Source organism: Zootoca vivipara, chromosome 3 (genome assembly GCF_963506605.1).
Source record: "Zootoca vivipara chromosome 3, rZooViv1.1, whole genome shotgun sequence".
NCBI classification, from domain to species: Eukaryota; Metazoa; Chordata; class Lepidosauria; order Squamata; family Lacertidae; genus Zootoca; species Zootoca vivipara.
The window spans coordinates 30,466,579-30,585,891 of NC_083278.1; the positions used below are offsets into that span (position 1 = coordinate 30,466,579).

General features: G+C 42.1%; 2 protein-coding genes across 5 annotated transcripts; both read left to right on the top strand.

Moving 5' to 3' along the window:
• Nucleotides 1-6,081: 6,081 nt before the first annotated feature.
• Nucleotides 6,082-54,378, top strand: MLIP (muscular LMNA interacting protein). Of its 4 annotated transcripts, XM_035109782.2 has the most exons (16): nt 6,083-6,398; nt 22,571-22,708; nt 24,679-25,029; nt 28,949-30,532; nt 35,847-35,918; nt 37,281-37,346; nt 38,702-38,785; nt 38,889-38,948; nt 40,117-40,161; nt 42,473-42,517; nt 44,495-44,623; nt 45,257-45,445; nt 50,113-50,166; nt 51,285-51,444; nt 53,059-53,099; nt 54,056-54,378. In XM_035109782.2, the coding sequence occupies exons 1-14, from the start codon at nt 6,333-6,335 to the stop codon at nt 51,441-51,443; spliced, it is 3,042 nt and encodes a 1,013-aa protein (XP_034965673.1). In that variant the 5' UTR covers nt 6,083-6,332; the 3' UTR covers nt 51,444; nt 53,059-53,099; nt 54,056-54,378. The 4 variants fall into 4 exon arrangements, with proteins under 4 accessions (XP_034965676.1, XP_060128473.1, XP_034965673.1 ...); XM_035109785.2 differs by lacking the exon at nt 45,257-45,445 and having other exon boundaries at nt 6,082-6,398; XM_035109786.2 differs by lacking the exon at nt 28,949-30,532 and having other exon boundaries at nt 6,088-6,398.
• A 5,243-nt stretch (nt 54,379-59,621) lies between these two features.
• Nucleotides 59,622-93,515, top strand: TINAG (tubulointerstitial nephritis antigen). Its single transcript, XM_060272274.1, has 12 exons — nt 59,622-59,702; nt 59,842-59,885; nt 64,607-64,696; nt 75,139-75,253; nt 76,751-76,874; nt 78,271-78,421; nt 83,694-83,871; nt 84,655-84,700; nt 85,303-85,426; nt 88,125-88,170; nt 89,607-90,579; nt 91,546-93,515. Exons 1-11 carry the CDS (start codon nt 59,622-59,624, stop codon nt 89,721-89,723), a joined length of 1,116 nt encoding a protein of 371 aa, XP_060128257.1. The 3' UTR covers nt 89,724-90,579; nt 91,546-93,515.
• The last annotated feature ends 25,798 nt before the right edge of the window (nt 93,516-119,313 follow it).

The window sequence follows — 119,313 nt, forward strand, 5'->3', positions numbered from 1 at the left end:
CTGAGAACACCCTGGGTGTGCAAAGCCAATTATTTTTGAATTCCTTTGAATTATTTTTATTTTTTATTATTATTATTATCCTTTATTTTTGAATTCCTTTGAATTATTTTGAATTTGTTTGGCCCTCATATTTCTACAAGCATAGCCAGACTTCTTCCTTTGCATACTCTTCTCCCTTCTAGCCCCAAGGTGGTTACACGGAGGCATGCATATTCCACACTTGAAGCCTGCTGTCGATAAAATAAGGCTTGGCATAAGGCCGTGGTCAAGTGGGCCCTCTCTGAAAAACATATTATGGATGTTTAGCACTCCAGGTTCCTACGTTTCTGCTCCTTAGAGACAGATGTAGTATTAGTTAGTATAAGGCATGTGACACTATTCCCCCCCCCACCCATTTCCCATGGCTGGTTATCTCGCCCTCCTCCGTAATATTTACAAAGCAAGCAGTATTGTCTGCAGAGTGATGGCAGCAGGTGCTGCTGTCGGAATGTGGCCTGTGATCCCTCACAAGATTAGCTTCCCCCTGGTCCTCCGATTGCACGCCAGCTGAAAGGTAAGAACTGTGACGATAACAGCAGGCTCTCCAAGTGCATTTCATTTCCATTGGGATACCTCTCTACGCAGACCTTAATTTCAGCCAAGAGCCATGCCTCTGCTCAGAAACATGTTTTTACGTCTGAACCATGTGATGTAACGATAAACAAACGGGTCTTTGAGCATGTTCAGAGTGCATTCCCCAAACCATCACTGGTGATTTCAGGATTATGGAAGAGTGCTTCTTAGACACGTGATGGTTCTAGTCATTCTGAGTTTTGGCACTGTCCACTTTAGAAAGTTACCACTAGCTATATTTGCAATGCAATTCTGGGCTGCTTCAATAGGAGTATAGCATCTAGATCAAGGGAAGTAATAGTACCACTGTATTCTGCTCTGGTCAGACCTCACCTGGAGTACTGTGTCCAGTTCTGGGCACCACAGTTCAAGAAGGATACTGACAAGCTGGAATGTGTCCAGAAGAGGGCAACCAAAATGGTCAAAGGCCCGGAAACGATGCCTTATGAGGAACGGCTTAGGGAGCTGGGTTTGTTTAGCCTGGAGAAGAGAAGGTTAAGGGGTGATATGATAGCCATGTTCAAATATATAAAAAAAGGATGTCATATAGAGGAGGGAGAAAGGTTGTTTTCTGCTGCTCCAGAGAAGCCGACATGGAGCAATGGATTCAAACTACAAGAAAGAAGATTCCACCTAAACATTAGGAAGAACTTTCTGACAGTAAGAGCTGTTGGGCAGTGGAATTTGCTACCAAGGAGTGTGGTGGAGTCTCCTTCTTTGGAGGTCTTTAAGCAGAGGCTTGACAGGCATATGTCAAGAATGCTTTGATGGTGTTTCCTGCTTGGCAGGGGGTTGGACTGGATGGCCCTTGTGGTCTCTTCCAACTCTACGATTCTATGATTCTATGAAAAGGTTCACAAGCAAAACACGAATCGTCAACTTGGCTATTGGGTATCTGTGATGTTTGTAAGGATGAGAACATCCACCCAGAGTTAAGGGTGGGGGGAAAAACAAACCAATATTTGCAGAGAAATGCAGCTGCCCATCAGAAATCCGCAAGCTCCAAATTTCACAGTGCTGTTCTTGCCCCCTCCAGCAAAAAAATAATAAAAAATTATACAAACTTGTGTATATTCCAAAAAGATGCACACAAAAATGGATATACCAGTATTTAATGTACCAAGAACAATATCTGTGAGTGTACCCATCTCAGTGCTCAGTAGACACAGACACACACTCCCCAACTCGGCTTCCCATTCTTCAGTTAAAGCTTTGGAGAAGAGGTACTGTAACTTCATGAGATAACTTCTCCCACGGGGAGTTTTCAGAGCAGGAAGTGGAGGCAGCCAGGGAGGTTGCACAGTATTGGAGAATGTTGAATGGAAAGAAGGACATGGTCACTGCTCACAGGCACCTCACAAGAATAGGGTAAGCTCAACCGCGAGCCCACCAAAATTCTTAAGTGCCCCAAGAGAGAGGATAAATAAAAATAAAATGGAAGACTCTTTGGCAGGGGAAGAAAAGTTTTGAGCAATTGGAGGACAGGACGCAGCACAGCATTAAGGGATTGTTTGTTTGTTTGTTTGTTTATTGCTTTTTGTGACAGTACTCACCTGTACAGAGTATGCACAAACTTTATTTTGGCAGCCCATTTTGTGCCGGCACCGCAGTCCAGTGGTCAATATATGAGTACTGGCACCTCATTTCCCACTGAAAAATCTGCTCCTCTTCTTCTCCAGATGTATTAGGCACTTGCCACCTAAAAGGTCTCCAAGCAGCTGACTTTTAAAAAGATAACCACATTATACCTTTGCAAATTCATATAAAACATGAACATGCTCACAGAGACACCCACAATCCAAATATATGTCCAAAAACAAAACACTGCCAGGTTTGGGTTTTGCAAGAAATAGCAGGGGAGTGAGCTACCAAAAAAAGAAAAGAAAAATGAATTATTTCAATGAAAGCATGTAGTTTACTGCACATTAATAATTTGAGGCATCATATTATCTGGAGTGAAGCTATGAGGGATTAAAAAACAAACCATAAACCACAATTTTATTTTTTGAATTGGCATCTAGTAGGCTAGAAAGCACGTTTGGTTTAAATATGACACTGTTCACTTTTCACTGCCCTGTTAATAGCACCCATAAGTGTACAAAAATAGTGCATGAGAGACTCGCAGGCGCTTTTAGTGCGATGTGTGAAAACACCCTCAGACAAGTTGTTCCTGCTACTGGGCATGCTCTCCTACTGCTGGCTGGTAGCTGTTGCCCAAATGACTCTGAAACGCTTCCAAGGCAGCCCTGCTTTCGTTGGTGTAGCAACCAAAGGGTGTGTTGTTGTTGTGAACCTAGGAATCCCGATCTGTGCGCCAGGGAATGGTCCCCCTCCCAACCGAGTTGCTAATATTGGACTGCTGACTTTTATCAGCCATGAAGGGCTGCCAGATTATTCTTCTACAACTAACTAGACATCAGAGCCTGCATCCCATGCTATTCAATAAAATACTACTAAACCAAATCTCAACTGTTTTATTATAGGTTGTCCAAATACAAAGGGAGATGTTTTGTAATGATGAAGTGACCTTTGAAAGATTTGGGAATGGCTATCTCAGATTTAAACTCCTGTTCTGAAGTGTAAAACACATTTTTAAAAATGTAATTAAATCTTGTTTTTATTTATATAGCACCATTGATGGGCCACGGTGTTTTAAAGAATGACAAGTCTTTGCCTTGAGCTGCTTACAGTCTATCGTTCATTACTAAGGAGGCCAAGAGTGGGAGGGAAGCGCTTTGGATATTAGGATAACGGAAGGAAGCATATTCTTTTCAATTCAGTTAAATGGACTTCTGCTTGGGTTGCCTGCATCTTACAGCTTGCTAACAATCCTGAGGCATTGCTTTTCTCAGGCATCTAAAAGCAGAGTTAAAAAGGTGGTACTTAAAATACAGACAAGGGACACGGGTGGCGCTGTGGTCTAAACCACTGAGCCCCTTGGGCTTGCCGATCGGAAGGTCGGTGGTTTGAGTCCGCATAACGGTGGTGAGCTCCCGTTCCTCTGTCCCAGCTCCTGCAAACCTAGCGGTTTGAAAGCATGCCAGTGCAAGTAGATAAATAGATACCGCTGCAGCGGGAAGGTAAACGGCATTTCCGTGCACTCTGGTTTCTGTCCCATTGCACCAGAAGTGGTTTAGTCCTGCTGGCCACATGACCCGGAAAGCTGTCTGTGGACAAATGCCGGCTCCCTCGGCCTGAAAAGCAAGATGAGTGCTGCATCCCATAGTTGCTTTTGACTGGACTTAACAATCCAGGGGTCCTTTACCTTTACCTTACTTAAAATACTACTGTATATTCTTATTAAATATCCAGCAGTGCCCAACCCCACAAACAAGAGCCTGATATATGTTTGCTCAGAAGTAACTCATATTCAAAGGCCTGCTTCTCTCTGCAATTGGCCTTTTAATTAGTACAGTATTGTCCTCCGTTCACCTTACTTTGAAATTGCTTCTGTTTCTCATCTGCTAACTGGCAGGTTTCTATTTTCATGGTGTTCCTGAAATTTATTAATCTATTTCTATTCCCTGCAAGTGTGTGCATGCACACACGAGCCTTTAATTAATAATTTCCTCTTGACAAGAGAGTGATTGCTCATTATTTTATTTTTCAGACTGCCATTTTGTAACGAGTACTCTCCTCTTTCAGTACAGTTAAAAGACACCTGAAACGAAAATTCTGAAAATGGTGGCTACTTTAAGAAATTGTACATGCTTCTCCTTTCAGGTATTGCACTGGTATCATGCAGCTGCAATGAATACTGGGACATTTCAATTAGCTAATTCATTCGCGAGTGAATGAATAGCATATCTGCCTATCTAGCAAAAATTTCAAATATAAGACACTTTGGGACTAGAACTTGCTCCCACGTCTGGGAAGTTTTAATTATTTTGGTTCAGTTCTCCATCACTTTTATATCCACTTCAAATGACTCTTTTGATAGCTGCCTCACTTGAAGTTGTAATCAACACATTTGCATAGATTTAACACAACTGCCGAGAGAGAGAGAGAGAGAGAGAGAGAGAGAGAGAGAGAGAGAGAGAGAGAGAGAGAGAGAGAGAGAGAGAAGTTTTGTATATTGCTTGATTGTAATTAGGGTTGCCAGACTCAATAGTGGACAGGACTTCTGTGCCTTTAATTGCCCTGCTCCCTTTTGAATCTGGAAACCTTAAAGAGAAACCAGCAGACCCTTTGCTTGGATATTAAACAAAGGGTCTGCTGGTTTCTCTTTAAGGTTTCAAGACTCAAAAGAGAGCAGGGCAATTAAAGGCACAGAAGTCCTGTCCACTATTGAGTCTGGCAACCCTAATTGTAATAATGCCTGGATAATAATCTCCTTCCTGGATTACTGCCTTGTCGTGGCGAAGGGGCTTGAATAACTCAGAGAAGCTATGAGCTATGCCTTGCAGGGCCACCCAAGACGGACAGGTCATAGTAGAGAGTTTTGACTAAACGTGATCCACCTGGAGCAGGAACTGGCAAGCCACTCCAGTATCCCTGCCAAGAAAACTCCATGGACAAGGACAACAGGTGAAGACAGGAGTGCCTGGCGTACTCTGGTCCATGGGGTCACGAAGAGTCGGACACGACTAAACAACTAAACAACAGCAACAATAATGCCTGAGTGCATTTGCTTGCATCGTACTGTGAGATGTGGAGCGAACTTTACCATCTACCTCACTGAGCAATGTGGTCATAATGACTCCCGATACAGCTTTGGAAATTATCAAAAAATATTCCCCCATGTTCTGTGGTGTCAAGTATTATGGGGAATCTGCTGTTAGGAAAAGAGTCAGAAGCAGGCAGCTCTTTGGATCCTGCCCTGTGGATGCTGATGGTGTCTGAATAGGGGTGCCAAATGAATAAAATATTGGGGGAAGGGATAAACAGGTAAGCCCCACCCTGCATAATCGATCACATGATGTGGTGCACACACACCACTTGAATGACAATGCCTATCAACTTTGGGGGGAGGCCTAGTCGCCTCAAATATTTTACTGGGGGCCCCAGACGGGCCTCTGCTCCTGTGTGTTTGAATATACATACATGATCCCTGTGTGCATCTGAATTTGTTTGCTTTTTAGAAGCTGCCCTTGAGGACAGCACCAAACTCTAAACTCACATTCAAAGCATAGTTTGGAGGTTTGAACAATTTAAATGAAAAACTGCTGCTGTGTGCTATTTTCCCTTAACAAAGCTCTTGAGCCAGACCCCCCCAAACTAGATTTCGAGCTTTAAATAACAATTCAGGACGTTCTTCTAGGAAAAGAATGTCTTAGGTGTTTGATGTCCCTCTGGGTTGCAGCCAGAGATTACCCAGGGAGGATGCTATGAGGTGGCATTTTGTTGTCTGGACTTCTATCGCAGACTTGTATCTCTGAGGTCCTTCCTCTTTCATCAGGGAATCCTTAAGCAGAGTTCATTTCACGATCCCCAGGTAATCAAAATTCTGTGGTGCTGATAGTGCCGAATGCTAATAAGCTTCTTTGGTGCCAGCCTGGCATTTATTGTTATCTGAAGCTAGTTGCTTGCCTTCCCTCCAGGGTTCTATTTGTGAATTTTCTACGTCTATAAATGGAAACCCTAGCTAACAAGAAATTATCGCCTGGGCAGCCTGATACAGTTCTGTCTCACAACTTGAGTATGTGATGTGGTAGGATGTCTAACATGTAGCCGGCTAAGGCGCCGCTTTGTGGGATCTGAATCCCTTCTCTTCCTTGGAAATGGAGTTAGGAAAGCCTAAACTAGAAGCTTCAACAAGAAACACTTTGTGGAATGAGAAGCTAAAGGTAACAAGTGGTTTACCTTAAAATAATGGGGTGACTTGGAGTTGCTGAGGGTATGGAAGAAATGCAAAGGAGCTCTTGCATAGCTGAGACGTTCCAGTTACTATTTTGATACTTCCTCAAGTCAGTGACCTTGAAGATTAACAGGTTCAATAACAGTGTGTAGAAATTAATTCTGCTGTTATCTCTCAGCAGGAATGATGGGGGTGGTGTTACAGACATTTCTGTACTTTGGAGTTGCCTGTTAAAATGATAAAGCTTTAGATCTGCTCCTGCATTTTGTGAAGTCTTCTGTATATGTTTTAGCAAGTCTTTCAACACTGTGCATGCCACCCGCTATGTGTCCAATACTGCAAAAGGTAGAGAGGAATCCAAAATGCCCCAGATTTGCTTTTGTTTACGCTATATGTTGACTTAGACTCTGGGGTGATAAATGGAATTTGCTTGTGCAAAAATTGTTTTCCCGGTGGCATGAAAGGGCTGCGTTATTCTTGACCCTGGGAACGGGTAAGCTGTGTTGCCTGTCACTTCCACCAAAGGATGAATTAGAAATTGCATCACGTTCTTGAGAAGGAAGGCAATACAATTGAGGGATCAGTTTTGTCCCCTTCTCCTAATTCACTGTGAGAATTGCTAGTTTTTACTTTGCTGGCTTTTGCTTGTAACACTCCCCCCCCCCCAACTCCAGTGAAGTAAATAAAATCATTTGTGGACAACGATGCAAACTTTTTATTCTACTCAAGGAGTCTTTGTCTGAGACCCTGTTAGTCTCAACCCTTCACCTAGAGATTATTTTCTCCCTTATCGGTTTTTTGTGTGTGCTACATTATTTAAGTTCTGACACAGAGATGTGTTCACCTAGTAACCTACCCTGTTTCCCCCTTTTAATACGTAGTCGTAAAGTAAGCCATGGCAGAGTTTTTAAGCATTTGAGAAGTATAAGACATACCCCGAAAATAAGGCATACTTCCGCGCTGCGGAAACCAACCCCCACAGGCACCTCCACTCACAGAGTCACTCCATGCGGCCGGCATTGCAGGAGTGCGATCAGCTGTGAAGTGGCGCTCCAAGAGCTCTGCTTAACAGCTGATCGCGCTCTCACCTTTCTGGCTGCATTCCTGCGCTCCACCTTCTCGTCCACAGTCATCCCTGCCGCTTCCATGCTTGCCGCCACCACTGGGCTCACTGCTTCTTCCTTGCCTGGCCCGGCCAAGGAGCTTGGAGCGCCCTGCAGTGGCAGGCGGAGCGCCTGAGCCAGCGGCCTCCGCCTGGCCCGCCCAAGGACTCCTGCAGCCCCGCCACTCGGAACCGGTGGCTGCTGCAGCGCCGAGCACTCAAGAGAGCCCAGCAGCGCCCTGAGCCGTAAAAACCGTACCAGTAATAAAAAAATAAGACATCCCACCGAAAGTAAGCCCCCTGTGTTTTTTTGAGGAAAAAAAGTTATAAGACGGTGTCTTAAAAAGGGGGAAACACGGTAGGGACAAGGCTACTGCCACCCTCAGGCCGAACCTAGAATCCTTCTTTAGAATTAGTGTTTACTTGATGTAGGTGTAGTTGTCAAGAACTGGAACTATTGCTATGCTGCAGTAAATTGTATGCATAGAGTTCCATAATATATACAAATTTATCTGTTAATTTCTCTGTCTCTTATGCAAAAATACTATACATCATTATGAACATACATACAATACTGTTACCTATATTTTACTATGTTGTGTTTTATAATTCTCTTTCCAACATATTAAAAAATGCAGCTCTATAAGTAAGTCCACCTATTTTTCCAACCTTGCAATAATATCTTTCTTTAATACTTTCATTCTAAATTTTAAAGCAAAAATAGGGCTTTAAGCCGTTCAATGAAGTCCAACATTTATTTTTCAATTTTTCTGCGGTATTTTTATTTTCAATTTAAGGGCTAGCAACATATTTGCTGCTGAAAGCAAAAATGAAACACTATATCAACTGCCTATTTACTTCCAACTTTTTAAAATAATAATAATAATAATAATAATAATAATAATAATAATAATAATAACCTAATTCCATTACTGTAGGAATGAAGCTGCTTTAAGATGTCATTTCCCCTTATGCCAAAATAGCAGCCCGTTCTCCCAGAACCAATATTTGTAATTTGACAGCAGTAACTATCACCAACAGACATCCTTTAAATTAGTAGTTATATAGTGGTGATTTGTTGACAAAGGATATTTTTGCTGCTGGGTCTATAAATAACCACTGTAGTAAATTACCAAATGTCTGGCAGACTTAGGGCTGACAGACCTCCAGGTTTGACCTGATGTTTTCATGTTTGCCTGGCCTCCACCAGGTGACAGGTATAGGGCTTGAATCTCTAGGTGAGCTAGGGTACCTTTAATAACAACAACAACAAAACAAAAAAAATATTCAGACTGTGCATATAGTTTATTTTATTGCAGATTTCCAAAGACCACCTCCAGTGCAACATATGGTTAAAAATATATTTTATATTTTAACATCTGGTTAAAAATATTTTTAAATATAGGGAAGGTTTCTATCACTATTAGAAAATCCAAAATCTTTTCAGATACATGTCCCACCCAAAGTGACCACACCCATTGGAAACAGCTTTTTTAAAAAATCTACTATTGATTTATTTAAAAATTCAGCAGGATAGCAGATAGTTTCTTGCAAAATGGTTCCTTGCCCCAGTAGAGGCAAATACTCAGCAATTAGCACCTATCTGCCACTGTAAATGGTTAAAGTTGTGCTTATTTAACATATATCTAAACTCTAATGTGGGTGGCGCTGTGGTCTAAACCACTGAGCCTAGGGCTTGCCGATCGGAAGGTTGACGGTTCGAATCCCTGCGGCGGGGTGAGCTCCCATTGCTCAGTCCCAGCTCCTGCCAACCTAGCAGTTTGAAAGCATGTCAAAGTGCAAGTAGATAAATAGGTACCACTCTGGCAGGAAGGTAAATGGCGTTTCTGTGCACTGCTCTGGTTTCGCCAGAAGCGGCTTAGTCATGCTGGCCACATGACCTGGAAAAACTGTCTGCGGACAAAAGTCGGCTCCCTTGGCCAGTAAAGCGAGATGAGCGCCGCAGCCCCAGAGTCGTTCGCGACTGGACTTAACTGTCAGGGGTCCTTTGCCTTTTAAAGTTCTAATTACAGTAATACCTCTACTTACGAATAACTCTACTTATGAATGTTTCTACTTACGAATAGAGCTCCGTCCGCCATCTTGGATGCGGTTCATAGCTGCCAAGTTTTCACTTTTCTCGCGAGGAAGCCTATTCAGCATAAGGGAAAATCCCTGTAAAAAAGGGATAACTTGGCAGCTATGATGCGGTTTAGATAGGATTTTTTCTACAAATTTTTAGATAGAGTTGCTTCTACTTACGAATTTTTTCTCCCAATGCATTCCTATGGGATTCGACTTACAATTTTTTTTTGACTTACAAATGTGCGTTCGGAACGCATTAAATTCATAAGTAGAGCTACCACTGTATCAGGGACTGTTGTTTTTGCACCTCATTGACATTCAGCTTCACCTTAAAACATTCTTCTTCATATACCTGCTAATTCATGCATACCCCTCAACTGTCCCAATTTAGGTGGGACATCCCATATTTTTTTGGGGGGGGGCATGCTCTCATGCAAGTCACTTGGCTTCTGTGAGATCTGGCCCTGAAAGACACACGTTCCAGTTTTACTCTGGGGCATGTTGAAGGGTATTCTTCATGCATCTAAAAAAGTGGCCTTGAGTCCACAAAAACTATACCATCATAAATTGGTCGTCTTTAAGGTACCTGGGATATGAACCTCACCAGACACAATGAGACGTACTTCTGTGTAAGCCTGCAAAAGATCGCACTGTGGAAGGCCTAGGAAGTGAATGTTCATTTGAGGCCTCCATCCCATTTCTCCTCAGTTGTACTGTTCTCTAGGACCTCTTCCAGGCCAGTTGCGATTGCCACCCCCCTTCTCCCTCTTTAAAAAGGGTGCTCTTACTTGATGTGGTGAATGAAGACTTGAAGTAGCAATGGGATTAGCAACTTGCCCCTTTGTCATAGCTGCCAAGTTTTCCCTTTTCTCGCGAGGAAGCCTATTCAGCATAAGGGAATTTCCCTTAAAAAAAGGGAAAACTTGACAGCTATGCCCTTTGTATGCTGAATAGGCAAAAAATTGTTCTCGGGGGAAACCAGGCACAGAAGGAAGAAGGAAGAAGGAAAATGTAATGGGGAGCCTCAGTGCTTTAGCTGGGTTTCTTCAGGTCTGTGGCTGTTGCCTCCCTGTTGCTGCAAGTTTCTTGTTCTTTCTCTTCTCAGGAAGGAGAGGCAGGCAGGCCGAGTGCCCAGTATGCTAAGGGGCATTAGCCATAGCACTGCTTGTATTTTCCTCCCCAAAGACATCCTCACCTTTTAATGTGCCCTTTCGTTTAAAAGTACGGTACTCTGTGTTACTGCTACAGCTGCTGCGTCAGTGCTTCAGCTTTGCCCTACCTGAATATTTTGTCATTTCCCTGGCCCAGCGAGAGGTGGGAGATGATTGATACGAAGGGGTAGGCTCAAAGGCAGAGGGACTTGCAAGCCCCGCATCTTTAGTGTGACATTTGTTACATACAGTACATGCAGTAAACATATTTTCCATCTTCGCTTTGCACTGAATTTCATGTACCTAAATATGTCAGGCTCCCTTTGCCAATATAATATCCACAGGGAGAAATTGAAATAGATTCTTGTGAGAGATAAGATTACCGTCTGGCACCTCAGTCCAAAACATTTTCACGATGGCATGAGATGTTAGGTGTCCCCACGGCATGTGGCTAGCTTCATGTTTTGAGATGTTGCACTGGTGTGAGAGATGAATTTCCTTCCCTTCTCTTTATTCACTTTTACTTAAAAGAACATTTATAAGCTGCCGATTCATTAAGAATCATGACTATGTACATGAAGATGTTGTAAGAGTAGAAAATGCAGAACCAAATGACCACTGGATCCTATTAGTTCTCTTTAAAAATGGTCGGCGACATGTTTGTGACAGGTGTCAAGATGACAGAATTGTAGGTGCCTGACTTCAATATTACTTGATGCCCCTGTGCTAAAAGCCCTAGTTCATGTAGAAACTACAGTAATGGAGTCTCACTTACTGTAACTACAATAGAAGAGCTTCTCCAGATGATTTCAACGATGACAACAGAAGTCTGCTATAGCGCAAGGATTCCCAAGCTGGGTCTGTGGGCCACCAGACAGTGGCTTGTGAGCTTCATTCAGGTGGTCCGCGGCATGTCGGTGGATTTGTGATTGAAGATGGGAGGTGACACATCCATTGCATTAGATACTCATATCCGTTTTTAATTGTATTTCTTGGCCATAGATTCATAGAATTGTAGAGTTGGAAGGGAGCACAAGGGTCATCCAGTCCAACCCCTTTATCACTTTATTTATTTATTTTTATTATTACAATTTGAATCTGAACACACTCAAATGCAATCTTTAAGAAATGATATATAAAACACACTTAAAACTCCCACAACACCTAGGTCAGCACATTGCAATTGCTACAGGAGGCAGAAAAATCAATCAGTGGTCCACCAATACTGTACCACCAGCAATTTCAGGTGGTCCATGGGGGGGAAACCTTTGGAAGCTGTTGTAATAAGTGTATTACAACAGCTTCCAAAGTGTATATCTAGCCACATAGCTGGTGCAGCAAATCTGCGGACTGATGTTATTTTACTGTTGAATCTTCGCAGAATAGCAGACCCACGGATTAAGTCGTAGGAACTTGTAATTTGTGGCACGTGGATGACTTCGCTCATCACAGGTGACTAAGTGTGTAGCTACGCATGAGTCTGCAGTATGTATTCTAATGTCAGACTGAATTTCAAGGTAGCTGCAGTACTTCTGGGATCAGCACTGAGCGATAGATTTGAATTCAGAGTACTTCACAATCTGGATCTTCTTCTATAATACAGCTTTATGAGATGATCCCTGACTGTTTCCGCTTGATGGAGCTTGAAGCATTAAAGAGTGATCTGAACGAGAGACTGACATTAGATAAAGGCTTTTAATGCCAGTCTCCGATTATCAGTACAGCAACAGTGATGTTGACTTTCCTTACAGAAAGAAGTTTCAGAATGCCATAGACACTCCTGGCTTGCTTTGGTTAATCATTCTCTTACTATCTGTTGGCAGCTTAGTCAACTTCTGTTGGCAGCTTAGTCAACTTCACTGATAGATGTGTCACAACTTGATTCATTAAGGGCTAGAGGCAAATGGATCTTATTTCTTTCTGGTAGTTGGGTAGGACGAAGTACACTGACCTCAAGTAGCATCACACTCCTTGCTGAAGGAGAAGTCAAAGTTCACTGCCTTTCAGTTCAAATTGAACATTCCCAGGTTGCACAGATGATAAATAGGAGTGAGTGCTGTTTATTTGGACCAGGGTGTCTATCACAAGCTGCTCTGCTAAGTGGGAAGCTCACATTGAAAGTAAACCGAGACATCTTAATAGCATTCCTTGCTAAAAACGCAGGTTGCAGCCCAAGGATGGACTGGGTTTTTGTGGTGCTTTCTCAGGAAGAGATGGGCAAGCCCAGCTTCACATCTGAACATTAGCTGACTGATGAAAAGGAAAAGGAGGAGCCAGGGGGTGAGGTTATGGAAAAGTCTGGGATATGTGGCGATAAGTGAATTCTGGAAACCAGCCCTGTTGCTGTAAAATGCTGGTAATTTCAAAAACTGTGTCATACACCTGAGACTTATACTTCCAGTGTCTTATCCAAGGAGGGAAATCACATCGGCATGGGCATCAAATTCACATGGAGCACACATCACTCTTAACTCTTTGGACTTCACCCTGGGAAAAAAACTTTACACATACCCTCCACTCTCCAAAGCTACTTGTTAATTACTTATATAACTGAGTTCCTTCAAAGCAACACATTTTTACAAAAGCAAACGAAATACTTGGTATCAAGCTAAGGATATCAGAGAATTCTCAAGAAAATAGGAGCAGAAATTGCCAAAGTTCATTTATTCATCTATGTCAGGGGTCAGCAAACTTTTTCAGCAGGGGGCCAGTCCACTTTCTCTCAGACCTTGTGGGGGGCCGGACCATTTTTTTGGGGGGGAGAATGAATTCCTATGCCCCACAAATAACCCAGAGATGCATTTTAAATAAAAGCACACATTCTACTCATGTCAAAACATGATGATTCCTGGACCATCTGTGGGCCAGATTTAGAAGGTGATTGGGCCAGATCTGGCCCCCGGGCCTTAGTTTGCCTACCCATGATTCATGTCCAGGATAGAAATCAATCCAGTGAATCTGATTGGTATTCGCAATTGTTCTCAGTCCATAAATTATGTGTAATTGATGACTCCTGCCTTCCAATCTGCACTGAATCTTCTTTTTACTGAAAAGATGCGGCCCAACGTCAGAATAACGCAGTTAATTATGTAGAATTTTACCACCATGGACAGTGAAATGAATAATGTAGGGCTTTCGCCCCGGAAGCTGAACTGCAGAGAAGCCTGTGGTGAATATGGGGCAGAATGGAAATCGATGCCGCCTTACATTCCTAACCGAGACTGAGCAACGATTTGCAAAGAATCTCTGCTTAGAACCAGTCGACTGTTCCAACAGCAACCTGACCCCACCTTGCACCTGCATAGTTACATCCAAAGGACATTTAGTTATTCAAGGGTTCTGACCTGTATTTGACTCCAAAGCTACTACAATTTTTGGTAAGAGTACATTTTGAAGGTTAGCACAGAGGTAACATTAATTGCATGATGGCAACCCATGAGCACATTTTTATGGATGCTTTCAAGAGATGCAGATCCTTAACCTCAACCCATATATTAGTTATCCTCCAAATATCAATGAATATACCAATTCAGTTTAATGTGACTGCTACTCATTCCCCACATGCATAGGGTTGCATTGTTAAGTGCCTCATTTTTCCACTGTTCATGGCTCCTCAAAGTGCTTCTTGATGGGCAGAATATCAAGTGCTGTATTTCTAGGAAACACATTTTTTAACCTCAAGCAGCTTTTGCTACACCTGAAAAAAATGTGATCCTTGACAGATAAGTTATGGCTATGGCTTCTATCTTATTGGTAATTGAGCAGAGCAAGGATTCACTTATTTTAATATTTTTTCATTTTCAGATGTATACGCAGCCCTTCAAACGACTCATTACAGCCCATTGTTAGATTATGTTTGCCACAAAATCTAAATAAATAAACTGACTAGCTCATGTTTTTTCTTGGATTGGTTCCCAACTCTGGAATATAATTTATTAATATACCACTTAAACAAAAGGCTCCTTAAAACGGTAGATAAAATACAGCTAAAACCCACAAAACTATTTTTTTTTTAAAAAAACCCAAATATACATAAAATCTTTGAAACACAGATAACACCAGTAAAACCTTTAAAACAAATGTAGGTAACTATGCTATGTTTGGGTAAGGTTGCTGAAATAAAAGGTTTTCTCCAGGTGTCTAAGACAAGGTAACAAAGACACAAAACTAGTGGATTTTAGTAAATTTCATCCTGTTGATTATCTTACTAGTTTAAATCATAATTAGTCGTTAAAGGGGGCAGAAACACAGATATTTTGTCTGTTTTCCCTTTCCCTTCCAGCAATGAAGTTGGTTTATTGGTTAAAATTAGTAAGGGAGAAGCCTAGCCCTGCCTTGATGTCATCTGTATGACTCATCAACAGGATAGCATGTTAACCCTCCACCGTAGGGTGTGGCACTCTAAGAATAGTGACAGAACTTGACTCCAGCAACAACAGCTATTACATGACTCTCTCTAGTTGACTGAACTGTCACAGAGGCAGCACTGAGGAGAGAAAGAAGAAGAGAAGACTCGCAAGAATCTGTTTAAATCCCTCCCAAAAGGAAATACAAAACAGAGCTCTTCCTGTCCTCGGTGGAGAACATTACAATGTTAACTCTATGGCAGAATCCACAAAGGAACCTGCCCTATTCCCAGGGAACCCTGGGAATTATAGTTCTGCACAGAGGGCAAGGAATCTCTAACAGAATTCTTGACATCCTTAGCATTCTGTAAAAAAACTGAAAGTTGATGAGCTTTTTTTTGGGGGGGGGTTATTGAGCTTTTTAACAGTTGTGCCTGTTTTTAAGGAAATTCGCCAAAATCTAGACTCCCGACATTAGTTGCTATACGTGTGGATTTCCCCAGACATTTCGGCAATTTCCGCCCAGACACTGCTTCTGGCTACAGTATTCCAGCTATATCTGGGAAGTTTGGGACTTCAGTATAAGGCATTTTCCTGTTTTCCTAAGTAGAGACCTGAGTGAGAACTGTCTTAGTGTATTTGAATCAGAGATCTTGTTATAAATTGTTATAAATTTAAATTGCCTTAGCAATTATGTTATCATAATGACAATTTTATAAATATATAAATATATAATGAAGAATAAGGTATTTTATTTTGGCATCCTACATTACTTTGAAAACTGCATTTTTCTCTTGTGCAGATTCCTTGAAGCCAGCTAGGCGAGACACTTTAGGGCCATAATTTTAACCATCAGCTTATTTGGGGGTCTGATACACTGTAGCATAATCTTTGTAGAAGTGTTTCGATTTGGAGCAATTTTATTTAAAAACACCAAGATTTCTTTGCTAGGCACTTTTTAAACTTTACAATCACTTGAGTTTTGTAGCAAAGCAGCTTTTGTGGCTGACTTCCATTCTGAAGGGCATTAACTTCTCAAACAGTTGGTGCCAGCAGCATACACCTACACACAAATATTTTAAAACGTTGTTATTTGTGCTATACACACAAAGTTTTATAGGACCGAACCAGCAAAGTAAGAATTCTGTGTCTTAAAAGAAGCAATGTTCACATACATTGTCTCCCTCCCTTTTCCTATTGTAGGTAAAATAAAATGCATCCTTTGTAATTCCATATGATCAGTGCTACAGACTGGTGATGTTCCAAGTAGTCACTTAGGCAAAGCTGTGTGCCTTTTCTAGGTAACATGATCACCTGTAGAGCTGTCATCATGTGTGAGCAACGAGCAGGTGGTACTTGAATCCTTCAGCGGAATAAAAGAAAATATAGTGGTACCTCGGTTTATGCACACAATTGGTTCCAGAAGTCTGTTCATAAACTGAAGCGTTCATAAACTGAAGCGAACTTTCCCATTGAAAGAAATGGAAAGTGGATTAATCTGTTCCAGACAGTTCGCGGAGTACTTAAACTGAAGCGTTCATAAACTGAAGCGAACTTTCCCATTGAAAGTAATGGAAAGTGAATTAATACCTTCCAGATGGGTTTGCGGCGTTCGAAAACCGAAATTTCGTAAACCGAGGTGTTCATAAACCGGAGGTTCCACTGTACTAGAATAGGTTTTAAGACAATGAATCCACTTGGTCCTAGAGGTCTAATGTGGCTTTGGTTATGATGTGCCCCCTGATGTTGCTGAACTACAACTCCCATCAGCCCAGACCACATCCCAACAATGGCTGGGATTGATGGATGTTGGAGTCCCAACACATAGGAAAGGCCACAGGGCCACCACCTCTGTCTTAGGAGTAAGTTTAAGAGTTAAACGTTGTGGCCTGTTTTATAGGGTTGCCATACATCTGGGAAATCCCAGGCATGTCCTTTGGGGGGGGGCAACATACCCATGGGGGGATTTCTAAATTTTAAAGGAAATGCCAGGGTTTGGGGTTTTTTATTCATTTATTTTGTAATTTTTTGGCTTGGGCTTGGCGGTTCAGGTGTGGGTGGTGTGGGCTGCTCTGCATGCCACAGCAGCTGCCAACCAGAGCCGGGGAAAGAGGTGCATGGGTTCAGTGGCCCCATGTGCCTTTTTCCCTGGCTCGGGCCGGCAGCGCCTTGAGCTGTCATCTTTTTTGCTCTTCAAGATATGGCAACCCTACTGTTTGAGCCGCAGTATAGGATTTTACCATTTGCAATAAAGTGCTCCTGATCTTTGAAAATCAATGCATCCATCATTTTCTTTTAAACTGTCACCTCTTAAATTAGATCCCATTGAATGACGATAACTTATTTTCCCCAGTTAAATGTTCAGAAATCTATCTACCTCATCTCATAGGATGCTTAAGTGCTTTTACAAAATCATCCAGAAAACTTTCTGCTTGAACAAACAAATAAATGAATTTTTGTTGAATTTCTGCATTGTAAAAGTTCTAACATCTATTCTTTTTGTCATTTTGCTGTTCTGAAGTATTTTCCATTATAGGTAAAATGCATTCTTAGTAGTTCAGTATGATAAATGTCTTTTTGATGTTTCAAATAGTCACTTAGGCAAAGTGTCTAGCTTTTGTAGGTTACACAATATTCTGTCTCATTGTAGACTTGCTACATGCAAGCAGTGAGCAGGTAGAATTTTAATACTTCAAAGAAATGAAAGAAAATAAAAGGATAGATTTTAAAACTTTCACAATACAGAACATTCAAGTGCTGTTAAAGTATGTTTCATTCAATTTATTTGTTCACCAGAAATTTTTTATGGATAACTCTGTGAAAGCCCTTAAGCGTTCTATGGGCTGAAATATGTCAATTGCTGAATATTTAAACCAAGAAAGAGAGTTACAGGTAAGTAGCTGTGTTGGTTTGCCGTCGAAACAAAATATCTGAAGAAGTGTGCATGCACACGAAAGATCATACCAATGACAAACTTACGGTAGTTGGTCTCTAAGGTGCTACTGGAAGGAATTTTTCTATTTTATTTTTATTTTGTTTCAAGAAAGAAAGGTTAGCATCATTCAACAGGATACAATTTAAGAGGTGATACTTAAAAAGAAAAGCATTTTTGCACTATCTTCCAAAGATAGTCATTGCAAATGTTAAATGAGAGGACTACAAATTACTGGGATTAAAACAGGCCACAACTTTCATTTGACTCCAAAACTTACTACTGTGGCTCTCTAGATATTGTTGGCTCCAATTCCAATCACTTCCTGCTAACATGGCCTGTGGTCTGGGATGATGGGATGATGAAGAAGAAGAGTTTGGATTTGATATCCTGCTTTATCACTACCCGAGGGGGTCTCAAAGCAGCTAACATTCTCCTTTCCCTTCCTCCCCCACAACAAACACTCTGTGAGGTGAGTGGGGCTGAGAGACTTCAGAGAAGTGTGACTAGCCCAAGGTCACCCAGCAGCTGCATGTGGAGGAGCGGGGAAGCGAACCCGGTTCACCAGATTACGAGTCCACTGCTCTTAACCACCAAACCACGCTGGAACATCAGGAGGGACACCATAACCAAAGCCACACCAAACCTCCAGGAATAAGTGGATTCATTGTATTCTATATAATGGATCCAGCATATTTAATATTGGGGAAATAAAGGTTTTAATTATCTCAACAGTTTCATATAAATATCTTGCCCAGTGAAAATATTTTGCTGACACCTCTGGCCCATGACATTAGGAAGCAGCCATTTTGCCTTCAACAATGTCACATTTTAGCCACTGGATGTAGTTGAACACAAGCTGAGCCTTTGTGTCCCAAATTCTTCCTATGCCCACACAAACTGCCTACTCCTAGAATATCCCATTAATGGAATCTCTAGCTAGAAATACATTAATTCCCTAAGACACAGGCATAAATCTACTGCGCTATTTTATTTGGTTTTTTCCTACAACATGGAGAACAGACTGAGGCAAGAAATGTGAGAGACAGCTCCTCCTTAAATTTCCTTTACAGAGAACAGGTATGAAGTCTTTTTGGATGTAATGGCCTATTGTATATTTTAAAAAAACATTCTAGGGCTTGAACACTGCTGGTAGGTATAATGCTGTTCTGCTAGGATGTTAAAATTTAAAATTATTGTATTGGTACTCCTGGTATAAATGTTTCATGTTTAAGATGGAAATCCCCATAGCATAGCTAGAGGAAGCAGGCCCCTTTTGAACTCACGGTGGCTTGCTTCCAGGTAGATAGGCTTAAGACGAGGCTTTAAATGTTGTGCTGGTTTTATGCAGTCAAAAGAGGTGGGTTCTGAATACAGATTGTTATTTTGGATAAGTCTGTTCACATGCTACACATTTGCAGATGCAGATAAGTCTGTTCACCCCTTTTGGTGCCACGGCACTGCAGGATGGCAAAGGCTTCACCAGGGACCTGAGGGGGGGAACTGGAACAGTGGTGCCCTTCCTAATAAGTGGTGGGGACTCAAACCCCCTCTGCCTATCAGGAACTGGATCCTGGCCTGCACCCAGCTTTGGCTAATGGGGATGCAGGCTGGGAACTTGGGCTGGGAACTTGTGCCAGGGGGCGGAGCCAACAGAGCAGGTAGGCTTCCCTCGGATCCGCACACGTTTTGGGGGCGGGGCGCGCCGTGCGCGATGACGTGGTGCGCGTTTTGGGGCGGGGCGGGCAGTGGCGATGGCGCCCCTGGGATCGTGTCGCTCGGGGCAATCCGCCCCTACCGCCCCTATCTTCCTACGCCCCTGTGATTCTCTATATCTGTGCCATGTGTTGCTGGCTAGAACACCCTGAGGCTTTGGGGAAACTTCTTCATGTTCCAGATAACCCCAAACGAGAGTGATCTGAATGAACTCTTAAAATGTAAAATTGTAGCATGTGGGCCTGATAGATCTGTGAAATCCTTAGCTTGGTGCCCTCCAAGTGACTGACAGCTATGTCAGCCATTGGTACTTTCACAGAGGAGTGTGTCAAATCAACGTCTTGCAGTGCCAAGCACTACTGAACTCACTCTCCTGCCTTTTCTGCCTGTATCTCTGACACTTTGAGCTTAACATCTCACGCTGATGGGTGATGTGGGTTTATGTCTGTGTACACACTACCAGCTTAAAACACAGCTAGGTGGTTTTTTCTCTCAATTCAGATAAGTAATAATAATTTTTTATTTACCGGTATATGCTGGCCATCTGACTGAGTTGCCCCGACCACACTGGGCAGCTTCCAACAAATTATAAAACCACAGTAAAGATCAAAACTAGTTATTGGTTTTGTTTTTTTGGGGGGAGGGGGGGATATACATCAAAGTGGAGTTGTCAGGGTTGTTAAGACTTCTCCTGAGTAACAACCTTCCACATACTTGTCCTTCAAAAGTCTTTATTGGTGCACATTATTTATAGTGTAGTGAGCTGTTGGTTTCATGTCTTCTCATTCCGTATCAGAATCCGGCACTGCCCCTTTTCGCGACTTTGACCAACATAAAAGCCTTGGGACAGTGAATCTCCTCCCCTTTCTCCTCCTCCTTAATTCCGGTGTTGGGGGGAAGGGTCTACGATCTGCTTTCTCCCTGTCCACCCTTCCCGCCTCTCTCTCTACCCGCCTGTGGAGCAGGGGCTCTCCCATGCTGCCAGAGCCCTGGAACTCCTTCTCCGTCTCCTGACTAGCCCCTTCAGACCCTGCGCTTTCATGACTGCTTGGAGACGGACTGCTCCTGATGAGAGGGGGGGGGGGTTTCTCTATAATCCCTTCCCCTTACAGGAGTATTCCATAAGAAACAACAGGATAGATAGATATAGATGGTGGCTAACACTCGTGTATACCACTTCGCAAACCACACTTGGATGCAGAGTAAGCAAGCGTGTGCACGGCCTATATCTCAAGAAATGTGGTGTTCTCTAATTTACCACAAGACTGCTATTGAGTTCCCCTGTATTTACAGATTTGTGATAGACTGTTGCCACACATGTCCTGCCCCATATATATTTTTTACCAGCTGCTATGGAGGCCAAGCATTTTTATTGCTTTCTGTACACATACAAGCAAACACTATCTGTTGGCCAATTCTCTCCACATAATTAGTGGTTAGAAGGACTCAGTTTTAGTATAACACATCTTGAAAGTCTGTGGGTGTTCTATAATCAGCAGTTCTTTCTCGATCATGTTGAGTCTTAAAAAAAAAAAAAATCAGTTTTGGGCCATATTCTTCTGCTAAACTGCATAGGAATGGTGAGTTGGCTCTGGCTATGTAGCCTCAACTGTAAAACTGCATTTTTTTACAAGGTAATGAAAGCATCTAACTTTATTTGCTGGGGGAGAGCTTGGCTTAACATTTTACAATATGCTGGTGGTTAAACTGATGAGATACTTTAAAATGAGTCATATCTCTTGTAAAATGGTGCTGCTAATTGCAAAAGCATGGAGTGGATCCATTCTATCTGTTTAGTGTGCTTATAAAACGGAGTATTCCCACTGGAAGCATAAATGCTGATCTGATTATGGCATCACGCCCACAATTGAAACTTTAGATTGACTAGTAAAATCCTGGTGTGTGTGCTGCAGGAAAAGTGGTTGGGGGGTGGTGGTAGAGAAAGAAAGTATTGCCATCTGCTTGAACTGTTCCATCTCCATTTACCGTACTTGCTTTTCTACCCATGCTTCTAAAAGACAGACGAACAGCAACAAAAACAATTACTTTTCCAGCTCACAGTAACATGGCAGGAGCTTGGGGAAAACATAGTTTCCCAGGCAAGGTGGTCCTATTACAAGATTGTAAGAAGGATATTGACAAGCTAGAACATGCGCAAAGGAGGGCAACTAAGATGATCGAGAGCATGAAGAATGGTTGAGGGAGCTGGGTATGTTTAACTTGGAAAAGAGGAGGCTGAGAGGAGATATGACACCTATCTTCAAATATCCAAGGGTTGTCACATGGAAGATGGAACAAACTTGTTTTCTCCACTCTTTCCAGGGAGAGGTCTAGCACTAACGCTCCATGTCCAAGCATTTGTTCTGTATTGTTTTGCTTTTGCCATGAGCTTTCCCTTAAAAAAAAACACAAAACATCCTCACCCTTTTAAGCTGAATTGGAGCAAACATCGAATCAGGTTTTCCAAGAGTTGCCATTTGCTCTGATTGAGCTTTAAAGAGTGGGTTTTCAAAAGGGAGGGCTTGAACATGGACTTCTAAATTGTGGGCCATGCTTGGAAAGAACAGAGGAAAAGTGTGGATAAGGTCTGAGTCAGCAAGGGCAAATTCAGTCTGGGTTGACTAGGGAAAGCTGATATAGATGAGAAAATATGAACAGTAAAAGAAGTCAGAAGAGATTATCCTCACTCCAGGTCATCAGAGAAAATACCCACCTGAAGTTAGGTCCAGTGAAATGACTGCAAGGTGGTTCAGACATTGTAACGCAGCATTACTATACAGTATGTTCTTTGTTAAATATCCTCTTCACATGCAAATATATATTTTGTAGGTTCCTTCTGAATTTCTGAGGTTCACTTTTGTTCCTTCGTTTGGAAGTCTTCCAACCCAGTTCTACATCGCTGATGCCACAACATTTCTTGCAGAGGGACCTGTGGATAGAAACTCTCGAGAAATTAGTGGGCACAAGGTAGGTTCCACCACCACCCCATTTATATTATCATACTGATTTATGTTTGTGTGGAGACAGTCTTTCAAGCTGTCTTGAAATAGGTTGGCTGCCATCTGCATAGGCCCTCTTTGCTTGCAATCTTTCCTGTTTACAAGCAATATCATCTGTTCTTATTTTCAGGTTGGATTCACTCACATGCCAGCAAACCTAGTTTCATAATTAAAGTTTATTTGGTGCTCTAGTGACAGGCCCACTTTCTGACCACCCATCCCCCCCCCAAAAAAACCTGGACATTTTTTGAAAAGCAAGCAGGTGGGGAAATGTGCTGGAAAATGTAGGGTAACTGTGATTGATTTAATGTCAAACAACATCTCCATAATCAAATCAGATGATGAATGCTCAATAAATCAAGGAAGTCATCTAACCCTCCCCACAAACTTTGTGCAAACAAATTATGACAAAATGCTCAACTTGTGGGTTTCCCGGAAGTGATCTTTATTTCAGCACTGCATTAATGTTTGAACCTTCTTCAAAAATGTTTTTAGTTTTGGCTGCATTATAGCTGCCCTTTGTTCTTCATCACACCTTGAGAACATCACAACCAGCCAGGAGGGATAGGGAAAGCCTGCCCATTTCAGCCCACCTTTGGGAAGCATACCCAGCTAGTAAATTCTTTGGCAACCAGTCACCTGTACTCTCTTTAGTCTTGCAAAGAGACGCTTAACAGACTTGGCCAGAGCCACTAATTTAACAGAGACAGGTTTGATCATTTGGTCATCCTCATTTTTCTACAGAACCCTGTTTTACAGATATAAAATCACAGGCTTGGAAGGGGACCTCTAAAATGACATCCATACGAATCCCAATCCTATAGCAATGTTCTGTGAGTATGCTCTGCTGGATTAAGCAGAAAGTCTTTCCAATCATGCCTTCAGTTGTGCTCTTTAAATCCCCAAAGGAGGTAACCTTAAGGAGTGCCGACTCCGTTTCCCCAAGCCAATGTGTTTACACAAGAAGTTCCTAGGAGGTATTCCTGAACGAGCACAATGTGTACTAGGGTTAAGTGTACAGTACGTAAGAGCTATTCCCTCATGGAGTCCTACCTTGTGATACAAGCTAATAATAATAATAATAATTTAATAATTTATTATTTATACCCCGCCCATCTGGCCGGGTTCCCCCAGCCACTCTGGGCGGGGGAAGATATTGTATTTGTTAAGCTAAGATATTGTAAGCTAAGATATTTGTTAGCTAAGATTTGTAAGCTAAGATATTTGTTAAGCTAAGATATTGTATTTGTTGTTTAAAATATATGGTGCCTTGTTGGGGACAGCCTCCAGTCTCTAATTCAGGAGCCACAGCAAAGCTGTTTCTGGCATTTGAGGGGTTAATGGCCACAATCTGCAGGACCTCTGAATGGGTCCCTGTAACAAAACAATGATGCTTTGTACCAAAATGTCTATCTGGGGCTTTGCCCCAGATTTTTCCATCTGAGGAGCGTGGGAGCCAGTCTTTTGCTCTTCCTGCAGCTCACAGCCAGAACCCAGTCTCCGTCCTGCCTGCTTTAAAGGGGTCTCATAGTCCATTCTGCTCGACTGCACCTGCCTCCACCCCAGTTCCTTTATTGTTCCTAATAAAATGTGAATGATTTCTTCTGGAGTCTCCCCCCTCACTGTTTTGGTGCTGCTTGAAAGCGGCAAGTGTCTTCCCTTGTATCGGGCCACATTTATAGGAAAGACAGTGTGTTGAGGGAAGAGGGAAGTCGCCAACAGTGTAAAGCTCATTATGTCAACAATACAAGCCCCACTTTCTTTGTCTGTGCCATTCCCCATCTTTTCTGGTGCCTGAGACGTTGGACATGTTTTTCAATGCACTGTAACATTAGTGTGTACTACAAATTCTTAATTCTTTTGGCTGGTAAGGAAAACGAGCTTATGAAAGTAAAACAGTTGACCCAAGTCTGGTTTGTTTTTGTTATTTTACAATAGGCCGAAGCAGTTCCTGGAGGTCAGGCTGTAGGAAGTGGAAACAAGGGAAACGGTGGCTCTGCCAGTTGCACAAACAGTCACCACAAACTTTTCCAAGCCAAAGATCACAAGGCAAGCAGAGGGGAAATGGAAGGGGATGACCTATTCAAAGCTGAATTTGTCTTCATTACGGACTCGGATGAGGACAAAAACACTCCACTAGGCAACGGATATGGACATGGAAGATCTAAGGGTCTGGATCCATCCTGTTTGTCTCCGAGCGGTGAATCCAGAGGACATCCGACAGCCCCACAGTTACCACTGAACACTGAGATCTCTTACAGTTCTGTCAGCCAACAGAAACATTCTCAGGTATCTTGTTTTCCTAATTGTGATCATGCGTGGGAAAGAAAATATTGCCATCTCTATGAAAACCTGTCTATTTGTACTATTCTTGGTTAGACTTGCTGTTTATTCGTTAACTTGCTCAGTTACGAATTAGTCCCTCACGTATTTTATTGCCTTCCATGGCTGAGAGAAGCTGCTTGTCTAGCGGAAGAGATTGGTGTGGTGGTGGGAAAAGCACACGGCACTGCAACATTTTTTTGTACTTTGAATGGCACTTTGCAGTTATGGCAAATGGAAGTAGTCCAGCCTTCCCCAAGCTGATATCCTTCAGGTGTTTTGGACTCCCATCAGCCCCTGCCAGCATGGCCAGTGGCCAGAGATGGTGGGATTTATAGTCCATAATATCTGGAAATCACCACTTTGGAGAAAGTTGGTGTAGACCAGGCATCCCCAAACTTCGCCCCTCCAGATGTTTTGGACTACAATTCCCATCATCCCCGACCACTGGTCCTGTTAGCTAGGGATCATGGGAGATGTAGGCCGAAACATCTGGAGGGCCGCAGTTTGGGGGTGCCTGGTGTAGACTGTTATTATACTGCTTCACCTAATGATGGCTGAAACAACACAACCTGAGCGAGCATTCTACTTAGGACTACTTTACACATGACAAAAATCTACACACACACACACTCTCTATATATATTTGGGTAGGAGTCATTAAGGAAATAAAGGAAGGGAAGGGCTTTTGCTCAGTAGCACAGCACAGGCTTTATATCCCAAAGATCCCAGGCTCAATGTCTGCCATTTCTAGGAAACTCTGGTAAACATTCCTATCTGAAACACTCCACAGCCACTGCCACTCAGTGTAGACCAGGCATCCCCAAACTTTGGCCCTCCAGATGTTTTGGACTACAATTCCCATCTTCCCCGACCACTGGTCCTGTTAGCTAGGGATCATGGGAGTTGTAGGTCAAAACATCTGGAGGGCCGCAGTTTGGGGATGCCTGGTCTAGACTATGCTTGATGGACCAATATAAGGCAGCTTTGTAATTTGTTTTGACGTAGGAAATTGCAACTCTCTTGCCTGTGGATCATCATGTATAAATTGCTTCCCAGTGTGTGCAAACATGACTTATTTGAATATGAGATTTGCTGGCATTCTGTGCAGGCATCCTACAGATCAATGAACATTTGTGACTGCTTTTAGTCTCACAGTATTACTCTGAAGCAGGCAGAACTATTCACTGGACCAAGCAATCGGGTAATGTAATCAACGAAACTAACTTTTGCTAATGGGCTGGATTCAGTGCTTCTTTTCCTCTAGTGGAAGAAGCTGGATCCAGTACCAAATCTGCAGGCTTTTTAATAAGTTAGGTTTTTTTAGATTGCTGTACACCTACATTTATTTTTAACTGAAATGGTAAAGGACGAATGTGGCAAGCATGTGCTGGTAAACACGGGGACTGAATTAACCATATACACTTGTTTCAGAGCTGAGATTGGCTGCAGATCTGTCTCAAATCCATTTTGGGGGGCTGCCTAACTTGTGGCACTGTAACTTGTAAAATAAAGATTCTGAGGGGGTGGGGAATGTTTCAAATGTAGTTAGTAGACTCGTACCTTATCTGATTTGAGATATATGTGTAAAGATTGCTTCCTACAGACCAGGACTCTTGCATCTTGTGCCTACTTTGTTTTTGTTTTTTTGGAAACCTGAGGTTCATCATTGAGAGCTGGGTGCAAAACTGGGGCTCAGCTGAGCAGACATATAGTAAGAATTAAAGGACAGGGTGCTTCTGAACACATGTTCAAGCCAGGATTTGTGATCAGTACCAGAACCAAGTGTACAATCTCTCTCTCTCTCTCTCTCTCTCTCTCTCTCTCTCTCTCTCTCTCTCTCTCTCTCTCTCTCTTCTCTCTCTCTCTCTCTCTCACACACACACACCATTCCTGGTTGCCCCTTAAAATTCATTTCTCAACAACATAATTTAGGAGCAGAAGAGCTTTGTGTCAAAAACACATGCTGATCTACTGAAAATCACCCAGAGATCTACCAGTAAAGCTTGACTGATTGACAATTCTGGCCATGCTTACTCCAGACAAGCTACTACTCTTAAACAAAACTATATTTTTGACACATAGTGGCTTGATGTCGACTCGACTGCACAAAGACCCCAGAAATTAATAATTAGCACTGTGATGAATACAGTGGGATACATCAAACCCCCCAACAGGCTTGAATTGCATACAGGACACTTTTCTGAATTCCCTTATGCTTTCTTGACTTCACTTCTACATCTTGTATTTTGCCCCCGGCTACTTATCCCCAATGGTTTTCATAATAGTTTAACTTATGATGAGACCAAAGCACATTGCAGTGCTCAAAAGATCAGTTTTGCTGTGTCAAAGACTGTAGGGAAGGGAGTGAAGAAGCTCCTCATCAATTAGCTCTAAAACAATTGGGATTTTGGAAACCAAGTGAATGATAACAGCAACAATAACCATTCTCTAAATTATTCAGAATGACACTATCGTTCCTGGATGTTTTTGCTTCAATATATCGCTGTTTGGTCCCAGCTCCTGCCAACCTAGCAGTTCGAAAGCACGTCAAAGTGCAAGTAGATAAATAGGTACCGCGCTGGTGGGAAGGTAAACAGCATTTCCATGCGCTGCTCTGGTTTTGCCAGAAGCGGCTTAGTCATGCTGGCCACATGACCCGGAAAAACTGTCTGTGGACAAACGTCGGTTCCCTCGGCCAGTAAAGCAAGATGAGCGCTGCAACCCCAGAGTCGTTCACGACTGGACTTAACTGTCAGGGGTCCTTTTTTACCTTTGGGAATGCTTATTTCCACCTGCCCTACTTTGCTTGCATATCTCAACTTGAGTTGACGATTGTGATTGTGATTGTGTGTGTGTGTGTGTGTGTGTGTGTGTGTAACTGGGACAGTTTTTTTTAATGGGGTAAGGTACCCATGAGGGGAAGACTGAAACAGATTTGGACCATGGAACTAAGGAAGATGTAATCAACACTAGTATGCTGTATAAAATGCTGCTTATATTATTAGTGCTCACCCGACCAAGAAGAACCTTATTCCTTTAGAGAAATTCTCTTTATGGAAGAAACTGGAAACTCGGTATATATGGAATTCCATATATATATAATAGGTACTAGTTTGCATCCCATGCCAGTGGGTTAGTCATGATTATTATTATTAATAATAATAATCATAAATACATAACAAAATGATTTATACCCTGCCCATCTGGTTTCCCCAGCCACTCTGGGTAGCTTACAACATATAAAAAACATAGTAAAACATGTTATATATGCGTGAGATATATATATTCTGATTTGTAAGCTGTTAGAGAATCCTTTAAGCAGCACTTGTTTTCACGGGAAAAGTGCAAAAACATTTGCCAGGTGGTGCTAAGGAATGTGCTTGGTGTCCTCAAGTCAGGACACAGCAATGCTTATGTCTTCACATCAACTTCTTGGGGAGATGTGCATGTATAACTGTGAGCCCATTTGCAGCCATTAGGTCACTTTGCAATTCCACATAACACCAAGGTGTCTGCTAATATCCTTTCTGGGTTTGCATTTTAAAAACCTGAAGCTTTTTATATCTTCTCTTCACAACCCACAGTTGCGAATGACATTTATTACAGTATTATTATTTGTGGAAAAGTGGGAAACAAATTAGTATTGAATCTAGAACACTGATATCTTTCTTTTATGTAAATAAAGCAAAGTGCCAACAAACTATTTAATATTTAATATTAAATAGCAATCACTTAGCAATGCAGCACACAACTGATAATTAAAGGAGGTGTTATGCTGTTAAAGCACATGGCAGATGTAGTGAATGGAAATAGGATGCATAATTTGAAGAACATCACGGTTGCTGCTCTGTATTAACATTTCTTTTTCTTTTCCCCTCTCCAGTTAACTTCTCCTCTGTCTACCTCTGATCATCCTTCTTATAAGCCACTTGTTGCTCATTTGCTTTCTCCAACTAACCTGACGGTAGAGCAGGATCCGTCTCCCGCTGTCCACCAAGCCTCTTCTCTTCAAGAATCCCACAGCCAATGGCAGTCTGCAAATGGGTCCTCCGTACGCCAGACAACTACCTATTTACAGTCTACTGCTTCTTACAGGCTCCCTTCTCCCATATTGCAAAGACCTTCTTTCCAAAGTCACAGCCTTTCAGATGGGGCTCAGTTGCCCAGTGGTCTCCAGGCTAGGAATCTTCCCCAGAAATATGAGCCCACCTCATCCCCTTTATCAAGCAAAGACTCCTGCCCTTCTTCCTCACAGGCTTACAGTTCAGCAGACACGCTTCATAGCTCATCCCCTCAGGCCGCTTCTCCTCTCCCGCCCAAGAGGTTTGCCCCCTTGTCTGTGGCTCCCATCTATATCACAACACACTTATTATCCCCTAGTCCAAAGCCTCTGTCTTCTCCTCTTCATGGTTCCTCTTCCACCATCTACAGTGTGAACAACCCTGGCAGCCAAATGTCTTCTAGTGGGAACCTTCTGAAATCCGGAACTAAGTCACCACTACCAACTAGGCTCTCTCTTCTGACTGCTATTTTGAAGTCAGGCTCCGCTCCAAAAAGACCCTTTTCTCCTGCATCTTGCCCTGCTACGTTTTCTCCCAATTCCTTAGGCTCTTCAACGCTGGCAATAGACCAAAAGTTTAAAATGACCCCTCCGACCCCTAAGAAAGCTGCCTCGGAGTATTCAATTAGGTCGGCCTCTCCAAGCCAAGAGGAATTTCGTCTTTCAGTGTTTTCTACCATGCCCAATCGCATGGCCTCGTTTTCAAAGTCCAGCCCTACTCTTAGAACTAGGTCCCCGTCTCCTAAAAGGCACCTTGACACCAGGGCACTTTCCCCTGACAAATTGCGCCCTTTGTCGCCCACCATTTCTTCCTATAGAAAAACAGTTGTGTCTCCTCTGTTACAGTCGAAACCTTCCACTTTCTCCTTGCCTCCCCACGCCCCTAGGAAAGGGGCCCACTCTCCTGCCCACAAAGCCAGAGGGCCTGAAAAGTCTAAGAAGGTGCATACCTATTCCCCCACTTTTACCGCTAAGTCCTATCCACTGTCTCCTCCTGGTGTTAGCCAAAGGGATGCCGTTTCCCCCACTGCAGACAAGTGCTCTCTCTCTCCAACCTTAATGGATTCTAGCTGCCGGTCAAACGGACGTTTACCGCAAGCCATTGTTAAGGACCCAGCTACGTATTCAATAGCTCTTTCACCTCATTGGCAAGCTTCTCATACAGATTCGACTTCACCCACTCCTCCAGGCTATCATATGAAAGCCCCTTCTCCACAGAGAGAGTCCTCTGTTCATTCAAACTTCAGAGCTTGCCCTCCATCTTCAAGACCCAGGACCCCAACAGTACCACAGAACAAATCTCCTGCCACGGTGCACTCACCTTGTTCGTTGTTGTCAGGATCCAGGGAGGTGACTTCACCGCTATCTTTCTCTCTGCCTTCTGCCTCTGAGAATAAGAAGTCCCAGGTATTCAATATTTTCTTGCCTGCCTGCCTGCCTGCCTGCTTGCTTTCCGGGATGGGAGAGCCCATCCAGTTTGGTTGTTTTGGTGTCTCATTTTCCCGGACTTAAGTTAAGTTATCCACATTATGCAACAATTAGCAATTTATTTATTTTAATCCTCATGGAAATCACCAGCATTTTAGCACTAATTTATTCTAATAATCACATGTAGTTTGCAATCAATTTATTCTAATGCTTCTTTGCATGTTATTCTACTAATACCTCCAGTTTTATGCCTACTTTCCACTAATAGATGTGTTTTTGTAAACACTGTTTGGAGAACAGCACCACAAAAATTGGAAAAGTGTGACATTTCAAAGCATACTTGTGTTTCGGTTTGCATGTGGCTTGGAAGAAATGGGAATTTGATAGATTTGGCTTTAAATGTGCACTGAGTCAAATTTCTCCTCCATCCCTACTTGCTTCCCTGCTGGTCTTCCCTTTCTTTCCCACTGCAGGAAAATAGTGCCCCCCAAAAAAAGAAAAAGAGAGAATCGAAATTCTGAGCAATATCTTTGATAATTGAGATAATCCTCACCCAGCAATGTTTTCCAAGCACCTTGAGCAAAATATAGAAAAACTTTGCATATAGAACCAGTGAGGGGGCCAAGCTAACTGCTGGTGCCAAATTTGTTCAAGGTGGTTAAAACAAAAATATATTGCGAGGAGCTCCTAAAGGTTCTCTCAAAACTGAGTGGGTGGGCAGGAAACTGGCAAATGCAATTCAGTGGCCTGGTTTGCTCATCACGGTATGGCTTCCTATGACTGTGTGAATATGCCACCTCCCAGAGAGGGAGAGTGGAACCTTGTTTGCTCCTCCCTGGGTGTGGGGTGGCAGCTAAGCCAAGGTTTAGCTCTGCTCAGATTGTGGTTAAGGTCTCTCCTCCTTCACCATGATCTATCACCCTAGAGCAAACCTTTATAGCAGGCATCCCCACACTTTGCCCCTCCAGATGTTTTGGACTACAATTACCATCATCCCTGACCACTGGTCCTGTTAGCTAGGGATCATGGTAGTTGTAGGTCAAAACATCTGGAGGGCCGCAGTTTGGGGATGCCTGCTTTATAGTGACTTTCTCCCTCCACTGTATGCCTCTGAATACCAGTTGCACCAGTTGCAGACCAGATGAGCTGTTGGCCTGATTCAACACCTCCATATCTTTGACTAAATGAAAATAATGCAGACCCTCATTATTTTGCATACATGGCTTGCACCACTGATGAAGGAACGGTATATGCATCCGAGTACCCATGAATGTCTGCATCATAGAATAACTGTATTTGTAGTTTTGACACCACATGTCATTAACAGTGTGTAACAGATTGCTCAGCAACTACTTTTAAGGCTTTCTTTCAAAATCACTTCAGTTGAGCTGGTGACCATTTGACACACACGAAATCTTTGGCACTATTAAATCCACACACTCTAGCTTGTTAAAAAGAGAACTTTCCCCCTTTCTGCTTTGTTCATGATAGAATGACAGTTCTAATCTGTGCTCATCAGTAAGTGGAAATAATCATGAGCTGCTCTGGATTAATTAATTTTTGGAATTGAATGTTTTTGGTGTGATGCACCCTGTTTTCTGAAGCAAGTAGGGCATTGTCTTCAATCCCACTTTTCAGTCCAATCAATTACAATGCAATTCAAACTTGCATCAACAATAGGCTGATTTGCACATGCTGTCGATGGATATTATAATTATTGTTGGCGGGAACTAACTTTGTGGCTCGTTCCATAGAAATAGCTTTAATTCAATTCAATTAAAAATGCAGCAGTTGTATTACTGGATACAAATATTTATAAACCATTGTCCATATAAATCTCAAGCATGATTCATTTTGTGAGGAAGTGCTTCCCCACACAAAAGCAGAGCAAGCCTTCTTAAAGGCTGCTAATAATTCATGGCCTGCTATTACTGCAGTCATCTCACTGTGAAAGGGATCGAAAAGCATGGGATTGTATGCAGTTTGCACGAAATGCTTGAATAGATATTGTAGACATTACAGGACAGAAGTCTTTCTGCCACATTCATGTGCATGCACACACAGACACACACCTGTGGCTACCTGCAAAATAAATATATTGTATGTGCAGCCCACAATTCTCTCACACATCTTATGCGCATTCCAGAAAACACTTTAGTGCATGAACATCCACAGTGGGGTAGTGGGCAGGCGAGGGCAGTTGCCCCATGCATGGTTTAACCATAATTCCCGGTTTTTTTTTTTTTTAAGAGAGCGAGTAAATTTCTGCATTTGTAGAACCTGATATACAGTGGTACCTCGGTTTATGAACACAATTGGTTCCAGAAGTCTGTTCATAAACTGAAGCGTTCATAAACTGAAGCGAACTTTCAAATTGAAAGTAATGGAAAGTGGATTAATCTGTTCCAGACGGTCCGTGGAGTACTTAAACTGAAGCGTTCATAAACTGAAGCAAACTTTCCCATTGAAAGTAATGTAAAGTGGATTAATCCATTCCAGATGGGTCTGTGGAGTACTCAACCTGAAGCGTACTTAGCCCGAAGCATGTGCGTAATTGGTTCCGGAAGTCTGTTCATAAACTGAAGCGTTCATAAACTGAAGCGAACTTTCCCATTGAAAGTAATGGAAAGTGAATTAATCCATTCCAGACGGGTCCGCGGTGTTTGTAAACCGAAAATTCATAAACCGAGGTGTTCATAAACCAAGGTTCCACTGTATGAGGCAAAATAGACGGGTATCATTCATATTTTTTGTGAGAAATTAGCATGTCTTAACACATGGACTTGGGTTTCAAGAATAAACAGCATCTCTCATAGGACTGGTATTTTGAGTGTATGAAACTGCTCTCCATTGTGCCTTCAGAACTTCTAATGAGAGTCACGGTTTCAGGGGAACAGCTTATTGGGAGGAACATAGGGGAAATCGCCATCAAATAAAACATTTATTCATACGGTAGAAAGAAAAATAATAAGGGGAAAACAAAAACAATTTGATGCCAGTTTTATTGTGATGAGTCACTAACAACTCTATACAGTGGAAATTCATGAGCTGTCTAATCCAGTTTGTCCCTTAAGAGTTTACCTAATCTGACTCTAATAACTATGCATCCCATGATACTAGGGAAAAGACAGGGGAAAGAGAATCGGGGGGGGGGGGAGGAATGGACTACGAGGGATAAAAAAATGAAACTTTAATCCTTCCTGGTGTGTCAGAATGAACTTCCAAAGCAGTGATTTGGAAGAAAAAGTAGGAAAAGTGCTTTCTTGTGCATTGTAACACCTTAGACTGTTTGGACCATGTGTGTCACATGCAAAGAAAAGCACAGGAACTTACAGCAGGGTAAAGGTAAGGGGACTCCTGACCATTAGGTCCAGTCACACATGACTCTGGTGTTGCGGCACTCATCTTGCTTTACTGGCCGAGGGAGCCGGCATCTATCTGCAGACAGCTTCTGGGTCATGTGGCCAGCATGACTAAGCTGCTTCTGGCGAACCAGAGCAGTGCATGGAAACACTGTTTACCTTCCCATCTACTTCCACTTTGACATGCTTTTGAACTGCTAGGTGGGCAGGAGCTAGGACAGAGCAATGGGAGCTCACCCTGTCATGGGGATTCGAACTGACCTTCTGATCAGCAAGCCCTGCTGTTGCTATTTTTGGGTGGGATTCAGTCACATACTGGCTGACCAATTCGGGTTGACCAAATAATGCTGATGTGGATCCCTTACACAGCAAACCTGCTTCCCTAAGAGATCAGAGTTTTTGCACTAAGGAAAATGATGGGGAGATGCACCGGAAAGTAGAAGGTAACTCTTGTTGTGACGCAAAGTCATATAGACTCCCCACAAACAAATCTGAATGGATGCTCATTAAACAGTTATCGAAGCTCCCTGCAAATCAGTTGTGATGAGTGCTCAATATACAGGTTGTCTGGAAAAGCGTTCCTAGTGTGTTTACTTTTTCCTTGGGAGTGAAATTGATTAGATCAGGGGTCAGCAAACTTTTTCAGCAGGGTATAAGAATTTTCTATAATGACATCAGATATTGATTTTAGCGTAGTGCCTAAATTTTTAATCATAATCTTAAACTTTTATTTTTGAATTGTTAATATTTGTCCTTGTGAGCTGTGAATTGTGTTATATTATTTGTGGCTTGTACGAGTCCACTATTTTATTTGATTTGTTTTGTTGTGTTGTGTTTTATGATGGGCGTAAAGCCGAATAAACATCTTTGTTGTTGTTTCAGCAGGGGGCTGGTCCACTGCCCCTCAGACCTTGTTGGTGGCCGAACTATATTTTTTTTGGGGGGGGGGGAATGAACGAATTCCTATGCCCCACAAATAACCCAGAGATGCATTTTAAATAAAAGGACACATTCTACTCATGTAAAAACGTGCTGATTCCCGGACCGCCTGCGGGCGAGATTTAGAAGGCGATTGGGCCGCATCTGGCCCCTGGGCCTTAGTCTGGGGACCCCTGGATTAGATGAAAAGGTGCTCACTATCTGGTCCAAGGGACTTCACCACCTTCATCGTCTAGCACAGCGTTTCTCAACCGCTGTTCCGCGGCACACTAGTGTGCCGCGAGACGCTGGCTGGTGTGCCGCGACGTGCGGCGATGAGAAGGGCGATTTGCATTGTCACGTGCCTGGCGGCCGCCAATGAACATCTCTAACCCACCGGAAAGCAATATTTCTCCTCCTCTTTCCCAAAGCTCAGTGCAAACGAGCCTGGCGGCCGCCAATACACAGCGCTAACCCGCTGGAAAGCAATATTTGGCAAGTGTTTCTTACAGTCATAATTATAATATAGGCCGGCACAGAGTTAATTTTTTTAACTTTTTTAATGGTGGTGTGCCTCGTGATTTTTTTCACGGAACAAGTGTGCCGTGGCCCAAAAAAGGTTGAGAAACACTGGTCTAGCAAACAGAGCTAAGGAAGGCAACTGCAAGTCAGAAGGGAGAAAGTCAAGAGTTATCGCTATTGCTCTTTGAAAGTGATCACCTGTCTCTATCTGGAGCGGTCTTCACTGCCCCTGTCAGCAAAAGGGCTGCATGGATTGTATTTACAGCAAAGCATAAAATGAATATTGTGTGCACTCTGTTAGACAAATGAATGCATGCCAATGAATAGTGAAATGAATGTGTGAGCTACTGTTCTATAAAAGTCAGAACAACATATTTATGTAGCATGTAAGCCCCCTTAATGTTGGCAATATTTATAGTTGAGATTTTAATGTATAATGTGTTTTCTCTTTCCATTCTCACTGCCCGCCCCCTTTTGTTTATGATCTGTAGTCACACAAGATCAAAACAAGCTACAAGGCTTTTGCAGCAATCCCGACAAACACACTACTTCTCGAACAGAAGGTTAGTTTGTTCAGAAACCTATTCCAGTGATAGTGGTAATTTTATAATTAGGAGTAGCCTGATAAAACCACTTATTGGGGGGTACCAAAACATGTGACCAATGCTCTGCTGTTTGTGGTGGATGATTGACAGCTGTTTAGCCCTAAGTGTAGATAGTCGCTCTAAACTACTGGCTACATTTACAGAGCATCCATCCGCGGGGATACTTGCCACCATTTGCCACCATTTGTGCTGTCTTGAAGAACTGGAGGTCTGGATTGGTTTCTGTTAGCCTTTCTAAGGAGTTTATCATTACAATAATCCAGGTTCCCCACCATAAGAATTCTGTTTGAAACCCTGGACAGAGGCAAATTTGGGAGACTGCAACTGGTTCACTTGCACTGGGTGCCACAACAATGACAAACAACAGAAATTAAGAGGAAGTGGAGCACCACATTTTGGTAGGGTTGCCAGACTCAATAGTGGACAGGACTTCTGTGCCTTTAATTGCCCTGCTCTCTTTTGAGTCTGGAAACCTTAAAGAGAAACCAGCAGACCCTTTGTTTAATTTCCAAGCAAAGGGTCTGCTGGTTTCTCTTTAAGGGTTCCAGACTCAAAAGAGAGCAGGGCAATTAAAGGCACAGAAGTCCTGTCCACTATTGAGTCTGGCAACCCTACATTTTGGCAGCACACAGGATGCTGATAAAATGTTAAAGCCCAAAGTCTTTCACTGCCCTGGGGAGCCGCTGCCATTCAGCATAGACCGTGTTGTGCTAGATGGGCAGGATGACTAGGTTCAGAGCAAAAGCAGCTTCAAGTGTTCCTATGGGAGGAAGGAAACTTCAGTGTGCATGCTCCCTCTAGAGGACAGGTGGGCACAGTGCATCAGAACTGCAGCATGACTAGGAACCAGAAGTCACATTGGCTATGCCCAAGCCCTCAGATCTCTCTCTTGATTGTGGAACCTGGCTGGGAGAAATTAGCTTAAAGTAACAAAGGAATCTTAAAAAAAAACACAAAAATAATTTAGGAGATACTCACGTTTCCCTAAATTTACTCCTTAGATTCTAGTGCTTCTACGAATGTGTGCATGGAGATTAAGATTATAATACTACAAGTGTGGTTTATTTTGTTTTTTTTTGTTCCCCTGTGGTACTTTGCAAAATGAGTTGGGGTTATGGTAACAGCTGATTTGATGGAATTCTTTTCTTTGGGACTTTGTATGCTTGTTGCTTAGGGTGTTTGGACAGATGGATGCAATATCAACAAAAGAAAGAAATGCTGTAGATTAACAAGTGAATAAAATTCGCATTGTAGTTCTGCCTTTGTTTTTTATTTTTCCAATGCTGCCTTGATCTCAGAATACTTTGAATTAATCCATAGGCACTCGATGAACCAGCCAAAGCAGAAGAAGTGGCGGAAAACAAAGCTTTGGACACACATTCAGAGGTGACTCTATTCTTCTCTCAGAATTCAAACCATCCCTATTAAAATCTCTTTATTTCTGGTCACATCTCCATTTGACTGATCCTGTCCACAGTGAATAAATGTTAGAATTTGCACTTTTAAGTCGCATCCACGCCATTCAGTTGGAGAGCATTTCGAACACATTGCTTCCTCAAAAGAATCTTGGAAATTGTCATGTACCTTTCAGAGAGCTACAATTCCCAGTTGCCTTAACAAACTATAGTTCCCAGGATCTTTTTTTGGGGGGGGGGGCAATATGTTTTAAATGTGCTTTAGATGTATGATGTGGATGTGATAGTTGTGGTTCTCAAAAGATGCAGGCTATTCCAAAACGCTGGTAGCTGTGTTTTTGCCCACTTCTTATGAAAACTTTGTAATGGTAAGAGCTGTCTGCCAGTGGAAACCGATAGCCATGGGCATAACTGTCAAGTTTTCCCTTTTCTTGCGTGGAAGCCTATTCAGCATAAGGGAATTTCCCTTTAAAAAAGGAAGAACTTGACAGCTATGGCCATGGGAGGTTGCAGACTGTCCTTCACTTGATGGCATTTAAGGAGATGCTGGGTGGTCATTTGCCAAGGATGCTATGGTCCAAGGGAAACCAGTGCTCTCCAGATTTTTTGGGCTATAACCCCCATCATTTCTAACCATTAGCCAAGCTGGTTGGGAGTTGTAGTCCACAATATCTAGAGGGCAGCACATTGGACCCCTCTGCTGTAGTTGCATTTTGCATTATAGTTCTTGTATTGAGCAGGAAGCTGGTCTAGATACCCCCCAATGCCCCCTTTAAGCTCTCTGATTCTAGAATTACAAGGGCATTTCAGATATTTGTGTGATATTTGTCAAAAGACCTAAAAGGGGTTGGGAGATACATGCATGATTTGGGTGGTGTTGTGTCATGATGCATCTTTGGGGAGCTTAAAGTGTTGTGCTTTTGTGTTCAAGACAAACAAATAACCCAAACGCTTAGTAGTGTTGAACTTGAACATTCTTGCCCGCACTCTTCCTGGAGAAAAATGGAGGTGAAGAGATGGAATAGATAATAGGATGTAGCAAGAGGAAAGATGTCGAAGGAGCAGAAAATGAATGGAGGGTGAGACTTTGCCCTTGGTAAAGTCAAGAGAAGGTGACTTATTGTTGTTGATTATAGAAGAGATGCAAGTTGTGAAACAGGACTTGGACAAGACAAGGACAAATTATGCAATATTCACGGCACAAGCTAATCCCAGTAATAAAAGCAGGAGATCATATGAAAAGGGGGTGGTGAGCTGCAAATACATCCTTGGGGTGAAGTTGAGAATAATGATGTAGGTAACTGTCTCTCTTTTAAAATCTTCTAGATGTGCTCCCCTGCTCAGCTCAGGCAACAAACTGAAGAGCTGTGTGCTGCTATTGATCAAGTATTACAGGACCCCCTGTCTATGGTAACCAAATATTTAAAGCATCTTGTTTGCCTATATGCTTTCTCCCCAACCCCTTTTGGTTTCTGCAACTGAGCACTTGCCATTTTCAATTCATTCTTCCTAGCGTCGTTGTGATTCTTCTCCAGGCTCCCTGCAGAACATATTGGATTCAGACGCAGGCAAAGTAAGTGGGCATTATTCCGCATGGATACAAGAATGCATGTTGTCTTACCCAGATGTCCACAGCAAAACATTTCTTCCCTGAAAACATGAACAAAACAAGCTAAGGATGTTCAGATTCAAGTTAATATGAAATTGTACTTTTCCATCTGACAAATGCACAATAGTCTGGGGTCGTTAATACATCCCATGCTTCATCTTTGACTCTAGTTCAGGGGTGGGGGGGGGCTTGTGACCCTCCAGAGATGGTTGGACTGCTGCTCCCATCAGCCCTTGACCAGCCTGGCCAATTGCCTGGGATAATGATGGGATCTGTAGTCCAGCAACGGGAGGGTTACAAGTTCCCGCTCTGGTGAGAAATATACCTTGAAGGTTTTTCACTCTGTGGGTGGAACTACATACACATAAGGCCAGAAGTGACTAACCACCAATTTGGGGGCCTCATCTGCCCATCCCCCCAAAATTTCAGGGCCCCTAAGGTCCTACCCTGATTTTGGAGATGATGATGATAATAATAATAGGAGGGGGGAGAGGAGGAGGGAGGCATAGTGCTGTGTTGGACTGATACGGATACAATTTTTTTCCTCTACCTTGCATTCAATGCCCTTTTAAAATGTGTTATTGGGTTGTTCTTGTTTTTATTTTGATGATGTATTTTGTGTTTCTATATTGTGGTTTTATCCTGTCTACATTTACAAAATGGGGATAATTATGTGGTCCTTCTAGTTCCTCGTGATGGGAGCAATGTGCTAACTAACTCTGATCTTCTTAATTCCTAGAAGGAAAAATAAACATATTCCAGTGTACGGTTAAATTATGTTCTGGATAGTTGACCGTGAATCACTTGCTACAGTGATTGGCCACAATGGTCTTAGTAGTCATAATATCTTAACAAGACACCCCTTTTCATGTTCAAATCCTGTGTGTATCTTAAGCAACAATCTTATATTCACCTGTGAACAAGCCTCCCTGAGTTTAGTCAGACTTAGTTCTGAATAGATGTGCATAAGATTGTGTTGTTATTTGTTTGCGTTACTGTTTGGTGATAACAACAACAGCAGAAAATTGCCTGAATGTTAAAATTTGGCACAAAACATCTCAGTACAATGCACACAGAACTGGCCAACCTATGTTGCAATTACAATATTGGGCTGATTAATCTTTACCTACAGACATTGATGTCTTCACAGAGACCAGCTGGACGGGAAACAAGATTTGTAAGTAATGTAATAAATGGACTTTGTATCTATTGGCAAGAGCATAGCACAACCTTGGAACGTATAAATGCATAATGCATTTTCTCATCACTGACTGGCTACAGCAAGTCAATACAGATTAGGAAGAACAACTTCCAGACCTGGGAAAGGTATTTCCAGAGAGATCTGAATCCTGGCATCTCTTCTCTTCTCTTCTCTTCTCTTCTCTTCTCTTCTCTTCTCTCTCACACTCACTCTCTCTCTCTCACACACACATTAAGCACTGATCATAATACCTTTACAAGAATGCCACGTTCAAAATCACATTATTCGTTGTAATCTTAATCATCTTTAGTCTATCAAACTGAATGACAGGAGCCCATCTCCAGGGAACTGAAAATAAGTGGCTTGAAGGCATTAGCATTTAATGAAGCATTTAATGGCATTATCCATCTCTTCTCCTAGCAGCAGTTCCTTACAGAACAGGCACCTGGTAGAGAAATCTTGAAGCCTACTTTGAATTTTTTCATTAGCTCCTATGAGGAGCTATAACAGGGCACCAACTGTCTTTTCTCTTATGATGATGATGATAGTAATAATAGTTGCCCCAGCCACTCTGGGTAGCTTCCAACATATATACGGCATTCCAGGATCAAATTAAAAATTGGGACATCTTCTGTAAATCCAGGACTGTCCCTGGAAAATAGGGAAACTTGGCGGGTCTGGAACATAGATATTGTGCCTAATAGCCACTGGCGGCCTTTTTCTAATCCTCTTTTAAAGCCACCACTTCCTCTTGCAGGGACAAATTTCATAGTTTAACAATTTTCCTCTGTGTAAAGTTGCTGATGTCGCTTACAATTTTAGGTTTGGAGTGTATTGCAAATCTTGCTCTTCTCTGTTTCTATTTCTGGAATGAACGAACCGCTTACGACATACCGGTAGACTCTGCTTGGATAAATATGACAATATTTGGAATGAAACATTGTAATGTTGTCAAGAATTTGTAAGAAAAATCATGAATGATTCTAACTAAGATGTTACTTTCTCACTGCAAAATGTATCCATTTCTCCTGTCATACCATGGGTATTTTGTTATAATGTGACGTGGCAAAGTGCAGAGGTTTTGATGAAAACATAGGTGGGTTTTTCCTTCTATGCACAATTAACTGAGGGGGGGGGAGGGAGGGAGAGAACATTTATTATCCAGGGAAAGGTATTTATTTCAAGACAGGTTGATGTTGCAATTTTAGTCTACATGAGAAAACATATTCATGGTTACTCCTACAATTCATTTTATTTCCATTTTCTGATATAGCCTCAGAAGGCTCAATGTAGGAGGTGAAGGAATAAAAATTCCCAGTTTATTTTTTTATTTATATTTCTAAGTCAGTGCAATAGATGGCTAGAGAGGTGGTGGGTTTTTTTTTATCATGTGCTGGCCCATAATGATTTGAAAAGGGAGTAGAAGGTGATCATTCACTCTTCTGAAATTGTCTAACATGTTAAACTATGTTTGGGGTGCTGCTCCAGTGGTAACTGCTTGGGGTCTTTCCAAAAGATCAGTTTATTTAGTGCAACAAATATGCAGTTGATATTCATTTGCCTCAAGTGATAACAGTGTTGAAACAGGACTCAAATACAACATGCCTACAATTAGGGAGAGGAGAATCTGTCAGTTTTTGTTCCTCTCAGTTTCTCATTTGTCTAGTCTTCAGTCGTCATGAAAATTCACCAGCGTTTGCTCGCGAATCCTTCCTAATATACACATTTTATACAATTTTCCAAATATACACATTTATGCAAGCAATTTCCCCCAATATAATGCATTGCTGAGTATGTAATTTTCACTAATATATGGATTGTAATGAACAATTTATCCTAGTGAATGTGTTTTTGTGTGCATTACTTGTCTGCAGAACTGAAGTGCAAAAATTCAGAGAAGTGCAAAATTTAAAATATAGCTGTGTTTTGGTTCACATATTAATTAAGTTCATTCTTAAAAGTGAACTGAAGTGAACTTTCCCCCCTCCCTCTATCCCTGGATAAGCTACTGCTATGAGCATTTTTATTTTTGTGCAATTCATTTTGTTGCTTGTAGAAACAGATTTCATTTGGGCTACCTTTCTCATTTTCTTAGTTCTTCAGTTATTATGCACTATTGTGATGCTTAGTCTCATTCAAAAGATAAAAATCTGACACATCATTTGTTTTCAGGCTGTAAAGCCTCATACGTTCATACTTTCCCCAAAGAAAAACAAGACACTCTTAACATGACGGAAAGCAATGTATGCTTCTAGTTGAACTGATATTGCATGTTTTTTTATTTCAGGCTAACCTTCGCTCATTGCAATCTGCAGCACCTGAGAAGCAAAAGGTACGTTTCATGTCTAAACTAACACTCCCCACTACAATAAAATAAAATAAAATAGGTTATGGAGCTGAAAATGATTGCATTTAAAACACATCACTGGAGTCAAGGTAGTTTTATTTATTTATATTTATAGTTTCATGGCTTTTAAATCTAAATATGTGACCAACAAATTAAATAATTAAAATGCAGCATTAGAGCAACCCATCACTCAAGATGAAATTAAGTTGCAGGGCTCTAAACCAAACCTACATGCATGGAATTATTCTACCTAGGGCCAAACTGCATGTTGCATATAGCAGAGCTGTAGCTTCAGGGGGTAGCTGGGTTTTTTGACCCGGGTGAAGCCTCCAGGGGGCAGCACTGAGGCTCCCAGCCTTTGTGAGTATATGATGCAAATACACATGTGTGTGTGTGTGCCAAACTTGGTCTTTGACCCAGGTGAAATAAAAATTAGTTCCACTCCTTCATATAGTGCACCTTAAAAAAAAAACTACTTAGAAGTAGGTAGATCAACTTATGTTGCATGTGCAAAACAAAATCTTGGAAGTGCCTCTTTCTAGAAGTAAAAATGAAGTGATAATAAATTAAATGCCTAAGCATTTGCTGCCCTATCTCCCTGCCTGTGGGAGATGCAGCTATGCCTCTGAGAGAGTTTCGCAGAACACTGCCCAGCATTCGGAACAGATCTGCGTGTTGCTTGAAGCTGGGATGTGATTTGTCAAGCAAAATAACTTTGGCCAAGTGGCTGATAAAGAGACTTGCCAAATATATTGCTTCGTTAGGAGCAATATCAATGCAGCGGATGTCACGGTGCCCTGACAGCGGATTGCTCATATCATTGTATTCAAAGCTGCTTTGCAGTTATATTCCATTGAATAAATCAAACGCTTGAGATGTTGTGTTTTCAGTCTGGTGCTGAGCCTTAGGGCTTCATCGTTTTATTAACTGCAAAGCAACATTCAGCAGGCTGCTTATTATGTCAAGAAAGGGAAGTGCTTATTTGGAATTCTAAAACAGGGATTTCTCGCTATTTTTAAAATGCCTTGCTTTGATTTACAGATCATGAGCATTCAGTAATTATTTGGAACTCTAAAACAGGGATTTCTCGCTATTTTTAAAATGCCTTGCTTTGATTTACAGATCATGAGCATTAAGTAACAACTTGAACTTCATAGTACTGTTGGACAGGTTTTGGAAAACCTAGTCCCATAGCCCTGTCTAGCCATTGACATGCAATGTAGCATGCAAGCCTAGAAACTGATAGTAGGCATAACATACAGTATCCTGAGAATCTCAGCTTTCTTTTCCTTCGACATCAAGTTTCTAGTCCTTATGGTTATGAAAATGGACTTTGACAGTATGTTGGCAAATTGTCCCCTGGGAAAGCTTTCATGGTCCTCTTTTTCAATATGAGTGATGGATTGTTGTGTCACCCACAAAGACTCCTGTGGTGTGTTGGGGATAATGGGAGTGATCAGCAATGGGACACAAGCAAATACAAATAAATATTTTCTTATTGGTTATGTATCTGGCTTTCCTAAGTATTGGCTTCCATAAGGCATCTATGAAGACCTGATGAAGACCTATAGCACAATGCAATACAGAGAAAGTATAGAGTGCTAAAAGAGAGTTCAAAATATTTAATTTATACTGTATGTATAAATCAGTCTCCGGGCAGAACGTTGGGGGTGGAGACGCTCCTTCAGGTATACTGGACTGAGGCCGTTTAGGGCTTTAAAGGTCAGCACCAACACTTTGAATTGTGCTCGGAAACGTACTGGGAGCCAATGTAGGTCTTTCAAAACCGGTGTTATGTGGTCTTGGCGGCCGCTCCCAGTCACCAGTCTAGCTGCCACATTCTGGATTAGTTGTAATTTCCGGGTCACCTTCAAAGGTAGCCCCACGTAGAGCCTATTGCAGTAATCCAAGCGGGAGATAACACACAAAAATATCTCTCTACTTCTCTTTCCTGAAAACTAGACAAAGCCTGGTGTCATTCGTCCAACAATGGTGAAAGCAAAAATAATAACGTTAAAGGAAGAGGAACCTGCCCAACCAAACCCGTTCAGAAAGTACCTAGAAGAAACTGGCGGCCTCCAAACTGAACAGGTAAAGCTTCTTTCTTTTCCTAATTCGGCGTCAGTGCTGAGATTTTCTTACTGGAACACTGTAGCTGAATTTGTCTTAAGTGGACATTTTTAACAGCAGAAATAACAACCATCGCCGAACCAAACCCTCTTCCCACTCACCCCCAATATCTAATAAGAACTGCCCCCCTCCTATGCTGATGTCATTGCCATTTTGTGCCTCCCCACTTTTGTGTCACGGGTTGGTAAGAAGGGGGAGACTTGGGCCCCAAACCCTACTTAGCCACCAGGCTCCTGCGTAACTCTGGGAGAATATTTGCTATCTCACAGATGAACCCGCCTCACAGGGTTGCTGTGAGGATAGCATAGGAAGGTATCCCTCAGATGAAGCAAATCAGATATTCACAAGCTACATTAACTATTTTTTATTTCTTATCCAAACAACCTGTGAACAATTGTGTCCAATCCAACAGAAGCATAATAAACTGCAACCCTTTACTGTATCTGCTGCAGTAACCATATTAACATCCATAAAACCATACAGAAATAACAAGTGAATTCTTAATCGTACAAAGTCAAGCGAACTGGGCATCCCCTCTGGGCCTCTTGAGTTGTCCATTAACCAATCTCTTTGTCTGCTTCTCTTTCTTTCCAGGATCCATCTCTTTCCCACCCTTATTTATATACTAAACTGAGCTCTCCTACTAAGTCCCCATTGCACCCACAGGGGCTCTCTCATGCTGACTTGCTAACTCCTGGTCCATTCAATCATTTGGGTACCATCTTTGGCGACATCCATGACAGTTCTTATAGTCCTTACCGCCGCAATGCTTTGTATAACAAGGTGAGAAATGTCTCTTCCCGGTGTTTCAGTTGAAGGGCAAAGGTTTTTGAGACAGCAATTCTAAAAACAAAGTAATTCTATATACAAATACATTGATATAGTGCACTTTGGCCAAATGGTTCCATAAGAACATAAAAGTAGCCCGACTGGACCAGACCAAAGGCCTGGGGTCAGACGCAGACGGCCTTTATTGTCTCCCAAATCCTGTCTACTTGCCTGGCCAGATTGGCCAGGATTCAGATAAACAGATGGCGGGAAAGTCCAGTACTCCCTAGCGGCTGGCCTAGGAGTTCTCCAATGACTGACCGCCTAAACCAGACACTGCTCCCAGGGGGTAGGTATTTGGAGCCGCCCATCCTGTGACCAGGTAAGCAGCCATTTACGAACCAGATACCTGTGTGAATCCCATCAGCAGGGCCAATAGCCCTCTCCTGATGCTGTTCCCCAGCAACTGGTATTCAGAGACATACCTGGATGCTTCGCAACAAACCAGGACAGTTTCAAAAACATAGCACTTTTAAGCACGTAAGGACGTGGGTGGTGCTGTGGTCTAAACCACTGGGCCTTGGGCTTGCTAATCAAAAGGTCGGCGGTTCAAATCCCCGTGATGGGGTGAGCTCCCGTTGCTTGGTCCCAGCTCCTGCCAACCTAGCAGTTTGAAAGCATGTCGAAGTGCGGGTAGATTAATAGGTACCGCTCCGGCGGGAAGGTAAACGGCGTTTCTGTGCACTGCTCTGCTGTTGGTGTTCCATTGCACCAGAAGCGGCTTAGTCATGCTGGCCACATGACCTGGAAAAACTGTCTGCGGAGTGGACAAATGCCAGCTCCCTTGGCCTGTAAAGCGAGATGAGTGCCGCAACCCCAGAGTTGTTCACGACTGGACTTAACTGCCAGGGGCCCCTTTACCCTTAAGGACACTTACTTGGAAGGTACCTGACATCAATAGGTTATATGTGGCCTCTAATAAGCATCTTCAAATATTGTGAAATAGTGCAAATGAAAAAAAACAGTAAAACAAGTCTCCCTGTGTTGTGAATTTCACTGCCCTCCTCAAGGCAGCCTCATTGGGTGACAGGGATGTGGATGCAGGGCTGGGGAAAATGCCCTATCACGTGGGGAGCATTGCTAAATATTATGGGGTGGGAGGAGAAGTTACCATGAGGATGCTATTTCCAGAAGCATCTTTGTGGAGTATATAATATGATCAGATTCAACACCAAGTCAAATTCTGGACCACATAGACCAGAATTAAAAATTATGTGAGTGTCCCAGAAAAGCTTGGTTGCTCTTATGTTTGTTGTTTTTAAATTCACGTGCTATGATTCCATTCTTCGGGTGGTATTGCATCAAGTTTTACTCAGAGTAGGCTTACTGGACCTAACTTAGTCTTTTTCATTAATTTCTGTGGGTCCACTCTGTGTAAAACATAATTGAATACCACCCCATTTATTTTAAGAACTTGTAGATATCCTAGCACTGCAGATCTAAATTTCATTAGCATCTCAACTTGATCTCTGATTAGCTTTAGGGGTGGGTTTTTTTTCAATAGAAAGTGCAGTCATTCCAGCATCATTAAAATATATCCCAGGCATTTTCTCAAACTATCTCACATAAGTTGAATTTTGAAATTAACCTTCTGCTGTGTCGACCATGATCTGAATTAACTAGGTAAGTTGTACAGTACTGGGATCATTCTACCACTAGAGAGCAAGATTCACTGAGCAAAATGACCTTCCGCATTCATGAAGCACTAACAGACCTGCTTAAGCTGAATGGACTTAGGTATTTTTCACTTGCTTTTGAAAAAGCAATTTGGTGCCGTTGTAAATTACCCTTATGAGAAAGAGTCTTTTTATGCCTTGTATGTTTCATTTTAAGTTAACAATAAAACTCTTTTGTCATAGAGCTGGTTCAAACCAGCAGTGGGATAAGTGGGCTTGGGCAAGTCACCAAGGTGAGTTATCAGGCTCTGAGTTTACAGTCTGAGGGCTGGTTCGGGTAACGTAAACTTCGGGTTGCAAAAGTGGCAAACCCAGAAGTGTTTCACCACACACGCATACGCAGAAGCAGTCTACCGTCTAATGCCATGAGCGCATGAGCACAAGCAGTCTAACGCTTCTCCTCCAGTTGCAAAAACTTCAGGATCCGGCCGGACCTCCGGAATGGATCCCGTTCGCAACCGGAGGTACCACTGTACTATAATGTAAAAAGAAGTGCTTCTCATCATCGTGATTAAGCCTGTGACCAGCTTCAAGGTCTCCCTTAGGATGGTTCTTTATTTTGAAAAGGACTTGAACCAGACAGCCTTCAAACAAAGGACTGCTTTCTGTAAGACAGGACACACAGCATGAAAGATTGGGGTGGGGGTGGGGTTTACCTTAGAAATAAATTGGATATGCCTTTAGAATTTGCGCGTAAACTTTAAGTGCTTCTTTATGTTTTTGCATTCCTTTCCCATCAGGACAAAACAGATCTGCATGCCTTAAATGCCTAGGGAGAATGAAAGTTTGAAAGAGATTTTAACCTCACTAACTAGCACAGAAAAAAATGTGGGAAACAGAAGATGTTGGAAACAGTCTTGTTGCTATGGCATTTGCCAGTTGCCAACTGGTAGAATTATATGTCAAGGGCACGCAGTTCCTATTGGGAGTGGGGGGGAAAACCTCCCACAGCTAAAAAGACAGTCATTCAAAAAGCCCCACGCTCCTACTGTGAATGGTAGCAGGTGATCTAGCATACCATTAAAAATATGGAAAGTAAACATGACTCGTTCTCTCATGCAAGAGGAATAAAGGTCTAATTAATCTATTTTGCAATCTTCTGGCGCTGCAGCTTAAGTGTCGAGTGTTTTGACATGGAATTGCTGGTCTAGAGAGAACAGCATCAGAAAGCCTTTTTAGATGCCCAAAGAGGAGAAGGAACACTTGGGTTTATTGGGGCAGGAGAGGGGGGGTTAGGGAGAGAAGAGCAAGTGATGGCATACCTACACTCATATTACTCTCGGCATGGTCCTTATCTGCATACAAATAGTATGTGTATAGGTTCTACTCTAACTCCAACAATTTGGAGTTGACAGTGGGTACTCCCTGACTGTCCCCCTCTTTTTTGGGTGGGATTCAGTGACATGTTGGCAAATTCAGGTTGAGAAATTAAAGTTGATCTGGGATTCTTGCCAGCACCTCCCCCCTTCCCTCCCCTCCAAAATCAGACCTTTGTAGGTGGGCGTTGGGGAGGGGAGGAGGGGTAGGGGAGAAACCCAGCCACTTAAAACGAACCACCTTCGACTATTTGCTCAGCATGGGTCTTTCTTGTGGCAGGAGGGGACTCATGGGGGGGGATGGAAGAAGGTGTGAAATTACGACTGTTTATTTCTCTGTATTTTCTTTCTTTATTATAAAATCAATAAAAATTATATTTAAAAAAAAAACCAAAATCAGACCTTTGTGAAAAGGAAAAGGCACTGGAAAGTGTGGGTCAATGTTTCCTTGATGGAACATCATCTAACCGCCCTGGAAACAAATGAGGATAAGTGTTCAATAAATGGGTTGTTTGCATATGAATAAAAACTAAGTACAGTGGTACCTCTACTTACGAATAACTCTACTTACGAATGTTTCTACATACGAATGGAGCTCCGTCCGCCATCTTGGATGCGGTTTAGATAGGATTTTTTCTACTTATGAATTTTTAGATAGGGTTGCTTCTACTTACGAATTTTTTTTCTCCCAATGCATTCCTATGGGATTCGACTTACAAATTTTTTCGACTTACAAATGTGCGTTCGGAACGCATTAAATTCGTAAGTAGAGGTACCACGGTATTTCAACCTGGCATTTTCTGGATATGGGGTTTTATTCTTTTGGGGGAACTGCAACTAAACTTCATCTAAATTAGCATCCTCTTTCTAGCAGGGGACAAGCCCCCAAAGTGAAAGCTCTAAAGATGAGGATTCCATGTAGGTAAGAAGACACTCAACTACAGACCAGCCTTCCCCCATCCTTGGGTCCTCCAGAAGTTGCTGAGCTACAGCTCTCATCATCCTTGATCATTGACCATGTTGGTTAATGGTAGTTGATGCCCAACAACATCCAGAGACACCCTAAGCCCAGGGAAGGCTGTTATAGACAGAGGAGCTGATCTAATTCCCTTTTAAATTAATTTAAGCTGGTGGCGATCACTATACAGCTAGCACTCTCTGGGGCTATGTGGGTAGCAGCAAATGTAAGGCTCAGTGACTGAGGTCACCAGAGACTGAAAACTGCTTTAGCACCCATCCTCCAACAGTGTCCACAAGTGAATATTTTCCTTTATTTAATCCTGTGGAAAGGGTGAAGCACAACTACTGTTGCGGGGGGGGGGGGGCTCACCTTCACCAACACCCCAAGCAGACACACACTTTCAAAATCTTCAAATTACACAAACCCACACGTGTATGCTGTCTGTCTGAATGATGGGCATACTGCTAACAATGCAGCGAGAGGAGTTTTTCAGACATCAAGCTGTCATGCAGGGTTCATGGGCAGACCTCTTTGCAAATGCTGAACATTTATCTTCAGTGCATTGGCGTCCCATTTGCAATACGCCAGGTGTTTCCCCCCCATGATATGCCATTAGGAGCCATTGCAGTGTCTGCTTTGTAACGCTCTTAACATTTCCTCTCTTTGCAGCCCACTCATCCGATAGTGCCCATTCCAGAAAATGAAGCACTCAGCTCCAAAGAGGTAATGGTAAAGCACTTTGCATTTCTAAATGCACTCAAGGTTATGAGCGCCCACTCAGATTTGTTCTTGTTGATGCAATGTAAGAATGAATATCAGGAGAGGATGTAGATGGGAAAAGGTCTTTTTAAATGACAGGTTCACATCATGGGTTAAATCCTTTAATCTGTTTATTTATTTTACTTCTTTATAAAGGCATTCAAATACTTGCTATGACGATTGAGCTCAAGGAAGTGTACATATTTTAAAAAAGATAAATGAACACAACAGGGAAACCGCAATGGTATAAGTAAAATGCAACTGAAAACCCGAATGACACCATTAATTAATTTTTAAGAATAAACACCTGGAAATGCTTTAGTGCACAGGTATGTTTTAAACAAGTGCTGTGTTTAACAAATGTTGGCACTTGTTGGAGCTGCAAGGGAGGCAATTCTATATAGAAAGGGGGCCACCACAGAGAAGGCCCTCCCCCTGGTTTCCTCTAACCAAGATAGTGACACAGCTAAGAGTGCAATGCTTGGACAGGACAGTAGGGGCAGATGCTCTCCTCCAGGTATCCTGGTCACAAGTTGTTTTATAGGTTAAAGTCAAAACCTTGACTTTCACCTGTTAGCATATTGGAAGCCAGTGGCGTAGCTTCAGGAACTGTGTAATATGTGTGAAATAGAGCACTAAATGGCACACAAATTACACAGTTGTGCCTACAAATGAAAAGAATGGTGGTCACGACATGGCAATAGGTGAGATAGAATTAATCATATAGAAGGGGAAGGGGAAATCCTGCCAGTACCTTTTTTTTGTGGCAGAACAAGGAGACTGCAGCCAACACTCTTGTTGCTGAGGGGATGGTTGGCCTGACGTGGACACAGGATGCTAATGTTATTCTCCTGCCATGGCTGTTAGGAGTTTCACCTACCAAACTTCTTCCTCAGCTGTGGTCGGTGTGAGGGCAGGAGGGGGAAGTTTGTTCTAGAGTGGAGCCTTCATTCTGTTTTCCCAAATTCACTTCTAAAACTTCTAAAAGCTATGATGCTTTTTGAAAAGGAAAAAGAGAGAGGCAAGCATACCTGTGTTGTGTTCAGAATAACAATATTCTTTCTCACTGGAAACTTTTACAGCTTTGTTCTGCTAGAGCACAAAACAAGCTGGATTTGCTGCCCTACCAGGAAAACAAAGATCTAAGCAGAGGAAACTTTCCAGACAATGGCAGCCCTCACAGCAGAGCTCAGTGCCTACCCAGAGGAGACTTCGAGAACGTTTTTGCAAAAACCACCTAAGGTAGATTTGTTTATTATCCAAGGAGCTCATGGTACCCCATCTCCAGTTCATCCTCACAGTGGTCTGGGAGGTAGATGAGGCTGAGCATGACTTACCCCAAGGCCACCTAGTGTGCTTTGTGGCTATGTAGGGATTTGAACCCTGATCTCCCAGGATCTAGACCAGTGTTTCCCAAACTTGGGTCTCCAGCTGTGTTTCGACTACAATTCCCATCATCCCTGACCACTGGTCCTGCTAGCTAGGGATCATGGGAGTTGTAGCTAGAGACCCAAGTTTGGGAAACACTGTTCTAGACCAGGCATCCCCAAACTTCGGCCCTCCAGATGTTTTGGACTACAATTCCCATCTTCCCCGACCACTGGTCCTGTTAGCTAGGACTCATGGGAGTTGTAGGCCAAAACATCTGGAGGGTCGCAGTTTGGGGATGCCTGTTCTAGACCAACACTTTATCCCAGTCTTTCTCAACCTTGGTCTCCAGATGTTCTTGACCACTGGTCATGCTGGCTAGGAATGATGGGAGTTGTAGTCCAACAACATCTAGGGACCCAAGGTTGTGAAAAACCTTCTCTGACCACTGCAATACACTGCTATTTCCTGTTCATGACCCACCTTTTCAATATGTAAAGCATGCAAGGCACATGGCAGGAGGTCCAGCAGAAGGGTCTAGCCATCTTGCTCTCTGCACTCAGAACAGAAACACTGAGGACCCTCCAAATGGGTTGCAGAATTTGCCTAATAAAGACCTCTTAGGCTCTCATCAATGAATTAGTGCATCAGTCTTTAGCCTCCAGGATCTCTGAAATAATTATAGGCTGTCTGTGTAAAATAATACACTTTATTAACAAAAAGGGACACCATCACAGCTGGATGTTTCATGCAATGTTAACAACACAGCACTGTAGACATGCTCTATTAAAGCCCAATAATGGATCAAAATTATTTATTCATATGAGCATGCTTTTGTGTTCATTACAGTCGGCACTGATTCTGACAGCGGGGATAGCTCAGTCAGTAGAGCATGAGACTCTTAATCTAAGGGTTGTGGGTTTGAGCCCCATGCTAGGTGAAAGATTCCTGCATTGCAGGGGGTTGGACTAGATCAGGCACCCCCAAACTCGGCCTTCCAGGTGTTTTGGGACTACAACTCCCATCATCCCTAGCTAACAGGACCAGTGGTCAGGGATGATGGGAATTGTAGTCTCAAAACATCTGGAGGGCCGAGTTTGCCTATGCCTGGACTAGATGATCCCCGTGGTCCCTTCCAACTCTATAGTTCTATGATCCACTACAGTTTGACTTCCACTAAAAGCTATGTTGTTTGTCTCACTATCCACGATGGCCAAAAGTAATGAAAGGGAAACAATGCAGAAAACAATGTCAATGGCAGACTAAAAAACCTATGGCTAATGCTGATTGTATTCATTTGCTCAATTTCCGTTCCTGACCTCAGATGAGCATGTGAATTGCAGCCATTTCCACTCCTGATTCCAGTTAAATTCCCTGACATCCCTACTCATCAGCCATCACAGCATCCTACAGCAACAAATTCCACAAGGACAATTAGGCATTGTGTACTGTACTTAGGTCTTTTTCTTGTCTTCTCTTTCCTACCAGGGCTGTCACTTGTGGGATGTTTTGTATGGGAGCTGGAAGAGGTATTATGTTTCCCTCCTTAATATCATAATTGCCCTTTTGTCACTTCTGTGTCTAATGAGTACAACAGGGAATTTAATACTACTGAATACATGCCATGTAGTATCTATTAAGCTTCAAAGTCACCAGCTATTGCAAATTTTATTTATTAATTAAAAATATTGCTAGTTCATTAAAAGAAACCCAAAGTGGTGTACAGCAATATTGTAGATAATCAGCTATTACAGAAAGGTGATTTCTTAACTTCCTGCATTATCTTGACAGCCTAGAAAAGTTTTCATTGGACATTTAAAGGTTAAAACAGAAGTTGCCTCCTGAATTGCCATTGGACTAACTAACCCAATTATACTAAAGTCTGAGATTCTTGTCACTGTCAGATGAGTCTCACCAACTTGATCGCTGTGTTGTAAACTGCCCTGTGATCTTTGGGTGAAGGTTTGTACAGTCATACCTTGGTTTTTGAACAGCTTAGTTCTCAAATGTTTTGGCTCTCAAGTGCATCATTTTAGGATGAAGACAGGTGTAAGGCTACAATACTGTGCATTCTTACTTCAGACTAAGCCCAGTTAAATTCCATTGGACTTACATCTAAGCAAATATATGCATAGAGGATTATAGTGCCTAAATGATGGAATGTATTTGAACATACATTTGAAGCATTCCAAGTCATAATTTTTTAGGGTAGCGAATATATATTCAGATCACTTTCCACTACACTTAAAATGTTAATGCGCTTCAGTTTCAGGTTCTTATAGTGAATTTAACATCCTTTTCACAAATCTCCAATAGCTTCTGTACATGACCACCTGTATGTTAGTGGCTTAGTAAAATGTTAAGTGGTAATCCAATTCTAATTGTTTATAAATTGCAACATCAATTGATGCAGATTATTAGATAAAAATTCAGTCTATGACATTTATATTAATCTCTCTCTCTCTCCCTCTCTCTCTCTCTTCAGACATGATTTAGGATTAGAAGTTAATTATATGGAATGCTACTTACTAGTCTGCTGCAATGCTGACATAAGATCTATGCTGAAGTGAGCTGAAGTGTTGCAGCTTAAAAATGGCCTCTCTCTGTATTCATCGGAAAATATCAGTAGCATACCACAAGTAATCAGGAACTCCACAGGACAATAATATACAGTGAAATGATTGTTGAAAATTCTGTATAACTTCCTGAAGTGTTTTTAACGCATGTTGCCAAGAAAATCAGCTTCGGCTGATCAGAAAACGATTTACATTTTGAAATGAAATAAAGTTGAGTTGTATATTGTATAAAGCAATTTTTTTGTGACTCATTTATGCCTGCTGAATACTGGTCAGAAGGATTTGTCTGTTGTGTTACTCTATTTAGTATTATTCATTAAATTTATATACTGCCTTTCATCCAAAGATCTCGGGTAGGTTCACAACATAAAAACACAAAATGAGAACACCAAATACATAGTAAAACAAAAATAAATCGGTAACCCCTTTCCCACAAACACATTTAAAAAGCTTTAGAATGTTCAATCAACCAAAGGCCTAGTTATTGAGAAACATTTTTGCATGGTGCCTGAAGATATGTAATGAAGGTACTAGGCAAGCATCCCGGGGGAGAGCATTCCACAAGTGGGGAGCCACTGCAGAAAAGGCCCGTTCTTCTGTTGCCACCCTCCTAGCTGCTTAAGAAACATCCAGATGGTGACAAGGTTTGTACACAATGACCGTTCCCCACATAAAAGGGGAGGCACATTTTGCGCGGTCATGCGCAGCCCCCTGGGATCCCTGGGGCAGCCCTGGAAGTTCAGAGGCCGGCTCTGCCTTCCTGGGCTGGATACTGGTGGTCTCCGCCCAGGCAGTTACCTGTCCAATCCAGCTCAGGGAGGCGTTGCCGGGGAGATTGGCCAGGTAGGAGGAGGTAACCTTACCTTGAACATGGCTGAAGCAGAGTCATTCCTGGGAAGCAGTTGATGGCTCCAGAAGCTTTCCCACCCTCCACTCCCAAAAATAAAAAATTAATTAATGATTGCATTACAGGTTATCTTCTTCCACAGGCGTACACGCACGCAGGCGCTGCTACGACAAGGCTGCTGTTGAAGGGCCTGAAAGGAATTTCCCCTGCATTGGCAGGTTTCGCCTTTCCCGTAGCAATTCGTCACAACTTTGGCGGGTGCAGGCCTTGGGCAGAATCCTTTAGTCATCTACATAAATGGGGGGGCGTGGGGTGGTGACCCCCCGCCCCCATTGCGGCGGCGATAACAGGGTTCCTGTAAATGGGGCTAGGGGGGAGGCATTGACCATACGCAATAGGCTGTCATTGCCCTCCCCCTCCAGCGGCTGCGATCAAAGGGGGGCGGGCTATCTGCTTGAACATATGTTCTCCAGAGTTAGCCCAACCCCCCCCCCCACATGCTGGATAACCCTGAAATTACCCAGATCCCCGGCTGGGGGCTGGGAAGGCTATACGCCCAATGCCTGAGCCAAGGTCTCCCTACATCCGAATTCTTAATAAAGTTGTGGCCAATTTTAATCCCATAGAACGTGGTCTTGTGTCATCATTCTGCTCGGGGGCTGCCGGGGGGCTTTGGGGGACTCCGCCTGACCGCGCAATAATTTCTACAAGCAGATTCAGGTGCCCAACCTTTTCCTCTTTCCATTCAAGGACTGTTTTTTTCCTGACGGTATCAGAAAATGGAGAGAGAGAGAGAGAGAGAATAGGTTTTGATGAGCTTCTAAAGACATGTAAGCCATTATCATTATCATTATCATTATTATTATTATTTTCATTTATATCCTGCACCTTTCATCTGACATGGGGTCCAAGGCATCACCATGTTGTTCCAGGCACTAACCTGCTGACATTCAGGAAAGTGCTATACTCACCTGCTTTCAGACTATACCTTTGGAAGCTGATTATTACAGTATGTCACAAATAATTTCTAAATTTTCAGACAGCTCTAAGCCTACACAAACCTGATTGAGCAATATGAAATGGGACAGGGCAAGAAAAACCCAAGACAGGTGATTGTCAAAACTACTGTGTGGTGGGAAATGAGAAATATGTAGTAGTCTCACCTCAGTTGGAAAATGATAAGCAGAGGATTGCATTCGGTGACGTTCTACTCAGCATAGGCCCATTGAAATGAATGGACCTGGGTTAGTCGTAATCACTGGACGCAACCTAGAATGGCCCGGTCATTTGAGAAAGGCTTCACTAGGCCCAATGAACAAGGTTTTTTGCATTGTACCTGTTCAGGTTACAGGTCTATTTCTGAACGTATCCCAATGATAGGTGGAGAATTGGTGAAATCAAAAACCTTCCTGCACATGGAAAAATACTGGTTGATCCTTACTGTGCCAGTTTTGTATATCCCCCTGCAAAAAAAGAGAGAGAAAGACGTTTAATGGGGTAGTATTCAAACATCAATTTCCCCAGCTGTACCTGCCTAGGAAAATCATTATCACTTTGTTTTCATTGAATGTACAAAGTAAGCAGTGCAAGACAGATTCTGGGAGCAAACTGTCAAGGTGATAAGATGTGTAGCCAATCGTCAACCTAACACCCATTGTATGCTCAGAGGAACTGATGAAATTCAGGCTCTGTACACGACACACGTTTAAAGCACACCTCCTCCTTCCAGAGAATGCTGGGGACTGTACTTTACCCATCACAAAGCTATAATTCCCAGCATCCTTAAACCACAGTTTACAAGATTCTTTGGGGTGGAAATGTGCTTTAAATGAATGGTGTTTATGTAGAGCAGAGACAGTGGGATTGTTGAAGGGGATAAATATATTGGATATGTTGAGGTCCAAATTCATTGTCGGTTGGACTTGATAAATAATGGCAGTCTAGCCCAGTTGTAGGAGTCTTTATTTATGCAAATAGCCCTCCAACGGTCAGTATTCTGGAAAAAAAAGCACCATTGGAAATGAGGAATATTGTGAGGGTTATGTTTGGTGTGTCAATGTGCAGGTGCTTTAGTAGCTACCGGTAATAGGTGCTTCATTAACTGCTGAAAATGTAGAAATATGTGTCATTACATTTTATGGCAATTGCTTAAGCGGTAAAGGCTCAGTGAGAATCCATGTATTAGACTCCTAAAGCTAATGTAAAAATGATGAGGCTTCAATTAAACTACATGTGCTTTTAATGGGCATTTAGCATGCTTAATTAGGTGGTGGCACAATGTTTGCAATGACTTGCATTTTCAGCTGCTGGCTTGCACATCTGAAAGTCCTTATTTGCAGGAGAACATTTGTATGATATCAAATTTACGGTTGTTTTCTTTTTACTGGATTTATGGGGCTGTGCCATTACATAAGTTCCCTGTGCAGCTCACAAAACAAAATGCAGTGCAGAATGGGGTAGGTGCACATTCACAGTCTTATTTGAAGAGGAAAAACTGCTTCCAGAGGGTATTACCACGAGGCGAGGTAATGAATCACTTCTTGCTGCCTGTCACTTCTCCACTTAGTATATCAGAATTGTCAAGAAATGCTGTACAAGGTATGAGATGCTCTGTCAGGGATGGGGAACTGATGGACTTCCAGATGTTGTTGGACTCTAACTCCCATCATTCCCAACCAGCATGGCCAAATGTTAATGGATGGTGGGCTTTGTAGTATACACACGGTGCAGGTTCTTCATCCTCACATTGTGGCACTCACCTTGGGCAGTACAGTAGTTCCTCGAGGGCTCTCCAAATATGCAAAAATGCCAAGTGGGAGACTGCTGGATGGGCCAGACAAGGGGCAGGTTTTCTCTGTTTTGATTGCCCCAACCTGAGGTATTTGCTCTACAAAATAGGAGTTCACGTTTCCTTCCGCATGCACCCAGGGACAACAAATATGCTTGGGGTGTCCCCATTCTTGGCTTGCATTGCTGCCTGTGAGAAAAAGAAGCCGTTTGCCAGGAGAGGCCCTTCAGAATGTCCGCGTTCTGGCTGCCCCATGAGAGTTTGAACAAAAACTGGATAAATTTTGAGTTTGTGATATGAGGATTCGAAGCTGATCCCATGATGACACAACCTTCTCTGCCTGAATGTGGCTTTCTCTCTCTCAAAATGGCTATGGGCCTAGAGTTGCATGCATTTGTGTGTAACATGTAGTTTGTCCAGTAAGCAACAAGTAACACTGGTGGGATATTAAGCTAGAAGTATACTAACCAAGTGCTATTTTTCTAGAAAAAGAGGTGCTGGAACTCATCATGAACACATCCTTTATTCTCTTAGAATGGCAGTGGCGCCCACCTGAGAGGTGCCTGAACTGAGTTCCGGTGAGTTCTGGCTGAAAAAAAAGCCCTGGCAGTATCTAAGAATAGTAGGCATTAGAACTTCAGGTCCATCCAACACAAGACAGTAATCTGAGAAATGTGCCTCAAAGTCAATAGGTTCAAGGCAGTTATTCCTCTCCCTTTGGCAGGTAATCCAATATAGCAATAAAGAACAACATTAAAATGGTGATGGACACCCAGGACTGTGTTCATGTAGCTTCGCTTTAAGCTCTAAAACAGTTAACTTCTATGTTCTTGGGCAAAAAGCATTATTGTGAAAAATCAACAGTATCTGGGTTTGGTGGCTAAAAATGGTGTTGTCTGACATGATGAAATGCTCTTCAATCAATTTTTGTTTCCTGTGCTTTCCCAGACACAGTTTTTCTGACTCATACAGCCATGTGAAATTTTAATTTCCATTGAATCTTTGCATGCCTAGCGAAGACTGCTTTCCTGTTGCTATATTTGAAGTTGCCTCAGGCAACTGATTCTGGGGTGTTCTAAAAGGGCAAGATATTAGTTATTTAATTGGCTGTATTTTTACTCCTGGGGAGGGGAGGGGTATGTGTGAGAGATTTTCTTCCTCAACTGTCAAAACATTTAGGCCAGCTTAGGGTAGTATCCACCTTGATTTGTTGTTGTTGTGTGTAGAGATTTCCTAACCTGCCTCGGGCATAAAAATGTATTGAACTAGCCCGGTGAGGAGGACTATTTTCATGTATTTCAAGATGTGATGGCATCAGTACAGCATTTAATCTTGCCAGAGATAGACCCATAAACTGTCAAAGATACTTTATACATAACAATGGTGAGATCAGATGTAGTTTTCTAGAAAAGTATTTTACAGCTCAGCTCTATTGATGTGCCCAGTTGTTTATCGTTCCAATTATCTGAAAGGATTTGTGTTTATTTCTTTGGACCTTGTGTCCAGTATTTATGTGATACTCAGCGGCTTGTGTAAAAAAATCTTGTGTAAACAGGGCATTTTATAACATCTCTGACTAATGGTTAAAGTCCAAATGTTTTCCACATCACAGAGAACGTTATTTTCCAAGCTTCTGTTTGGACTTCTTGCTTGAATCATGAGCATTATTTTTTTTGCTTTGTTTTGACCTGCACACTTGGTAGAGAACCATTCTGAAAGAGTCCTGCTCAGGGAGACCTATAAAATCTACCATTGGGAAACAAACACCCCAAGATGGAGATCTATACCTGGCTTTTTGTTTTTTGTTGCTTTGCAGTTGTGCTTTGCATGGACAAACTATATGCCTCCAAGAATAATTTTCTGCCGAAAGACCATTCGACGGAAAACAGAGCCAAAAGGACGCTATCCAGGGGAAGTTACTGTAGGCTACGAGGCTGCTGTCCAGGCAGAGATGATGGCTGCACCTCTCTGTACTATGTCAGGAATGCCACATGTTACTGTGATGCTTTCTGTTCCTCGGGCCCTCCTGGCTCTGTAGACTGCTGCCCTGATTTCTGGAGTGCTTGCCAGGGCCACCCTATTACAGCTTCATCAGTGCTAGCGGGTGAGTGTCAAATATATCTCCAGCTGCATTTGGAGTAAAACTTGTGTGTCCCCTTGAATGTATACTGGCCAAATGCTACAACTTCTTTCTTTTTCTTTTTTTTGAAACTGTTATTGGCAAGTTAGGAGGTGTGTCCTCTACTTGGAGACGCCAGAGATTGAATCTGGGACCTTCTGCATCAAAAGCAGATGCTCTGCGACTGAGCTAAGAACCTTCCCCACAGACAGAATCTGTGAACTTGCAAAATTAAGCAATACATTTGGTAGCATTGCTCATTTTAAACATTTTAATAGAAATTGAAATGTATTGCAAATGACGTTTTGCAAGGCCCAAAATCACTGGTAGATTTTAAGAGAGCTATACCATTTTTACACCAGCTGCTTCTCCTCTCCTACTCCAAACCAAACCAGACTCAAATAATATTAAGGACTATAGCAGCAAGAGTATCACCAGAACATGGATTACACATGGGACCAAAGGTTTACAAATTTCTGATACTGCATGTGGTCTTCATGGACAGGGCTGTCTCAAGCACGTCGGGCGCCCTGCCGCCGTGGTGCGGAGATCGCTCCCCCCCAGCTCCGTTTCTTGCCGTGGCTGGTGGGCGGATGCAGCATGGCGCCCTGCGCCACCCAGACTACCCCTAGAGCCGGCCCTGTTCATGGAATCCATTGCCAACTAGGCTGGGGGAGGGGGAACTGATGTCCCGCTTGGTATTGCTGGACTACAACTCTCATCATCCCTGACCATTGACCATGCTGGCTGAGGCTGATGGACGTTGGAGTCCAACAACATCACTAGCCCTGAATTAAGCAAGGCTATCAATGGAAATAATGCAGGCGATAACCTGGCTCTAGTTCCAGCAGAACACAGTACTATGAAAAGGAAATGCTGAAAGGGACAGTGCTCTGTTCTCACCCTCCAATTTCCACACACCTCTGAAAGAAAAGAGCAGTTGGCTCCTTTCAGCTAAGTTGCTGGCAAACAATTGAGCTGCTTTTCTTCCAGCTGGTAGCCTGGCGTGGAACTGTATTTACCATGGAGGAGAATATCTAATCTCTGCTAAGGATGACAGAGGCTCCCTCATTTGAGTCACCGCAGGTCAGAAGGACTTTCTGTGAAGTGGCTGTGAAGAGCGGAATTCAGCGAGGCTTGTTCCTCCAGGAAGCTGGAGGAAGAGAAAGACACTTGGCACCTTCATACCTCAGGCCGCCCTCTCTTTGCGGCAATGAGTTGTGTATACATCAGCCCATTAAAGCCTGTTACAGATACATTGATTGATTGCTGCCTCTACGAACTGAAAAATAATACAAAATCTATCTCCTACTTAGAAAGAAAAGGGGAAATTGTCTCCTGATCACAAAAAAGTCTGTATTTTTTTTTGCCTGCCTGATTGAAGGCACCTTATTAGCTATTAGTGGCCTCGATTCAGCAATATTATCTAAAGCTGCAAGTCTCTGCAGTTCTATTGGTTCAGTATCCATCGGTTGTATATGGTACTTTAGAGAATACAAGATGACAGGTCCCTGCCCTGATGAGCTTACAATCTAAAATGAAAACTTGGGGGAACAACGGAAGATTGGTAGAAACATGGAGTTGGGGTAAACATGGTTACATGTGAGAAGGGCTGTAGCTCAGTGGCTTAGCTGATGCACCAAGCTGAACCATAAAAAGACCAGGGAGGAGCAAAATGGCCATGATCCTGTCCTTGGGAATCTGTGTATTTGTGTGTTTATGCCAACCCAAGCCCTGGTTTGGTTTAGCGTTACTTCCAAAAGTGGCCATGGAATTAGAGAAGATGACTCTGAAATATCAGATATATGCCACTGGAGATGTTCCCTGGGAGCAAGCCCTATCAAGCAGACTTGCTCCTGAGTAAACATGCTTAGGATTGGCCCACACAATAAACAGAGGACGTTAGTTATGACTAGCATAAGTCTGTTGCTCTCAACAGGGCTGTATCACACTGTATCATCTTTAGTTGGTTTTGGCTAATATTCATGACTTTTTTTTCTTTTTTTTGAGACATTCCAGATCCATTAGTTTTTTAACTATACTGTCTTCAGAATTAGCTGACAGGAAAATGCATGTTTCATTCCATGTTTATATGGATCTAAAGATGCTTGTGTACTCTGCTTAAAGTGAGTACACAGCATACATTTTTCAGACAGGGGAAACAAAGGAATGATCATTAAACCTTTTTAGGAATGTGAATAATTATGCTGGAAGCAGATGGATATGTAAACAGCATTACAAGAATATATTATGAAATCTTTTCTCAATTTGTACGGGCATGATTCGCCTATTCATCGAGTTCACTGATGCAGAAAATTAAAATGTCTACTTGGCAGAAACTGGGCAGAGGGATAGAATGCCACCCTCTGCTTTTAGGCAAATTATGTACAATCAATTACCTCGCCGGCATTTGGCTAATTATGGCCTCCTTTCTCTATGTACTGCATTGGCAGGATGCTTCAAAGGTGGTCGGTATCATGAAGAAGGAGCAATGATTCAAGACAACTGCAATTCCTGGTAATTGAGAAACAAATGGAACGTCTTCACTCTTGAGATCAGCCTTAAGAAACCAGCTCAAATCTTGTCTGTCTCGCAAACTCACTCGCTGGTTTTAGGCAACCCATTCATCTTCCACCTGCAACATACTATAGACAGAATGTGTGGCAAGGACTGCAACAAGATAATGGATGTGAAACACTTTGTGCATTTTAAGTCGCTGTATAGATACGGAGAGTATTTGAAATAGGAGTTGGTCATTATTGCGCCCATGTTGTTTGGCTGATAGGTGGTTCACCAAGTTCATTAATTAGAGACTGTGAGGTAGGAGATCACAGGCTCTGATTGCCCCTTCAAATTCAGCTAAGGGATTTAGATGGTGTGGGGGTTTCTTTTGAAAGGGAAAAGAATACTGGACTCCCTGTCAGAAAAGCTGCTGGTGCATTAAAATCCATAATTAAAAGCTTGCTTAGTTCTTAGCCATTGATCTTAGACAGATCAATGTGACTGAAGAAGAGTAAAAAAGAAAGAGAACTGAAATATTGCGTCTTCCCTGCCCCTTAAATGTAATTCTTGATTACATCTTAAGTTAGGGCAACTAACAGGGTGAGCCTATCCATGTCTATGAAGAAGTACAGTAAGTCCTATTGAGTTCATTGGGGCTTATTACCAGGCGAGTGGGTTTAGGATTGCAGCCTGAGGCAGCAGGGGCATATTTAAACTAAAATCCCACAGCATTTGCCAAGCAATACAGGAAAGACAGAGGGAGGGATTGAGAGAGAGAGCATCTACACCTTATTTTGAATGCATTAACAAGTCCATTAACCTCTCTTTCAAATGGATATTAATTGGGCAATTTTCAATGCATGACTGCATGCATACAGAGAGAGAAAAACACTAACATGACTAATTTCTTTATTAGATAAAATGGTCTATTGTATCTGAGGACCCAGCTGCTGGTCTTGGCCAGATTCCATTCCCAAATCCATCCTAACAATTCAGCAGCAGCAACATTTGGACTGTGAATGGTTTGGAAAGCAGAATGTACAACCCTAGAATGAATTCCATTTCTATCTGGGGAGCAGGTCTGCAGGCATGTGACAGTTTATGATTCTTCACTTTAAGGACATTGTCACAAAGGTGAAAAAAGTAAAGGACCCCTGGACGGTTAAAGGTAAAGGGACCCCTGACCATTAGGTCCAGTCATGACCGACTCTGGGGTTGCACGCTTATCTCGCATTATTGGCCGAGGAAGCCGGCGTATAGCTTCCAGGTCATGTGGCCAGCATGACAAAGCCACTTCTGGCGAACCAGAGCAGCACACGGAAACACCGTTTACCTTCCCGCTGTAGCGGTTCCTATTTATCTACTTGCATTTTGACGTGCTTTCGAACTGCTAGGTTGGCAGGAGCTGGGACCGAGCAACGGGAGCTCACCCCGTCACAGGGATTCGAACCGCTGACCTTCTAATCAGCAAGCCCTAGGCTCAGTGGTTTAACCCACAGCGCCAGTCAAATTCGACTATGGGGTGCAGCGCTCATCTCCACTTTCAGGACACCATGACAGAAGCCAGAGCTCACAGAAACACTGTTTATCTTCCTGCCACAGTGGTACCTATTTATCTACTCCTGCTGGTATCCTTTCAAACTGTTAGATTGGCAGGAGCTGAGACAAAGCAACAGGAGCTCACCCCTTCATGCGGATTTGAACTGCTGACCTTACGATCAGCAAGCTCAAGAGGCTCGGTGGGTTCAGACCACAGCACCACCCATATCTCCAATTCCAACAGGTTTCCCTCAACATAGTGCTTTTCATTAAGAAGCTCTGATGAAAGTGGTGTGGAAGATTTTTCTGAGATAAGGCAGGCATCTGTTCCAAAGAACAGCTATATTCTGAGGGGCAACTGTAGATCATAAACTAGATTTAGAAGAACCCATTCTTTTGTGGGGGCCCATAAGAGTTACTGAATACCCACTAATATTGATTATTGATTTTTTAAAAACCTGTCACCAAGCAGATAAAACAAAGAGGGAATATATGACAGAAGCCCAAATGTTCTTCAGCAGATACACTCACACACAGAGGGACAGAGGGAGAGATGAAAAGAGGATTATAAGATGATTGTTTCAGGACCATGTACTATGTGTTTGTAATTATTCTCCACAAACTTTTCCTATGTAAGTCTTACTCTTTCCTTTTATTCCTTTCAGCAAATGCATAAGCAGCAAGTGGAACTGCACCGAAGACACGTGCCTCGTGCAGCCCAACTTAATTAAGCAAATCAACGATGGTAACTATGGGTGAGAAAAGTCCTGTTCTGCAGCTCCCATTTTATCCATAGAGGAAAAGGTCACTTGAGCCTGACACAATTGCCTTGATATCTTTTTTCCCCCAAGCACCATGTCCACAGATGTGTGTGTGTGCATTTATTATTACACCTCCTCTGTGAGCACAGCGCAAGATATGTGTATATTTTCTTCTTTTGAAATAACTCTATGCAGTTATTCCTCTACACAGCATAGAGAAGCAATCTCTCACCGAAGCTTCGAACATTAGTCCCCCGATGATTTAGATACTGAGAGTGACAGCGTCACACACACAAATTGAATGCTGAGTGCCCCCATGAAGTTAGTTTCTGTTTTCAAGATAGAGCGCGTTGATTTTTATAACTGATTTTATTACAGTGGTGCCTCGACTTACAAATTTAATCCATTCCGAAGTCGAAAAGCGCCACTGGAAACGCGATTTCCCATAGGAATGCATTGGAAATGGAAAAATTTGTAAGTCGAAGCAACCCCATCTAAAAATTCGTAAATCGGAAAAACCCTATCTAAAACCGCCGCGGTTTCCGTTCGGATGTCGAGTAATTCGTAAGCGCGCGGCCATTTGCCCCATTCATAAGTCGAAAAATTCAGTTGTTGAGTCATTTGTAAGTCGTGGTACCACTGTATTTGATAACTCTTTACATTGAACATATAGGACACTTGTTCCACTAGGGATTTCTGCTCTGTGCAGTGCATCCTTGATATAGCAAAGTGCACTAAGGCTTCCTGTTTCTGGCGGTGAGAAATGGCTGACTCCCACACGATCGGACCTCAGCCGTGCCGGTAATTCAGGGTTGATATGGGGGTAATTAGCCCTGGCAAACTCCCCAGGGTGGGGGAGGACTGTGTTGTAGATCTGCAGATCGTCCAAGATTTGTCAGCTGGCATCAAGGTGCAAGTGGCAAGGACGCTGGGTCCTAGAGCACAGCACGGCTGGTACTCTCCGAAGTCACTCTCACAAGCCGGAAATATCTGTTTCATAAAATAATTAGATTTTCACAATAAACAGACATAGTCTGGACTAAAGAAGATTGAGAAAAAATCTGCAGAATTGCACAGTCGCTAGTGTTTATGCTTCAAAGAGATTCTCATCATGGTGTTTGGATTTACGGAGGTGATTGGTACGTTCTTTTTTCTTCTTCTGTATACCTACAATTGTTTTTCTATGCCAAGCCTCATTAAGAAACCTTAAAAAACAAAACAAAACAGAGTACAGATGGACTTCTATTTATAATTAAGTATTCAACTGCGCAGTTTTACTTAGACTTGATAAAGATAAAAGAAGAAACAAGATGGTGCTTGTTAGTATGATGCAGCACGGGAAAATGAGAATTTCTCCCTTTTTCTAGGGAAGTGGGAAATGCTTACTAGCTGACTTTATAATGACTTGAGATAACAATTTGGGACAACATACAGTGCATCTCTTTGCAGAATTTCTTCATTATGAGCAAGAGAGAAGGCTAAGTGAATGTCTAGTAACCCCCCTTCTAGGGCCCGGGGGGGGTGTTGTGTGGTCTCCGGGAAAGCTGATCAATCGCCAAATGACTTACATCTATGGAATACAGTTCATTTACATTGCAATATTGCAAACAGTATGCTTAACAGCTTAACATTGGGAATTTATCATGAACTGTAACTATTTAATAACTTGGGAGTTACTGCGTCATTAAACTTCAAACGACAGGCTTGGAAAACAGCCCGGACTGGAAGATTGGAATGAAGTCACGAAAAGCTGAGCAGGCAAACTGACAGTTGAAAAAATACACAAATAAAACTGTACCCGATGAATGAAAGGATATATAATCTCTGACATGATTGAGAATCACACAACTAGGGACGGGTAACTGTAAAGCGTTAAGATCGGAATGTGGAAAATATGAGAACAACAAGAAGGCAGAAATGAAAATATTGGAGATATACTTCAGAGGTCCAGAGTATAGGAAGCCCGAAAAATTAATAATTAATAATTTGGATTGTAATTTGGCTGTTTTTAAATTTATTTATTTTTTTAATATTTTTTAAATTAAATCATTTTTATTGGTTTTACAAATACAAAGGTATAAACAAAGAATCAGAAAGTATATCCATCTAAAGAGATTCATCCGAATCTCAGGACTTCCCCCCGATCAAATGCCTAGAAAGGATCCTCCAGGTGAGACCTCCGACACAGAAAGAGGCCATGCATCAGGTTGGCTCTAGAGTCCAGGCAGTCTGAGGATCTTCTGGCTGGTTGGGCAGCATTTGGGTTTGTTAGGATTCCTTGGCCTTAAGTGTGTTTCAAGCAATGTTCATAGAATCATAGAGTTGTTTTTTTTTTTTTTAGATATAAAAGTCCTTTATTGATATACACAATTAAAAACAATAACAGATAACAAACATAACATTTATATGAATTAAACCTAATATCAAAAAAGTTAGCAGAAAGAGTTTAAGAATCAGAAAAGAAAGAGAAAGAAAGAAAAAAGCAGGATCCAAAAAAGTGAAGGAAAAGAAAGAAAAAAGAAGGAGTTCAAATATGGGCATTACCTACTGTCCAATAAGGTAAGTCCCTACTTCCACCGCTTCTTCGTACAGTTACATTCATAATGTATAGCCCGTCTTTTTATAGATATCGTAATTAAGATAAATAATCAATATGCAAGCCATCTAATTCCAGTTCTCATATCCGACAAGATCATTCTAAGCACAACCAAATTTTAATTCCCTTACCGTATTTTCCCAAATACTCATTTAAACATTCCCATTGTTTTCTCACTTTGTTTTTTGGTTTTTGGTGAATTATGTCCGTTAGTTTGGCCAACTCTAGATACTCACACACTTTGTCAACCCATTGACCTTTGGATGGAGTATTAATACTCTTCCAATTGCTGGCTATTAACAATCTTGCAGCCGTTGAGGCGTACAAAAACAAACTCTTTTTTCCACTCGGTATATTGTTATTCAAAATGCCTAATAAATACATTTCTGCTTTTTTTTCAAATGAGATTTTTAGTAGTTTTGTGATTTCCTCGTGGATTGTTTCCCAAAAAATTTTAACCACCGGGCATGTCCACCATATGTGAAACAGGCTGCCGGGAGCTGCATTACATCTCCAACATTTGTTACTTAGAGATCTATTTATCTTTGCCAATTTTTCCGGGACCATATACCACCTGTAGTGCATCTTTATGTAGTTCTCTCTTAACGTATAACAAGCGGTAAAGTTTATATCTTTTGACCAAAATTTTTTCCAATTTTCATATGGTATTCCGTAGCCTAAATCTTGTTCCCATTTTGTTAAACATTTCCCTTTTTCCCCTTCTTCCTGCTCTTTATCGCCTAGTAGCTTATAAACTTTGGCTATGATCTTATCGTTGTTAAATAGTATTTCTTTTTCAAATTTAGTTATTTGAGTGTTAATTCCTCGTGATTTGACGTCTTTATCATATGTGGCCCTCAATTGGAAAAATTCTAGCCAACTTATCCCTAGTGGTTTTAGATCCTCGTATTTTTTTAGGTTGATAGTCCCTTCCTTCTTTTCTGTCAGCTCTCTATAGGTCGGCCACAATTTTTTCTTGTTACACCTCAGCATGGCATTTGCCTCTACTGGGGATACCCATCCGGGTATTTTATTCATAATCTTTTCTTTGGTTCTGTCCCACACCTCGAGCAAGGCTCTCCTCAAAATGTGGTTTTTGAATCCTTTATGTATCTGTGCCTTCCCGTACCATAGGTAGCCATGCCACCCGAAAACCTTGTCCCATCCCTCAATATTCAAGGTGTCTGTGTTTTTCAGCAGCATCCATTCTTTAAGCCAGCTCCAACAGGCTGCCTCGTAATACCTCTTCAAATCTGGGAGCGCCAATCCTCCATTATCCTTTGATTTTATTAGGTCTTCCATTTTTATTCTGGCTTTCTTCCCCTGCCAGATGAAATCGGCTAGGTCCTTCTGCCAGTCTTTAAAGTGTCTGAGTCCCAAAATTATAGGGATATTCTGGAAGAGGAACATTATTTTTGGTAAGACCACCATCTTTATCATTGACACTCGTCCCCAAATTGACAGTTTTAGTTTATTCCATTTGGTCATGCTATCTTTAATTTCTTTCCACTTTTTAAGATAATTATCTTTAAGTAAGTTGGTATTCTTATTCGAGATCCAGATTCCCAAGTAGTTGACTTTATTCTCTATTTTAATTCCTGTTTTCTTTACTAGATCTTCATTATCTTTCTCACTCATATTTTTTGTTAATATTTTAGATTTTTCTTTATTTAATTTGAACCCCGAAACCCTGCCGAATTCTTTCATCTTGGTTAACACTTTAATGATACTTTCTTGGGGTGTTTCTGTAGCTATTATTAGGTCGTCAGCGAAAGCTTTCGTCTTGTAGCATATAGGGCCCAGGTTGATGCCTTTTATCTCTTTATCTTTCCTTAACGCTATTAAGAGTGTTTCTATTACCATGATGAATAGGAGAGGAGACAGGGGACACCCTTGTCTCGTCCCTCTTTCTATGTTAAATCCTTCGGAAATTTCGTTATTAATAATTATCTTTGCCTTTTGTTCCTTGTATATTGCTCTTATTCCGTTTAATATTTTATTTCCCATTTTTAGATTTTCACATACATTGATCATGAAAGGCCAGGATACACTATCGAATGCCTTTTCCGCATCGACGAGTAACATCGCGATTTCAAGGCCTGGTTTCATATCGACATATTCCAGAAGATCTATAATTATTCTAACATTGTCTTTTATTTGCCTTTGGGGGAGAAAACCTGCCTGATCTCTGTCTATTATTCTACTCAAGAAATTTTTTAATCTATTTGATAATATGCTTGTAAAAATTTTGTAGTCTATGTTTAATAAAGAGATTGGCCTGTAGTTTTTTATGAGCTTCGGATCCGCGTCTTTTTTGGGAATTAAGGTGATGAAAGCTTCCCGCCAGGATTCTGGTAATTCTCCCTTGTCTAATATTTCATTCATTATGATTTGGAGTTTGGGTATAATCACATCTTCCAATTTTTTGTAATACTTCACCGTGATCCCATCTGGACCCGGTGATTTCCCTTCTTTTAAATTCCTGATGGCCCTTTGGATTTCTTCTTTTTCTATATTGGCATTTAAAATTGCATATTCTGTATCATTAATTTCGGGTAGATTATTATCAAGTATATATTTTATAGCTTCCTTTTTGTCAATATCGACTTCTTTATATAAATTCTTATAGTAATTCACGAATTTGTCTTTAATTTGATCGGTGTCCGTAATTTCCTTTCCCTCTTCTATTATATTATTTATTATTTTATTGACCTGTCTTTCTTTTAACGCCCAGGCTAACATTCTTCCGGGTTTGTTTGCCTGTTCGAAATATTTTTGTTTTGTCCAGATAATTTTCTTTTCTACTTCTTTATTGACCAAATCCGTCAGATGTGCTTGCAGTATTTTAATTTGTTGTATTATTTCGTCATTTTTTGGGTATTTGACCAATTCTTTTTCTTTACCTCTTATTTGTGCATTGATTTCCAGAATGTTTTTCTGCTTTTCTCTCCTTATCCTGCCCGTCTGTTGTATCCCAAACCCCCTCATGTAAGCTTTACTTGCTTCCCATATTATTTTACTGTCTGATCCTTGGCTTTCATTTATTTCAAAAAATTCCTTAAGCGTCTCCTTAGCCTTGATGACCCTTTGTTCTTCCCTCCATATCTCGTCGTTTAACCTCCACCTCCCCTTTGTTTTACTCTTAAATTTAAATTGAATTGTTACGGGGTTGTGGTCAGAGATTGACTTATTTAATATTTCGGCCTTTTCCAGATGTGGTATTAATTTCCTTGAAATCCATATTGCATCAAGTCTTCCACCCGATTTCTGGGCACCCGAATAGTGGGTAATATCTCTAACATTTGGATTTTTAAACCTCCATGCATCATGCAGATCATAATTTTCCACTAGTTGAAAAAATGATTGAGGGAGTTTACCCGATTTAATTTCTTTGTCTCTATACGTTCTGTCCAGCTCTATTGAGACCACCCCATTTAGGTCTCCCATTACTATCATATTTTCTCCCAGGTGGTCCCAAAGAGCCTCCTCTACCCTTTTAAAAAATTCATCTTTTTTATCATTAGGAGCATAGATTCCCACTATTATTATTTTCCCTTCTCTTGTATACGTTTCTACTCCCAAAATTCTACCCTCCTCATCCTTAAATAACAATTTTGGTTTTAACACTCCATTTATGTACATAACTATCCCTCTTTTCTTTTCGGTACCTGAGGATATAAATTCAAGGCCCAGCCTACTGTTTTTTAACACTCTTATGTGATTTTGTGTAATATGCGTTTCCTGCATACAGATAACGTCCCACTTCTTTTTTTTTAATAGACATTCTGTCTTGTTCCTCTTATGTTTACTATTCAAACCGTTTATATTCCAAGAGATACAATTCAGCATGGTTACCCTTTATTATTATATAATAAGTTCTTGTTACCTTCCTATATCCACCTGCCAGTTAATGACAAGGTAGTTACGGAGGAAGGAAAATAAACCCAAAAGAAATTATTCAATGAACAATGAGACAATGTCAAACAAATTACTCTCTAAATGACAATTAAGAAAGAAAGGAAAAAAAGAGCAAGTAGAAAAATTTAAGCAAATGAACTACTTTTGTGGCAAATAGGAAAAAAAAAAAACAAAAAAAAAAAAACACAAAATTTACTTATAGATGTTAAAAAACTTTCATTCCCCACAGAGTTACTTGCTGTCTCCCTTTGCCTCTGGCAGTTTCTCCCCACCTAGTTCATCCCAATATTTCCTCCAGAATATTTTAGTCTCCTCGACTGATCTATAAGTTCGTTTTCTGTCTTTATATGTAAATGTTATCCCTTCCGGGAATTCCCATTTAAACCTAATGTTATTTTTCCATAACGCCGATGTTATGAATCTATAGTTCTCCCTCTTTTTCAAGATTCTGGTGGGCATCTCTTTCTTTATCTCAACTAGCGCTCCATCAATGTGCAGTGGATCTGTTCTGCCTTTTGATAACAGTTTATCTCTTAGTAATATCGAATTAAGAAATAGCAGGCAGTCCCCTGGACCCTTTTTCCCTTTGCCTTTGTTAGATCTTATTCGGAATATTTTTTCAATATCTAGCATTAAATCTTCCTCCTGCACATCAAGCCATTTCGCAATAGCTTTCGTTAGTTTGGAAGATATGTCTTCGTCGTGGTCTTCCTTGACGCCTCTCACACGAAGAGTAAGCTCTTTTTGTTTCATTTCCAAAATTGAAATTGCGTCGTATGTTTCTTCCTGGATTCTTTTAAGTTTGTCAATTTCCTCTTTATTTTTTTCCTGGAGCCTTTTTGTTTCTTTCTGGTCTTGTTGGATTTTTTTTATCTGGTCCTCTTGCTTCTGTGTTTTAGTTTTAACTTCTTGCACCGCTGCTTCTATTTCTTTATTCTTCCCAGCTATTTGGTTAATTTGTTCAGAGAGATCAACGATCAACTTGGAGTTATTTTCTATCTTTGAACCCATATTTTCCATTTTACTGTCTATTAGTTTTATATTCCCGTCCAAATTTGTGATTTTATCACTCAAGTTTTTTTCCATTCTCTCCAGTGCTGAGACTAGTTCTTTCATTTCCATGTTACTTTCGGTCTCAGGTAGTGATGTTCTGCGTTGTTGGTTTAAAGCTGAGTTCGCTCCACTAGCAGCAAATCCTCTTTTAGAGCCCATCAGGAGTTTGGTTGAAATTAAGTCTTTTTCTTTCACTTATATTGGCGTTGCAACAAGAAATTTTGGGAATCCCCTCTGTAGTTTTTTTTTACGTAGCCATTTCTTACTTATTTATAATGTCCAATAATAATGTCTCTACTACTGGAGGGTTGCTTTCGAGGGGTTTCTCCTTTTCCCCCTGTCAAGTTGAATCCAGCCACTAGGTGGCGATCGTCTATAGAGATTGTCTGCGGGGATCTGCAAAGATCTGTTTGTATTGGTGTAGCGTCTATCTTGACCACACGTGTCGCTGTTGGTTCTGTCGATTCCTCTACTCCTTAGCCCCGTCTTTGTTTGCCGTCGTCTTTCTCTTTGCCTTTTCTTTCACTTAGAGCCACCTAATATGGCGGGCGGGCGCTGTGGGGCAATTAAAGTGGTATTGTCCAATTTCCTTAGTGCATGAGACAGCTATTTTTTACCGGTTTGTGCCGCTCAATGGTGGTAAGTTGTTGTTATTTTTTTCTCTTGCCGGTTGGACTGACAGGCTGTGTCTATGCTCTGTGCTCTGTCGCGGTCCCCCTTTTCAATTATTAAAAGTCTCTGCCTTACGGTAATTTAAAAAGCTCCAGGCGCTTCCCTCCTGCCCCCCGCTTTCACTATGCGGGGGCTTGTTAGATGTTGTCGGCTTTTTAGTTATTTTGGGGAGGGAGCGCCTTACTGTTAGCAGCTTTGTTCTTTACGGAGAGTTCAGCGCTTTCTTTACCGGAGTTTCGGGCGTTAGACGCCGAGAGGGGTTGGACTGCCCCGAGCGCTAGAGTCTTTCTACGATTTTAGAGAAGACCCCTGCACGCCACCGCGGGCACTGGCCCCCAAGATTCCCCCCTGGGGTCGGGGATAACTCACGCCAAGCTCCCCGTCTTTTCGCACTCTCGGACGTCAGGTCTGCTTCGAAGTTAGCGAGAGAGAGCAGAACCTCGACCGGCTTCAGCGCGCCATTCCGGAAGTCCTCCGGCTGTTTTTAAATTTAATTTAATTATTTTTAATTGGAATGTGATTTGATGGATTTGTTAATTGAATGTTCTTATTGGAAAACTAATAAAAATGATTTATTAAAAAAAAAGATATAGCAAAGTGCACTAAAACATGTTACCAAGATTTTTTCATCTTAACTGATCCCATGGGAGACAAAATGCAGAAACAGTTTTACTTTCTGCTGTGATTCCCATATCTTGCTGCCTGAGCCTGGCAGGTCTATACATCACAAGCAGCAAATATGTCACAATTAAAAGGTGACTAAATTGAAATCCTGGTTTCACTTTGTAATAACTCCCCCTGCTCCAAAAATGTATGTTTGTATCCATGAACACACACACACACTACAGGAGGATGGCCATGCATAAAGTAGGCCCTGTCCCATAATAACATTTGTTAATGTAAAATGACTCTGTGTTTGTTAGTGGGGCCATTTTAAGCAATGCTCTTGAGCAGTCGCAGGGTGAAACCCTCAGTAAATCAGATCCTGTTTCTTAAGATAGGAGGACCCTTGGACGTCTAAGTCCAGTCAAAGGCGACTATGGGGTGTGGCACTCATCTCACTTCAGGTTGAGGGAGATGGCGTTTGTCCACATAAAGCTTTCTTAGTCATGTGGTCAGCATGACTTAAACCACTTCTGGTACAATGGGACACCGTGATGAATGCCAGAGTGCACGAAAACACTGTTTACCTTCACACTGCAGCAGTACCTATTTATCTACTTGCACTGGTGTGCTTTCGAACTGCTAGGTTGGCAGGAGCTGGGACAGAGCAATGGGAGCTCACCACCGTTACACAGACTCGAACTGCTGACCTTCTGATGGGCAACCCTAAGAGGGTTGGTGCTTTAGACCACAGTGCCACCCGCTCCCAGAGGAAAAGACAAAAAAGGGATGTGTGTGTCTCACACTATGTATGTGTGTATGTGTTAAGCACTGTCGCAGCAAAAGACAACCCCTTGCATTTCAACTGTAGGTGAGATTACCATGATCGCCATCCCACCAGCATTTTTGTGTCAGCAAAGGTTCATGTGATAAACATGATCTTGGAAATCTAAATCATCATGGTTCCTGGAAATGGGTTTGCTGCGGGTGATACCTAATGTTAGCTGTAGAGTAGACCCATTGGAACCAATGGACTTTCCTAACTTGAGCCCATTGATTACAAGAGGTCTACTGTGAATATGACTAGCCTTGGATATCACCACATATGGATCAAGCATTACAACACTACAGGGGGGAAAATTCCTATGGTGGATGTTTTAAACAAACAAACAAACAAACAAACAAACAAACGTGAAGTAAACCTTTCACTGCAATTTTGCATGTAGTACTAACCGATAAGCAATATGACTAAGCTATAGCATGATAGTGCACTGAATGATGTGAATTTGTGTGAATGATGAAACTCAAAATACCATCTTTATGTTAAAAGGAGTGAAATTGCCTAGAATTATCAATATATTCTCTTGAAAAGGATGGGCAATGTATTCCTTTTTATTGTATGAATTGCAGAACCTGAATGGCAAGTTCAAATGCTACCATTTCCCACACCAGTGGAAGATTGTTTTCTATGAAGGGAAATCTTATGAAGGCTTCATTCAAAACTTTTTAAAATGGCAACATCTATGATGAACTGCCCATGGAGCTAAGCATGCATGACTAACACACTGTTTTTTTAAATTTATTTCTGAGGCAGATGGAAAGCTAAGAACTACAGTCAGTTCTGGGGAATGAGTTTGAAAGAAGGTTTCTATTATCGTCTTGGCACGTTTCCCCCATCTGCTGCCCTGCTGGACACAAGACAAGTCACAGTAGGTTTTCATTTTCTCTCCTCTCTTCGAACAGCAAACTTCAATGAAGCCTTTCCCCACAGTTGTCCTCAAGCTATGCTTCAGATGGATTTGTCCATCATCCTGGGCACGACACTGATAGAAAGTGTCAAGCACAGGCAATTGGCTAACCAGGTGAAAACCATGATTCTCTTATACGTGGAAATGAAATCTTCCTCCGAGGGAAAGCTGCTCAATCACAGAATGATAGAACTGTAGAATTGGAAGAAGCCCTGAGGACCATCTAGTCCAACCTCCTGCAATGCAGGAATCTCAACAAAAGCATCCATGGCAGATGGGCATCCAACCTCTGCTTCAATACCTCCAAGGAAGGAGAGTGCACCACCTTCTGAGGGAGTCTGTTCTATTGTCGAACAACTCTTGCCATCAGAAAGTTTTTTCTGATGTTTAGTCAGAATCTCCTTTCTTGTAACCTGAATCCATTTGTTCAGATCATACCCTACAGTGCAGGAGAAAACAAGCTTGCTCCATCTTCCCTGTGACAGCCCTTTAGGTATTTGAAGATGGCTACCAAATCTCCTCTTTTCTAGGCTAAGCATACCAAACTCCCTCAACCATTCCTCATAAGGCTTGGTTTCCAGACCCTTGATCATTTCAGTTGCCCTCCTCTGCACAGCTTGTCAATGTCCTTAAATCAGGCATCCCCAAACTGCGGCCCTCCAGATGTTTTGGCCTTCAACTCCCATGGTCCCTAGCTAACAGGACCCAGTGGTCAGGGATGATGGGAATTGTAGTCCAAAACATCTGGAGGGCCGAAGTTTGGGGATGCCTGCCTTAAATTGTGGTGCCCAGAACTGGACACAATATTCCAGGTGTGGTATGTCCAGGGCAGAATAGAGTGGTCCTATGACTTCCCTTGATCTGACACTAGACTTCTGTTGATGCAGCCTAGAATAGAATTAGCCTAAAACAGGCATCCCCAAACTGCAGCCCTCCAGATGTTTTGGCCTACAACTCCCATGATCCCTAGCTAACAGGACCAGTGGTCAGGGATGATGGGAATTGTAGTCCAAAACATCTGGAGGGCTGAAGTTTGGGGATGCCTGGCCTAAAATAACATGTAACAATTAGAAAACATATAACACTTGGAAAAAGTGGTCCTTAGAAATCCACTCATATGGGGTCATATGGGGAAAGGCTGTGGCTCAGTGGCAAAGCATCTCCTTTGCATGCAGAAGGTCCCCAGGTTCAATCCCCAGCATCTCCAAGTAGGTCTGAGAGATCCTGCCACCTGAAACCCTAGAGCAGGCATAGGCAAACTCGGCCCTCCAGATGTTTTTGGCCTACAACTCCCATGATCCCTAGCTAGCAGGACCAGTGGTCAAGGATGATGGGAATTGTAGTCCCAAAGCATCTGGAGGGCTGAGTTTGCATATGTCTGCCCTAGAGAGTCATTATCTGTCATAATATGTATGTTTGAATATAGTTATCCAGTCAAATGCCTTGGGTTTCTTGTAGGAAAACCTCATCACAGAAACAGATTTCCCTGAATTTTTTGTAGCCTCGTATGAATGGCCTGGTTGGATTCATGACCCACTGGATCAAAGAAACTGTGCAGCATCCTGGGCCTTTTCAACTGCAAGTAATGTGTCCCCCCCACTCTTTTTCTCTCACCCTAAACGTATAAGAGAGGTTGTCCATGCTTGCAATAAAATATTTCAGTTAGTAGTTCATTGCTTGCTAGAGAAGGTTTAGGCATCTCTTTACTTTTTCCAAAAGTTTCAAAAGGGTTTACTATTTTATCTGTTTAGGGTAGTCTTTTCCCCTTTGGGCTTCTCCTTCTCTTATTTATTGCCTCTCCTCTAATGCCCCTTAAGTGGGGAGGTGGATAGTAAGATACAGTGTTTTTTTCTTTAAAGAAATGTTTAGGGGTACTCTCATTCAGGGGTGCAGCAAGGGGGGCGATGGGGGTGGGGTGCCCTGGGTTCCAGCTGGGGGGGTTGACAGTTGGTGTGCCCCTCCCCGCCCCTCGCCTTCGCCCGCACGTGCTGTACAGACATATGCGGTCCGTATGGGCTGCCACTGGCGTGCGGCAGCCTTGTGGCCCGGGCTGCTGCTCTCTCGCGACACCCCTTTACGGGCCACTGTGTGCGAGCGGCAGCTCGTGGGGCCACCATGCGCCAGCGGCACCCCACACGGACTACGCATGTGCAGCATCCTGCACATGTGCACTTCATATGGGGCGGTGCACATGTGCAGTCCGTACGGGCTGCTGCTGCCTGTGGATAGCGTGCCCCCCGCGACTCCAAAGCCAAGCCTCGAGCCTCCCGATAATCATCCCGCTCGGCAATCCCATCTCCTCCTCTTCCATTAGTGGAGGAATCTGCTGGATCAAAGGTTGTTATGGGTGTTGAATAGCAGCACTGGAGTCTGCTCTTTGGTTCCAGTCACCATCCAAAGCAACCCGGGTACTAACCTAGAGAAGAGCTTCTCCCACAAAGTCAGCAATGGAAACACTGGCAGTGGTGGGACACAGAGAAGGAGAAAGGTCATAGCTCAGTGGCAGAGCATCTGCTTTGCATACAGAAGGTCCCAGTTTCAATCCCCAGCATCTCCAGGTAGGACTGGGAATGCCCTCCTATCTGAAACCCTGGAATGTGGCTGCAGGTTAACGTTTGTGTGGGAAGAAATCCCAGGTCCTAAGCCATACATCGACTTCTCAGATACGCTTTAGGTAGGATAGGCAAGCAAATTGGGGCATCTTGAGTTTCTCAACTTCCCTTTCAGCTAGCCAAAGGGATTGATCACATTTGAAGATGCAACCTATCAAAGTCCTAGGAAGTGCATCTCCAATTGTGTGGGAATGCGAAAGCTTAAAGTTGAGAGCATTCCCTCACAGCAATTTGCTCGAATTAAAGGGCACTCTGTGGTTCCATATATATTCTGTGACACAGATTTATTATGTCTGGCACGGAGAAAATTCTAACCGTCCAAACAATATAGATTACTTAGTAATCGGATTGCTTCCCATAAAACAGGTGTTGCGGCAGACAGAATAGCAATTGGGTCCAAAGGTCGTTTCACAGACAACCTTTCCCCTCAAAATTTGATCTCTTGTGACACCAGAAGCCAGCTTGGATGCAGAGGAGGAAGCATAAATGGGGCTTGGTCTTACCTCAAAAAATACGGGTAAATAAATCATTTACTTACTGTGCTTTTAGAGTTTAAAATAATCAACAGCAATAATGTTTTAAGAAAAGCAACTTATATATGTGAACATCCTGAAGCAAAACAAAAACAAAGTCACCAAACTGACATATTTTAAATTTGTGCAAAGCATAAATGCAAACCTGATAAGATTTCCCAATAACTTTCTCAGTATCAATGAGAAGTGCCATATGAATTGCAGATCTATTGTCCAGAGCTTGCAATGTTAATGTATTCACATACTTAAGCCCATGCCATTTATATGCAAGCAACTGTACGCAGGAGATGTGAGTGCAAATGTGACTTCCCTCATTGACTCACTGATGGCCTTAGAAGCCAGCTACATTAGTCATACCTCCGTTTATGACCACAGTTGGTTCATGGGAGCTGGTCACTCCTCGAGTTCATCGCTCTACAAGGCACGCTTCTGCGCATGCACGAAGTGCTGATAGAGCACTTCTGTGCATGCACGCACTGCACAGATCGCTTCTGCGCACCCGAGCACCACAGAACCTGCATGTAAACACTTCCGGGTCCGCGGTGGTTGGAAACCGAAGCGGTCACAAACGGAGGCGGTCGCAAACCAAGGTTTGACTGTGTAAAGAAATACTGACGTCATCCTGAGGCTTAGAAATAGGACTGGTGCAAATAATAGGATTGATTCCTCGGGCGTGTTATGGTCATCAAGCTCTCTAATAACTGTCATAAGCAAATTTCAAAACTAATTTTGAATCAAATTTGACATTTGACCAACAATTCCTTGATTGTCAGGGTCTGTTTATTTGAATGTAGCAGCTAAATCCAGAGGGGAAGCTGTACTGGCCTGTTACAACAAAAACAACTTCTAGTTAGGCAAGTAGTGTACTTAATTGGGAGAAAGCTCAGTTGACCTCACCGAGACTTACTTCCGTGTAGACATGTACAGTATTGTTTCATAAATGGCTCTTTGCTGATTCATACATCAAAACCAGAATGGCACACGAAGGTGACTTTTACCTGTAGCATATTCTTTTTGGAATTAAGGGTGTGATGGTTTCCTCAGGGCCTTCCATGGAGACTTCTTTACATTAGGTGCGTCTGTCACCTCTCAGCCTACTCTGCCCAGGCATGCTCCCTTCAAGTGTGAGGTTATGCATCTGCACTCTGGAGGCAGCAGCACAGTGCAGTAATGAACTTCTCATGTTCATAAGACACACCCTAGTCTCTTAAAGGGAAGAGCCATAGCACAGTGGCAGAGCATCTCCTTTGTACACAGAAGCTCCAGGTACAATCCCAGGTATCTCCAGGCAGGAGTAGGAGAGCGACCCTCATCTGAAACCCTGTGGAGCTGCTGTCAGTCACTGTAGATGGTGTTGATCAGGATCTGAATTTCTTAAAAGACGGCTAAGTAATGGTTCAAATAACATTCATTCTACGCCTTCCTTGTTCCCTAATGAGCCCGAAATGACAGCCAAAAGGGTGTTGCCAGTTTTCTTAAATAAAGGATTTGCATAAGCACAAGTTCTTTGAGCACTCACAGCTCAATATGAGTGGATCGTAGTCACCGAAAGTCATTCTCCTTGAGAAAACGAGAGTATGAAAGCTCAGTCTGTGGTGGATGTTTCTGAACATACAAATCATCACTTGCCATTATAGCACTTGAGGAGGGAAGAAGCCAGCATGCCCTCTTTTAAAGACAGCTCACCTGCCCATCAGCTATCTTTAGCCCCTCATAGCTCCAGCAATTCTACTCCTCCGTTTTTTTTTCTCTCTTTCACTCAACTATAATAATGCTGCTAGATTCAGAGACTGCACTCCATACACAAGTATAGCAGGGCAAGACACCCTGGAATGGGCTTGGAAGCCTGCATCCAGCAGCAGTGTAGTATCACGTGTCTTGTACCACAAGTCTGTGCAAGTGGTTCTGTGTCTGAGCAATTTAAGGGACATGTGCTGAACATTCAGTTACTCCCAGGGTTTAGGCACATGCTCTTGTACGCTGCACTGTTTCCTCCAAATCAACATGGTGCCCTCCAGATCTTATTGGACACCAGCTCCCATTGGAGGACCTCAGGTTCTCCACCCCTGATTTAGAAGGCAGTGAACCTGCTGAGATGCAGACTGCTTGACACTGCTTTGCTTAACACAACGTGGATGCACCTACAATGGCTTCTTATGAGAGCATTTCCCATGCCCTGCACTGTTCATTCAGCATGCAAGGTGGACTCTGAGATACCTGTTGATCTCATAGATCTCTGCTTAATTTTGGTCACAGCCCATGTGGTGTAGCGGGAAGCGTTAATAAACTAGGGCCTGGGAGAAAAAGAGTACAATGGCACGTTCTCGAGGAAGCTCAGTGGATGACTTTGTGCTTTTAGAAGCACTTTGTCTTTTAGAAGCAATTGGAAGCCTCAGAAGATGTCTCAAGTCCTGCAAAAGAAGAATCAGTAATTGACCTTTCTTAATGTGGTTAAACCACTGAGCCTAGGGCTTGCTGATCAGAAGGTCAGCGGTTCGAATCCCTGTGACGGGGTGAGCTCCCGTTGCTTGGTCCCAGCTCCTGCCAACCTAGCAGTTCGAAAGCACGTCAAAATGCAAGTCGATAAATAGGAACCGCTACAGCGGGAAGGTAAACGGCGTTTCCATGTGCTGCTCTGGTTTGCCAGAAGCGGCTTTGTCATGCTGGCCACATGACCTGGAAGCTATACGCCGGCTCCCTCGGCCAATAATGCGAGATGAGCGCGCAACCCCAGAGTCGGTCACGACTGGACCTAATGGTCAGGGGTCCCTTTACCTTTTTAATGTCTGTTCTGGGCATTTGACTAATCTGTTTGAAGCACATCTTTTCCCAGAGTCTTAACAGAATTATGGTTGAGCTAAGCCACTTGACTTTCACTTTTTGTGGCTTCCATTGCTGCTGGGTTAACTCTATCCATTGATTAATTCTCAGGCCCCCTTACCTGTTGATGGATTGAAAAAACTCACAACCAGTGATTGCACAGCACACTTTAACCTAAGTGGGGCCATCTGGGGTCACCTGCCTTCCTCCTAGTTGGCCACTCCTCAAAAACCCTGCTCTGGATCCATTGGTATATAACTACTGTCCAGTTGCAAATATCCCCTTTCTAGGGAAGGTAACAGAGATGGTGATAGCAGGGCAGCTGCAAGCATTCATGGATGATACTTATTATTCGAACCCATTCCAGTCTGGGTTCAGACATGGTTGTGAGATTGAATTGGCCTTTGTTGTTCTGCTGGATGACCTTTGTTACGAAAGGGACATGGGAAATTCAGCCTTGCTCCACCTCCTCAGGCTCTCTGCAGCTGCTTATACCATCAGCCATGGCAGGGCCACCAACTATAGGGGGTGGAAGGGGCTTCTGTCCCCTCAATATTGGTGGGCTGAGTCCCCTCCAATATTGAAGGGATTGCCATCCCCAGTCGCTGGGCAAGCTCTCGCACACCAGGCAGATGAAGATCGCCCTCCACAAGCCTCAACCCCTCGCAGGCTGAGTGGGGGCAGGATGCGTCACGTGACACTGCTCCCTCCATGTGGGAGGCAAGTTGACACCCCTGAACCACGGTATCTCTACTGACCTGGGTTAGCAGCATGAATTTGGGAGACATTTTTAGCAGTGGTTCCTATTCTACTTGCATGGTTGGATTCAGAGAGTAGTATTGTGCGGGGGAACAGATGCACTCTGAACCCTGGCCACTTTTGCTACAGGGTAGTATTTTGTTATTAGAGGTTTTGGAGCACTGCATGATTGTGGTGCTGATGACGCTCAGCTCTTTCCCCGTAATACCTAAATCAGGTGTGGCTACGAAAGCATCGTGCAAGACCAGTGTCTAGATCAGGCTTCCCCAAACTTCAGCCCTCCAGATGTTTTGGACTACAATTCCCACCATCCCTGACCACTGGTCCTGTTAGCTGGGGATCATGGGAGTTGTAGGCCAAAACATCTGGAGGGCTGCAGTTTGGGGGTGCCTGGTCTAGATGGATGAGGGCCATCAGATTGAGCTTGACTCATACGGCTCCAGGTTGTATACAAAGTTAGATCTACTCAGAGTAGAGCCGTTGAAATTAATGGGCATGGCTAACTTCAGTCCATTACATTTCAATGGATCTTCATTGAATAGGACTCAGCTGGATGCAATCTTTTCAGCATGATTCTGGTCTTTTTTGAATTCAGTAAATTGCCTTCCAGTCCCAGCTGGATTTCTAAATTGAATTAACTAGATGAAAGCCATAACACAGAAAATGATTTGGCATATTATTTGACAATCTTCTTTTGCCCTGAAAGGATCAAATGTCCTTACCGTGCCTTATTATTTTATTTAATGTATTATGCAGGTATTCTTCAGCAACTCTAAAATAATAGATGAGCCTCCCTCCTTCTGCTTTGTGCCAGGCAGCTTCTACCCTGCCTTTGCCACTTTAATCAATGACATGCCAAGGAATTAACACACAAAAGCCTTGCACAGAAATAAAATGATGTGCAGTCTGTCCATGTGTCAAATGAAAAAGAAAGATCCAGCTGCAGCGAAGGGATACACAGAATAAACCTGAATTGCCTGGAGGCTGCAGTCTCACCTGGCCGACAAAAACTTGTAAACCAATATAGGGCAGATCAAAGAGGTGTATGTCCAGTAACAGATGCCCACAGGCTTCAACTGAATCTTTAAACTTACCACCACCTCCTGCGGCAATGGGAGTCTCTCATGTTCATCTCATAATTCTTAGTAGCATCTATTGGTGTCATTTGCTGGAAGTAGGCTGTTCATATTACAAGCAGCCTGTTTGTGAGGATTGTTGCATGCCACTCTGGCAGGGATCGTTTGGAGACCAGTCGGACTACAAGTCAGTGGTATAGTGCGGGGGACACAGGGGTGGTTGCTCCAGGTGCAAAATTGTTAGGGGTACAGCTGTCTGCTGGCAACCCACGCTACACCACTGCTACAAGTCCGATTAGATCCCTCACCATTTGCCATGCTGGCTGGGGCTAAGGAGAGTTGGAGTACAACAACATCTGAAGGGTCATAGGTTCTCCATCACTGCTCCAAAGCAATTGCTTCCAAACTTTGGGCAGGATTCAACTCACGACTCCCATCAACCCAAACCCTGTGCAAGGATTTCCAATTGGGCAACAGGGGATTTCCCCCTCTCCTCATGCACTCCCAAAATTTGGCTCTTGCGGGTTCAAGAGGAATTAAAAATTAAAACACATAATTGAAAAAAATAATAAAATAATAATATGTTGTTTGATCCCAATAGGCTGGTGTCTCATGCTTGCTACCCATTATTCTGGAATCAACCTGACCCGGCTGCTTGTGGGGTTTCAAGCGTGGCTGATGGTGCTGGGAAAAGGCAAGCTACGTGGCCATGTCCAAATGCCTTTGAACCATCCAACCGCATTTATCAGTGTGGTTCTCCCTACAGAATCTCCTCACAGGTAAGTGCAGACAACAGGGACTCAGCTATACAGCTGCAAATAAAATGTTTTAAGTGTGTTTTACGTGCCATATACAATGTGACACTAGATGGCGATGGTGAGCCATGGAAAATACAATGTATTTTTTAAAACGCTCCCCCCCCTTTTTTTTTTTAAAAAGCATTTTCAATGAGGTTTTTATATGGTTCCACCTAGGTGTCTGGTACATTTCTTGAACTACAGAATCAGGGCCGGCTCTAGGTAGAGTCCCGGTGCTGCGGGGGCAGGGGCGCCGGAGCGATCTCCACCCCTCAGCGCCAGGGCGCCCGACCTGCTCGAGACTGCCCTGTATGGAATGAACCATAAAGTTAAAAACAGATACATGATAATAAAATGCATTAGTGTTTTACATATATAATTTATTTCAAAACTTTACAGCACTGTATAAAAGTTTGTTATTATATAATCACTGTGAAAGTAAACTTTGTGTCCCCTGAGAGGAATCATTCGGGTAAATTTCCTTTTAAAAAAAACCCCAATGAAATTCTAGAGATAAAATCTTTAGTTTGAAACAACAGTTGGGGCACTTACAAATTCGCTAATGCACCAATAAGCATGGAAATTGAAAAAGCATTAAGTGGCAGCTAGTCATTCACATTTGCCTGTGGAGCTGGAAGATCAGACCATATCTTGCAATAGTTAAATTTAGCCTGTTGTAAAAACTTTATATCCAACTCATTCTGAAATGTTAAATGTGGGGAAATGTATGCAAAAATAGTATATGTCTCTTCCTTCCACTTTTAGGAGACAGACATAATGAAAGAAATTAAGGAGAACGGGCCGGTGCAAGGTAAAGGGAAAAAAATGCTCTTGATTGCAAAACCTAAACCAAATTATTGCATCCTGTCCACACATAAAAGCAAGCACTGTGTAAGGTCCTTTGTGCCAACACCACATGTCACATCAGGCATCAAACAGATGTGTGTATCACCGATAGTGCTGCTTACCTCTGTTTAGAGGGAGGGCTCTTATAACAGTACTATAATGGCAATTTCTTCCCTGCACATGTTGTCTTCCTTCCCCTGGTACTTAGGAACATAGAAAGGTGTCTCAGACAGTCAGGTCATTGGTCCGTTGAACTTATTGTCTACACTGATTGGCAGCTGTCAACCAAGATTTCAGAAAAGGCATCTTTCTTGACCCTATCTGGAGATGCTAGGAATGGGGAAATGAAAGAAGCTACAGGAAACACTAGGAATGGGAAGACAGAACTGCTTTGCCTCCACTTACACCAATGTTTTACACTTACCTTTTTTGCTTATGTTTCATACTTTGGAGGTGAGCAGGCTTCCTTGTGAAGCTAGGACCTGTCAGCGATGAGCCATAGGTAAAATTGGAAGAATAAAGAAAATGAATATTGACTTTGCTTACTGGTTCCTGTTTTAAATCCAGCTCTCATGCACATGTATCGTGATTTCTTCCTTTACAAGAGCGGGATCTATAAGCACATTCAGAGGACAGGTGGGCAGCCACAACATGAGAATCACAGGAGAACCCATTCTGTCAAGATTGTTGGGTAAGTGATGTCTGAAAGCTTAGCAGCATGGATCCCTGCTGAATCTCTGCCAGAAGAGTATCCTGCAGCATGGGACCATGGACACTAAATGGCAGACTTATAGTTGGAGTCATTTTGGCTTCTGAAGTACAGGGGTGGGGAATATAATATACACACCTTGCTTTGCTTCCCCTTCCGCTTCAGAGCTATAGCCCATAAAGTGGACACAGTGGCTGGGCATAGACCTATGCCACATACACACCATATATTTAAAGCACTCTTATACTACTTATTTTTAAAATTAGTTTTTACTCTTACACTACTTTAATAGCCATGACTTTCCCCTCCCCCCCCAAATCATGGGAATTGTAGTTTTTAAGAGTACTAGGTATTGTAGCTCTGTGAGGGGTTTCCTAACTACTCTCAGCATCCTTAACATGCTACGCTATGGTTCCTAGCATTCTTTGGGGGAAGCCACAACTGTTCAAGTGCTTTAAGAGAGCTTCAAATGTATGGTGCGGTTATGATTTTTCAACATCTCCTTTCCATTGTTTTGCACAACAACTTCTATTGCCCTGGTTGATGGACTGGTCTTAGGACTTTGAGAGTCTTTCAATGAATAAATAAGATGTATAAAACTCTGCTTTAAAAGTAATTGCTTCTCGCCATTATTGATATGCGTTTGAAGTGGAGGTTTACGGATCATTGAATGGATCGTTAATGCTACAAGCCTACAATTAAAATACATTTCCAGTGCCCTTAAGTTTCTTCACACTTGCACTTTAATAGAGTGATGTTTCATGATCTTATGTATGAGTGGGAATCAGCCTCCCAAGAAATTGTCTTCTCTGTCTTTTTTAGCTGCCAGAAGGCCAAGAGAGGCTTTGTGCTGCTACAGCAGCTAAAACAGCATCTTCTGTGAGGGCAAGCACTCCACAGCCATGCTTTGCCCTCCCTGGTAGCTTTTATTCATAAAACTTTATTTCTGGTGCCAACTTGTTCCAGCACTAGGGGGAGTTATCCTGATACATCTTGGGATAATATTGTTGGAGGCCAGGCCACTCCCGTCAACCTCCATCCCTTCTGAAGTCCACAGTGGTTTGTGATGGAGTTGCATAGATGCTGCGTGGATGTGGGTGCAAAGTTGCTGTTGTTGTTTAGTCGTTTAGTCGTGTCCGACTCTTCGTGACCCCATGGACCATAGCACGCCAGGCACTCCTGTCTTGCACTGCCTCCCGTAGTTTGGTCAAACTCATGTTCGTAGCTTCGAGAACACTGTCCAACCATCTCGTCCTCTGTCGTCCCCTTCTCCTTGTGCCCTCAATCTTTCCCAACATCAGGGTCTTTTCCAAGGATTCTTCTCTTCTCATGAGGTGGCCAAAGTATTGGAGCCTCAGCTTCACGATCTGTCCTTCCAGGGAGCACTCAGGGCTGATTTCCTTAGTTGCTAGTGTTTTACATAACTGAGCAAGCATCTAAGTTGCTAGTGTTTTACATAACTGAGCAAGCATCTAAGTCTGGCCCTTAGTGAAACTAGATTTTCTAAAGGGGGGGGTCATCACAAACTGGTTGCTATGGACATTGTAGTCAGGAAAATCAGGAAACCAAGCTTTGCTGAAAGTATGGAGTCTGGAACCCTTCATGCAACCAATTTCAAGAGGGATTCGTCTGGCCAATGACAGCAGAAGATCCCATGGTATCTGCATAGCTGGTTATTGAATCCTTTGTTCCCCTAGAAGTCGCTCCTTTAGTTAGAGGTTTGTGATAATCCATTCTGTAATCAGTATCTGTAAAGGTCTGTAGTCCCAATTCTGCTAATTTGATCCCGAGCCAATGAATCTTTGGAACTGAAATAGACATGCAGAGGGCAGAAACTCAGGGGAAATGTCTTCACATTTACTTACTCTCATTCTGTTTAGCTTTAGTTCAGTGAGCTGGCAACTTCCCCACAGAAGAAAGCCCATTAAAGAAAATAAGAAGCTATTTCACTGACAAGAAGTCTAAGCTCTAACATTGCCTGCAATTTCCATGCTGCCGACACTGAAAACACACTTCTCATCAGCACAGCAATGAGCAATATACATTATATACTTTCAAATTCACTCTTCTGTTATGATTTATATTGATTGCTCACCATTTTAAAAAGCACATCAAAGGGTGTATACAGACACACACACACACAGCAGTAAAGTGCCTTCTCTGCCTTGTGGAGACACATTTTTTGGCCAGAGTTCACACACTGTAGTCTTCATATTGTTGGCTTTGGTGTTTTTAAAGCTTCTTTTGTTATAATTTTGCAATGCATTCTGAAGTACCTGTGGAAACTGAGAGTGCCTTCTCTTGGGTTGGCAGTCTTCTGGGCAACTTTTCTTTAAAAGAAGTGTCAGTGGGTGTTGAAAGGGGAGGGAGCAAAGAAAATAATGTGTGCCAGACACACCTTCTGTGTGTACAGATGACAGTGATTCAACAGCTTCTCATGCTGCCTGCATAGCGTGCAGGTTTAGACAGTTGCAAAATGATGTCTGCATAAGTGTTTTTAGAAAACACCAAACTGCAGTGCTTCAAAGCATGCACGCAAAGGGGTGCACAGTCAAAAGCTCCTCCTTTGATGTTTATTTCATCACCCCCACCCTGATGTATGGTGTGTGTGTGTGTGTGTGTGTGTGTGTGTGGAGAAAAAATATATAGCATGTCTGATGAATGCCATCTCTTTGGATAGGTGGGGTGCACTGCCAGATGCAGAGGGACAAAGGCAGAAATTCTGGGTAAGTGTACTTGGGCAGTAAGATAGAGCAAAGACAGAGGACCCCAACCAGAGAAAGTTGTTAAGTCCCATTGAAAATGAATGGGTCAACTTGCAAATTAACTAACCACCCCTTTCAGTGGAACTTACTCAAGCATGACAATCTTTCTCTAGATTGGGGTCAAATTATCTAAATTTGTCTTTCCCTCCTCCCATTTTACTGTTTCATATTCATTGGTTGCATCAAGTCTATGTGATCTTCCATGGCTACCAAAACCGGGGGCTCACATTGCGGTTGGGTTGCCAATAATGCCAGTTGTTCCTAGCAAAATGTCGTGGTTTTCCTTCTGCTTTCTCACCTTATATTAGTATAGGAATGTTTGCTGGCAGAATGAGTGAAAGTTCTGCCGACTGTTTCCAGTGACTATCGATGGCTGCTAGTCATGAAGCCTAAGTTCTGCCTCTACAGCTGGAGGCACAAATGTATCTGAATACCAATTCCTGGAAACCACAAGAAGGGAGAGAATTCTTGTGCTCTAATCTCACAGGCATCTGGTGGACCACTGTGAGAACAGGATGCCAGACTAGATGGGCCACTGGCCTGATTCTGGTTGGAGATATGGCAAACTAAGAGATCAACTGCTTTAACCTTCTCATACCGCAAATATGCATGCCAACCATATCTATTTTCATGACCTTCAAGGTATAAAAACAGTTTATGCTGGCTAAGCGAATTGATATTATTTTTATCCCGAGCCAAGGAATGGGTAGCTTTGGAATTTTTAAAATAATATCAATTCCCTTAGCCATCATAAACAGGATGCCTCATAATACCTTTCTCAAAAAGCAACAGGATAGGTGCAGGATAGATATGGCTAACATTGTAAGCGAACTGCTTCCCAAACCAGCTGTGGGAGTGCACTGGATGCAGTGTGTACACATCCTTAGACTACCATGTGTCAAAGAGAGTTCAGTGTGTGTGTGTGTGTGTGTGTGTGTGTGTGTGTGTGTTGGAGGTTAGCCAGGAAAGACTGCAAGTTGGATTGGATGGAGAGAAGCTGCTTAAGCCCCCCCCCCAGCCATTCCCCAGCTCAAAATAACCCTTGACAGCCCCATTGGACAGTGGACTAGAAACCACCCAGAGCAGGGAGTATTAGGTTACAAGAAGGAGATACTAAACAAGTTCAGCTCATGTCTTTTATAGCTTTTAGTCTACTCTTGTAATGTCTTGGTGCCGTCAGGGTACTCTAATGGGCTAGATAAACTACTAGTTTCACTCCATATAAAGTACAGTAGTTCTTTACAAGGTATGGGGGCAAGTGGCAGCCCTTTTGGAAGAGGACAGTACTATTATTGCCACTGGGTATATGACTCCTTTTCTCCTTTCACTGCATTCCTGCTTCACTACGATCTGGGCATTCACAGTAATAAAAAGTTATCTCTTTCCCCCTCCTGTAGATTGCTGCAAATTCCTGGGGGAGCTCCTGGGGAGAAAATGGCTATTTCAGGATTCTACGTGGAGAAAACGAATGTGATATTGAAAAGCTGATTATAGCTACTAAGTGTCACCTTTAGTTGGTTTTCATTTATATCATTATTACACTCCAAAAGCTTTTTATATACCCAGAATGTACCATCTATAATGTCTTTCTGCATCCTTATGTTTTCTTTGTGTGGCTGTTTTACCTTCACTTAAACGTACTGCATTTCTGTGTGAATTAAAACATGGCTGTACATCCAGCATGATCAAATTCTGTTACTTGCTTTGCTTCCAGCTCCAGGGATATTGGCAGCCCGTCTATCTTTTTCTTCATTCATGGCACAAATGAAAGGTAGCATATGTGTATAACAGCCAGTTCTCAGGACCTTCTCCTTCTGTAGCAGCTGTGTCATTACTCAATAGGTGCCAATAATGACTGTGATGCCACAGGCTGCGCTTGGCATATATATGCCAATATACTGTACCTGCTGCTTGTGTATATGGTACCCAATTAAGGCTGTAATCCTATGCACTCCTACCTGAAAATAAGGTAAAGGTAAAGGACACCATGACAGTTAAGTCCAGTCAAAGGCGACTCTGAGGTTGCATCGCTCATCTCGCTTTTCAGGCTGAGGGAGCCGGTGTTTGTCCGCAGACAGCCTTCCAGGTCATGTGGCCAGCGTGACTAAACAGCTTCTGGTGCAATGGGACACCATGACGAGTCAGTGCCAGAGCGCATGGAAATTCCGTTTAGCTTCCTGCCACAATGGTACCTATTTATCTTCTTGCACTGGTGTGCTTCTGAACCTCTAGGTTGGCAGAAGCTGGGACAGAGCAACGGGAGCTCACCACCATCGTGTGGATTCAAACTGCCAGCCTTCCAATCGGCAAGCCCAAGAGGCTCAGTGGTTTAAACAACAGTGCCACCCGCGTCCCTTACTGGAGAGTACGGTAAGTCTCATTGAACACAGTGGTTATTCATGAGTAGACATGTATATGATTGCACCAGGGTGCCAACTTGAATAAAATATTGTGGGGCTCAGGTAAGCCAACCCCCTCCCCTATAATCAATCATAAGATGCTGCACATGAATACCATTTGAATGCCAATGCTTGTCAACTTTTTGGTGGGGCCTGGCCCCCTCAAATATTTTACGTGGGGGTCCAAGGGACTGTGGCTCCTAGGAATTGGCTCCTATGGATTCCACTGTAAATCCCATAGATTTCAATGAGATGAGAAAATCAAACATGTCTATTTTTTTTCTCCTGAATTGTGACCAGTGGCTCCCATCCATCTCTTGAAAGCAACTGGTTGTAAGGAGTGGTGGTTCTGGATACATCTACATAAAAAAATTCAGCCAGTCTGCTCTTTCTGGCCCAATGAGCATCCCAATGCAAATGTAGCCGTGATTCTAAATCCTCTATGCTTGCAGAAGACTACTTTGCATGGCCTTCTCTTGGATAGGTTTCATCAAGCTTTGTTGTCTTCAAATGATTCCACTCTCTGTTCTCCATATGCCATCTTAGCAGCACATGCCTATAGGGGCTTGCACAGAAGTAAGTCCTGTTGCGTTCAATAACACTTACCCCCAAATGAGTGTGCTCACTATTGTCACCTAATTCTCTGGGTCTGCAAAAGAATCTACAATGTTCCAATAGCATCTTGCCAAAATGGGATTGATAACTACAGATGCTTTTATGCAAGGACTAATCTGTTTGCATTACATGTCTCTGGGTGAGAGCGATTATTTTCTTGAAGTAGACATGCTGGAAAACAGGTGTGTTTTCACACACACAAATGAACACACTGATCATCAGGCCTTGCAACACATACAGTTAACAGCTACAAAATTGCAGTATAGTCATATAATTATTACCTTAAATTGGGAACAAAAACCCTCTATTATCTTACTTCCAGAAGTACTGTTTAAATTCCAAGCCAGTAAGGGACTTCCGGTCTGGCGCCATCACCGCTCGGCGCGGGATCCTCGAGCTCCGAGGTCCCTAGCGCTGCTGAGGAAGGGGAGAGCTGCGTGGGCGACACGGCTACCCAGAAAAATCCCAGATTTGGCTTTCTGGGAACGTGAAGATCCGGCAGTGCTTAGCAAAGTCCCGGTTGTTGCCCGGTAAGCTCTTTTTCAGAGCGCTGAGAGCAGACAGACCAGGACGGAGCCTTGGATTCATTCGCTACCTCAGCGGCATGAAGCCCCAAGCAGGCAGTTTTTTGGAGCGTCAGATACCTCAAAAACATGAATTGGGCCGTGAGTACAATTTTGGAATTTGAAAAAGATTGGATTTGGCCAGGAAAGGGGAGTAAAAAATTGGGAACGGAGGTCGCTCCCCCCCCCCCCTGTAACGAAAGAACCAGGAAACAGCAAACTTGCCTTTAGCGCAAAAAATATTTTAAAACAACGATAACCCCCTTTAAGTGGACTTTAAAGCTCTTCCCTTGGCAGCAGAACCAAGGGAAAGAGAACTGAACAGTTACTGTGGTTCTGCAAACAACGAAGGGAGACGGAAAAACCTCCCTGTAACTCGGGAACGGCTTCCGGGAAGCCGCGACCAACCGCCATTAAGGTGCAACAAAGTGGCAGCAGGAAAGATACTTTTATTCGTTTGCACTGTTTAAATCTTTGATCTGAATGTGGAACTAAATTGCAAATTTGGAAGGATGTGGAGGAATTAATCTGAACAATTTGAACAACTCTAAAACAAGAGCAAGGAACAGTTCAGACTTTGTCCTAGATTTTACATAGAAACGAAAAAAGAAATACCACCATCTTGAGAACAGGAACCCATGCCAGGCTTGTAACATGATACGACAAAGGATTCAGCTAGGCAAAACACAGAGCCAAAATCGTGAGGAGAACTGGATACAGCGGTTGCTGGAATTGGCTCAAGAAATATTACGTGATCTCCGCAAGGACAAAGAACCCAACTTAGAGGAAGAATATTTTCCACCACCAGAGGAAACTTCGATGCCACAAGCAAAAGACACGGGAACTAACTCTACAATATTAGATCAAACGCAGGAGGAGCGAAAGAACTGGAACCTGTGGCAACCAGTGAGAGAGGGAACACAGGACACAGATTTAAACCAACAAGCTCTGGAAGACGAGATTTGGGAACAGGTTCTCCTAGTGAGAGGGGGAGAGCCTGCCCCAACCAGAGATTATGATGCTTGGGCAAAGGAACAAGAAGGGGTATGGAGAGGTGCTTTCCTAGTGGGAGTAGGAGAGCGCGATCCATGCAGTGTGCAAGTTGTGGGACTGGAAATTGTAAAAAATGGAAACTGGCATGGGGAATGTGCTAAAGAAGATATACAACAGAAACAGAATGGGAGGGTGGGAAAACAGCAGGGATTGGAGTGGACAAGAGTTGGTGTAGGATGAAAGACTTAGGGATTTTGTAATTGATGGATGGATTAAAAAGGTCTGAACTGGATTGTTTTAAGGGACTGGTCGGGACTCGTAGGGAAATGTTTTCCGGGGAAGGGAGGGGGAACCTAGAGGGGATGGTCATTTATTTTAATTCTTTAGAGTATTAGAAATGCAATATAGTGGGGTACTTTTGGGGGGAATTTAGAGGCTAAAAGGGATTAACTAGAGTACGATATGTGCACGTATGATTTTTTTCTCTCTTGTATTGAGCATTACATTATCTAAGATATGGATTGGTAATAGTAGATGAGGTCTGTTTTTTTTCTTTTTTGCATATTATGAAATCTGTCTGAATGGGGAGTAGAGTAGATTCAGGAAGGGGAGGGCGGGGAAGTCGGGAAGTGATTACCAAGTAAGAAGATTGATGTAAGAATTTTTGTTTTTGCTTTTTTGTCTTTTTGTATTTGGTGTTTCTCTTTTTTCTTTTCTTCTTCTTTTTTCTTCTTTTTTGTGCTTTGTACTTTTTTGTGTTATGTATTTTTGTATGTCTTAGTTGTTTGGAAAATCTTTAATAAAGATGAATTAAATAAATAAATAAATTCCAAGCCAGTAAGAAGAAAGTGTCCAGTCAATTCCAGGGTGCAAAATCCTTGCCACACTTTTGTGGCTGCAAGCCTATTCAAATGACTTACTAGGTCATCAGAAGCAGGTGCATAAGAGGCCGCCGAATTTCCTGTGGGCCTGGAAAGGAGCCTGCGTCTCTTAGGTTAGCCAAACCTAGTGGGGTGGATTTTGACCTTAATCTTTCAATCTCTTGAGGAGTGGCCATAATGGCCAAACTTCTGGTTTGTTTTCTTTCTTTGCACATAATGGCATCATAATTTTTATAAGAACCACTTGCAGATGCTGATTCAGTGTGATAATAACTAGAGTTGTTATTGTGCATGCCAATGGCACAGTTATAATAAACAGTGGAGAATGATAGGTTTAGAAAGAACCTTGTATTTTGTATCAGGGATTTCTGATCCCAGCTCATTTTCCTAACTATTACACACTATCTCTCAAAACAGCCTTTCCCTTCGAAACAAACAGATAAGGAGCAACAACAAATCTTGCAGTTTGTGGACCCAAATGCATGTCATATTGACTTGAATCAAGTTGCTCTAGACATTATCGGGATACCGGTACTTCTTTACCAACCATTCTTAAATCTCATTTCATGAATCTCACTTCATGAAGTGAAGTCTGGCTGTTGTCAGTGTGAGGCAACCTTTGGAATAATTGCATATGTCAGTTTGAGTTTTACCTCTTCGAGCTTCTCAACTGCTTGAAACCAAATAGGCTCATTTCCCTCAGATGTTTTCAAATCCAATTGCATTCATATACTTTATTTGAGAATATGCCTGAGTTAAACCTCTGCTTATAAAACTTTCCTCTAATCTTTTACTGATATATTTGAAGGCTAAATGTCCAGAAACATCACTATAATTCAAAAGTCTGCCAAGCGAAGGGGGAGGGAATAAATGGAAACGCACACTTGGAAAGTAAAGAAATAAGACTATCCCATCATTTAAAGAAAATGGGAAACTATCACTCAGAGGTGGGTGTTAAATTGATCAATAAAACTGTCTGTTATAAATGTTTGCAAGATTAAGGCTGCAAACGTCCCGAGTGCCAGAATAAATGTTATAGGAAGCCCTGTTTGTTTATTCATACATCTACCCCATTCATAAATAAAGCAGAAATCGTCATCCAATTATTATTATTCATTAAATTTATATACTATCCTTCATCCAAAGATCACAGGGTGGTTTACAATATAAAAACACGAAAAATACATACCATAACAACAAACAAAAACAACAATTCCACACACAATAGTTTACAAGTCCATAGAATGTTAGTCAGCCAGAGGCCTGGTTTAAGGGAAAAAAATTTGCCTGCTACCTAAAGAAATGCAATGAAGGTGCCAGGCAAGCCTCCTTAGGGAGAGCATTCCACAAGCAGGGAACCACCAGAGGAAAGGCCCATTCATGTTGCTGCCCTGTAGAGTTCTTGTGGGGGAGGCACACGAAGAAGGGCCTCAGATTATGAGGGTCAGTTCATGTGGCGTGAGGTGGTCCTTGACAGTGCCACATGACCACATAGGCAGAGCACCGGCCTATGGGCCCCGAGACAATGGATCAAAATAATATTGATTTGATCTTGAAAGAAAATTACAATTGAGCTTTCTTAGTTCATTATTATCCATCTAGAGCGCATGCACAAGCTCCCCCCCCCCCCGAGATTTTGTCTGGCTAGGAGCCTCCACAGGATTTAACTAGGGCTGCCATATGTCCGGGATTACAAAGGCGAAATTGATGGCTGAGGGGAATTTCCTAAAGGCTGTGCTAAAAAAAATGCCCAACAATTTTGGGGTCTTCCTAAAAAAATGCTCAGCAACTTTCGGAGTGTCCTGGTTTTTACTTTTGGAAATGTGGCAACCCTAAACACTGCTCGTTGCGGTATTGCAGTCCTGCACTGTTAAAGGCTTGGTATCTAATTTTTCTAACAAATAAATGGGCGACTAAGAGAGCTGGACTGGAAGAAATGGGCTACAGAGAAGAAGCAAAGGAAGGGGGTGAATTTGGCACCACTTTGGGTGGAAAATCAAAAGCCTCCCCACATCAACAAGAAACATGATTGCCTCTAGCACATTTAGTTTCTCAGCGAGTTTCGATGTCCCCATTAAGTAGAAGCAGGCTGAAGATCACAACCATTGATCAAGGGGTTGAGAAACTGGTGGTGTCTGAGAAGGTGTTGTACTCTGTCTCCCATCACTCCCAGTCAACATTACCAAAGATAAGGGATGATGGATGTTGCAGTGCGGTAGCATCTAGAAGGCTACAGTCCCTCACCCTTGCCTTATGTTAAGCAGTGCTGCCTATTAAAATTCAGCAATGAAGTACAAATGTACTATTTTTGTACCTAGTGCTTTCTCTTTTCAAGCAGGTGGCTGTGATGAGTCACCGCAGTGAACTGTGCCCTGTGAACTGGACTAAATGAGGGACATTTTGTCAAAAGCATACATACAAATGAATAAATAAGCAGGCACCTTCCTGGAGCCAATTTTGATGTTCCTTTGATTGCTAAGTAAAGAAAAGTGTGTGTCTGTGTTTGTGAACACTTATGCAAAAAGCATAGCAATTAGTGCCTATGCAACTCGATGAGAGAGACAGGTACTGCTGGAAACAATAATTACAGAAAAGAGACGATGAACAGCTGCGCTGTGACATTTACAGACAGTACCTGCCTCCATGTGAATATCATGGAGAAGCTTATGGTATGGGAGAAGAACATGGAAATTATGTATTTCCCCCCACATTCACCCCCGATGAAGAGCACCTCCAGATTGCTAATATTCTGTGGGAGTATTTAATTTGCATACTAGAACATTGGGTTTGGACAGTTAGAGTGTATTAAAGCACTCTGTTGCCTAGCACAGCAAATGCATGTGTGCACGCGCATATCACACACACATTTAGCAATTTGGAAAGTTGCAGGAAAATGCTTTGAAAGGTGTGGGATGCATGGCTGGCTCAAGGGCAGATGTGTAAAAAAAAAAAAAAAGAATTGGGGAACATTTCCAGTCCTTAATGTTTGAAACCCTTTTTATAGAGTATCTTTCCAAACTGAGCAAGAGGAATCAATCATTTGTTCAAAACATTTTGACACATTATCTGAGGCCCTTCTTCATGTGCCGTCCGTAAGAGGCCTGGAGGGCGGCAACACAAGAACGGACCTTTCCTGCAGTGGCTACACATTTGTGAAACGCTCTCCCCAGGCAGGCTAACCGGGCACCTTCATTAAATATCTTTGGGTGCCAGATGAAAATGTTTCTCTAGAACAGAGGTCCCCAATCTTACCTGGCTTTGGGCCGGTTCCTCCAGTGCCAATTGCGCGGCGGGCTGGAGGGTGGGGGAACGTGCTTACATACGTGCACACACTTGCTTTTTCTGGTGCAGGGCGCCGCTGGAGATAACTTCTGTGCATGCGCAGGTGTCATTTCCGGTGCACTTCTGGGTCGGCACGTCACATAAAATAGCTTGTGCGCAACTTGGTGGGCAACCGCACCGCGGCACGCCAGTAAGAGCGGGCAGCAGCGTGGGTCGTCGGGGGCCACACAATTGGCTTGTGCAGGCCGCATCCGGCCCTCGGGCCTTAGTTTGGGGATCCCTGCTCTAGAATCAGACTTTTGGCTAGTTGAACATTCTATGGCCTTTTAAATGCATTCGTGAGGGGGGATTATTGGTTTCTTCTGGTTCTGGTTTTATTATGTATGCTGTGTTCTCATTTTGTATTTTTATGTTGTGAACTACCCTGTGATCTTTGGATGAGGGGCAGCATACCAATTTAATAAATCAACATCATCATCATCCGAAGTTTCCATTGATTTCAGGAGAAGCTACATCAACCATGCACTGAAACTTTGATTAGCTTATGACATTGTTGATATGAAAGTCTTGTAAAAATGCCTTATCTATGGGTACACAGACACTAGCTAATTAATTCTGAAAAATATCTTGGGCCAACTGAAAATAAACCCCTGCCCTAAATTTCCAGTTATAGTTTTACAAGATGTGGGCCTCATTGTGCTCCATTGAAGAGGAAACTCAAATTATTTTTACAAGTTACTATGATCTTGGGTTCCTTAATTGGGCACCATCTTGAATGGGATAGTTCCCACACAAGATACGAAGGAATGCAGTATTGGGTGGTGGAAGATGAGACGTGTTTCAAAATTCCAAGGGCACTTCCAGACCGTCACTAATTTGCATGTGGGATTCAACCACACATCAGCAAATTTAGGTTATGCAATTATTCTGGTTTTCACATTCTTGCACAACAAAGCTGACACCCTGTGCCCGTTTTTCAAAAAGGGACGGGAGAGAAAGTGTGGGATAATAATTGTTCGATACAACTTCGTCTAACATCCCTGCAAACAAATCGAATTGAATACTCAGGAAACAGCAGGCATTGCCTAATCTCCTGCAAACATTGCACAAACAAATCAGGAAAAAGTGCTAAAAAAGCAGGTGATCTAGAAGTGACCCAAGATTCATGTTGAAAACTGAGCTGAAAGCCAATATAAAGCAGGAATGCAATTCCAGAAAACATTAGTCCCAGGGTATGGTCAGAGGCAGAAAGTGTGCAGAGCCACACACATGACCTCTGCCTTTGTACAATAAAGCAACATCTCAGACATGCACAACTTAGAGGTTTCTATACTCACCTCTCTCCACTCTGGGTGGATCCAAACACAGGGGGGAAACCCGCTATAAGTAAGTCAGAAATCAGATCGTTTTAACAAAAGAAAAAAATCTCTATGGAAAACTGTGTTTCAAAATTTCCTGTTCTCTGGTGCCATCTGGTGTTGCATGTTTATGGCGCATTCAAATCGCTGTTTCTTTACATGTAGCTGAGTCCCCAGACAAGTCAAAGGCAGGATGGAGAACACATTCCAGCCAGGCAAAAGCACTTGAGGAGGAGACAGAGGAGAGCTGGTGATAGGCATGTTGTGAGATGGGGCAGGAGAGAGGCCTGGAAGGCTGTGTCTGTTGCCTGACATTCTCCACTCCTGGGCTAGAGGTGTCTTCCGTCAACCCACCTCTACACATGTTCACTTGCCATACCAGAGACCCTGGGCCAGATTTAGTTTTGATGAGGCCCTAAGCTACTGAAGGTAATGGGGCCCTTTATATGTCAGCTGTCCTTTGTCAACAACAAATTGTCACTGTTTTTTGTGTTGGATATATGCTATATGGTGATTTATGGACCTAATAGATATCTAAAGCCATTTGCACATAACAAAATGTGTATTTTTATCAAAGTAATTGTTGAACTGAAATACAAATAAGAAGATGTATATTAATAGCGAGATACAATTAATAAGTATATTAGTACTGAAATAATAATTAAGTTCTAACTTAAAATGACTTTTTTATTCATAACAAACTTAATAATGCGAACACATTGGCATTTGGCAATAACAAAAGTTCATTTAGAAACACAATGTACAAAGACTCATCATTTTGGGGGGAGCCCCAAGAGAGTGGGGCCCTAAGCTATAGCTTGTTTTGCTTATACGTAAATCCGGCACTGCAGAGGCCACAAGCTTTGTGGGCGCTTTTACTGTCCTCCGCTACTTGTGCATTGACAAGGGGGTAAAAGTAAAAACACACAGTGGAATTTGCTGCCAAGGAGTGTGGTGGACTCTCCTTCTTTGGAGGTCTTTAAGCAGAGGCTTGACAGGCATATGTCAAGAATGCTTTGATGGTGTTTCCTGCTTGGCAGGGGGGTGGACTGGATGGCCCTTGTAGTCTCTTCCAACTCTATGATTCACACCATCAACAAAGCATTAGCACATTCTCCTTGCATTGCCTTGCCCTTCTCACTTCTCAAGAGGCAGTCACTATGTCTTCTGGAAGTAATTCACTGGTCTAAGTATCCATGGGGCACAGTGAATGAGAGCAGTGGAGCAGGGGCAGGAGAGGAGCTGGTGCTTCACCCCTTCCACCTCCTGGAGATATCAGCACCAGAGAGTGGGAGGAGAGAAGGGCCAGCCTCTTCCTGCATCCCCCTGGCTGTTTACACAGGCATTCCTTTGATCTCTTGAGCCACTGTCTCCTGCTTTAATTGCTGTGTTGTTTAGCAGGATTGTTCCACTGCACATTTTAATCATGGCCGTTTATGTTTTAATGAGATTGCTTTATTGTTTATTTTAATTATAGTGCATTTTTTAATTATTCTGTGTTTTAACAATGTCATGTGATTTGTTTGTTAAAATGCTTTGTAAATTGCTTAGGAGGCATCTGAGTATTAAGTGGAATATAAATTATCCAACGCCACTTCATTCTCCCACATTTCCTCTACACCGATGGTACGGGGAAGATCTGTTCCAATCAATCAACCTAGACCAGGGGTCAGCAAACTTTTTCAGCAGGGGGCCGGTCCCCTGTCCCTCAGACCTTGTGGGGGGCCAGACTATATTAACTCAGAGATGCATTTTAAATAAAAGGACACATTCTACTCATGGAAAAACATGCTGATTCCCAGACCATCCGCGGGCCAGATTTAGAAGGCGATTGGGCCGGATCCACCCATGACCTAGATCATAAGAGCTGGACATTGTTTATTTTTTTCTTTGCTATTAAACCTCTGGTACCTGCTCTCACATTTTCAGGTCCATCTCTGTGAAGGGTCCTTATGACCTTGAGGGGTTGAAACATGTCACATGTCTTTTCTTTTTAAAAATTAAAAGTGGCATGCTCATTACTCTAGGAGCGTCAACTGGGCTCACAATGAAATTTGTGGTTTGGGTATTTTATGATGCAATCAAGTGCAAAATGCAATAAATAAATAAATAAATAAATAAATAAATAAAACCTAAAAGCTCAATCAAATTAGTCTGCATTTGCATCTGCATAACTGGCAATCCTACCTACCTGAGTGCAGCCCACTAGGGTCTCAGAAAACCACCTGCTTCCTACCTGGGATGAAGCACATCAAAAAGCACAGATTGTGGTGGTATAGGTTGTCCAAACAGAATGTTCTGTGTCCAAAACACATTGTGGTTTTAGGTTCCAATCACACACTTACCTGGGAGTAGGTCCCAGCAAATGCAGTGGACATTTGGGAAAGGTGAATGTTTGTTGGAAGGTTTGAGGCGGAGAAAAGTAAGTGCTTCTTGATGCAGCAAACGATGGAGCTCTCTCCCACAGGAGGTAGTGATCGCTGCCAACCTAGATGTCTTTAAAAGAGGATTTGACAAATTCTTGGAGTAGGAGAGGGCTATCAATGGCCACTAACCATGATGGCTATGCTCTGCATTCATCCTTGAAGACAATAATATTTCTGAATACCAGTTGCTGGAAACCTTGGGCTCAAATCCTGCTTGTGGATTTCCTGTAGGCATCTGTTTGGCCACTGTGAGAACTGGATGCTGGACTTGGTGGGCCATTGGCCTGATCCAGCAGGCTCATTCTCAATAGACCGTCATAGGATGGCACTACTCTTGATTTTAATCTCAATTGCTAAAAACGCCTTGCTAAAGACAGATACACTGGGCTTGTATGTTGTGCATTGAAATTTGCCCGGCCATTGTTATCATCGTCAAGTTATAGAGTTGTAATCAAATGATACACCATGGCATGGTAGCATTTACCCAAAATGTTCTGTTCGATGTAATTGTTACAAAGGCTTTTTGATCATATGTCTTATTTAAGCACTAAAATTAGCATCTGGGCTAATATTGATAGCAGAATTAAGCTGTCTTTGATCTATCTCATTGCTCTAAGCACAAGAGCAACTTCAATGATAGTTTAATCTGTTTTGCTGGGAAACCATTCATTACTTTCTTTCACCGTGTAAGCCAATCTGTAATTTTGCACTATACTACATGTCTCCAGGGATAACATCACACTGGCTGTTGCCCAACTCCCTTGGGCTACTGTGTGAGTGGGAAAAACTGTAGTTAAACTTGAAGTTAGGAAACACACTGATTGCACATAGCAATGTAACTCCTGGATTCACTTTGCAGAAGAATGATCAGTCTGTATTCCAGTACAGGGAGAGTGAAACACTTTGCTTTTTCTAAAAAATACTGTCTGTTGTAACAAACGGGTGAGCTTTTCACAATCACAACCCCAAGTGCTTGACGTGTGTAATTCTTTTTCCTTTTTTTGACATTTTCAAATGCTACTTGTGTTATTACCCCTTTATTTCTACTATTTTCAAGAATCACATGAATGTAATAATGATTCTGAAAATTTCTGAGTCTGGCAGGGAGGGGGAGATTTGTACCACAGTTTGGGGCAGTGCTGGTTATGTATTTTAGTTTAGCATAGTCTGACCAAACTAAGTCTTCTAGAGCAAAATATACATCCAGATGCTTAGTTTGGTCAGAATCGAGTATACACTTCCAGAGTAAACGCGGTATATAAATTTAATAAATACTACTAATAAACAAAAGGGACCCAGGTGGCACTGTGGTTAAACCACTGAGCCTAGGGCTTGCTGATCAGAAGGTCGGCGGTTCGAATCCCTGTGACGGGGTGAGCTCCCGTTGCTTGGTCCCAGCTCCTGCCAACCTAGCAGTTCGAAAGCACGTCAAAATGCAAGTAGATAAATAGGAACCGCTACAGCGGGAAGGTAAACGGCATTTCTGTGTGCTGCTCTGGTTCGCCAGAAGTGGCTTTGTCATGCTGGCCACATGACCTGGAAGCTATACGTCGGCTCCCTCGGCCAATAATGCGAGATGAGCGCGCAACCCCAGAGTCGGTCACGACTGGACCTAATGGTCAGGGGTCCCTTTACCTTTACCTTTACTAATAAACACAGGAGACACAGGTGGTGCTGTGGGTTAAACCACAGAGCCTAGGGCTTGCTGATCAGAAGGTTGGCAGTTCGAATCCCTGCGATGGGTTGAGCTCCCGTTGCTCGGCCCCAGCTCCTGCCAACCTAGCAGTTCGAAAGCACCTCAAAGTGCAAGTAGATAAATAGGGACCGCTCCAAGTGGGAAGGCATACAGCGTTTCCGTGTGCTGTTCTGGTTCGCCAGAAGCGGTTTTGTCATGCTGGCCGCATGACCTGGAAGCTGTACGCTGGCTCCCTCGGCCAAAAGCGCGAAATGAGTGCCGCAACTCCAGAGTCGGTCACGACTGGACCTAATGGTCAGGGGTCCCCTTTACTAATAAAAATATATATCACAAAATTAGACACAGGAACACCTACGTATATCAACCTTAACTAGTGACAATATTGTCTTTTCCAATGATACCCTGAAGTTTCACAATGGCTGTATGCCACATATTCTCTCTGTCTCTGAAATACAAAATAATGCAAATAATTTCCCTGTTAAACAACACTCATCTGGGATCATTACAAAAGACTAGTGAAGTTGATTTGAGTGTTTATGCCTTGACACCTGCTTTCACAGCAAAAGCAACAACCAATTCACAATCCCATCATTGTTCCTAAGTAATAATAATACTAAAAAGCCTGCACTAGATATCAAAACAGCAGTGAGAGAAATAAAAGGCAAATGTCATTTTAGAAACTCTAAACATGACATCTCAGGAGCTTGTCAAAACACTAACTGAATCATAAAGTGGTTGTTAAAAGTGGTGTTTTTCATCTTTTTCCCTTTATGTTTGCTAGATCTGTTGTAACCTTTTCTGATATGTTTTGTGATTGGCTATTTTATTGCAATTTTTCATGGTTTCTTCAGTGTATTGATGAAAAAAGAAGTCAGGGAGCAACTACAGAGGGGGCGGGAGTAGAGTTAAGCATAGATTAAGGCTATTATCCTATATTATATATCTGGGAGTAAGCTCCATTGAATATAAGGCGGTATACTTCTGAGAAGACATGTATAAGATTCCACTGCAATTCATTTGAATTAGGCTGGGTACACATTACTTGCTTAAAATTCAGTCCCATCGTTCTTTTTCTCAATTTGAATTGAGGCTGGTTTTGTGGAGGGAAACACATCAAAACACACTATTTCATAAGGAACGACATGACAGATACAGAATAGATATGGATTATGGTTAACATCATGTGCAGACCAGTTCCCAAACCACCAGCGGTGGGAGAGCAATAGTTGCAGAGTAAATGGGTGTGTGTCTACACACTTATTAGCTGAATGGTGATGGCAGAGAAATTCTCCCATCCAAATCACTCCTTGGTTTGGGGTTGTGTGTAATGGTTCTGAATTTCCTGATCCCCACCCCAGTGATATCAATACATAAGTGACCACCTGAAGGAGCGTCTCCACCCCCACCGCTCAACCCAGACACTGAGGTCCTCCTCCGAGAATCTTCTGCTGGTTCCTTCACTGCGAGAAGTGAAGTTACAGGGAACAAGGAAGAGGCCCTTCTCGGCAGTGGTGCCCGCCCTGTGGAACACCCTCCTATCAGATGTCAAGGAAATAAACAACTATCTGACTTTTAGAAGACATCTGAAGGTAGCCCTGTTTAGGGGAGTTTTTGATGTTTGAAGTTTTATTCTGTTTTTACTGTTCTGTTGGTAGCCGCCCAGAGTGGCTGGGGAAACCCAGCCAGATGGGCAGGGTATAAATAATAAAAGTATTATTATTATTATTATTATTATTATTATTATTATTATTCATCCACTATTTCCAGATGCTGCTCAGACTGCTGCACATGTTCAATTTGTTGCAGTTTTTCTTTGATCTCTCTCCCCACCTTTACTGATTACTAATGTGTTTGCACATTGATTAAAGCCAGTGCTATTTTTCTAGAAAAAAAGTTACCGGAACTCGTGGACATAGCCAGGAATTTTGTTAGGGCAGGAGGCAAGACTCTGTTAGGGGGCAGGGCTTTTGTTAGGGGGGGAGAACTGATGTCATTGATCAGTTAGTTAAGTATTTCTTTTGTTTTACTTGATCCAGGGGAGGCATGCCAGAACTTACCTTGTTCTCTTAGGCTACACCTATACCAGGCATCCCCAAACTCGTTACTCCAAACGTTTTGGAACTACAATTTCCATCATCCCTGACCACTGGTCCTGTTAGCTAGGGATGATGGGAGTTGTAGTCCCAAAACATCTGGAGGGCCGAGTTTGGGGATGCCTGATCTAGACACTAAAAAAAAAATTCAGTTAAACACGTTGTAAACTCATACAGGGAAATCCAGTAGGGGAAGGTGGGACTCCACAGTGCCATCTGGTGTCACAGTGTTATATCACATACAGTCATACCTCAGTTTAAGTACGCTTCGGTTTGAGTACTTTCAGTTTAAGTACTCCGCGGACCCGTCTGGAACGGATTAATCCACTTTCCATTACTTTCAATGGGAAAGTTCGCTTCAGGTTATGTACGCTTCAGGTTAAGTAAAATTGTGTACTTAAACTGAGGTACCACTGTATACAATGCATATAAAACACTTTCTCTTTTTACCAATCTAGCTGAGTCCAGAGAATGGCAATGGCGTCCACCTGAGAGGTGCCAGAACTGAGTTCCAGTGAGTTCCGGCTGAAACAGGTCTATGTTGTCTGGGATTCATGGCACTAACCTGGGATTGTCAACACTGAATAGTCACTGTGTCATAAACAGGAACTACTTGGTTGTGTATTAGTGTAACTATGTTTGTGGTCACTAGAGGGCTGTACAGTTAAAAGAGCCACGTGGAGTTAGCGTCGCTGAACTTGTCCTGCAGGCTACAATCTGGCTTCTTGCTACCTAGAAAGCAAGTGTTTCATAACCCCACTATACTGAGCACTCCCACAACGTGGGTGAAAAGAGTGGTAAAAGCAGCAAAAGAACAAACATAAATCAATAAAAGACCACAGAGTCAGAGCATTTCAACAATGCACTATATTCATCCATGCCAAGGGGAATTTTTGCAAACATTTCTGTAAGAAAAATGCTTATCAACCAGACCCAAAGGCCATCTTGTTTAACTTTCAGTTTTTTGTTGCAGCCGACTGGAGGCCTCCAGGAAGCAAAGCGTGATGAAGGTCACGGGCAACCCCTGGCCTCCCTTATGCAAATGGTATCCTGCGATACAGTGGAACCTTGGTTTAAGAACAGCCCTGTTTATCAACTATTCGGTTTGTGAACTCCGCAAAACCGGAAGTAGTGTCCCGATTTGCGAACTTTACCTCAGTCTATGAACGGAATCTGAATGGTGGAAGGGCACCGGTGGCGGGAGGCCTCATTAGGGAAAGCGCGCCTCGGTTTAAGAATGGCTTTGGTTTAAGAATGGACTTCCGGAACGGACTAAGTTCGTAAACCGAGGTGCCACTGTATATTGCTATTGGACAAGGAAGCTCCATCTTAGCTAGCATACCTAATGGTGTTGATAGATCGTTCCTCCATGAAGTGTTTGAAGTCAGCGGCAACCATCAGACTGATTTTGTGTTCTCTTCTTGAAAGCCTGTTTTGAGCACGAAGGAAAAGGAAAATGTGTGTCAAGGCTGGGAAGCCAATCTTCTTCAAGAAGCAAAACATGGACTGCACAGAAACTGAATCTCAAAGCAACTCATTTTACAACCAAGATAAGCCATCACAAGCTACTTGCCGTTGCATGATGAAAATACCTCAGTCCTAACCTGTAGGGAGTGCCCTGGGTGTACCTAGAGGCCTGCCTCTTTCACGTTGCTTAACCAGGCAGAAAAGTCTCTGGCAAAGAGAGGTTTTACCACTTCTAAACAAAAACAGACCCCCCCCCCAAACACTATTAATTGTTATGATTTATTGTCCATTAACAATTTTGTTCAGAAAGTTTGCCAGGATCGCTTCAGTTCAGATCATATGTTTGGCAAAAGTGTGAGGGGTAGAATATCATCAAGGAGCTGGAAAACAATGACTGAGGCCCCATCTGCACCATACTTTTAAAGCCGTATCATGCAGCTTTAAACAGTCACTGCTTTCCTCAAAGAATCCTGGGAACTGTAGTTTGCTAAGAGTTGTTAGGAGATACCTGCTTTTTCAGGGCAACAATTCTCAGAGTAGTTTAACAATCAATCCCTAGGAATTGTAGCTCTGTCAGGGGAACAGAGGGCCTCTTAACAACTCTTGGCACTCTTAAATGACGACACTTCTCAGAATCCTAGAAAATCAGGGTTCTAAAAGCTCATTGAGAATCTCCATAAGTTCAAGGGCACAACTAGTGTGCTTCTCCCTGAAGCTCCCTCTCCACCACTGCCGCTTTGAGTGTCAATTCAATTCCTAATCAGGATGCTGAAGAGAGCTGATGTAAACACTCCATTACAAATTTAAACATACTTTATCTGGGATTGCGCAAAGTTTTGCAGAAAGGAAACCAGCCTTTCTCAGCTATCAGATAATTGCCCTAAAATATTTTGTGTTTCACTTCCATTATATTTTTTCCCAGATTAAGAAACAGGGATATTATGCTTTTGATTTCTTTCTGCCAGATTTCATACTCTCCAGATGAGTTGCAATTGGGAATTCAAACTATGTTTAAATACGTATGCTGCTTCTTATTACTTATCATCTTTCTTCAGATATGAGGGCTTGCTTCCCTTTAAACCAATGCTTTATTTAGCAGTGCTGATATCTGACAGCTGCAGGTCTCAAAGTTTAAGACTTTAAAGCTTTCTCTGGCATTTCACAAAGGGCTGCTGCTCAGGGTGTAGGTTGCTTGCTTTGCATTCAAAATGTCCCAGAATTAATCCCAGGAATGTGCAGAGTCTGGAAGGAAAGTTTCCTCTCTGAAGCCTTGGCAGCTGCTGTTAGTCAGTGCAGACAATACTGAACTAGGTGAAGCAATGGTCCCTTATGTTCCGAAATTTGTTGCTGGCCAACTTGCAACAAATCAAATGTGTCAGAAGCTGGAAGTCAGGGCTCTGAGCCAATAACACTTTAATTCTGTACTCAACAAAAGCAATGACTAGCTTGGGAGCAGATTATTTGAATCTTCCAAGATGATACTTCCTGCCCAGGGAGAGACTTTACCCCATATCCTGCCACTATCAGAAAAGGGACTGACTAGAACACAGAAGAGAGTCCTCTCCAAGGTTGTGAAACAACTTGCACCATGAGATCAGCCCCCTTCCAGATAACGCTGAGATGACTGTTTAGTGCTAATGTACCTCTGGTCTGATGGACCAACTCTTAAATGGTTTCTCCTAGCTCTGTTGCTGTTGACCAAATGTCTTGTTGATTCCTTGCTGCAATGGCTTACACTTGTAACATTTATTATGTGATTTATTTTTAAAAACAATTGTTGATGTTCATTTCCCAGAGTGCCTTAGGACTCAGCTACACTGGACTAATTAAAACGTTAAATGTGCGTTATAAACATGTGACACCAGAGGGCGTTGTAGAGCTGCAATATGTCCCAATGAGAAAATTCATATATATATATATATATAGAGAGAGAGAGAGAGAGAGAGAGAGAGAGAGAGAGAGAGAGAGAGAGAGAGAGAGAGTGTTAGCGTTTTTAAAAATAGCGTTTTCCAATTCAGTATAGGGCTGGATCTATACTGATTGTAAAAACGTTTAAAAAAGAAACATTAGTGCAATTTTATATTGATGATTTTACACTGCTCTATAGTGCACTCTGGTGTCACAGGCTTTTAACGCATTTATAACATTTTAAATTGACCAGTCTAGATTAGTCCTAGATCCATCCTTAATCTTAGATGGAATACGGCATATATATGTTGGAAAAAGCTCTGTAGCTCCATAGAGAGCTACAGTCACTGGCATCTCCAGGTAGGAAATCCCAAAGTGTCCCACCACTAGTCAGTGTAGATAGCACTGAGCAAGACTGCTGGTCTCACTCAGTATAAGGGAACTTCCGGTGCTGGCATGTTTTGAATAAATGCGGTGTCAGGGACTGGGCAGAGGAGGCATAGTGGAGACTGCCTCTTCAGCCCGACCTTTCCAGAGAAGAAGACAGTTCAGAATTACAACAGGAGTTTGAGGGAGGTCACAGCTCAGAAGCAGATGAGGGGGAAAGCTGGGAAATAATGGGAGAGGAGGAAGAAGCAGCACCGGGGTGTGTGTGTGTGCGCAGCTGATGGACACAGTGTCTTTAGAAAGCATTCCAGACCCTCCTCTCCCAGAACCTGGCAGGCGCTGAAAGTAGGAGAGCAGAGAGCTAAGGGGCAGAGGGCACTTTCCAGCAACCATAATGATGACGCATGAAGGGAGAGAGGGAGGAGGTGGAGACTCACTCGGAGCAACACCATGACTTCAGGAGGCTGCATTTCTAAGCCTCTCTCTGTGAATATTGAATAAATAGCATTGGTAAGAACTTTCCTTGTCTTATCCGTTCCTGGCAACCTACCATGGGGGGTTGGATCCTCTCATCCCTGACTGACATATATAAATAAATAGTTGCAACTTCATTGGAATAAATAACTGATAACTGCTTTCATTTTATATACAATGAAATATATATAAAACTGCATTGCAATCGCTTTAGGGAGGTTTTGTGTGGCTTTTTTTTTTTACTTCAAAATACTTCATGCGTGATCTGAATGAGACTGGGATTGCTGGAGGCGTCTCTCTTATAGTTAGCAGGAACGAGGAGGCTCGTTCTTTTTTCCAGAAGAGAATGCCAGTCTTTTGAAACTGCAATGAAACGAAAGCAGGGCAAGCCCAATGGTACCTAGCCTTACCTCAAGGATATGGAGACAGCAGCCAAACGAGTCAAACCTGTCTGCTTTCCCATGCTGCTGAGATTCACCTGGCAAGATGGGACCTCAGCATCAAGGAGTCGTCCAGATTCAGTGTTAACCTTCCACGTTAAGAGTTTGAGACTGTGCTAACAGCAAGGGTGATTGAGAAATAGTGTTTCAGTCCCATATCCACACACCCTATTCATTGCTGTATAATTCAGCTTAACTGGGAGAAATTCAAGTGCTGAGGAAATATTATTCCAGAAATCACAGCAGTTATTTTGCAGGTAACTTTTCCAACAGCTTAGTGAAGAAAAACCCACAGAAACAGCCAGTCCCAAGTCTGTGGGGGCTTTAAAATTAATTATATTCTACTATGCACCTGATGAAATTTTTCATTCTTTTGCACCACAAAGGATTTTTATTGCCTGCAACTCATGTGGCCTTAATTATGCTAATTTTTTTAATTGACTCATTCAATTCTGTTTAGCATTAATTTTAGATGCAGTGAAAACTGTCTCAATGAATTTTCTCCCTGTGTGGACTTAATTTCCTGCCTTCAGCATCCTGTTCATAGATACAAGAGCAGATGTGATTTTTTAAGAGACTCTGGGAATCTTTATACTTTCACCTTACAAAGGGGCAGCTCTTTGAGATGCAGTGGAATATCCTGAAAGAAGTTACGACTGGCTTCACCGCTGAACAGGAACATTCTACGCCGCAGCATTTTGTTGGAGGTCCCATTTGTTACGACATGTGGGTGCTTATTATTAGTTCCTCCTGAAAATACCGCTCTTTCTTTGGAAAGTTCAGAGCAACTTCGACGGGCTCCCAGGGCTTCCCATCTAGACATAGATCAAGTTCTCATTTACCTTGCAATGGCTCTCAAATCATTCTCGTGAACGGACAAAGGGAGTTTATCTTCCGCAATAGATGGGATATATACTTTGAACACCTCATCTCTGATGGGGGTAATTGCTAAAATAGATTGGTCTGCAATTTTTGGAAATGATTTTACATGGTCTCTTTAGGAATAGTAAATGTTAAGACAGGTTTCCTTTAAATAGTTCAGCTTTAGAGCAATTGGTTTACTCATGTGCAGGAGCCACTTATGAGAATTACAGCTGTTGAAGATACATTGGCAACTGATCCCCTATATAAGAGCTCAGCCAAATGTCATTGTGTAGGGAGCAGTATGTGAACATTAGTATCGTTGCTCCTTGCCTACAATTCAGAAATGGCCTCACTTTTGGACTACAGGTTTGAATTTGATACAAGTTTGGAGAACTTGTATTTGTGCATTGTAGTTTTGTAGCTTATACATGTATACCTATATATATGCTTACACGGGTAGCTGTTTTTTTGTTTAAAGAATCATTATTTCTGGAATCATTTCATTGTCAGTTGGGTTCCTGTAACTTTGTCTTTCACTACCTGAAATAGACTGCAGGTATATTTTCTTTCCCCAGACATTACTAATCTATAGTTCAGTATCAGCTACAGTAGAATAATTCTTATAAAGTATATGAAGTCTGAAAGCTTTTCTTTTTTTTAAAGATATAATGAACAGAAAATGATTCCAGCTAGCTGATTTGATAATTTCAACCAGGAAGTCTCATTGTTAAATAAAAGTTGGGAGGGATGACTTGAAATGAGGCCAATCCATGAAAATCAGACACACCCTTTATTCTATCGCTTCAACGTATTCAATATTTCACAAAGTCTCTCATTTAGTGCCAACAGACTCCAGCTCAGGTGATTACATGTTCTGGACATAAAGGGAACTTTTTTTGCTTTGTGGTAGACAACTGTTTCATCCTGCAGTGTACTATGTTATTAAATAGCCGTATCCCAGGTATGGACTTAATTTCTGTTTTCTGATTCTATTATTTTATTCATTTGGTGGCTATAACTGCATTTGGATCTGTAGACGAAAGAAAATGAAAAGAAGCAATTGTGTGATATAGGCAGGCACCAATGGAAAAACTCCCAGTGTGTAGCTAGCCACTTCCTGTGTACATGGGTCTGTAGACAAACACACACACACAACAGATGGTGACTGCTGTTTGCTTTGCTATTGCCAGGCACCTGTTGGAAAGGAAGGGAATAGCAAACGATGTCACAAAGTAGATATGGCAACTTTGGGCTGAGATAAAGGATGTGGAGATTCAGCCAATGAGAATAACAGACACATCATCTTTTTTGCATGTTGAGTTTCCATTGTGGAAGGTGACCTGATTCAGTGCATGGATCATTCTTGCTGGACAAGAGTGATGGTGTTTAATATTTTGTTATTGGGGTCAGGAATGGGGAACTATTGTGTGAGACGATGTAGAAATATTGATGAAGTCATCTGACCAGTGGTGAAAGTTGGTAGGAACTGACAGGCATGGAGCATCAGAATAATATTATTGGAGTTCTGGAAAAACAAATGATCCACTTCCATCACAACATGAAACATCATAACTTCCAGCAGGAAATGAACCACTTGGCAGTATGAAGCAATTTAAAATTCAATCAATATGACACAATATATCTAATGATGTGAACGGGAAATGATCAGGAATTATTTTCTGTTTTTCTTTAACAACTACATAATCAAGTTTTTTTTAAAAACAAACATTTTCTTCCTGTTTCTCAATCCATCTTCAGCCTCATGACAAAATTTAGGAATACAGGAAAGACATGTTCAAATAACTAAACAGGAAAATTGGCTATTGTCTTGGGGAAATTCTGTTGTTCCTTTACAATTGTAGCAACTCAGGTGGTATAATGGTTTGTGTCTATTTACAGTAGTTTTTATATATGGTGAATGAAAGAGTACAGTAGTACCTCGGGTTATAGACGCTTCAGGTTACAAACTCCACTAACCCAGAAATAGTACCTCGGGTTAAGAACTTTGCTTCAGGATGAGAACAGAAATAGCAGCGGGAGGCCCAGTTAGCTAAAGTGGTACCTCAGGTTAAGAACAGTTTCAGGTTAAGAACGGACCTCCGGAACGAATTAAGTTCTTAACCCAAGGTACCACTTTAATTTTATAAAATAAAATTCGGTTTTGTAACTTTTCTTTACATCCTACACCCCTCCCCCATATTTTGTCAACCTCTGAGATTGAGTGGTGAGACGAAGACTGGCCCAAGGCCATGCAATGAGCTTCATAGCTGGGCAAAGTATAGAACCTGCATTACCCAGATGGAAGTCCACAATTGCAACTGCTACACCACCCTGGCCTCTCAATAAGCTTTATGGCCAGGCAACTGGGTACAGGATTGCAGCCCACATTTCATTTTTCAAATGTTTCGAACGGATGCTATACAATATGCTGAAATCATGCAATAGATCACTCCAAACTATCACAATTGGTTTATCATTCCAAATTAATTAATATTTTGGTGCTTTACTTCTTGATCATATTTTACAGTAGATCAAGAAGTATGTCTATGAGATGGAAGTAACCACACATTTGCTGCTTGTTTTTTTTATTAAAGATTTTCTTGATTTACAGAAATATGTGCAATGTCTCTCGTAACATTTTTACAAATCAGTTTCATTTGTTGAGACATGGGGGGGGGGGGCTCTGTTGCTGCTTGTTATATATATTTTTTAAAAAGTTGTTTTCACATCACAGAATTTCTTGAACTTCACTCCTAAAATAGGGAATCGTGTTCTCTTTGTGAGGCAAGAATTTCTGCTTTTAATTAGTTTTATAATGGGGAAAAAAAGGCTTGAAGTCTTTCGGTGATCACAAGCACCAATAAGATGGTCAAAATACTGCACTAGCAAGCATGTCTGTACATGAATGTTTAGAAAAAAAGCTGGCATAAAACTGGTTAATATTTGCATTTATCAACTTTCCTCTGTTTGCTTAAGGAGGAGAATTTTGCAAAATAGAGATAAGACAGCTTGAGCTTACATAAAAACAGAAATGAAAACAGGCAACTGGTATTTCTTTTAACCTGAATTTCCAGTGACTCAGAAAAGCCTTATAGCATACATCTGAAACAGTCTTTCAGTGACAGTTTTTAAAAATAAAAATATCAATATCTTCTGCTACATTTCCAGATCAATCACAGGAGAGCAAGGATAAGCAAAAATTGAACTGGTTGCCTCTCTTATGTTAGCTTCTTCATTTGGCCTGAAGTCTGATATTATTTCTTTCCTCACTTTTTTATGCTGAGAAAACAACATAAGATTTGTGTCACTCTCAAAATTGTCCTGATTCAGGGCCCAATGAGATGGTGTGTTAGCTACCTATCTGTATACCCTAATTCTCAGTGTGGGCCCCTATCAAGATCAAAATACTACTGTGTTGAGTTAGGGGACTTTGACTCTCCCCTCCCCCTAGTCCTGATCAGCGGTAGTTTACATGAAATATTCACAAGAAAATGGCAGTGACATCAACAGACTTCAAAAACATGTGGTCATTATAAAATTATGGAAATATAGATAAAACCCACATTTTAGAAAACAATATACAAGTTGTTACCAATTTATTCCCATATTGGTGGCATTTTTTTAAAAAAAAAAGCAGTTGCAGCACATTTGTCTACAGTAATAGCAGACAAAATGCCCCTGAGACCTTTTTATTTTTATTATTAAATCTTTATTAAACATATTTCACAAAATTATACAACAGTATACTATATTACAATTTATATCTCATCCCATATAACAAAAAATTTAAAAAAGAATACAAGAAATTTTAAAAAGACCTAAATAAAACTTCCGAATGTTCTCAAAAAAGCACTAAATTACACTTGTTATATTTTACACAGTGTCATATTATTGTATTATTTTCATAAAACTTTTTGATAAAGAAGTAAAAAAATAAAAATAAAAGAACAATTAAATAGAAACATTAAATTTACATATATTATCTGTACGTTGCAATGTCTTGCAATGCCCCTGAGACCTTTGGGGGTTACTGTGCCTTTCATTGAAAGATTCCTGTTTACAAGACAGTCCACTTTATTCCATTCTGTGTTAAATAGACTGGGAAATTAAATCACCGATTTCCTTCCATTGCATGTTCACTTATCTTATAGTTAAATACCACCATTTGTTTAAAAACAGAACTCGTGTAATGAAATAAGGAAATGATGTAAGGAACTAAGTAATTACCTGCACCAAAGAATCTTGAAAATAATTCCTAGCACCCTTAAAACTACAGTTCCCTGGGTTCTTTTGGGGAAGCCGGATAATTTAAAATTATGGTGTAGATATGATATATGTTGCTGAATGAGCGCTCCCATCATCTCCAATACTGGCTGGGACTGTGTTCAACAGCACCTGCAGTAAAAGGAAGGGGGATGAAAGAGATAAAATGAGTTAAGCAATTGTGGATGCCATGCATTTGTTATATGAAACAATACAGCATGGATGTTAATAAGTACAGAGTATTCGCCTTGTTCATCTAGTATCTTAGATTATGCCAGTGTGTCATCTTGTCTGCATTAATCTTTATAAAAAACAAATTAAAATAATATAAATGCAAATTAAGGAGGTAGCACCCTTTAATTATATGTTAAGGCTATTATCAGTTAGGATATAGTGTGCATTTGAAATTTTTGTGTGTCTATGTGTGTTTATTGGTTTTTTTAAAAAAACTAAATTATCAATGTAGATGCTGGGCAAGAGACTTTATATTATATATGCAATGCAGTTACAGCTGTCTACCTATTTCTGCTTCTAATCAAATAACTTTACTGCAAATAAGCCTTGTGATCATTCTAATCGCTTCCCTTTGTATAGGTTTTCCTTTGATTTCACATTCCGAATGGGACTTTATTAATGATGCATAACCTATCCAAAAGTTCATGATATTGGTTGTTAAATTATTGCCTTGCTAATCAACCAAGAGAACAATTGTCTTTGGGGAGGCGACCCTGTGGCGTTCTTGCCATTTCCCAAGCCTCGCTGGATAGCTGTGGCTGATGCATGAGGTGAAGTGGAAGGTTTTCCTGTTGTTGTTCTAAAAAAAATATCCTTCCAGTGGGAGGTATATTACTGCCCTCTTGACCCAGGATTTTGCACCCTTTTCAGAGGCACATCAGGGGAGCAAAAAGGCTTGGGAGCTGGTGGATCCTGGCTCCATAATGCTGCCATTTCAGTCTCTGCTTACAACAGAACATTGCCAGCAGGACATAATGGCAGTGGAGCTTCTCACTGGTGTGTTATGTTCTTCTGGCACCATAAGTGATCTTCCAGTGGCACCACTCCTTCTCCACAGGAGAAGACTTCCACAGCTTCCTATTATGTTCTTCTGTTGTTCCAAATGTCAATTAGATCATGTCTTTTTGTAGTTGTTTTTAGTGATTGAATTAAATGGAAGATTTGTAGAGTTGGGCCACGAGGGCTGTCTAGTCCAACACTGTCCAATGGGGTATTTTAACTAACGGGCTGGAAGGCAAGACCCTGAGATTAAGAGTCTCATGCTCTACTGACTGAGCTATCATTGAATGCATAGGAGCCACCTGCTAAGGCCCAAGGAGTCATCAGGACCCCCCCTAAAATATTTGAGGGGGTCAACCAGCCTAAAGTTGATGGGCATTGCCATTCAAATGGTGTGCATGCACTGCATCATGTGATCAAATATTCAAGTTTGCACCCCTGCTTGAATGCATGATATTGTATCACTTTTAGTTCTTTCTTGGGGAGGCAATAAAATCAGACATCCATTGCTATTGACCTTATTCACTGTGGATTGTACAACTCAAACTCTGTTATAAAAACTTTGTGCTAACCTTTTTGATTCTTTGATGATCATCTTGATCAGTGCTTTTATTCTGGGGGTACTCAAGGATACGCAGTACTGGCACCTCTTTTCCCCCACTTTTAAAAGTGTGGCACTTACTGTAACAACTTCATGATGAGTACAGGCACCTTTATAAATTCTTGGTATGTAAACACTGACTATATGGTAAATTATTCTTCGGATGCATGGGGTTGTAAATGTTGTATCCAAAAAAAGTTGCATGTATAGATTAGCAGTTTCAGACCCCTATAGCTATGTCCACCTGACCAAATAAACAAACAAACAAACAAAAATGGCAAATCCATACTCAGAGTATGGGAAGAGTAATTCATTTCTCTGACGCATTATAGAAATTCATTAACTCAGCTTCAGGCAAAAGTGAAAAGGAATTGTAAAATGTTTGGAATTTAGTAAAACATGTCTGGGCCAATCTATTGTGTTGTCAAGGAGGAGGTATATGTAACTCAAGAGAGCCAAGCAAAACTAATTATGCCGCCTATGAGGACAGCAAAAAAACAACCCTGAGTGTAACATGAAGAAACCTTCAACTTCATTAATTGCTTTTAAAATAGAAGTGAAAAGGCAGCTTTCTCAGCAACTGCTGAACAAGAATGGATTATGAAATTTTTATGCAGCCTAAAGGCATTTTTAAATACAGGGAGGTTTCAGAATTCCGAAGGTTTAAAAAAAACACTTTGGAGAGGTTTGTTTGCAAAAGATCAAACAAAACTGCCATGCCCTGAATGATAATAATGGCACAGAATTCTAAACCTAGGCTTGCTATATGTCAGGAAAATTCCTGACATGTCCTGGTTTCCGGCTGTAAAAATGGCGTTGGGGGAGGGGGATTTTGCTGAATCTGCAAAATGTCAGGGGAAACCTAGATGTATGGCAACATGATGGAAAAAGCAGCAGAAACAGTTTTCAAAGCTTAGAATCACTATTTTGCGGGTGTCAGTAATTTTACTTTTTGCATGTTCAGACCCAGAGACCTCCTCCCTAAATAAATTCACACTTGACTCAAATTTTAGTTTTGGTTTTTGGCAGAATTTAGGCCACAACTTTTCTCATGAGATTACAGAAAAGTGAGTGGTTGCATAGGTTCTGGTTCGACTAGCTCCCTGCACCCTTGCAGGTAGCGCTGACCCAGGGCACTAGCATAGGTCAGCCAAGGGTGAACACCTGAATAGGCGGAAAGCCGGGAACAGACTATGTACGCCACCCTGATGTCCCCCTGGACTCGGGCACAAGCACAACCTCCTCCATTGGCCAGATTGAACCCAATATTGTGGGACCTACTAATCGGGTGTTGTGGCTGACCAATCTTACCCACCCACAACACAGGAGGTCAGTCTCCAGGTCTCACCACAACACGTGTCCTCTTTGAGGGAGGACACGATGTGAAATATGACAATCCTATATAAACCTGACCTCATTGGGAGGCAAGCAACCATCTTATATGCATGTAAAATATTTAGCCTAAACTAGCACAAAGTGATCTCATCAATAAAGAGTGATGCCCTACAGAAACAATAAAAATATCAAGAAATGAGGGGGAAACAGATGCCATCCACAAGCAACAGGCTCAATATGGAGTTTAAAAAATCTGAACTTAACTAGAAACCAATTGAAATGTCATAGCTTGCAGTATTCTGTAACAAGCTCCCTGCTAATGTAGTAATAATTTTTATTTATTATTTTTACCCCACGCATCTGGCTGGGTTTCCCAAGCCACTCTGGGCAGCTTCCAACAAAATATTAAAATACAATAGTCTGTCAAACATTAAAAGCTTCCCTAAACAGGGCTGCCTTCAGATGTCTTCTAACACACATTGTTACATTTGATGATTCATTTAGAATGGCCATTAAAAAAAAATCCCTGCCACCCCTGTTTGTTGTGGCATATTTCAGTATATGAGAGTTCCCAAGATGGCGGTGGGGATCTTTGTCTATGTTTGGCCACCAGACACCAATTTAACTTAAGATGGGAGATCAAATGTGACTTTGGTGTGACAATTAAAAACAAGGTTTCCTGAGTTGGAGGAAATGGCTTTTATGTATGTTTGGATGTCATCAGGTACTGTGTCAGTGTGTTTGTGTTTGTGTGTGTGTGTGTGTGTGTGTGCAGCCCCAAACCTTGCAAATTACACTTCCCATTTACACATTTTTTTAATGTTTCTTTAAATTCTTGCATTTCTTTGAATCCACAGGCACACCCTGGGCACACCCTGCTTAAAGTGCAATATTTCAGGAGGCACTAAAGGGTCAGGAAACAACATTTTCTATCAAAGGATAACTACTAGAATAAGAATGTTCCCATACAAAACCGATCTGAAGGAGACTACTAACTGTGACCTCCTAGCCTAGAGATTAAACAGAATGAAGTGATCCTATTGTGCCCATTTTGGAACTCCCTGCAGAGAACTCTAGTTAGTTGCCTGTACCACTATAAGTTTGATGACAGCTGCCAATAGCAATACACCCTGATATTATGAGCTTTTGGTAGATAATATGGTATGCTAGAACTGATGGACCTGCAAAGGACCTTGAGCCCCTACATAGGCTGTTTTATATTGCCGTCCAATTTTACTTTGTAAAATGCTTTGAAAACATTTCCCCCCGGGATATTCTTCCAAAATTCATGTAATGTGATTTACATTTTAGCCTTTAATATTTACTGTGTCTTGCACACATGTTTGAAGGTTCCAGTGAGGGGGGAGGAAACTGTCAGAGTAGGCAGCTGCCGAGTTAGCCGAGATGCCACTATTGGTGGGAATATTGTTATTTACTTTGTAATGTCTTTTATCAGCTTTCTTTTCCATTAGTCATGCCTCTGCCATGTGCTTCATTCTCAAAAATGTGGTCTGTTCATTACTGCTACTCTTTAGCTTGGTGTTTCCTTCGCTGACTGTGAAATGGCCTTTTGAAGCTGTTGATAACACAAACGTCTACCATACCCTAGCCCTTGTCCTATGGCAAAGATCAGGGATTAGGGTTGCTCTCTTTGGGGCTACAATTTTATACCCATGTTCTTGAGAAGACGCCTTACTAAACTAAAAGGGATTTGCTCCTGAATGAATGCATAGCAGTGCACCGTTACAAATTCTCGTTTGCTTGTTTTTTAATTAAGAGAAGCGTTTGCTCATCATGGACCAAGAAACATAGAAACTGTAATTTATGGCTTGTGTGTCATCTTCTGTGGCTTGTAAGCTGAACACAGAACAAAGAGAGAAGGCACATATCATTAGAAAAAGGAGGAGATGGAATATAAAAGGTGTTCAGGCTTAGTAGTCCACTGTGTTTTGAAAGACTCTTTGTAGCGCAAATAACATAATAGAACTCTGCTGCTAGTTGAGTAATAAACAGCCCCTTTGTGTGCTGACTATCCTTTCTAGAGC

Coding starts and splice junctions, on each gene's coding strand:
- MLIP (XM_035109782.2), top strand. CDS start 6,333: ATGGAGTTAGGAAAGCCTAAACTAGAAGCTTCAACAAGAAACACTTTG. Junction 6,399..22,570: donor TGTGGAATGAGAAGCTAAAG/GTAACAAGTGGT, acceptor TATATTTTGTAG/GTTCCTTCTGAATTTCTGAG. Junction 44,624..45,256: donor GCGGCCTCCAAACTGAACAG/GTAAAGCTTCTT, acceptor CTTTCTTTCCAG/GATCCATCTCTTTCCCACCC.
- TINAG (XM_060272274.1), top strand. CDS start 59,622: ATGCCTCCAAGAATAATTTTCTGCCGAAAGACCATTCGACGGAAAACA. Junction 59,886..64,606: donor AGCTTCATCAGTGCTAGCGG/GTGAGTGTCAAA, acceptor TATTCCTTTCAG/CAAATGCATAAGCAGCAAGT. Junction 76,875..78,270: donor CTGGGCCTTTTCAACTGCAA/GTAATGTGTCCC, acceptor CCCATAAAACAG/GTGTTGCGGCAGACAGAATA.